The sequence below is a fragment of the Poecilia reticulata genome, chromosome 4, assembly GCF_904066995.2.
Source record: "Poecilia reticulata chromosome 4, P_reticulata-male-v2, whole genome shotgun sequence".
Lineage (NCBI taxonomy): Eukaryota > Metazoa > Chordata > Actinopteri > Cyprinodontiformes > Poeciliidae > Poecilia > Poecilia reticulata.
The window spans coordinates 29,400,668-29,544,846 of record NC_088833.1 but is presented as its reverse complement, the minus strand read 5'-3'; the positions used below and the strand labels follow the sequence as shown (position 1 = coordinate 29,544,846).

Here is a 144,179-nt window from a genome sequence, read left to right as displayed (position 1 = left end):
GAAGACTCTGTCTCATGATCCACATGCACTGGCAGGAAACTAGCTTGCAAAAGCAAATTCCTGTGAACCACTTTCTCATGTCCGTTGTCAGGGTTTCTAATGCGGTAGGTATGACATCTTGAATCCTTCGAAATCACTGTGTACATGGTCGACTCCCACCTATCAGCAAGTTTTCTACGCCCACGTTCACCTCTGTTTGCCAAAAGGACTTGATCGCCCTCTTCAATGTCAGCACCTTTCACACCCTTATTATATATCTCAGCCTGCCGCTGTTGTTTTGCACTAGCATGAATCTGAGCAACATGAAGAGCCTCCTTGAGATCATCTCTCATCCTTTTAACATAACTGTTGTAGTCTGTGATGTCATTGTCTTTTATCACACTGTGGAACATAACATCCACCGGCAATCTAGGGACCCGACCGTACATCAGGAAGAATGGGGCATAACCAGTCGACTCATGAGCAGTACAGTTGTAAGCGAAGGTTAGCGTTTGCAGCATCTGAGGCCACCTCTGCTTTTCTCTGGGAGGCAATGCTCTAATCATGTTCCCTAGAGTCCGGTTAAACCTCTCAGTGTGGCCATTCCCCATAGGATGGTAGGGCGTTGTTCTGGACTTCTTCACACCTGCTATCTGAAGTAGCTCCTGGATAAGCTGGCTCTCAAAATTCGCACCCTGGTCTGAATGTATTCTCTGCGGGAAGCCATATACACAAAAGTACTTATCCCACAGCTGACGTGCGACCTGTTTTGCAGACTGGCCTGAACTCTTGAAGGCATGAGCCATCTTAGTGAAGTGGTCTGTCACCACTAACACGTCCACGCTCTTCCCATTCAAGTCTTCTGCAGACCAGAAGTCTAGACAAACTAGCTCTAAGGGGCCTGTGGTTTTGATGCTTTCGAGTTGTGCTCGTCCCTCTGGCTCCAATGTCTTGCTAACAACACAACGCTTACAACATTTCACATAGTCTCTGACGTCTTGCTCCATTTCGATCCAAAAGAATCTTTGTCTTGAAAGGTATAGAGTTCTACTCTGACCCTGGTGGCCAGCATTATCATGCACACCACTGAGAACTTGGCTGATCAAAGAGGAAGGCGTCATGTACTGATGTCGCTTTTTTCCTGTTAATGGGTCTTTGCAAACCCTGTACAGGATGTTATCGAGCATCTTCAGTTTCTCCCACTGTTTTAAGATTTTGAGCACTTTCAGAAGCAACCCGACTCTCTCTCGTCTTGATGGACGTCTCCCTCGGATGACAAACGGGATGACCTGGGACAGGACAGGATCACTCCTCTGACTATCCTGCAGCTCTTGAAGCGAGAAAACGGGCAGAAGGTCTTCACCCGGCTGGGCCAACTTCTCCAGATCCTGGGCCAGCCATGAAACCACTCTCTGCTTGGAACCTCCATCCCACTCCATATGACCAGTCAACACTGCAGATACTTCGCAGTCAGATAAGGATTGATTTTTCAGCTCATCCAATGGGGCTGCTTGCTGAATGTCTTGGTAGTTGACACCAATCCTGAATGTGTCCTGAATTGAAGCTTCTTGTACTTGTTGCGATTCCCCCACAAGGTCATTATAAGACTCATTCAAAATCCGCTGACAGACACGATCCAGAGCAAAAGGCTTCCTGCTGAGAGCATCAGCAACGATGTTCTTACTGCCAGGTATATACTTGATGCTGAAGTTGTAAGGTGCCAACTTGGCAACCCATCGTTGCTCACATGCATCAAGTTTGGGTTTCGTGAGGATGTATGTCAGGGGATTATTGTCAGTCCAGACAGTGAAAGTGTGCCCTTTAAGCCAGTGGCTGAATTTATCGCAAACAGCCCACTTCAACGCCAGAAACTCAAGGCGATGAGCAGGGTAGTGACTTTGGGCACGCGTTAAAGCCTTACTGGCGAAGGCAATGGGTCGTGCTCTACTTTCACCCTCCTGAACTTGAGACAAAACAGCCCCCATCTTGCGAAGCATCTGTAGACAGAAGGAAAGGGCGACTGAAATCAGGATGTGCAAGCACTACAGTCTCCAGTAGCGCATTTTTTAGTTCTTCAAATGCACGCCGATGTTCCTCTTTCCAATCATTTGGATGTAACTTCTTGAATGCTGCTGCGCCTCGTCCATTCCCTTTTTTTCCTTTGGGTGCGGCAGTCAAAGTGAACAAGGTTTGGCAATGCGGGAACAATCTGGTATAAACTGCTGGTAGTACATTACCATCCCCAGAAATGACTTGATCTTTTTTTGTGAAGGTGTGACACCGTCTTCCATCATCAAATCAGACTCTGTCATAGCAACAACGGCTTGAACTTTATCGGCATCAGTTGACACACCATTTTCACTCACAACATGCCCCAAGAACTTCACACTCCGCCTGAATAGCTGGCATTTCTTGGGGGCCAATTTCAAACCATGGACATGCAGCCTGCTGAAGACAATCTCGAGCCTCCTCAAAGCTTCTGCCTCATCAGGAGCATATACAAGCAAATCGTCCAGATAACAAAGCAGCGTCAAAAAGTTCTGATCACCGAAGATGTTCATCATGAGGCGCATGAAGTTGGCAGGACTGTTACAGAGTCCTTGAGGCAGCCTGTTAAACTCATACAACCCCATGGGTGTGGTGAACGCTGTCAGTTTTTTATCATCCTCAGCCATGGCAATGTTATAAAAACCAGAGGTGAGGTCCATGGCACAAAATATGGCACTGCCACCCAAGCCGTCAAACAGTCCGATTGATGTGGCAAGGGGTGAGCATCCTTAATCGTACGAGTGTTAGCCAGCGATAGTCCACACAGACCCTTAGATCTCCATTTTTCTTCCACACCAGCACTACAGGGGAAGCCCACTCACTGTTAGATTTGCGAATGATCTCTCGCTCTTTCCATTTCTGTGAGAACTTGCCGCAGCTTGTGATACTGCCCTGGTGGAACACGTCGATATGGAAGCTTGAACGGTCGATCATCTGAAATGCGGATTCGGTGGACAAAATCTTTGGCCAGCCCACAGTCAAGTTTGCTTCTTGAAAAAATGCCTTCATATTTCTGGACCAGCTGCAACAGTCTCGACTTCCAATAATCAGACACCTCACAAGAGTCAATGTCCAGATCTTCCAGCCCCAAGTCACTCAGGGTGTTGTGGAAACTGGTACAGGGAGAGTCAGAGCTGATTGTTTTGTCATTTGTCACTGTCTGACTGTTGGTCCTGACTTTGCATCTAGCACTGGCTCAAGAGTCACATCCATATCTTCAAGAGCAATACAGGTGGACACCTCTGCTACTTTGGTGTGACGCCTTAATGTGATAGCTTTATCAGAGGTGTTTAGAATGCGCACTGGGACCCACCTGTCACCATTCATGGAGGACACTGATCTACAGACAATAATGTCTTTTTTATGAATCTGTGTTTTGGCTGATGGCTCAACTAGAATGGCACTGCCCTCAGACAGAGGTGAGTTTTTTGGAAGCCTGCCCCAAATCAAATGTTCCTGCTTTGGGAGAAGAGTGACTGCCTGCATCAATTCAGCAGTTCCAATAAAATCTGGGATCTCATCACCTCTCCATCTCTCAATGCCAGATAGCATACTAACGAACTGTACCACTTCTGGCGTTTGGGCACACTCGGGTTTACTTACAACTTGCCAAAAGTGAGGAGACTGTTTGAACTGGTTTAAAATGTGTTTGATGACATTAGTGCCCAGAATTAGCTGATCTTTCTGCCCGGGAACCACTAAAGTTGGGACACTAAATACACAATCATACACTTTCATTTCCAGTTCATGGATGCATTTTGGTTTTACTTGAACTCCTCCACAGCCTACGAGAATGATATCACTATGGTTACAGTCAGGTTGGGATACAAGCCCTGCACTCTTAAGGAGTTGTTCAGCTTCTACACTGATAGTGCAGGCCATGGAGCCAGTGTCCAAAAGGGCTTGCAATGATACTTTATCCTCAACCTGTGCATCAGTGTAAAAGAGGCTGTCAGCCTTCTCTAGTCTGGATATGTTTTGAAACAACACAAAAGTATTAGATGGAGCAGTTTTCAAACTTTCTGTATACACAGACTTTATATCTTCTTTTGCGATGAGGGTCTTATGTTCACTCACACAGTGCCCTCTCAGGTGTGAGTGGCTTAGTTTCCCTGATCAGCTGAGTCTCCAACTCGCTGAGTGGTAATGATTTTTGGGCAGCTTCTTCGTTGATGTCCAATCTCGAGACAGGCCAGGCATCTTCTCTCTCTCATGCAGTGTGCTCGTGTAGAGTGGTTACCGTGGCCGCATACTTGACATGGAGAAGGCTGACTGGGACGGAAAAACTGGGGTTGAGTATCACCTACAGGCTGAGCAGTGCGTTCTAATACTCTTTCAAGCATAGTCAGCACCCGTTCCAACGCACCTGACTCTGCAGTACGATCATTTGAGTTGGCAGAACTGACAGGTGTAGTTTTGATAGTGTTCACTTGCCTACACTCTACTTCAGGCTCTGAGTGATCAAGTGCTGCTGTTGCAGTGGCAATCTGGAAAGCTTTTGCTTTTGCCGCAGTTGCATGTGGTCTTTTCACTTGATGCTCTCTTTGATGCTCATCAATGGCCTCCTGCACCTCAGTGAGTGTCCACTTGTTGGAGGGCTTACACTTGAAAACACAGGCGAGACTAGAATCAGGACAATTCCTGATGAACATCATTGCTATCTCTGCATCCAAGTTATTCAAGCTGCTTCCTTGATCTTTCAAATGTCTGTCAACATTTTCAGCAGCTGTGTTAAGTCTGACCCAATAATCCACTGGCGTCTCATTAGCTATTGGTTGAGTAGCATAGAAATCAGCCAGTGGCAAGCAAGACCCTGGAATGTCGCTAAAATAGCGCCTCAGAATGTTATAGACTGCGTCAGGGCTTACAGGTGTGGTAGGGCTACTCTTAAGTCCAATCTTTACAAGACTCTTCGCCTTACCAAGCAGGTGGTTCAGGATTTCATCAGTCTTTTCTCCAGCTGAGAATCCTTTCTTGCGTAAGTAGACTTCCATCAACTCTATCCACTCATGAACAGAATCCTATCATCACCGTCACCACGATAAATAGGGGGCTCTTTAATGTCTGATTTCATCACCAAACTCATTTTTGTGAGATCAACCACTGTGCTGGGTGCCTCATCCTGCTTACACTGTGTTTGTGAAAGCTTCTCCGGAGTGAAGTGAGATCCACTGTGTAACAAACGGCTGGTAATGGCTTCACCTATTTGGCTCCCTATTTCACCAATGAGATCGCGTAACTGCTGCATGGTACTTTCATTATTATTTATAGGAGTAGAAAACTGGGGCTCCAATGGAGGTATTTCAATAATTTCCTCTGTCTCTGATGACCCCTCAGAAATCATTTGAGTATCACTCTGGGCTAAAGATCCTCTGCCACGCCCAGCTACTGGTGTGAAAACATTAAAAGTGTTATGGCCTCTGCCTGCCATACTTCACACAGTACAAACCAGTGATGTAAAAAAAAAATATATATAAACCAAAAAGGGTTCCACAATCCACAAAAAAAACTTTTATCAAACTGATATAGTGATTTGAGTGATTGATTAAAGTCTCTGCGTTCAGAAAAGTGATCGTAACCTTAACAGTAATGAACAGGATCCACAGGTCGACCAGCTTGATGACGTCAGCGTCACTTGCGCACAGCTGAACCCTCGGCGGTCGGCAGTGGCTAACCAGTGAATCCGGGTCACGGCACCAGATGTAACAGATGTAAAATGACCACAGCAGGAACCAGGATTTACGATGCTTTATTCCTGTTTAAAACAAAACCAAGTTCAGCAACAGCTCCCGGCTCTGGCTTTCCCACGCACACCTCTCCCCAGCGCAGCTCGGCGCGAACTCAGAGGAATTGGATAAAGCCAATTAAAGTTCACAAATAATAATAAAATGAAATCTACATTCATAAAAACAATTAAAATAAAATCGAAATCTGCCCAAAAGTTACAAATTTCCATCACAATATAAAAATATACAACAACCGGGCAACATTTTAAAATAACTCACATACCTGTTTAAAACAAAACCAAGTTCAGCAACAGCTCCCGGCTCTGGCTTTCCCACGCACACCTTTACCATCCAGCAGAACAGAAAAGATATATAAAATAACCATGTTACTGGATAAACCGAATAAATGCAAGAAACCGTGGGAATTAAATACCCAGAACGGCGCTGTGCTAAACATCAATAGGACAAACAACTATTTACAACTTATGAATCGAGCAGCATACCCTTTCTTTATACAACGTTTTGAATGTTTTAATCCACAATTGCAAGACAACTGTGTGCGCTTACCTCTCCCCAGCGCAGCTCGGCGCGAACTGAGGAGACGGCGCGAACTCACAGGATGTGACACAGAAACAGGAAACAAGAAAATAAAAGCTTCTCCATCAAAATAAAATACAATTCAAAACCCAAAGAAAAACAAATATACATATATAATGGGGATGGATTTGGAACCACACTAGAGTCCAAAAATAAAAACAGTATAAAACAGAAATAACCCACTGCAGTACAAAGGCGACAGCAATCATGCGTTTTGAGAAGGTTCACCATAAAAAATAAAAAACTATAAATTTAACTCGGCTACATAAGCATGATTTAATGTTACACAATACAGTTTTACCAAGTTGCTCAAACTCTAAACTGGTATTGTTGTGCATTTAAGGTGTAAAGTTTACCTTCGACCAAACGCCCCCCAAAGGCATCCCAGCGCCCCCCTTTTGTAAAAATGTCCGCCAGCGCCCCCTGCCGTCCTCTGAACGCCCCCTCGGGGGGCGGTACCGCCCACATTGAGAACCGCTATATTAGTGGATTTTAGCTATGGTCGCTAACTCCCACAAATACCAGGAGTACACTGTATACAAGTCTTCTAGCAAAAACTACACATTTAAGTCTTACTAAAATGAACCATAATAAATCTTTACTCTACAAACCTTCCCTGTCATAAAAGAACAGGCAGTCTCCTAGAAGTGTGCAATATCGGTATCGTTATCAGCATCACAGATATCGGTGCCGATATCGATGCTATTCCAGTTTGATATAATGGCAAACTCCTGACCTTTATGTATTTTTGTTGTTTTTTTCCTTTAAAAATGTTTTGTTAAAACCTGTGACAAAATTTGGACAATGTTTATAGACATCCACAAAATACAACAACAATAGAAAATGTTTCTGGCATAAGTGCAAAAATTATAATTTGAGAACAAATCAAAACAAAACTCTTTTTCTCTTTAGGTTGAGTTGAGCAGAAGTATTAAAAATAAAGTAAAATTCAAGTTAGAAACCTGAAACTAAAGTATTGATCTCACCACACTAGTGTAGATCTGATACTGATACCAACTTGGTATCAGTATTCGATATGTTTGATCCTTTGGCCCTCCTCTACTTTTTAAATTTTAATTGTAAAAGAAATCGAAATCATGCATCATTTTCCTTCCGCATCAAAATAATGTACTCTTTTGCATTGTTAATAAAGTTTATTGAAGTGTGTGGCCAAACTTGAAAAAGGGACTGTAAGATATTGACGACTCATACATGATGTATACAAGCGAAGAAGGAGATTTCTAATAAAAGCTGATTTAGAAAAACATTTATTTAAATATAATGGCATCAGTAGCATTTCACTGTATGAAAACTGTCTGCACTTGGTTTTCTTTCCTGGGATCATGCTGTGTTTACCCGACATATAAGTCCAACATAGGCAATGACATACTTTCACAATGATGCAAACTGTTAAAAAAAAAAAAAAAAAAAACCTGCTGCAAATGAGTTTACAGCTGCACAGACGAACAATCGCACTTACAAAATTGTTGACTGTGTTTGGAATAGCTGCGTTTTCAGATCTTTGATATGCCTGCGACTATAAGAATATGAAGTGATAACCTCCAGCTATGTGATTCACACTAAAGGACTGCTTTACATTGCCATGGGGGCAATGCTGCGTTCTCCCCCCATCACACAAACGGATGTTATTCACAACAATATGCAAAGTGCTACCACCTGGGACTCTCAAAAGGAAAGAGACTTCAGCATTAAATCACTGGAAAGCCATTATTCAAAGAAGTTTTATATTTTTGTTTTCATAACACGCTGAAGTATGATTAATGCACATTGCATAGGTAATGTGGTATTAGATGGAACTCTAGGTTTGTACTGTAGCACTTGGAAATGTGGGTAACCTCTTGTATTTCATCTGTGCATGGGATATTTTATGTCACCGGCTTCCTAATGAGGAATAGAAAGTCAAGTCTGTGTTGCTCTCAGCTCTTCAAAGCGAAGACCTTTTAAGCCTCGCCTCAGCGATTCTGTGCATCCTTCTGCAAAGTGCTGGTCAGATTTATCTCCAGGCGCAGCGTGCGGCAGATGAGGTGTATTTTGTAACCCTTGATCCAAGTCACACACACACAGTGAGACACGGAGGCATGTTTGAGTGAGCCGTCTCCTCCGGTGCCGCACCCTGACAGGCTTTAACAATGCCGTAAAGCATAATGACAGTCCCTCAGAACGGCGCCATGATCACAGGCTGTAAAACTATGCAGATGGTGGCAGATGATCAGTGCTGTCTGAACTGAATACAAATGACGGCGGCGCAGTCGGAGTGAACCGCCGATCCTGGTAGGACAAAGGCATGCCGTAATGGCCGCCTCTGGGATAACACGTCGCCTGCTGTTGTTGCCGCTTTTTTATGGCGGAAAACTTTTCATCTGTGCAAAGTTGCAGAAGTTATCGGGGCAGGAGGGGGGGAATAGCTGCAAAACTGACAGTGGGCTCCCGTCGGCCGTTAAAGCCGACGCGAAGAGGAGGAGGAAGGTTCCCTTTGTATATCCTGTGTCTGTTAATGCAGCTGGATATTTACTGAGGCAATTCAGGTTAAGTACCTTAGATACACAGCAGCGTCCCCAGCTGGGATTCCAACCTTCTGGTCACAAGTCTGCTCTCTTAAACAGCTGTGCTAATTGGGCTGTGGGTTGATTTAAGAATTTCTTAAAGAGACTAACTTTCCCCTGATTAGCTGGATGCAAAATATGGTCAAGGAACTCTGTTTCAAGCACATTGTTTTACCCTGGAAATATAGAAGACCTGAAAACCTCAGGAGAATGTTTGGACTGATGGAAGAAATTATATTTCTGTCTTATATATTTTGTGTGAATAGTTTTTAGCTATACTATAGTAAAATTGACTAAATATGAAAAAGATGTCAATTGTAATATTACACTCGATCTTGCTAGCTAGCTGGAAATCTGACCATTTTTATGTGGTTTTATTGTCTAATTTATCCATCTTTTCAAAAATGTCTGGTATTTGAAGCTGTTCCCAATTTAATTTTTCTGTTTTTTTTAAGAGGGGGGGATTATCCCCAGACCATGATGATGCCACCACCACGTTGTATTACAGGGCTCTTTGGGTGATTGTTTTGTGCCATTGTAACCTGGAAGATACACCTGAAACATTATCATAAGCATTTCATATTGGTCGATATCGATAATTATCCAATAATTTATTTATTTTTTTTTTTTTGTTAAATACTGCCAAACTGTTGACGTGACCTTGGCTGTTTTTTTCCAAATTTTTCACTCCACTCTGTTGTTTTTCTTTTAATATTATTTTTAAGCAGTCATGAGGCACGGTGGCAAAACCTAAAACTGCTGCTGCGCAAGTTACTCAACAGGCTGCTCCTTTTCTTTAGTTCTAAAAGAAATGCTTTTTATATTTTTTATTAATGTTTTTTTTAATATGTGTAACGCTATACATTTTTTGCCGCTGAAGACCAAATGAATGACAGAAAACAAGAAATGTTTTACAACTTAACTTTTTTTTTCAGATTCAGACAGAAGAAAAAAGACTAACTCTAGAGTGATAGTTAGTTGATGTCACCAACCTTCAGAATGACTTTCTGGGAAGAAGGAAAACATGACCTAACATTGAGTGAGAACCTCAAAAGAATGTCTCATCAAATTAATGACCTGCATAAGTGTTTTTCTTACCAAATGTTTTTATTTTCTCCATTTCCTTTTAATTGCTTGTTTCATATGTTATATTATAACCTGTGATTTTAATGTGAATCAAAATTTTTACATTTTGCATTTGTTACGATGTGCTTTACAGATCAGATGTACATTTCTGTGCTCTTCCCCTGCGACTTCAGCTCTAATCATGTTAAGCTGCTATACAGAAGACGACGCTGCACCTCTCCACACCTATGCAGCCCTAATGTGTTTCTTGAAGAGAAAAATGCAGTTTCTGTAAATGACAGCTTCCTGGAACACAGAGATGGAGCTTTTTCTGCCAGTCAGCAGAGAACGAAGGCCAAGGAACATATATAAAAAAAAGAAAGCCTGTTAGACTGTTCAAGTGTTCTACCTGTCAAAACACGAATACTGTGTGCTTCTAATATTTTTAACTGCTAAGTTCTAGGAAGTGCTTTCATTTCTCTTTGTGATTCAGAAAATACAGAAAATTCTCAAGATATAAGACATCCAGGGATTTCTACAATCCCCCACAGCATCAGTTCTAACAAGAGGTAAGGGAAGTCCCGACTAGTGTTAAGATGTGAACTCTAGTTAACATTGTTTTTTTATTTCTTTACATTTCAGTTTTTTTATACCTGATGGATCCTGGAATTTTTCTGTAAAATGTACCTCCAAATTTTTGGGGGTAAAATCTTCCTATTTGCATATTTTTGCATAAAGCATATCTAAAAAAATTTGAAAGAAAATGCAGCAGCTAGGTGCAATGAAACTTGATTTTATTTTAACTGGTGTTTACAAAGCGACCAACCCAGAAGCACCTTTCATTTTCCTTGGCACTGATTGGCTAAACCCCAAAGAGCGGAGATAAGGAAGTCTGTAGATGTTAGCTTCTGTCGTAATGCTAAGATGATTTCCACTGTGCAGATTAGTACATGTTAAGATCTATTTGGTATTTAAACTGTTAAAATAGGTAGTTATAAGCTACCTATATTAGTTAATAGCTGCCTATAAACTAACTTATATTGGATTGGATACTAGCCAATCCCTATGAATACTCTATTTTAACACCACACACAGTCTTTACCCTACTTACTGAAGAGAGTGTGAGTGGTAAAGCCCAGCACCAAGACAGTAATGCCTGCCTATAGCCATGCTGAATTAAGGTTGAGATTTGTTCGTTGGTTTAATTCAGTTTAAGCAATATGTGTGTCTGCACTGTGTCGAATGAACCAAACCAGTTGATAAACCTGTTCCCCTCCTCGCCTGTGGTGGCGCTGCACAGAGACATACAGAAAGTGATGACAGAAAAACCTCTGAAGAAGACACTGGGCTCAACTTCCTCCTTCACGAAATGGAAACAAAAATGGAGTGGCGTCAGATTTCAGCCGATGTAAAATTTTTCTTTAGTCTCTCTTAAAAGACCACAAGCCATTTCTCCTGCTAGCTCTAGACACGCTAGGTCTCTATCGGTATCGTAAGACTTAAGATTTTTATCAGAAAAATATGAGAAAACCTTGAAGATTTTCCCTTACACATCAGAATTAGGCTGACATTTCTGTTATTTAATGTTAAATCCCGCTATAATAGACTAATGCTTTTTGGTTGTCATGTGTTAAAATTGTAGAATATTTTTTCACTGTGACATTATGCATGTTCAAAAACACATGCTGGACCTCCCTACTAGATAGGATTTGCCCATTGCGATGAAGTAAGTCAAAAGATCAGGTGTCTGTTGGTCTGATGTACTTCCTGTTATGGGACATGTACACCTCACTTATGTTAATTGGACTAAATAATACAAACCGTTAAAATTAAGCTGTAATACCTTTTAAAATTTCATGATCGAACCGACGTCTGAGTAACAAGACCGAAATACAAAAAACAGGGTCAATTATTGAACTTCACCTCCATAACAAAATGTCTTTGTTAGATGGAAACTGGTTGGTTGTTCTGACAGTGAAAGAGACAGAGTCTTATCTGGAATGTAATAATCACTGTGCCACTTTGAATTTGGAAAAGTCTGTCTTGTGCCAGAAGCTTGCTGCCGGCAGCTCAGCTTTTGTGGCATAATTTATGCAACAAACACGTTCTCGTTACATCCTAAACATAACATAATGTTGTGGTGTGCTGAATGCGGTTGCACAATCACTGCTTGCTGCTCCCATGTTCGCTCCCACTCCGCTCTCTTAAAGAAAACCCGATGGAAGCTGCAGAAGACTTGAGGTTTGATGCTGGGGGTTTCACCTCCACACAGGACAACAACCCTCAGCGTACAGCCCTGACTGTACGCTGATGTTTTTCATTTTTTTGTGAATGTTGCGGCCTAAAATTACTGATTTTGCAGAACCTTTTTTAAAAAGTCGCAAGTTCTTTTTTAAAGGTTTTGTTGGCTCTAGTGGCCTTTATTTGAAAGTAGTTTGACAGGAAAGAGGATTATGAGAGAATGGGAAGACATGCGGCAAATGTCACCAGGGCGGGAATCGAACCTGTGACCACCGGCATGAGGACTAAGGCCTCAATACATGGGTTGTGCTTTGCCCCTGCACCACCACAGCACTCCAGCAAGTTCTTTTCTAAACTTTGTTTCTCTTATAACATGGTCATTCAAAACAGTTGAAAATGCATAGTTAACATTTAAAGCGCTAATAGTTTTCTCCTGGACCTTCTTGAAATTTCACCCTTAATACAAATAAAGTCGGGTCCTGAGGAGTTGTCAAAGTGCAGCAGAAGAATTACGTATTGGTCATTCAAGCTAACTTGAACTGTTTACACTGTAAAAGCCAATCCTACCGAACATCTTTAAATGGTTTTTGAGAAAAAAAATGCTAATGTTATCTGAACATTTAGCATCAAAGATGCTTTCATCTTTCAGATTTGGCTTTCAGGGAACAGCATAAAACATGAAGTTAAATTAGGAGGAGGTTAAGGTGATTGGTAGAAATTCAGCCTAGTTTTAGTTATTGGTCAGAAAAGGAAATACACAAAACATTAAGGTAATTGGTCAGATTTACACAAAATTTGCAAGTGAATTTGCATGAATAGTTGCATTTGCAACATCTCAACTTCCTGGTGGGACTGAATAAAATATCTAAAATCAAAGCATATTCATTTGTTTGAATGGTCCAGTCAAAGCCCATACCTCAATCCACTAGTAAATGGTGGTGAGATGGATAATCAGAGTCCAGTGACGCTCTCTGTCCATTTTCCTCAATTTGAACAATTTTGCAACAAGGAATCGGCCAAAGTTTCTGTTTCTAGATGGGCAAAAGTGGTAGAGACATGGCACTGAGGACCTCCGACTGTAATTCAGGTAAAGGAGCTTCTACCAAGTATTCACTCAAGGTGGCTAAATGTAAATGTTATCTTTGATTACTGCAACAGTGTGGTCACAGGTTGGCCTAAAAAATCTGACAGTTGCAGCTGATCCAAAATGCTGCTGCCGGTGTAGTTTGAACTGCCTTGTTGCTGATATATGCTGCACAAATAAACTTGATTGAGTTGAAATGCATGCCATACTTTTCAGATGTTCATTTGGTCACATTTTATTGGTCTGTCACATAAAATAGCAAACGATACAGTCAAGCTTACAGTCATAACCCATACATGCTTACAGTACGTCCAATGAGAGGCATAGACACACAACCACACATGTGGGTTGTGCGGTCTTGTGTGATGCTGTGCTAGCCGTGCCCTTTAACCTCTGCATTATGAGTGAACTGTGCATAATTGTTCGGTCAGCTCCTTTGCTAATTAGTGTTGCATTAACGTGTGCGGCCGCAGGCCAGCGTGGTCCTGGAGTCGCTTTGGGGGCTGGCATGACTCTGTGGAGCAGCCACCATTAGTGGCCGGCCCACAGGCAGCCTGCTGGGAGGTGAGAGCGCCGCAGACCCGGTCCGGTCCGCTCCACTCTGGACTTGGGGTGAAGGCTCGCAGCTGCCTCTGATAGGCGTCTTCCGTGTCCTTGCGGAGGAGCGCTGATGCATGTGCACAGACGTCCGCCCCTGCCATCCCTCGCTCTGCAAACCGGCAACGTCCACGCGACCCCCGCGCCACTTCCTCAGCAGGCCGCCCTCTCTGCCGCCAGGGCAGCGTTTGAACAGTGACTGATGCTGGCAGGAGACGTGCTGCCAAGTCGCCTCAGCCCGCGTGTCCAATCATGGATGTTGATTTCAATTAGCTCAGTCTCAAATGCTGACCTCCCTCGTCGGAGGGGTCGGTGTTCCTCCGTTGTCCCCGCGCGTTCCCTCCGCTGGAAACAGGGTCAAACAGTTGCGTGTTTGTGCAGCTCCTGGTAATGGTGGGTTCTTGGTTATGTTGGCCAAGACATTTCAGCTGCAGCCTGCCAAGCCTTGTTAGTCATCAGGAGGCTGGGGAAAAAGGGGCAGGGGAGTTGGGCTAATGATGTAAAAGCTACCCTGGTAATCAGTCGGAGCAGTGGTTGGTCGTGATGGCTGGTGGTGGCCTGGTGTTCGGCTGATTGATGCTGGCCTGTGCTTCCATACGGAGCCTGGCCGTGTGGAGCCCACTGTGTAAATGCTGTGGCTGTGGCGAATCTCCTAATGCCCGGATCAGCTGCATGCTCTGTAATCTGTAGTGATGACCAAACGGAGGCATGTAGCGGATCACAGGACCGCAATCACTTACAGAACCTGTCAGCGCCGAGCTTTATGTAAACATTAAAGCTTTTAAAGAGGAATTTCTGCATGCAGTTCAGTCTGGGTTGTAATATGCTTTATTGGCACTTTTGTTTGCCACTGTATGAATACTGCAATTCTTATTTAAACAATGTAACAATCAGGGTTATAATAGTTTCATTTTGACTTTTTTTTTCTCTAATCCAGTTAGTTTTAATTAGTTTTAAGTGTGTTTGTTTTGAAGATATTAGTTTGATACTGTTTGGTTTCAGTTTGGTTTGTGTTAGTTATAGAAGTAGTTTATTTTTTTCATATTTTGGTTAACGTTTAGGCGCAGAGTAAAAAAGTCAGCGTTGTATTGTGATTATGTTTATGTCGTCTGGGTGGTGAATGCTCAATAGAAGTTAACATTCAATTGTATTCAATTGTTGAACAATCGACTGGTGTTCTCTGCCATCTTTTTCTGTCTCCATTTTGCAGACTAAGGGCTGCAGTAGGAGTATGTAGTGCCGTAATTTGCCGACAGCTGATGTAAACTGCTTCTATGGGGAAAAAAAAGAACTTCACATCAGTTCAAAAGGCTAATAAATATATTCATAAACACGGAAATGGTTATATCTCTGTCAGTATGTTATAGTTTTTTATAGATGTGCAATATAGTTCCAGTCAGTTATTGTTTTCCCCATTAATTTATCATTTTAATTAAGTTAATAAAAATTGTTTTTTTTTATTTCAATTTTTACTTTATTCATTTTAGCCAACTATAATAACTTTGGTCATAACACCTGCATTTCCATGGCAAAACTTTTTTGATGTTCTTCTAACATCGAAAAAACACAATTTTGCTTTTGCTGTCGTTCCATTAATTAAGAAATGCTATTAAAATCACATGTGAATAAGCTTTTTCACATCATGGCAGTGACAGATGTTAACACTTGTATGAGATATATTAATATTTCAGCCACTGCGATAAACACATCCGACATCATAGCAGGCAGATCAGATCACTGTAACAGTCTGACCTTTAACCGTTTGGTTTCTGTGTTTATCTGCGTGAGCTTGTGCGTGCGTGCGTGCGGGTGTGTGTGTGCGTGTGTGTGAGTGAGTGTGAGCATTTGTGTAGAAGTAGTGTGTTTGTGTTTAGTGAATAGTGGCCACTTTTTATTTGTTTCTCTTGACTGAAGCAAACTGAAATCGCACTAAATCGCAACTTTAAAACCTAATTATGACCCCAGGTAGAAACTGTGAGCTGATTAGAGCAGCACGATGTTGGGAAATACTGCGACAACGATAACATTGGTAAGTATTGTGATGACGAAAAAACAGTTGCAATATGTGCTTTTTGTCTTCTTCTCTTTTTTTTGTTTGTGCTTCCATCATCATGTGGCCTTTGGCCTTTACCATTTTGTGCCCAATTTGAATATCTGTGTACAATAAGCTAAAGACGGCATTGGCGTGTGAAATGCAAGTTCAAAACATGTATATAATAGCCAACAATCGTTGCACTCCAAACTGTCCTCTGTGATATGAATGTTGTGCACACTAACATTGTGATATTTGCGATGTATCGTGCTGCATGACGCCAAAAGCAATTTAACACTGAATTCCTCACCATTGATCCCATTACTTCCATACTATTCAAGTGCAACAAAAGCAACACGCACATTTCAAAAATATGACAGCACTTGATGTTTCACAAAAATCAAATTTCTTCACGTTCAGATCGGTAAAATGAACATTTTCACTTCTCATGGCGAGACTGGAGGTAGAGTGACGGCAGGTTTACGTTTACCAGCATCAACTTTGACTTTCTCCTCCACCACAGCCCCAATGTGTAAAGCCTACTGGAGGGGAGGAGGGGAAAGGCCATTTCTTTAAATATCCTCCTCGTCACAGCGATGCGGCGCGGGTCGACACCGGGGCCATCGGGCCGTCCTGCTCCAAACACTGAGCTCACAGCTGGAGATAAGTGCTTCTCCAGAGATAGTCCCCGCTCCCTGGAAGGGCCTTCTAAGTCTGTGTGAGGATGTCCACAACCTGCATGTTTAACATGTGAACATTAATCACAGCAAAGACAGTCAATTAAAGACATCAGAGCCACAGAGGCCCAGGGAGGAAGCATGCAAGTGTACATTACACAAAGACACCTCAGAAAGACTCTGTGAACATTTTGCCTGATATTGTTGAACCTTTTCCCTCATCTGACCGTCCAGCATTAGGATGTCTAGCAGTAGAACCTGCGACTGGCGTCATGGTTCCTTATTATTCCTGTAATGGACGACTTTTATCATTTGATCACTTTCAGTTCAAGGATTTCCCAAAAAAAAGAGCGTTTGGCTTTACTAGTTTGCTAGATTTTTTTGAAATCGAACCTCAAGAGTTTAACATTGAACATATTCCGCAGTGTCATTCTTATTAAATAAAGTTAAAGCTACAATAGAAAAGCTGTGCGGAGATAAAGTCGCAACACCTTTTCTGGTTTTAAAGGACTTAGCCATTTTAGAAAGGCCAGGATTCCATTTTAAAGCAATCTGAAGTCTATCTTTTTATGATTAAAAGAGTTATTTCTAAGAAGAAAGGACTTAAATTGAGGAAAAATCCAAAGAACTCCATCTTTAACACTCCTCTCTGAGTGTTAAAAGTTAAATTTCAGGACAGGACAATCAGAAAAATACTGGATACCTTTGGCTTTTTCAGAAGGGCTTAGCTGTCATGCATGGTGGAGGGAGGTGGTGATATGGGCTTGTTTTGTGGCTATGAGCTGTAGCCACCGTACAGGAAACACTTTGACCTTAAACTGCTCTGTGGAACATCATAATCGGTTGGATATGATTTCTGGCTAGCTTGGTTCATGCAGTTAATGAAGAAACGTTACAGGAAGAAGAGTCATAAATCCTCCACATTAATATGTGAGACTAATAAAGTCAGGCAGGAAGTGACCACCAGGGTTCTGATAGTTTTGGGGTTTTCATTATAATTTGGGTTTATTTTATTGAGACTTTCAGCTTAAATTAGTTTTTAGAGTGTTTTCTAGTTTGTATTAGTTATTATTGGTAAACTATTGTTTAGTTTGTATTAGTTATAGTAGTTTAGCTTTAGGTGCAGATTTCAAAAAGTTCAAAGTATTGTGATTATGTATGCATCAATGTGAACAGTTCTGAAGACTGAAAAATAGAATATAAACAGGAGAACCAAGGATATTATATCTGTAATTTCACTATGTTAGTTTCATCTAAAATATTTTCTCAATTTCAGTTTTTTGTTGTTTTGTTAGTTTTACTCAATTATAATAACCTAGATGGCTGCTTCACACCAGAGTAGATCAGATGTTCTACTTTGGCTTAATTTTTCTTTTAGAAATTCTGACATCCCACAATGTCAGAATTCTGGGATGTCAGAATTCTAACATCCCAGAATTCTGGAATAATTTACTTGAATTATTCCAGACATGTTTAAGAGCTTTTTCAGACGCTAATGAAATGCATCAAAGTCTGCAGTTGGAATGTGACACAATCTGAAAAAAGTTCTCGGGTTATAGACGGCTTTTGCAGGTACTTTATAGCTCAACAGTTTGATTTGATGGCCAATTTTCATTTTTAATATCCAAAAGGAATAATAACTAAGCTGTGGTACGAACTGAAGTTGAAGAGCAAAAAGAACATTACAATATTGGAAAACCTTTTTATTTTATTTTTTATTTTTTGGTTGTTATTGTTTATATTTTCTTTTGAACATGCAAATGATACATAACTTCCCACTTGTTGCTTAATGACTTGCATCTCATAACAGCAAATACAAAAGAAAGGAAGCACAATAACTCTAGAATAGCATAACCAAAGAAAAAATAGCTGGAATAATCAAAAAGTAGTGAGTAAAAGCACAGCTTATCATCCATCACCGCTTTGTTCAGCTAAAACTCAGAATGAGGTTCCTGGTTATGTTCAGTGTGATAAAATGGTAAAAGGAAGCAAAAATCTTCCTTTTTGGATGCAATAAACTACTCTGCTCTAAAAATATGACACTAATTCTCATCTAATACTGAGGTTACGCAATACCACTCCAACAAAAATGACAAACCATTAGCATAAAAACTTGATACCTCATAAACACACAGAAACGGGCTGTAGGAGTGACATTTAACCACGCAATTATCCCCCTTGAAAAGATTCCTTTCAGGTCACCTTAAGTGCTGCCTGCTCTTATTTTCTCCGTCTATCTGTCAGCTGTGCCTTTCTCATGGGCGCAGGCTATAGATAGAGTTGTCAAGTTGGACCCATGGGTCACGGGGGTCGAGGAACCTCTTCACTTCTGTTGACCTTCAGACAGACAGATTTATTCAGTCCGTAGCCTCGCTCTCTCCTGTCGCCGCCGAGCCTTCTGCGGAGTGAGGCGGCGGTAATAAAGACGTCGCGCTCTGACCCCGTCTCTCTCCATTTCACCGGTAATTGTCTTGATCGCTCGGAGAGCATGCCATGCTTCAAACAAATGTATTAGCCAAATGAGTTTTGTTGATGGGTAGGCCTTGGCATGCTCTTGTTAGAGACAGACGAACATGACGATGTGGGGGTTCGGGGGACAGAGGGAGAAGCGGCAGCTTTAGCGCCGTAATGACAGTAAATTAGTTGTGGCTCATTTGCAGATTGTTGTCAGTGAGATGGAGAGCAGTTTACCCGTTTGACAGCTTAGTTAGCGGTCCAAGGATTTGTGAAAATTCACACTTGTGTTCCGTGAAGTGCCACGCTGAAGACGTGAGACTTGAAATAGTCAGATCAAAGAGATTGTTTAGGACTTGTGAAGTGAAGGTTCTCTTAAAAAGTTGCAAACAGTTAATATCTTACCTGCAGCAGATGAGTTTTTGACTTTTTAATCCAGATTAGCTGCTCTTATGGGACAGACAAGATCTACTATTAAAACATGGTAGCGGTTTATGCAAATGAACTTTCATGTTTTGTTGATCACCGCCTTTGCATTGAGTTATTTACTGAGAGTTCATGTTTCAATACGCTGCAGCAGGAGGTTGGAGGCGGTGCGTCACCGTTGATCTTCCTGAGTGAAACGCTTACAGAGGACAGAACAGTAAACACAGACCCATTCAATACATTGGAATATTCTGGAAAAGTCTGTTTACTTCAGGAACGTTATCACCAAGTGAAACAAGATATAGATTAATTTCATATATTTATGGCTCAGCCTTTATTTCTGTTAATTATGACGATTCTCCACCTACAGCTGATGAAAACATAACATTTAAAATTAAAACATTACATCAAACCAATAAAAAACACAATTTTTAATACAAAAATGAAAAGTATTTTTAATACCTGCTTAGGATATTTTCAAAATGTACTTTTAATCTGAAAAATGAGCCACATCGTAACTCATATTCTAATATATTTAATATGACTGTTTTTGACATTAAAGTAAAGTAATGTAAAAAAACAAAAATCTAAATTTTTAGTACTTGTTTCACACAGGAAGACTGTTGGTGGTACTCAGCCTCCTACATCTGCTTCCCATGTAAACAATATTTGGTTTCTGAGGCCTTGATATGTTGATAAATTAATAGATTTACATTTTCAAGGTTAATAAAGTAGCATTTGTGCAAACTGCTTTGAGATTTTGACACTGGAGTTTCTTTAAGCCAGTAGAAGAAACTTTAGACTCCTCAGAGGAACCGTTAGCTTTAGCGTCCAGGACCAACTAATCTGGATTTATAAAGGGAAGACACCAAGCGTGTTACCTACTGATATGAGAATAACTGGAATAATAATGTCAGATTCTGAACTTTTAATTTGACTTTCTTTGCTGTTTTAAGTTAAATTTATTTCCAAATTGTACACAACAAACAGAAAGTAATTTGAAGATTAAAAAAAAAAAGTTTTCTGTCTTTTCTTGCCTTTTCCGATTCGGAATTTTTTTGGTTTGGGGAATTCTGAACATGAGAATTCCCCAAAACAAAAAAGGAGGAAGAAGACTGAACAACAATAAACAAAACAAAACCTGAATTATCATGATAGCACAGAGGAAGTAGAGACGTGTTGTAGATGAGTAAATTATTAATTAACCACAAATTAACGGTGAGGACAGCATGGAGCGGCCCCCCCAAAGAGGCCCCTAAACAACTGGGGCGTGGGGCAGGTTCCAGTGTGACCCCGCCCCCCTGCTCCTGCCTCGCTCCCAGGAGCGCTGTCAGTGGCGAGAAGGCCCACTCACTAATGAGCTGTTTGCAGAGGAAGATACACGGTGACAGTGACCTCTGACCCCTGCCCGCTCCGTCTGGAAAGCGGCCTTGGCGGTGCCGCCTCTCAGCTCCTTGCTGCCGGTCGCACAAGTTTCACTTCCCCAGATGTTCTGTGTCGGCGTGAGTCACTGGTGTTGAGACGCAACATTTCTTCTCCCTCTGCGTGTGTGTGTGTGTGTGTGTGTGCGCGTGTGGATGCGTGTGTGTGTGTGTGTGTGTGTGCGTGTGGATGTGTATGCGTGTGTGTGTATGTGTGTGTGTGTGAAATTGACCCGGGGTATTTCATAATGTCAATGTGTTAGGAACTTGTTAACACTGCCTGAGCTGCACAATCACTTACATAATTACCATTGTAAGGAAACCATAATGAGCATATAAAGAGACAAGACCTTCAGGCACTCCATCCGCTCCTAATTACTCTGATCTTACGGGAACTTTTTTTTTTCACAATTTACAGTGAAAGAGTGTGTGATACTAATGACCACTCTGACAGTCTGGTAGCATGGGGGAGATGCTGTGTGTTTTAGGATGCCAGCTAGTTGGCCGCTAAGCCCCAGCGACAGTAAAAACCCATCTAATTAACCCGCCTGCTATGACGACATGTGATTAAATTAAAGCGCGCCATCTCCCTGTGGGTTTGCCCAGAAGAAAATAACCCAACAATTCATTTGCTCAGCTTTAATTTCAAACCTGTTTCAAAGACCTGATGCAAAAAGATAATTACCAACTTCATCTTGGGTGGGTCTTCGTTCCGTTCGCCTTGTTCATTAATAACGGCGGGTTGGAGGTTAAAAACTCATTTAATTGCCTTTATATTAATGACGTTATGAATAGCTGGCACTGTGGAGTCTAATTTTGTCCAGTAGTTAGTCTACACACAGGGTCCCCAGGAGGGCCGCTCATTTTGCCAGAATTACACTCTGGCAAAAAAAAAAAAAAATGGAGAGAGAGAGGGGAGAAAAAAAACTCAAATTAATGTGCAGCACACTTTATCAGCGATGACATACTTGCTCTCCAGCAAGGAATTATCTTGAGGAATGGCTGGAGAGAGACACAACGGAGGCCAGACTCGTTCTCTCACGACACAAACATGTTCACGAGAGACGGCTTAAATTATTTTGCATATCCTTTATGATATAAATAGACTGGACTCAATTTCAGATCATCATTTCAGAATGAAAGAGCATCAAATTAATATAACGGAGCACTAGGGCCAAGATAGGAAAAAAAACTTCTAAATTATGTCACTAAAGCCATAATATTGAGAAAGTGAAATCATAGTATTGTGAGGAAAAAGTCATACGAGAATAAAGTCACAATATGAAAATTGAATTACCTTACAAGAATAAAGTTATAATAGAGAAAGATCATAATACTGCAAGAAAGGTTATCATTTTGCAAGAATAAAGTCATAATGTATATATTAAATAGATATAATGTAAAAAGTCAGAGTAATATGAACATTAAGTCAATATTACAGGAATAGCCATATGACGAGAAAAAAGTCGTAATATTGCAAGAAAAAGTTGTAACAGTATGAAAATTAAGTCAACATGAGAATAAAGTAAATAGCAGAAAAACGTATGAGAACTAAGTCATATGAGAGAATTGGACATCAAGAAGTCAAATAATGAGAATAAAGTTTTAATTATTCAAGCATGAACTCATATCAGAATAAAGTCACAATAACACAAGAATAAACTGGTACTGCAGTCACGATTTTATGAAAATAAAGTCGTAATGAGAAAATCATAATGATGGGAATAAGCTGAATAAAGTTGTAATATTAGTAGAAGGAAGTAGTGATTTTATTATAACTCCTACACCAAAAATAATACAAACTTAAAATCACGAATGTTGTGAAGTTATTCTTTAGCATCAGTTTTACAACTGGGACATGCTTGATGTTTTCACACATCAGCATCAAAATGTTCTTCAGTAGCAGGACTTTGAAATGATTATGAAAACATCTGTCCATTAAAGATTTGCTCTCATTAAAACAAATATATATCATTTTAGGACATTCTTCTGATAATACCGCATGTTTATTCTACTAATATTATGACTTGTCACAATGTTATAATTTTATTCTTGTAATTAAAAAACAAAACAAAAAAACAAATCTTTGTCTGGCCCTAATACTCCATCGTAAATTAAATTAGAATATCATTAAAAAGTTTGTTCAGCAAATTAAATCAAAACATAAAACTCACAAAATATTTGTTACACAAACTGGCATATTTGAAGTGGTTATTTTTTTCAATTCTGATGATTACGGCTAGTGAAAATCAAATTCACCTGTCTGCTCTGAGTTCTGTATTCATGCATATTAATGGAAGGTTTAGTGGAAGGAAAATCTGTGGTAGTAAAAAAGGTGGTCATGCAGCAGGAAAAATCTGATAAGTGGACTTTAGCTTTTGAGTGACCAAAGTTCACTCATAAGTATCCACAACGTGGGATTCAATTGTCACCTTGCGGTTCAGAAGTGGCCTTGTATCAGGCCACTTCTGACCTATGGAGGGAGCCTGGAAAGGCTCGTGATTTTTATCATTTCAGGTCTAGGATGACATTTCAGTGTCGTTTCTTTTACACTTGTGCATATGTTTTAATTAGTTTTATTTTTGTGTGCCAGGTTGTGTGTTTCAGATTTCTGCCGAGGTCCCTTTTGAAAATGAGACCTAGATCTCAGTGGGGTTTAACCTGGTTAAATAAAGGAAATAATAATAATAATAATAATAATAATAATAATAATAATAATAATAAAAGTCTGTAATGATTTATGGAGTCACATTATCTGCTGGTCTTGTTCCGCTCTGTTTTTAGTCGACACAAAAACACAACCTAGAAATTTTAGAGCACTTCCTGTTTCACTTTTCTGCTTTCTCTGCCAAAGGTACAAATGAAAATGAATATATGAGCTTTAATGAGCTCGATTGGATTTGATTTAAACTCTGTAGACTCTACAGAGTTTAAGTCTGTGACTGTAACTGTAGTTTGAGTCAAGAGGAAGACGAGTCCGGACCAGGTGACTCCATCACAGCTCAGTCGAACCACAGTCTGATCAGCTTCATGCCATGCAGTGGTTCATGCAGAAGGAACCCCGACACAGTACTGATACACAGTCCAGGTTCTGAACCTAAACAGACTTTAAGTAAGTTTCTAGGAGACTGAACTTTGGGGTTTTTTATTGGCTGTGATTCATCAAAATTAACACAAACAGAAACTTGAAATGTGTCTCTGATTGATCCATATAATATAGATTGCTGAACTAATTTACTAAAATAAACAAACTTTCACTGATATTCTGATTGACTTTTTTTGTTCTCAATCCTTGTCAGCGTCATTTTACTGTAATGTTCGGTTATGGTGAAACCCGTCCAACCTCTGGGAAGAAAAATCCTACATAGTCAGCTACTGATGACTAAATTGTACTCTGCTTAGGAATAATGGTAATGAGAATGCCTTTTAGCCAAGCCATTCCATCTATGAATATTGCAAAGAGGTAATTTCAGCTTTTTGGCATTTAAACTTATTTAAATTCCTGGTATCTGTCTAGTTTTATGGGCTAGTTCTCAGGTTAGTGGAGCGGATTTTTGTTGGGTATGCATTATGGACAGAAGAGCCTAACCACACCTCTGAATACTAATTAAACACTTGAATATTCATTTGAAAGAGTAATTCAGCTCTCCATATCCAAACCTTGATTTTCTTTGAAAACCGTTGAGAATGGCTTCATGGAGACATTGCTCTTTAATGGTTTATCACATCATTGTCTTTCTTTTCTCTCCCCCAGCTTTATGCAAAAGGTAATAGCAGCTGAATTTGTAGTATAATGAGCCAAACTAAATAGCACAAGGAACTTATTAGTTTACAAGTATCAGCAGGCAGAAATGAGGCCAGAGGGGGGGGATGATGAATGAGTGTGTATCCCCGAGCAAAAGCCTGACCTGGATACTGCTTCCTTCCTCCCCTTTCCCCGGTGCCAAGTGGGCCACCATTTTTCACCGGCCTCACACTTAGCCACGGCCGGGCTTATGCTAACTGTAGCCTTGACCCGCGGTCGACGCCTGCCTCCAGCCTCCTCCTTGCACTCATCTGAAAATTGTAATCCCTTCATCGGGTGGGGGCCTGTAATTTGATCAAATAGTGTGCACCCTTCCCTACCACTTATTGCCCAATTAAGTCAAGTTCTCACGCAGGGGGTCCAGCTGGCTGCATGTTATCTTGGGATGAATTGATTGAAGCCATTCCACGTCTACGAACCCTCCTTTAATGATGTTGGTGATAATACTTGTAATTCTTCTCAGTCAGGGGACTCACGGGCGCAGCTGTTATCGCCGTAATCCATGTCCTGATACACTGAAGTAGCAGCGAGGCATTAATCTGTCTCTCAGATTCCAACCCCTCACCCCTCCCCCCCTCTCCGCCAGGTCCTTCCTTCCCCCCGTTCCTGCCTTTCGCTTATGTCTCGCAGCTAATGCTACATCTGTGAAATGTGACATTGAAGGTGTGGGTTACGAAGACACGGGGAGGGATTCGACGTTAATGACTGTGCTGCGCTTGCATTCCTCCGTTTGGCCAATTTGTTTAAAGGCAGAAAAAATCCTCGTCTTATCGCCGCTCCAACAATACCGTGACAACTTAAGAAGGATAGATTTAGAAGTGAAAAATCAATAAATACATGCATTAGTTTCAAAGGAGCACATTAACATTCTGAAACTGTCTTCTTTTATAATCCTGCCTCTGGCCATCCAGTCAAAATATCAAATTATCATAATGAGGTCTAACTGCATATAAATACCAAGCATTAAAAAAAATTAAAAAAAAAACAGAGAAGGTTATTACTCTTAATGCAACACATTCTTTATTACCAACTGAGAAGTTTCACCAGCAGTACGTTTTGAACTATAAATGTGAATTATAATTCAAAGATTTGAATAGGTCCGTCACCCAACATGACGATGGGGCCTTTGTTTTATATATTTTCTTATAAAGACTCTTTTAAAAAAACAACTGATAACCTGGATTTTGGGTGGCGGTAACATCAGTTTTAGCCAGATCAAAATTCAAGGAAGGAAGATTCTGTTTATGGTTAAAGCTAGGCTAGGCTAAAGTTTCTCCCATATCGCATATAACGATTGGATACTGCATTTAAAAGTAACACTTTCTCTCATCTGCTTTCCAAAAATACTCCTGTTAATGAGGACAGGGTCTTAAAGCAACAAAATGTTTTGGCTATTGTAAAATAAACTGTTTAACTCGGACATTTACAGTACTCTGAAGGAAACACTTAGCATGTTCCAGTATCTATGCATGTTTCATACAGGAAAATCATTGGTGGTGTATGGCCCCCTACCTCCATATTCCTTTCAATCATTGGTAGTCAGTGGACTCATGGTGTTCATAGGGGTTCGGAACCAGAGCCACCTGCTGAACCTTGAGACCCCATCTAAGAATTCTCTAAAAAATGTAGTAATTCAAATACTAAACATAGATCCATATCTATGAATACACACAGTGTAAATTGTCCTACCACTACCACAGAAGTAAATACTTACATTTTTCCTTAACTCCACTCAGCCAATCATAGCCAAGTAAAATAAATTACTCTCCTGGATTGGCTTCTTTACAAGCACTAGCCAATAGCATGTCTAACTAGGTACTTCGCTTCCCAAGCCACATTTTCTTTTGAATATTTTCAAATATGTGTTCTAGTCATAAATGTCCAATAATTGGAGTTACATTGCACAGAAAAATCCATGAACAGACAAATCTGCAAATACTGAACCACAAATAGGCGTGGCTCCACCGCAACCATCAAGTTTGTGACGCCAATTTCCCATTGCCAGTGTTTGGACTCTGTGTTTTTGATGAAAGTCCTCTTCGGTTTTAGTCCGTCTCAGACTAGGGAGATCTTCAAACTCCAAGACCAGCTGACCTACGATCATCCCACATATGCCAAATAAGATATTAATTTATTGTTCAGTGGTGTCATACAATTCATCTATACAATTATCCCTTTAGCGGTCCTGACATTGCTCAGTGAAACCACTGCAGTGTCACTCATGCGCATACAACAAGCTGCAAGCCGCCATGGGGTCACGATTATGGTCCTCTGGGACGATCCGTTAGGGCTCAGGGGTTCTGAAGCCAGGTGCAACCCGCGACAAATCTATCATGAGAAGCGAGATCATCTGGCCTCTCTGTTAAGCAAGGCCAAACACATGTAGGCCGGCCGCTTCCTCTGTGGCTGCCACGCTGTAAAACACTCACCTGCCAGGGAGAAAATGAAGACATCACCTCTGCAACTCATTACCCGGCAAGGTCTCCCTTTGCCTGGGCATCTACTGTCTCCACTTATTTCAATATTTTCCGCATATTAATGTTCATGAGGCAGAGGATTCATTTATCTGTGCCATTAAATTTACATTGCCAAGTTCTGCAAAAAAGAAAAAAATAAAGTATTCCCCTCAAAGCGATTGTGGGGAAACATAAAATCGTACATTTTGTATTATGTGTGTAAACTTAAGTATACTGATAGAATTTGCAAATCACTGTGAAAATGCATTGAGTAATGATGAATAATACATAACCACTGAACAAATTAAGGCTGGTGTGAGCCGCGGCGTGCTGCTGGTGTTAGCCGAATGCCACGGAAAGATATCTGATATTAAAGGATGGGGGGGAAGGGGGGGAAAGCAGCACCAGCATGCTGGATCGGTCTCATGGTAAACAATTTAGCGAGGAGGGGTGTTGGGGGGTGGTGTGTGTGTGTGTGCAGTAATTACAGCTTTCAGTCTCATTTAGAACGGCCGTTGGCGCTGGGGCGCAGCACGTCGCCGCGATGCCGGATGCGTTTCTGGACTTGAGATGTGCAGCTATGAACAGTGATGTAAGTGACAGGATGTTTGAGCTGTCATGCCAGCTTTGAACACTCTCTCGCCCCCAAACACCCTCCCTCACACACGCACACACACACACACACTGTTCTCTTTTTTTTCCGCTTTTTGTTCCATTTCTACATAGTCACGCCTACATTTGTCTGAACCCATATTGCTCTCTTTAACTACTTATGTTTGCAATAATCAGACACCTTAAAGTCTTTCTGCATGAAGAAGTTCCGACATATGTTCTGTACGTTTCCACATTAACTGGCTCTGCAGTGCATGTTGGCATAGATCGGTGTGTGTGTGTGTGGTCTTGTGTCTGATGCAATGTAAAATCCATTTTTCCAACACACACCACTTTATGAGAACAAGCTGCTACGCATGAACCCAAAGCCCAGGCTCCATATAAAGAAGTTTTAGGTTTAGGGTTGGGCATGCTCTGGTGATGGATAGATTTAGGGTAAAGGTCACAGTTAGGCTGCAGAAATGAATGGAAGTCCTTGTGAAGATGCAAAGTCACACTTGAGTGTGTGTGCGCGTGTGTGTGTGTGTGGCTGCGGGATAAAACAAGCAACAAGCATTTTGGGCTTGTAAACACAAGCATCAGGAGCGTCTGTTGGTTTCTGTCCTTATTATTGTTGGCAGGGTTGCATATGTTCCCTGCGCGGAGCCGAGCCTGATTATCATTCCAATCAGCGGAGGTGGAGAGAGTCACATTAATTTGTTGTAATTAATAGCGCCGCTGCAATCTGACAGCGAGCGCTAACGAGACCCCTTTGATTGTTTGGATCTCTAAAGCGCGCCGCTCCTCGTTTGCGTCACCTCGGAGGAGTTCGGAGCATATCAAAGCCTGGCGCTATCTGATGCTTGTCAAAATGCAATTTATATAAAAGTTTAATTCTTTTATTGATTTAGTGTAGGTTTGATGCCTGCAGTGTCAGCTCCCCTGGTGGAACTTAGTGGATTCAAATGCTTGTCACCAACTCGGCCTCCTTTTTTTTTTTTTTCTTACAGAGAACAATCGCCATGGGCCAGCCCAACGGGCATGGTTTAATTGCCATTAATTAAAAGCATAAATCTTTTTCTTCACTTGCTCTGCTCTTAAACAGAGCTTTGCGTATCTGCTTTTTTCCTGTGCTTGTCAGAATCCCTCCTGGCTAGTCAGGGTTCAACCCACACCCCTCTCCTCCTCCTCCTCCTCCTCCTTCATCACCATCCTCTCCCTTCCTCCTCTCTCCCTCTGTTTCTCTCATTCTCTCTCTGTTTCACTCTTTCTCTCTCTGTTTCTTTCTCTACACCAGACGCTTCTGCAGTCGTCCTTTTTAACACACTCCTGGATGATATGACATGAAGTGTGGGCAGCGGGGTGATATTTAGTAAACCCACTTCTTTCTTTATTGATGTATAATGAGGTCAAATGAATCCTCCCGCACACATGCTTAGATGGCTCCTCGCCTCAAATCCTTTCTGACAGCGAGTAAAACAGCCGGCAAACACAACGCCAGCTCCCAGAGACATGCTTGTGAAAATGCGGCAGAGAAGAAAGCTATTTTATACCTTGTCAATTTCCCTCTTGTCTTTTATTTTTTTCTTAATTAGGCACTTATTACCCTCTGAACAGGGTTGCTGGGATGCTGTGAGATTCTGTCGTAGGAAAACGCTGGGCGGGAGACTTATCATTGATGCCAGGCTTGTTTTCAAATGACAAATCTGTTTATAGGGAACAAATCATTTCATTCTGAGGTCACATATTGCACATGTCTGCTCTAAGCTGCACAGCATGTAGTTATTAATGTCATTTTTTAATTATCTGATATTCAAATTAATAATACTATATTTATCCCAAAGGGAAATTAAATGCCGTAACTCATATTATCCAAGCATCTTCAAAGAGTCGTGGACGGTGATGCTTCGGCCCGGAAGGATTTTGGTAGCAGACTGACATGCTAACGACTCGATGTCCAAGCTACAGAGACAATATTAAACAGTGACATTTCCTGGATGGCATCATCAGTTGTTTGGCTAGCACTGCTAATCCACTTCATTTGCTTTTGCTTCTCCTGGTTTACAGCAGATAGATTTTGGAGTTGAGGATATGATTCTCGTACCCCCAACAAGAATCGTAGCATATGCGATATGCATATATATGCTGCATATTTTGATTTATTTGGTGGATTTATCCACCAAATAAATACACGGCCCATATCACCTACACCAATACTGCTACCAATACTTTTTATTTAAGTTTGATATATCATCAAGCTTCTGACCTTTATGTGTTTTTGTGCTTTTTTCCGTTGAAGGATTTTGTTCATACCTAGAACAGAATTTATAAAACATATATATTAATTACATTTGTGAGCATTTCTTCATAAAGTGGAAAAACATACATATATTTTGAGAGCAAATCAAAATCTTTCTTAAGGTAGAGTTGAGAAACTGATACAAAAACATTTTCAGGAGCAAATCTGAAGCTGAAGTATCAGTCTCACGACGTTAACTTCCTCTCAGTGTAATGTCTAGTACCAGAACTGAACGGACCGAAAATGACACAACTAACAGAGGAAGGTTTGAACAAGTTTAACAACTTCTCCAAGTGGGATCGTCAGTCTTCTTTAAATGCTCTGAAGATGGTTGAGTGACAGGCAGGGAGTAGAACTGGTCCAAAGCACCAACATCCTCTTGCCCAGGCCGTCCTGGTCCAAATGAATCCAAAACGTTCAGAATCCAAATGACTTTGGATTCAGAGAGAGAAAGCAGAAATGATTCACCACAAAACAATTAAGTAATAAGAATCCAGCTTACAAACTCTAAGAGGGAAGAAGCTGAGGCAGGGTCAAAAAAAAAAAAAGCAGTCCAGATCAAAGCACAAAAGACAGACGATCTGGCAACTGACGGTAAAAAACGGGAGATTTCCATGCAGCACGACAGGTGTATAGGGAGAGTAAGTGGTGCATTCAGGGTTGACTAGAAAAACTGAGATTCAGTGACACAAATGTGGATATTGCTGATTAATTAGGAGACAAAAGTTGATTGATTAGGGGTAGTAGAGTAAAGGGGGGGCTGAAACTTCACAATATTCTTCACACTGAAGGAGCTTCCATGTGGACAGACCTGAAAACCACACCTGCAGTCAGATTACGCCTCGTTCTTCCTACACAGCTGCACATCAAGCCTTCCCAGACCTTTTCAGAACCAGGAGATTCCATCAGTTCCGGTGTTCTGACTATCTGTCATACCCGTCAATCCCTGGACCCTGAGCTGGCCAGTTTACTGATGGCGATCGATGACAGTCCCAGTGCGATCGCCCTAACAAACATCTCAAGCAGATATCGCAATTTGTGTTTGTGCCTAATTGGGTCCTTGGCCGTTCACATTCGGACTTATTCGATGTTGATGATGTTTTCCCAGGAAGGCTGTGGGGACCTTGTAAACTAAATGCGCTACGTCCAACCTTCACTCGCACGCCGGTCAGAACTTTTAGCCATCAATTTAACCTGCATATCTTCCCTCTTTTTCCAGAGGAATATGAGCTCACACACCCACACGCGCACACACACGTACATTCACACATGCCCCGAGCTCATTTTTAATCCTAGCAGGCTCACTGTGAAGGCAGGAGGAAGTTCCAATTAAAATTAAAATAAGCTCTTTTAACGGTCTCTTAAATTGACAACTGAACAATGATTTTCGAATTGGTATCTGTCAAAGGTCTCGGAAAATCCTCAGTTGATAAGGCCCAACGCATCCAATTAGTAGCGGAGTAGGGCCTCAGCCAGTAATGATTCCCCGGTCCCTTAAGATGTGGCGTGGACACTTATTGCAAATTACTGACAAAGAGCCCTGCTGTATTGATGAGGGGGAGAACAGCCAAGTCTCCGTGTTCCCATCAGGTGGACGAGCACCAAGAGGAGTTTGGAGGAGAGTCTCTTTCTCTCTGCCTCTCTCTCTTCCCCCTCGCCCCCCACCCGCTGACACGGACTCAGAGAGACCTAGCCTCTCCTGACAGTGAGCTCCCCTTGCTCGGGGAAAATGAAATGCTAATGCTAACGCGAGGGAGGCGTCAGCAGTGGATCATCAATAATGTCTGCAAGTTTACTGCCCTCTTCTAATTATAGCTCCCCATCTCTCAGGGCCATGGCAGGCTGCGGGGCGGCTTCCTTAATTGAGCCGAGGTAGATTTACTTCCCCATCATATTCGCGTCTCCATTGTTTACAGTCCTTGAGGCTGATTGAAAGGAATCAAAAAGATTCATGGAAATGGGATTCGGAGGAATTTGGTATGCAGGAGGAATTTAGAAAGGAGGGATGTGTTGGAGGAGGTCTGAGGGGGTGCGGCTGGGGTGGGGGTGGAGGAGGGGTTCTTGCTGGTCAGGTAAGGGGTTTAAATTCGAAGGCCGTCACATAGCCAGAGGTCCCATCATTTATTCTCAGCGCCGACGCCTCTGGATTTGATGTGTTTTTATTAGTTTTGCGTCGTCGGCTGGTAGCAAGACGGCAGATCAAATCAGATTCTTAGACACTTTCTTTCCCTCAATAATTGGAGTTAATGAATAGATGATCACACTTTCGCATGTGTATTACCTTCCCGTTGCGGTTTCAGGGGAGCGCTGCTGATGCTGGTCCACAAAGCCTCCCAGGCCATGTTCAGTCCCCCGCTGCCTCCATGAGTCCGCCGCTTCCATCCTGCTGAAGGCTCCGTAAAGAAGGTATTGACCCTGATGACCCACAGCCTGCTCCCATTGGCTAAAGGAAAGGCTCCTCCATACTCTGTGCTGCAGGGTCAAATGGTTTTGCAGTTTGCAGTTTCCGCTAGTTAGATGTTTGTTGCAAATGACGGCCGAGATCGGGGCGGACTGGAGCGGGGTAGAGCAGGTTTCTCCGGCCTTTGGTTTGACGCTCGGCTCCAGGAGGCGGTGGAGCTTCTGCTCAGAGCTGCTTGTGAATTCAGAAGACACCCAATGATCTGTGATTGGCTGTGTGTCAGAGCGTGACCAAACTTCCCACAGGAAAATTAAATATTATGACCAGTGATATCAAATAATCATCAATAAATTAAAGCACTTTTGTGGATTTGTGTTGCTAAAGTTGACAGTATCAAGATTAATTTTTTCTCTGTGCAGGCGACCAAAGTGTTGCTGTTACACCAATGGAAACAGGTAGAGGAGAAATGCCAGTGGAGGATGGAGCCACTACCAATCCATCCCAGAGTAGGCTAACTAGCCGATTACGGATGTTCAGTTTCCCTGAATAAAATAGCAAATAACATAAATACATGAAAAAGAAAAACTTTTCAACACTTTTCTCACTGTATTTACATAGTTTTAAAGTTTATGTCAACTAATATGATTAATATTTACTGTAAACCTTTTATGTTTCTTTTACAGTAAATAGTTTTTTTTTTTTTTTTTTTACTGTCAACTCCTGTAGTATGAAATTAGCTTATAGCAACTGCATGGAATCTTTTCATACACACTGGGGATATAATGATAATAGTCATCCAATATTTACGCTATCAAAGTATATATCTTCAAAAAATACATCAAATTTGGAGAAAAACAGTTGGAGTTGTAGAGCAGCAGAGAAGTACAAGTAAAATTCAGAAGGTTCCAAACCCAAACATGAAAACGTGAACTTTGGTGCAAAACCAGAGTGTAGGAGAGCTGAGAGTGACATGCAATCTAACTTAGTTAGTTTTCTTAATTAAATTATCAAGTAATCAGTTGAGTACCTAAGTTGCTTTTTTTGAGGAGTAATCAATAATCAAGTCCATTGTTTCAAGGTAACTGTGCCATAGCTGGTTGTAACTCATATGGTATCAAAGGTTCTTCCCATCCCATTTCTGACACTTGATCTGCATCCGCCCATCATCCGTCCGCCATTATGACCCCCCTCTAAACTCAGCAACACATGCTTGCGTGTGCGCGTGCACACGTGTGTGTGGGTGCGTGGGGGTGTGGGGGTGGGTGCGTGTATGTGTGTTCCTTTAAGATGAGAGAGGCTTTGATTTGCTCCATCTTTGTGTCACACTGACTGGCATGCTGTTTGACAGGTGGAGTTAAAATAGAGAAAATTGTGGATGAAAATTCGTCAGTCTCAATCTCTTGCCCTGGGCTGTAGGCAGCAGAGACAGAAGCCCACTGCTTTGTGTCAAATGTTTATCAAAGGCTCTGATTAGATTTGCTGTGTTCGGGGTAACAGCCTAATAGAAAAAAAAGAAGAAGAAGAAGAAGAGTGAAATCCCTCCATCCCTCTGTGAGCAGCCCTGGCCTGATTGTGAGCAGGAATAAAGATGGTGAGGTGGGAGCAGAAACCTCTGACCGGTCGGCTGGAGTGGAGGCTGGAATATCATATGCCCTTTGTTGTCGTGCAAAAAAAAAAGACACATTCTCTGAGATCTGTTGTTGTTCTCACTTTCCTCTGTCTTCTCAGTCATTCCTTTTTTTTTCTTTCCCCCTTTCCATCGCTGGAGGAAATAAACCCACCCCCCCCATCCATTCCTACCTCCCCCCCCTTTTTTTTCCTTGCTGAGGCCGACCAGCTTCCCCTGGCCATTCCTCTCTGTTTTGTTTCAAAAGGGCAAGGCTTGTGCAGCCTGAGCAGTTTGCCCTGCAGTCCCACGCCAGGGGCGATGCTTGCCTCAGCTGCTTCATCACCGGGGGACCGGCCTAACGTCTCCTGACTGCACTTAGCTGTGTTTCTCTGATACGGTCATGTCACATCAGCCTGGGCGCATGTGACATTGCGTCTCTCCCTTAACTTCCAGCAGTTTGTTGTCGTCCACGCTCTCTCTCTCTCTCTTTCTGCTTTTTCTCTTTCTTTCTTTTTTTTTTTTGTCGGGCGATGTTATGATTTGCAGCAACATTTTCTGGCACACGTTTGTGTCAGATAACAGGGCCTATTAGAAGTTCTCTCGCTCTGGCCAGTTTTCCCCCTACAGGAGACGGAGAGAGCTATGCCTCCACCCACCACCACCGCTGCCCCTCCACCCCTCCTTTGGTTTTCTTTTCTTTTTTTATTCCTCTCATCCTTACCCCCGCATTTGAATTTCTAGATAATAGGCTTTGACTTCTGGCTGCACGTTTATGGGTCTTTTCATGTTATCAGCTTAGCTCATAGCGTGGAGCTGAAGAACACAGACTCCTAGTGACAGGCCAGCCAGTCAGCAAGGCGAGCCTGTCAGGATCTCTCATACACTAATGATTTCCCTTTAGTCTATTTTCTGTCTCATTGGCCGTTTCCTTCAAAAACAAAATTGCTCATTTAAATTCTCATGCCCGGGGCATTTTGGTCTTCAAATATTGTTGGAAAGTGAAAGGATTAGGCAAAATATGCTTTTTTAAAATGTTAATATATTTTCTGGTTCACTTTCTCCTCTGAGGCCAATTAGGGAATTTCTGCTGGCTGCATTAATGTCAAACTGACATCCCCAGCTATAATTACACTGTGCTTGAAACCTAACTTTCACTTGTGGGTAGATGAGTGTGCCTCGCAGTGACACAGAGCCGCGCTCTGCCATCTTTTGATCATTTAATCATTGCTTGCTTTCTTTCACTCTTGCCTCCCTTGCTCGCTGATGATCTCACCTTTTTCTTCTTTCTGTTGCAAAATGCAGTGTTGTGTTTCATTATTCACCGCCGCGTTTCTCCGGGTTCATTAGTGACATCATGCCTCCGCCGGTCTCGCTTTGCGCACACACGCACACAACACACACACACACCCCCACGCGCACACACACACACTCACAGAAAGAGAGAGTGAGAAACAGGAATGCCTCCTTCATGTGCAGATATCATACGCTCGTTGTTTACTTGCTTGATTCCCATTTTACACTGTGTTGTTTGTGTTCTCTGCGTGTTTCTTTCTATCTTTTTTTGTTTTTGTTTGTTTGTGTGTGATGCAGGGAGTGAGCGCTGTCAGTGGCTGAGGGACGGGTAATGCGTCGTACGGCTGCTCCTTACTGCTGCGCTCCTGTGTAGACCAGAGAGGTGTTTAATAAAGGTTAATGCTTCTTCTGCATGAAAATCAATTTCTCTTTTAAAAAAAATAAAAAAAAACAGAACAGCAGATTCCGGGTTCTTCTTTTGCCTGTCAGTTGCCATATTAAACTGCTGATGTGTCATTCTGATGTGAAACAGAGGCGCGTTATTATGGGATGATCAGCGTCGGTGCTCAGCTGCATCAGGAGGAACGCCACCGAGTTGGAATGATACATAATGCAGTTATGTATTTATGCGTAAAATTCAAATGCGACATGTCACGTAGGCTTTATTAGATTTGAATTTCAAGAATTTTGCTCAATTTTTGTTTCACAAATTCACAGATAAACTGATGGACTTATCAAATATGTCATTTCTCTTTGATTTGGTGTCATTAAAATCAAATGTATTTTATTTTTTATCTCCATTTTTTATGTAATTCAATTGAAAAACACTTTATCACAAAGGGGACATTAATCTCATAAAACAAGTGTCTTAAAAGGAGCTTCTGTCTACGGTGATTCTGTAGGCCAGAAGGATTTCTGGTAGCAGTCAATTTTGCAACAAATCTGGGGAGGCCTCTGACTGAAGACTGTTGTTGAACGACAGCTTCATGACGATCATGACACACTAGCAGCTCAATTTTTAAACAGCAGAAATGATATTCCACAGCAACAAATCCTGGATGAAGCCATCAGCTGTTAGCATGCACTGCTAATCCACCTCATCTGCTTTTGTCGCTCGAAGCCGGTGAACCCGGGTGTATTGGAGCAGATATCTGAAACGGAAGCTGCAGGCTGCAGAAGAACAGGTCTGGAGGCCAACGCTGGAAAAAATACAAACTATTTTTGCAACACGTGTATTTATTCAGTAGTTTTAACAAACATTGAACATAAAAGAAAGAAATTTATTTCCTCCGTAACAAAGAAAGTAGAAAACAAAGATTAAAAGATGAGCCCCATTCATGGATAAAAGCAAAACTCTACATTTCTGTTAACCTAACAACATTATGACATTCAGTGATGCATTTATGGACCATAAAGGGTGGGAACTTTCCGTTTAGGAGACAAAGAGAAACCTAACAGGTTTTTCGGTCAGCAAATCATGGAAAAAAGATAATTGGCCAGTTTCAATCACTTGCCGGTTGATTTGTGCGTCACGAGTTTTTGTTGTTTTTGGTGTGAACAATAACCAAGGGTATCAAACTGTGCATCAGATTCAAAGAGACAAACCATCAGAAGCGGGGAAGGGCGGCCATATTGAATTTTGAGGTTGGGGCCTGATCAAAAAGTTCAGATTTTCTTTCTCTGGGTTATAAATCCTACAGACATTTTGTGCTCTTCCTTCCCAAAGTCAGACTTGAACATTTTAACTAGTACAAAATAAAATGGAGGCACAAAAATATGCAAAAGTACACACACTTCAACCAATCAGGGTATTGTTACACAATGTCAGACAAGATGTCGTATATAGAATATGCTCTTTATTCCATAGAGATTTTTTATTTTATTTTAGGTTTCCTATTTATTGTCACATAAATCTGAGGTATTATCATGTTGACTTTAACACCTGCTCAAGAGATACATTTACACTGCAATAACCTTCAGTAAGGATATTGCTATGATATATTGATTACCTTATTAATTATTTAGTGCAGCACACAAAGTTTAATCCTGTGGTATTAAACCAGCCCTAAACTTGACCGTTTCCCAACATGGCATCCAACAGTTGATTTATTGTGATGGGAATCAACTAAATGAAGCCAATCATTTAAAATCCCCGTTTGCAAACACTGGATTCCATCAGTCTGCTGCAGTATGTTCAGCTATTAGGCTCTAAGTGGTTTAGATTGGACAAAAAACACGTCAGAACTCGTTGACAAAGTGCACCCAAACCCCTCCACCCCCTACCCACACCCCCCCCCCTCACTCCCCCCACTTCCTCACTCTGCTCGCATTGTTTTACCCCTCTTTTTTTTTGTTATTTTTTTTGCTTGGACTCCAGGTAATAGGAAATGGCACTGACCCCTCCTGATCCCTCCCGATTACCTTCGTGAAGCGTGAACGTGCTGCGGAATCACACATCAGGAGACGACTTGTAATTATTTCTGCGATGCCATCAGCACGGATCAATCACTCAGGGAGGCTGCTAGTGGAACGCCGCTCGCAGCCATGCATGGAGCCAGCAGCGGCCCCCGTTTGACTGACAGCTTTGGTGATTAAGCGATTGTATAGACCCCACCGACTGTTATAACAACCTTGTCAGGGCCAGCCCGTGTTTGGAGCGCGCTCGAATCAATGTGTTCTCCACTTCCTGTGCATCTCTGATCCTGCTCCTCTGACAGCAGGAGGAGGGAAGCTCAACATTTGGGATTCTTTGAATATTTTGTTGTGGCAGTAAATAGTTAAAAATATGCTAAGGTGCTTATTTTTAGCAGCCCAGAAATGATACAACCTAATGCGTGTGTTACATTCCCTCCATGAATGTAGCATGCATCAGTATCTCATGTGGAAACGTGCACACACTGAAAAAGAGAGTCGAGCTCCAACTTTAAAAAGATTCACTTAATTTGTTACATGTAATTGAATAAAGTGTCAAATTTACTTTTTTTTTAACCTTTTTTTAACATGACAACTTATTGTTCTCTGTTGTCTTCCAAACCTCAGAGGGCTTCACGGAACATCTGTGAGCTCAAACTACAAACAGGAAGGTTCAATTTAGGGGCAACAGAGTAAAAGGGAGATTAATACAAATGCAGCCCAAGGTGCCCAATTCTTCTTTTTTTTAATATGTGTTTCCATTGTCCTTTATATAAAACTCAAGTCCACATCAGATGAATTCTCTTAATATTTTTATTTTTATAAATACATACAATACTGAAGTATTTAAAAGTCTTAGTAATTTTTGGGGAACATTATGGAACTGCTGCTTAACATATTATAAACCCTCCATGCATCATTTCCTGTATGGGACAACCTATTGATGTATTGTAATTTGCCTCAGTAGAAGAGTGTGGCACCAAAACCGGCTCCAGCCCAGGGGCCCACACCTTGTATATCCGGCCCTGAGCTGTTTGTCACTCTGGTGATTATCAGTCCTTACCTCGACAACACAAACACCCTAAAATAAAAGGAAAAACAACATTGAACACACACACACATATATATATAGCTTGATATTGCTGCTGTAACAGACTGATTCTCCAACTTGGTTGGAATGTTTTAGGTCTAAAGTTCTGAAAACGTTCCTGCAACACACAAGAAACCATTTATGTATTTTGTTACATCAGCAGAAGGAGTAAGAGAAAAATAGAGGTTTGATTGGACACTGACCTCATTGCATACCGTTACACTGCATGTCCGGTTTGTATCTTTTGATCAATATAACCCTGCTCCACCCTCAGCTCCACCCTCAGCCCCGCCCGGCCCCAACCATCTGTCAAGGACAACTTTGACAGGGCGGTCAGTTACGGCCCTCACGCTGACTCTTGACACTCCAGCTATTTTTCATGCCATAGAGGCGTGAACTGATGAGCGCAGCGCTTTGGTTCCCTCAGTCACACACAGGCGTCCATGAAACAGCACTTTTCTCCCCACGAGTCATGTTTTAGATTTGATCAAGAGTTCCTCAAAATCTGATTTATTTCTTTAAATTTTGACCTCTTTTATTTGCTCAGGTCCAATCACATGACTGCTAACTATTATAGGATGGGTTATATAGTTGGCACTGGAAAAGCTAGAACAAAATTAAGTTGAGGGAAAAAAAATCAGGTTGAAAATGTTGGTGAAAACATTCAGTTTTTACAGCTCAAACTTGGCGGATTTGAACAGTTTTTATTAAATACATTATTTTTCTATTGTTTCATTTCAAAGAAATTGTTGGCATAATTTTATAATTAAAGCTTCCTAAGAAGAAAGATAAAAATATTTTCTACTCATTCTAAAAGTAACAAAATTAATTTATTTTTTGCTGGCGAGCTTCTGTTGTTTAAATCTCTGCTAAAAGAGACTGTAAATATAAATGTTGGCATGAAAAATTTGATGGAAAAAGACAAAGAATCTACACTATAAAAATGTATTTTAAGGTGATATTTAACTTTACCCATTCAAAATATTTACATTTTGACTTTGGGTATTAGTTCAGAAATATAATATTTTATGAAAGTTGCGTTTTGGTGCCTAAACATTTTGATTTAACTGAAGCTGTTGGTTCAGTCAGCCTGTTAGCTCAGCATGTGTGTTGTCCAACAAAGAACAGTAAAGCCAATATATTAATATTGATTTAATTGGAACTGATATCAAAAACTGCCAGAAGACTTGTGATGGATAAAGTTTCCGTGTTGGAGCGAGAGCTGAAGTTTATCTGCAGCTAGTTTAGCCACAGATGCTGATGCTAACACCAAACATGCTAGCAAGGTGAGATTCTTTACCCAGAGGAGTTGTTGCTAAGGAACAGATTAGCTTTGGTCATCGGTGGAAGAGATTTAAACACTGCCAACATGCTGTACCGTATTCACAGACCACTACTGATTTGTTTGATTCCTGTTAGCATGGCATCAGTGAACGTGTTGCTAGTCGTGGGTCTACTGCCAAGGAGGATCCAGTAAAACTCTGTGCAGCAAAAACTGTTGACAAACCTGAGCTTGAATGTTTTTAAAAGTGTATATTAAATGGTTATGGATTTGGGGAAGTGGGTCCTCCTTCCAAACATCACTCACTGTTTACATGCTGGTGAATCTGAGTGCTCAATTTTGTGATATTACCATTTTTCTCTCCCCCATATCGACTTGAGTTATGATTTGATATGATTTACATAAAACTGAATTAGGTGTATTAGAATGATTAGGCCACTAATATTACCATATGTCTGTCAGTGGAGTCATGCAATGTAAAATCCAGATCAGGAATTGGATTGGGTAAATTCATATAATGTGGCGGTTCTGTTGTTATGATAGTGCATATGTTTTGTTCTTCCATTCATAAAACATAAATGTTCTATTTTTTGCTGCATTAAAGTTTGGGTGACTAATAACGCATATTTAGATCCAACGTATTTTATTAATTTAATTAATTAATTTAATTTAATTATCTTTAACAAAATTGCTGTTTTAAACCAATTTTGTTGAGTTATGTTTTTTTTTAAGTTTATTTTTGTTGTTAAACATGTAAATGAGACCTCTCCAATAAAATCTCCCAATTTAAAATATTAGCACCTTTCTTCTTATTCTTATTATTATTCTTATTATTATTTAATATTATTACTGTTATTGTTATTATTTATTTTAGTATAGTTGTAATTTTGGCTAAATAATCACGCGGGGGTTTTCCGCTTTCACTGACTCGAACTCGAAGGTGATTTTTAACTCTGCTTAAAACTTCAGCGAAACCTCCTTGAACGTGCGCGCGCGCGAGGACGCTCGTGCGGCCATCCGACCCCTCACCGCCTGACAGTCTAAACGCGGGGGCGTCTCTCTGTAAACGCCGCAACTGTGCAGACCCACAAAGGTCGCCGGCGGTGAAGTGACAACTTCCACGCACAGCCGCCAGAGAATCGATGTGGTGCCAGCAGCCACTATGTGTGTAAATGCGCGCGCGCGTGTGTGTGTGTGTGTGAGCACCGTCCCTTCATCGACCCTCAGCTGAGGCCAGTAAGGCGGTACCGTAACTGGTAGCTTTCAATTTGCTCCTGCGGCGACCAAAAAAAAAAAAAAGAGAAAAAAAGAAGGGGAAACAAGCCCTAATAAAGAGATTGATTGCTCCTGTTTGCGGGATGATGCGCAGCCTGTGCGCCTGTCCGCACACTGACTGACGTGTTTAAGCATCGCTTTGATCTGACCTGGGCGGTTTGTGGAGATTGAGGGGTTTTCTGATTACCGGATGTTCTGATTGGCTCAGCATAGTGTGCGTGGATCAAGCGTCCCACTCATATCATGCCGGTGTCTTTCTAAGTGCACAATAAGCGGTCAGAAGCGAACTGCGGCGGTGAAACGCGTCGTTGTTGCTTATTAAAGGGCAGCCGAGGCCTCGTGCGCGCTTCTCCGCTCCAAATCAGGCGGACTTTGGCCTCGGTTTGTCGCCGCCTTGTGGTCGAACTCTGCCAGCGCCTCCTGTGAGGGAGGCTGGAGAAAAGAGACGGAGTCACGATAGAAGTTCAGTTTAAAAGCAGCGCCGTATTTTATCATTCAGGAATATTTAATTTCGTTTATTATGAATATTTCTAACTAAATAAATTAGAGACAGATAATATCATTAGCCTCAAATGAAATTAAAAAAAAATAAATAAAACTATGAACGGAAACGAGAGGAAATCAAAATGTCACCAACAATAAATGTTATATTTTCACTACAGCAAAAAAAAAAAAAAAAAAAAAGGGGGAAGAGGAGTCATTTTTATGGGAAAAATATTTCAAGATTTTTAACAAAGAACTCTAAAAATTAATTCAACAATTTTAATTTAAAAATAACAATAAATTCAATTAAACTAACTGCTACTTGTGGTTACATTTATTATTAAGGCAAATTTACGAACGAACCTTCAAATCCGAGATTCAGCTTCTTAACTCCAGCATTAAAGGCTCCTTTTCTCCTGCTTTAGGAAAAACACAGTGATGGTTATTGCAATAATAATAATTAATATAATTATTAATTATAAAAGCATAGAACAAAACCGGAATTAATTTATCCATATTTTTATCTGAAATACGGCAGAAACAGTAGAAGAATTCAAGAAATTCCATGTTTGCGCATCATGAGCAGTGAGAGCCACGCTGCTCTCTCACCAGACACTCTGTCAGCTCCTGCTTCTTCTTCTTCTTCTTCTCCTTTTTTTTAATCCTCGGTTCAACATCCTTCAAATCCACGTCGGAACGAGGCGAAAAGTGCTGAATTTCCTACTACCTCTGAACGCTCATTAGCACCTCATAATTACTTTACTAATTAGGGTGACGCGGTTTTTAACAGGATGCGCTGTCATGGCAGTCACCGCTCCACCGCTCGACCTTCCGCAAGGAAAAAGAAAAAAAATATCTCCGCACGGATTCACGTCAGGTGCCGCTTATCTTTCCGCTGTTATTTTTTTATTTTTATTTTTATTTTTCGGTCGTATTTGCAAGCCTGTAGTTTAAAATCGTAACCGAGCTTTAAACAAATATTTGCAACTTTAAAAAACGACTTTTAGAAAGAAAAATATATATGTAATAAAAATGTTTCTAATTTTTCCTACCATAGTACTGGAGATGAATCTGTTTTTATTTATGTATTTATTTATGAAATGAAATCAAATTCTCTCTTTTAATACAAAATCAAGAAAATAAAGAGAGAGAAAAAAAATAAAGAAATCCAACATTCAGTTTCAGATCTCGCCTTGTAAAAATATTTCCAGTTTGGCCGTAAAGTGTGCGCGGCTGTTGTTTTTCCCTTTTGCTCCTTATTTTTATTTCAAGAAGAAGAAGAAAAAAGGAGCCGCGGCTCCTGAACCCGCTGCAAGTGTCTAAGAGAGCAGAGCGCGTCTCTGATTGGTGCCTCTGAGGAGCCGGTCAGGATGCAAGCCAATGGCAGCGGGGCAAAGGGAAGGTGGATGGGTGCATGGGAGAGAGAGAGAGAGAGACGGAGAGAGAAAAGGGCGTCGAGTGTTTATTATAAAGGAGAAAATATTAATTCCCCCCTCGCCGTAGGCCGTGACGTCAGCATAGGAAGTCATTGTGGAGCAACACCGGAGCGATTAGCGGCAAAAAGGGGGAGCCTGATGTCGAGGAGTCAGCCCTGTGTATGTCTCTCCATGCGCCTCAACTTTTAACACAAAGTTCAACATCCAAACAGAAAAAAAAGAAACGGGGACGAGGAGCAGCAGAGCCGCACTTTGTTTCACTGAATGTAACATTGGACCATCCAGACTGTGTGAGCCGCACAAAACGTGGATTTTCTCCTTTTTTTGTTGTTTTTCTTCTCTCTCTCTCTCTCCCTTTCTCTATTTTTCTTTTGGATTTTCTTCTCAGCTCTTTCCTCCTTTTTTAAAAACATTTTCTTTTTAAAATTTCTCCTCTCTCTCTCTCAAGAGTTTATTTTATTGTGATTTGATTTTATTTCCCACACTGCGGGAGAAAGCAGCTCGCTGTTGTTATGAAGGCTTCATCCGTCCTCTCTTAACATGGAAGCATCCAGCGGAGCGAGTTTTGGGATAGACACTATTTTATCCGGCGCCTCCAACTCTGGCGCCCTCATGAACGGAGACTTCCGGCTCGCCGACGGCCGGACAGCGGATTTCAGGAGCCAGGCCACCCCGTCGCCATGCTCGGAGATAGACACGGTGGGTACGGCCCCATCGTCCCCCATCTCGGTCACCATGGAGCACGGCGGCGAGCCGCATCTGGTCCCGGACAGCCTTCAGCATCAGCACCACCTCCATCAGCAGCAGCAGCACCACCACCACGGCCAGCAGCAGAGCTTACCGCTGTCTCCCCAGCAGCAGCAGGTCGGAGGCGCCGGCTGCGCCCCCAGGACTGCCACCTCTTCGTTTTTAATCAAAGACATTCTGGGCGACAGCAAACCGCTGGCGGCCTGCGCACCTTACAGCACCAGCGTCTCGTCGCCGCATCACACGCCCAAACCGGAAAGTGCCGCGGGACCGGACGTGTTCCGGCCCAAACTGGAGCAGGACGAGAACAGGAGCAAGTTGGACAAAAGGGACGATATTCAGAGCGAAATGAAATGCAACGGTAAGAGAGACTCATCTGAGGGGAAGACGAGCTGCTTTTAGCTTTATGCTTTCTTAGGTTTTATCTTATAATACATACATATATATATTTGCTTTTACTTCATTCTATTTTCCTGATTTATTTGTATTTTTAAAAAGGGAGAGTCTGATTAGTAAAATTTAAAAATCTATTCCATGTATTCTCCTCTAATAATCAATAGTACTAAAAATAATAATTGTAGTAACAACAATAATAATAGTAGTGATAATAGTAATAACCAGAGAGCTTTCTCGCTATAATAGATGAGAAAACAGATGTAAGCCCTGTGATTCTCCCGTCGTGGGGCCTCCCTAGTGGGTCAATTAGAGAGATTATTGTTCTTCCTGGAGGGGGGATCCCCGCGCACTGAAACGCGGCTACAAATAGAGATGGATTGATATATTGATGTCTCGTTTTTTGAAAAAGAAGATGGAGGAAAAAAGAAAAGAAAAAAAACTTCAGGTGACAAATACACGCGAGTTTCTTTTCCCTGCTGAAGGGATTGTTTGCAAGTTTTTTTTTGGGGGGGGGGGCAAGTTTGGTTCTTGTTCAGGATTATGGTAAATAAATTCAGTGGAGAGTTTTAGTTATTTGTATTATTATTATTATTAGAAAAACAAACAAAAACAAATCTCTCGCACATTTTAAAGGCACTAAAGAAGAAGGCGACCGGGAGATTTCCAGCAGCAGAGACAGTCCGCCGGTGCGCACGAAAAAACCCCGCAAAGCCCGCACAGCCTTCACGGACCACCAGCTCAACCAGCTGGAGAGGAGCTTCGAGCGACAGAAATACCTCAGCGTGCAGGACCGCATGGACCTGGCGGCGGCTCTCAACCTGACGGACACGCAAGTCAAGACCTGGTACCAAAACAGACGGTAAGCCGCACACTAAAACTAAAAAAATAAAATAAATCATAATAATCTAAATAAATACTGAAGCAACAATTATCAAAAAAAAGGAAACTACAGGATGTCTGTAGGAGTTTTATCCACAGCAGCAAAACAATTATAGATCTAATATTACAGACATTTTGGAATTAAACTTTCCCTAAAATGTCCCATCATTCAGTCTAACGCAGTTATATTTATAATAATAATAATTGTCTTAATTTGGTCAGTTGTGTTGCCGTATCCAACGTTACGAGACAACGAAGAAAAATACATGAGGAAATTCCCCCAGAAAAACCTGAACATTAAAAAAATGAGAATCAAAATAAAACATTAAAATGACAAATATAAATAATGTAAAGCAAAAGAAAACAAACGTGTTTTATTTGACTAAATTCATCAATTCAGGATGTTCTGTCACAACAACTGCTGGAAGAGTAAAATAAAGACACAGACATCAGTGATGCGCACTGCAACACTGAGGTCAGAGACAGGCAGGAGGAAAACTCCAACGGAAACATTCAGGAAAAAATACCATGTAGCTTTTTAACAGTAGAAATAAACATCTGACAATTTGATAATATTTGAATTTCTTATATTATTTTTATTTACTTTTTGGATCAGAACACCTGAGACTGTCTCCACAAATACACAGACACGTCATGAATCAGTACTTAACTCTTTTTAATGCTTTACTGCTTTGCTAGTTTTATATTATATATATATATATATATATATATATATATATATATATATATATATATATATATATATATATATATAGTAAGTCTGACACATCGACATGTAACAGTATGTGTGTGTGTAAATATGTTTCTGTGTTCACCAACCAATCAGAGTGCAGTTTGTATTGATTTGTGTTTAAACATCTTAGAAACGGAACATTTGCTGAAGTTTGGGTTAACCATATATAGTTGGTCTGTGTTTCTTTTTTTCTTTTTTTTTCTTTGTGCCTAATTAAACCTTCACTGTACATTCTGGCTGCAGTAATTAGGCCTCTGCATACCAATTAAAGAGGCGTTCAGGGACTCGGTGAGAGTGATTAAATAATTGATCAGCTGGATTTTGATCTGATTTCCAGGACGAAGTGGAAGAGGCAGACGGCGGTCGGTCTGGAGCTGCTGGCTGAAGCAGGAAACTATTCGGCCTTACAGAGAATGTTCCCCTCGCCCTACTTCTACCACCCGAGCCTGCTGGGCACCGTGGACAGCACCACGGCGGCCGCCGCGGCCGCCGCCATGTACAGCAGCATGTACCGGACTCCTTCCGCGCCGCACCCCAGCCTGCAGAGACCTCTGGTCCCGCGGGTGCTCATTCACGGCCTCGGGCCGGGGGGCCAACCGGCGCTGAACCCCCTGCCCGGCACGCCGCATCCGCGATAGAAACAACAGCTAAACGAAAACGAGAACGAGAACCCGCCAAAAACAGGACGCTGCTTGAACGCGTGAAGTGGGTAAGCGCAAAGGGAGCATCACTGCAGGACTTGAACGCCCCTCCCGCCCCGCCCGCACCCCCACCCACAGAAAAAACACAACAACAAAAACAAAACAACAAAAACAGAACAGAGACAGGTTTATTAAAGACATTCTGCAGGAAGAGTTTCAGGATGGGGGGCCCCACACAGCCGGAGCCCGCTCCTCAAGACTCTGGGTCCGGCCCGGACTGCTCATGTCTGATTGTTTGTTTGTCTTTTGTACAAATACACTCACATTAGCAAATAAACTTATAAAGTTTACTAGATGGAGAAGACGTGAATGAATAAAAGACGTAATGATACTAATTGAATTGTAAACGCTTCTTGACGACAAGGGATCAAAACGCCAACCCAGGAGACGCGGCCTGCATCTTCGGTTTTCATCGAATTTGATCGTTTTTATTTCAAATTCCGTTTTCTGTACACGCGCCGCGTTTTTGCGAGTTCATATTTCCTCAACATTTTTTTTTTTACTAGTAATTTGTCAGAAGCGGATCAGGGTAAATCTCTTCTTCCCGCAGCATATGCTCCTTTAAGTCGATCCATCCAGAATTAGTGATCGGTGAGCGGCCTTTCTGTTTCTGCCTAACCACCGGCAGCATGCATATGGATGCGCAGCAGCTGATTGGTGGTGGTGGTGGTGCATGGGGGTGAATGGACCCGGAGATGTCGGGCACACACTGGGAATGTGGCCTTGGCCTGGCAGCTGTTCCCTGGGAGCGCAGCAGCAGACAATAAGCCTGAATTTCTCAGCGCAGGGAGAAAAAAAAAAATCGAGACAAGACGCCTGCAAGAAAGCATAGGAGGACGGGGCGGTGTGGGGGGAGGGGGGGTGTAGTAATCTGCACATTCTCAATAGCCGTGAGTGAACTTGTTTTTAGTTATTTTTGGGAAGGGGTGAGGAAATAATCCCGTAACGTTTTGTTCCGCTGTTGAAGGTTTTAGTTTTCGGATTATTTTAGTCGCTGCTCGTATTTAAAGTTTGCTCCTTCAAAAAAAGACACTTTGATTTGACTGCAGTCCCGCAGATTACGGTGTGAGTTAGCGCCTCGGGGTGCGTCTGTTTATGTCACCATTTCAAAAAAAAAAAAAAAATCTATATATATTATTATTATTCAAAATAATATTTCCAGTGAGGCAAATTGAATTTTGCTGGATTTACAGAGAAAACACAAACAATGCAGAGTAACACCCAGTCACCGAAAGCAGCACGTATTATTTTTTGTCTTTCTGCTTTTCGGAACATATCTGTTTTTTGTTTTTTTGTTGTTTTGTTTTGTTTATTTATTTATTTTTATTTTTTGCTGTTTTTTGAGAAATTTTAACGTAATATGTGCGCCAAGTCTGCAAATACTCCCTCCGCAGCAGAAAAACGCGCAGGATCAAATTCAGCTCTGCCTTAATTCTTGGAACACATGCCGTCTAAGCCACCTGCTTGTCAGCCGATCTGCGGACACGTCTCAGCCAACCACACGAATATTCTCACAAAACAAAAACAAAAAAGGAAAAAAGAAAAATGATGATCGGACGCAAAACTAGAAGGATCCCAGAGCGCAGAAAAAGCGAGATGGACCTCAGGATTTTGCAGGATAAACACCTTGCCCCTTCTCCCCCCTTCCTCATCCAGAAACTTCGGCCTTGGCGAGCAACGACTGAGTAAAACATCTCGGGCCTCTCTGTGCAGAGAAACTATCAGCCCCGCCGCACTGACCCCGCAGCTTTCTGCTGCACAGAGCTGCAGCCCTGTGCATGCATGCGTGTTGTTCATATGCATGACTTCTGCGTCATTATTTATTTATTGCGCTCGGCTGGTAGGGAGGAGAGGTGGTGGTGGTGGGGGTGGTGGAGGCTTAGGGGGGCGAGGGGTGTCGGTGGTTGCAGCGGCTGTTTCAAATTCATTAATAATAGGCTGAGGAGAAGAGTACAGCAGCACTGAATTAATACGACTGTTACTCGGTGGCTCCAGCTATAATCCATAAAAGCGCGTGTTTGTTTCATCCGCTATATTTAATTAGACAAATATTATTGCGACTGTCATTTTTAACTTGTGAATCAAGTACATTTTTGGGAGGGGGCAAATTTATTGTAAAATTAAATTTGAATATATTTTGTTGGACAATTTTATTTTATTTTTTTCAAAATATGAGTATTTTCTTAAAAAAAAAAATTCCAATCACTGGTAGAAAATAATGATAATAGTGGGAGAAAAAAAGAAAGAAAAAGGAGCATCAGATTTGAATGAAGAGGATTAGGCCTTTTCTTCACCGGGGCGCATATTATCCAGAACAGATGGGCTTTGGAGGCTCGTTTTCTTCCTCTACTTGCCTCGAGGAACCTTGTTGGGGACTTTAATTGCCACTTTTTCCAACTGATGTAATGGCGGGGCATCTTTTTTCATTACAATAATGAGGTAACACTTGCTCTCCTTGGCCTCTCGTTATCACATCCCCTGCATCACTCACTAAACACCAAATTTAACCCCCCACCACCAGCAGCAGTCGCAATCAAAGGAAGGAAGGAAAGGGAAAACGGTCGCACTAATTTTGCATGTGCAACAAGACGCTGTTTGTGCGTGAATCTGCGGGAACCGTTCGTCATACAGGCTGCAGGACCTTTAAGAAGGCAGAAAACTTAAAAGACTAACTTCTAGACAGACACCAGCATCGCGGGTTAACCAGAAAACAAAACAAAACAAACAAACAAACAAAAAAAATGCTGAAACATTTTCCATGCGTTTGTTGGAGTAGATTTTAATATTTCTGTGTTGAAATCCTGTCAGTTTTTCAGCTTAGAGGCACGTAAACGTGTTAAATTCCACTTAATTTTCCAGCAATTTAATTTAATTCCAACAAATTAACAAGAATATTTTTGCTCTTTGCCCTCCAATGGAAAAAAAAGAATAAAAACCAAGAAGTCTGCTGATTTTGAAACATTACAACAGAAATAAACGTTTTGAATTTCTTTTTGAAATGTTTCTCTGGCGCCCAGCTGAGCTAGCTACTTCTGATAATCAAGCAACCCAAATGCTAACTTTAACACTAGCGCTCCAAACTAGCTAAAGCTGGATGCTAAGCTTAAAGCTTAGGATCCGGACTAACTAAAATAAAAACTGCTTCGCTTATACCAGTCTTACGTCATCAGGCAGGTCCAGTGAGATTCACTGTTGACCGAAGCGAGTTCTTCAGTTCAGCTGTGGTCCAAATGTTTAGCGAAGATTTATTACCAAAACACAAAGTAATAAATCTTGTTAGATTTTTAGCCATCATCAAACAGTAGATTTACAAAATGCTTGATTAAGTGATTACTGTGGCTTATATATAACATCCTCCAAAATTCATTTTTACAGTGCATGTAGCAGGTTGACAGTTCTCATAATTCGTTATATACAAATATAGGTTCTTACTTTATTATCAAGTGGGACTTCTTTGCCAAACCCATCAGCCTTCAGCAAAAAAGTTTAAAATTAAACATGAAATTCATTTTAAAAAGCAATAAACATTTTCACAGAACCAACCCACATGTAGCAGGAAAAGTCTTTAATAATTTCCACTAATGTTTAAAATGCATAATTGTTACAGGTATTAAGAAACTGATTAAGTTCCAACTTTAAAGTCACATTAGTTTGTTAATTGCTTCAAATCTAAATAATCAGTTGTCTTTCCACTGGATATAATAATTAAACAAGGTCCTATTTTATTTTATGGCTTTATATTCTTCCTGTCTTCAAATATAAGTTTGATCTTCAAAGACATCAGCTGAGCCCCACGGTGTAAGCAGGATTTGTCCACAGCTGTTTTGGGGCAAATCTGCCACTTGTACATGTCAAGGAAAAACTTTTATAGCTTGAAAGTTGAGTTCACAGACTCTTAGTTCACTGGTCTTCTTTAAAAGCACATTTTTAAACCAGAACAGCAAAAACAAAGAAAACTAAAGCAAATTAATAATTTAAAAAAATCAGCCGTGGATGCTGTTAAATTAACCTAAAATGGGTTCACAAGGTCCTGTTCTACCCAGGGACTCATGGAACCTTGCTCCGGCTCTGCATTTGCCGTCAATCACCCGCCATGTACCACAGGATTACAAATGTCATTTGTAAACTGTTAAACTTGCTCATTTTGTTCTTTGTGCATGTTTAGGTAGCTAATGAGTCAACAATGTCAACATTTTTTGAAAACTGTCTATTAATTCCGTAGTTGTATTTTGCATACCCAAGAATAGACATAAGCCGCAAAAATGAAGACAGCAGCAGCAAAACTAACCATGACTTGTGACCGTTAAACTATCAAACTAAAAACCTCCTTTTAATACACTGTCAATACTTATAAATCTTACATAAATTAAATTTACATTTAAAACAATTTGAAATTCAAATGTAATTTTTCAAAATCCAGGTTATTTCAAATTCAGAGCTTTTAAGAAATTATAATGTTCACAAAATCTTGAATTCCAAGGTTTAGAACATGCTTAAGCTTCCTTTAATGGCAGCTCAATGTTGATGAAAGTAATTAAAACCTCTCCCCCCCCAAAAAAAACAAGATACCTCTGGTAGAAAACATAAGATCTCTTGGGGGGCCCCCTTCTGGTCTGGGGGACCTAAGCAGCCGCTTCTTTTGCTTGTGCCTTCAACCGGTTGTGCTTGAATAAATGACTGAGCGAAAAATAAACTATTTTATCAAACATTGCAATTCCCTGCTCTGATATAACCCAATAATAAACAAGGTTTTTTGTTTTTTTTTGGTTAACCTGTTATTCTCCAACAGTCTTAACAGGTGAGAGTGCTGAGCGAAGCCATCTGAAGCAGTCCTGGCTGAGTGATGCCACATGGCTGCGACACATCACAGTTTAAATGGCCTCATCATTTCAGCAAATCCAGCCAGTTTCCCCCCCTCTCTCTCTCTCTCTCTCTCTTTTTGTCAAGTGACAGGACAGCTGATGGCAGAGAAGCTCCGCTACCTTTCAAGTTTCAACCAGGCGCCGTCACATGCGACCGCACAAGCAAGGAGGAAAAAAAAAAAGAAAAAAAAAGTCTGTCAGCAATGATGTCAAAAGCTTCAATTTTTACAGAGCAATTAGGGGTTTCATCACAGCGGAGTGATGTCAGGATTCATTACGGCTCAGCAACGGCTAATTGCTTCAAGGTTAAAGTAACAGATCTGACGGCATTGTATTTTAAGTGACAGGCTCAGATTCTGGTTCCCGTATCGCAGAGCACAGCTCCGACGTGGAGGGAGTGTGTTCAGGAGGATGCAGTTGGAATTGCTCCACATTAGCAGGGATTCTGGTGAGAGTAGAGCAGTGGTTTTCAGAAATGAAGAAGGAAGAAGAAAAAAAAAAAAACAGAGAGGCGCCGATGTTTGGATCCATGTCTGTGTGGAGAATCAAAGGCCAATGTGGCGTGAACTCTTTGAGTTGTCTGTCTAGTCAATATAGAAAATAAGAGGAGATAGAAAATCAATTTTTATTCAGATTTTGCACCTGTCTCAGGTTCCCATCAAAAGTTTTCCTTTTTAGATGTCTTATATAAATTAAGAGTTATCTCATTTTGAGCTGTGTTATACCTTCCACACTGTTATCCTTAAAATCCTTGATGAACTTTGGACTCTTCCCTTGTTCAAACTTTTTGCTTCGGAAAAGATTGAATGGTTTACTGTGCAGTATTTCAAGAAATGAAGACAAATATGAGAGAAAACATGTCAAGAATGTTATGTTTAACCCAGTCTGGACATGTTTAGGGACCATTGACCTGAGGGAACCGTGTCCAGGTTTCAGCTGTCCAGCTGTCTGTCTAGAGGTCAAGCTAAAGAATTTGCACTTAGTTAATCTTCTTCATTAAAACATTTACTGTTTGCTCCAGCACTAGCAGTAGAAGAACTTCCCAGCATGTTACTACCACCACCATGCTTTTGATAGTTGGCACAGTACTAAGGTTTAAAAGCCTCACCTTGGTCCCTACAAACATTCTTGGTCTTTGTGGCCTGATTGTTAAGTCTTTGTCTCACCTCACAGTAAAATGCTTCAACCAAATGCATTGGGCTTGTCCAGGTGGACAGCTGACTTCTCTGTTTTCAGAAACTGCTCGCCTTGTAGGAACCTAGAACTTGTTTGCGGAATTCCAGCAGGTTCCACTTCCTGGAAAGTATAACCCTTCAAGGTTCCTGGATTCTTTCTTTCTTTTTCACAATTTTTTGGGATTAGTGGCCTTTACAGAAAATCTGGAAATAGGGTGTAAAGAGAGGAGAAAGGCATGCAGGACATGGCTTGAGAGAGAAGACCGAACCCAGGACAAATGCTCCTGTGTCTCTTACATGGTGCGTTTTATCTACCAAATGAACCACCCAGTGACCAATTCCTGGGTTATTTCTGGACATTACAGATCTACAGTCTTCCTTATCTCCACTCTTTGAGCAAAGGAAAATTAATGGAACTCCTGCAGTAGCTGCAATATAAACACCAGCCAACAGCTTTGCATTGCACCAAGGTTCAATTTCAGAAGCTGCAATTTTCTTTTGAACATGTCAGAAATGCTCTACAAAAGAAATCTGTCAATTGGCAGATTTTGGTTAGTGGGTTTTCTTGAATTTTCTTCGGTGTGTGTTCATGGTTTTTTTTTGTCCTGTGTCTCTGTTTACCTGGGATGTACCTCTGACCTGTACAGGGTGTATCCCGCTTCTCGCCTAATGACTCCTAGAGTCAGGGACCAGGCCCCCCATGAGACTGAAAGGATATGCATGTAGAGACTATGGACAGATGAATAACTTGAGAGTTACAATCCACAGAAAAATCCACAAATAGGTGAATCTACAAAAACTGGTCTGTGAATCGGTAAAGGTCTGCTGGGGTGCACATGCAGGCCAGTGAACTGGATGTAAAATATCCAGTCTGCAAGCAGCTACTAGATCTAGGAAAGGCAATAGAGAGTGACGCTGGAGGTGCTTTGATTGGAGCAACAGTGTCATCATCCAGTTAAAACAAGAAGTGAACCTAAGACATAGCATTACATTGACAAAAACAGCTGGTATGGGTGGATATGTTGCGTGGCCTACTGAGCGATGGCACGAAACAACCACCAAGAAGCCGCAAGCAAAACCAAAATACACGCCAGTTAAATTCTGTCAGGTACTGTACGATGCTTCTGGAACTGTTCCACTCAAGACCTTACCAGTGAGGTGTGGCACTCCTAGGCCTTCCATCTGTTTGTGAACATTTTTATCCATCGCTTTGTTCAGTGAACGTTAACAGGAAGGTGTTTATTTACTTGATTGTAACTTCAGGAATAAAATCATCCTCTGATGCTCGTTCGATCTGGCCGTTTGGTGACTTCAGCCTTATCCTGGGTGACGCAGTGCACTCCCCTATAGGGTTGGTTTCACAGTTTTGATGACTGATAATAAAAACTGTGAAGTCAAGGGCATTTTCTGATGGTTCGCAGCGTGACCCTTGACTTTTGAATTAGGGGAGTTTAGGGGAGTGATCTTACAAGAGTCTTGCAACTTTAAGGTGTGTGACATGTCTTACACACTTGAATTAAACTGTGAAACTGTCTCACTACCATGCAGTCCAGCTCGACAGAGATCTACTAATGAGCAGAGCTCTTTACTTCAGGTGTGCTGAAGCAGAGAGACATCTAAAAGTTGCAGGAGTCCAGCCTTTGAGGAGTTTGAGACTTGGGGTCTGGCAGCAGTAAGAAAAGAAGGGAAATGGCTGTAACTTCCATCTCAACGTTGTATTTGAACTTCATCACATGTCACAAACTCAGTTTATCTGAGAAATGAACTATGGAGCAGAGAGCCACTGAAGTCACTTCTTTTTAAATGAGCACTTGTTTATCCTCAGCTGCCCCCCACACACACCTCCCCTTCCTCTTAAAGTGGAATACCTGATCCTTTGAACTGATTGTTTGTTTAACCGCTGCTGGGATTCGAGCATCCCTGAGGTCTGAGCAAGTGTTGATCTAAGGTTGGATTAGAAATAGCCTAATGAGGAACTCTTTGGATAATTAGCTGGAATGCTGGTGGATAATTTGCGTTCTTCTGCACCTTGTACGAGCAAGATGGTGGGGAGGAGGGGTGGATGATGAAAGAATAGAGAGAACAGGGTTAATGAAAATTAGCATGTCAAGTTGGTTCTTACCTTTTTCCTTCTTTCCCTTTTGTTCTTAAGCTACTTCATAGCTGATGTAACGGGACAATTAGTGGCGCAGTGCTATTGAGGAGGACGGTCACCGCCCTTGCAACAACATCAGCCAATACTGCAGTAATTAAGAGGATGGAAGGTGTCTGGAAGTGAGGTCCAGCAGGGAATGAGGAGGTGGCAGAGAGCCTATTGGGAGAAAAAGTCTTCCTACCCCCTCTGAGCTCCTTCCCTGCCCCCTTCCCACTTCTGGGCTCACTTGGCAGTCAGTGGGAGACCACAAACAGGAGCTGTGACCAGTTCAGACAATCATACAAGTTTGGACTGGTCCAGATCAGCCACCAGTTAATTTCTCGTCTGATGGTTTTCACAGCCACTTGGCCCACAGTGAGCATGCGTACGTCAGACACAAAGGAAACGACTTGTGCCGAGGCGTCCCAGGAGGCCATGGCAACGCTTTATGAAAGCAGAAATAAGTTATTTATCCCATTTAATTTGACTATTTTAAAGGTTAACAGTATCTGCGCTTCCATTGCAAATATGCGCAAATCTTTTGTGTATATTCTGCTAATATTGAAAAAACAATTTTGCAACTGGGACATTTCCATGAAATAAGAAATGAAATTAAAATCTGGTTGACATGATAAGTCATTAAAAATCATGGCAGTGACGGATGTAAAAGTTACATGAGATATATTCATAATTCAACTATTAATTAATCTATCAGCCAATCAGAGTTGGGGTCTTATTTAAGTGTTTGAGCATCAAACCCCACCTACAAGGAAATTAAATTGTCATAGGAGATTTTACAGAAGAGATATGGATTCAAAACGTTGGAATGTGATGCTGAACATTGTCCCAACCCCCCCAAAAAACCAAACCATTATCCTCCAACTACTTCTTCCTTTTTGTCGTTTTCTCCAGTAGTAACATTCGGCTGTTGATCACGTGACATCTGTGATGTCAAAAAAGCGGTTTTGCAAAATGCATCTATTTCAACATGGCCGAAAAAAACCCTCATCTTAGTACAAAAATTTTTTATAGAAAAACTGGAGTTTTTTTGAAATTGACGCATTTCCATTAACCAAATTTATTTTCAATTTTTGCAACTATATGGTTAATGGAAAGGCAACTGGTGTGTGACAGCAGAAAGAAGGTAGCACTCCAGCCTGATTGAGATTCTCCGGGTGTCTGATGGCAGTTTAACGCAGCACGCAAAGAAATGGGCCCGGAGCCGGAGCCGGAGCCGGAGCCGGAGCCGGAGCCGGAGCCGGAGCCAGATCCAGTTCCAGTGTTCGGTAAATTGAGTGTGATGCCTTCAACCTCATTTCCATCGCAGTGTTTGTTTTTGTTTGGAATCGCAGGAATGAAGCAACAACGAGTGCTTGCTCGAGGTTGTGTTGTGGCACAGTTAATTACATCTGAAATCAGGGCCGTCTCCCAATCAGCCTGGTGAAGAGAGGAGGTTAGAGTGACGCAGGGTTCAAGGAGAAGGACTCACAGCAGTACCTGAGACGTGCCTGCAGCGGCCTGCCGAGGGCCGGCCTGTGTTAGGGGTCTGTGCCAAACACCGTCTGGCTCGCTCAGTGCATTCCATCTGCAGTGGAAGTTGTTAAATTCAGCTGGGTTTCTACGTATTTCCCAACCATCATATCCTGCAGAACCTTTTTACTCATGTAAATACGTTACTGACGTCCTTTAACTTTGTCTTCTTCTTCACTCCATTCGCTGTCTGAATGTGAGCCACGCTGCCCTCATGCCTGCTGGTTGCTATGCTCCCTTTGCTGATTTTGGATATGAATCTGCCAGATGACCAAATATGCATGAAATCAACACAGAACATAAAGAGACGGCTCCATTTGTATGTGTCTGTGTGTCTAACAATAAAGCATAGAATTGAAACTGGATGTTTACATACAGGATACAAAACAAATTCTATAAAATATTCTTGTTAGGTTTTCTGGCATTTAGCAAATAATTTTGGTGATTACAACTGAGCTAAATCAATTGAAGTTTTGTTTGACTTAATATCAGACAGTGAGGAAAAAATGTGAATGTGTGTTTTTATTTTGTGTATGTAAATATATGGTTTCAACTGTAAATTGGCCCCCAGGGGCCTTAAAAACTACCTATACTTTAAGTTCCTTCTTTTATGTCAACCACAAATCTCAGTATGTGTAATTGTGATAGACCAAGACAAAGTCATTTTTATGTAGATGGAAGATGATTCAGTTTTAAAAATAATGAAAAGTAATGAAAATAATATCAAAAACGTTTTATATTCAACTTCCAATCTTTCAGGGATAAATCTCTACCAGCATGGCACATCAGCCTGAATGGAGAACATTCATCATGGGGGATGCCTTCCCCCATGCTGTGGGGAAATCATCCCCACAGCATGTTGCTGCCATCACCACCTTTGTGGGGAAAGCATGGTGTGTGCATTAAGTTTCCAGCCACAAATAGCATTTCACACGTAGGCAGAAATGCTAACTGTTGGTTTCATTTGATGTTAATTTATTCACTCATGATCCCTAACCAACTTTTGAGAACATACATATTCTAAGATCAAATGGGGCTCAACATTTTACAAAATATTTTGGTCTAGTCTATAGTCCAAAAATCTAAGTACAATTAAAATGAGACAAAACTAACTAACAGGTTAGTTAGTTTGTTTTAATTAAATAATTCTTGAAAATAGATTAAAAAGTACCAGTTGCATTGGCAGATTATTCCACTTAAAGCAAAAAAGTTTTTCCAGTTACAAGTGAAAAAAAAAATTTGCCGGTGGAACTACTATTAGGAAAAGTTCAGTGAGTATGGGAGCCTTTGCAGCAGCGGTGCAACCATACAAATTGCTACACATGTGCACACTCAGTAAAGAACGCTAAAAACGCTGCAAAATGAATAAAGGGGGATCAGATCAGAAAGCACATCAGGACGGCGCGTGAAACAATATCCGTGTTTTCCACAGGCAGCTGGATTTAAACAGCGCTTTTCCAGGGACAAAACTGGCCTGCTTTCTCTGCATTAACTATGGGTGCAGGCTTTTTAGAAGGTTATTTTCCCCATAGCCACACAAAGCAGCTACCCCCCTAGTTGCAGCGATTTGCTGTTCACAATGCCCCAGCTTAACCAGCTAGGTCAGGTCAAGTTGACTTAAACAATAGGGACTTTAGTGCCTCACCCAAAAGCACAAAGTGTCGCCGAAACAAAGCCGCTCACTGCAAGTGGAGCAAACATTTCATAAAGTCGTGGCCTCAGTCTATAAATGTCCCGTCTAATCTTTTAATTCTCATCAAGCAGTGCTTTCATCCATTCTACTGCTTAAAAAAAAGGAATCAATATTTTGGAAAATGCTTAATATTTTCCAAAATAGAACTACCAGTAGAACTAAATGGTTTTCTACTGGCTTGGTCATTTTAACGTCGTTTTCTTACAGTTGCAGTAAAAAGCTGCTCAAAAGAGCCCGTATTTTGGGTTATTAGTGATAATATTGAACAGTTTGTTCCAGAGTGGAATTACTATTCACCACAGAACTGCAATTAAGAAAAACAGAAAATATTGGATGCCCAATTTTCAATTTCTTGTGGATTTTTTTCGACTAAAATTTTGTTAAATGTTCCTCAGTGAGCAGCATCTGGACCTCTGTATTCATCAAAAAGCCTCTAGCATTGTCCTGGCTGCATATTTTCTGGAAGAATTGTTGAATTCAGTTTATTTATTAAAATTTTAATAAAAGCCCAACCAAGGACTGGCTCTGAAAATTAGTCTGTGGCTAGAAAACCTTTGAAAAAACAACAAAAAAACAAAAACAATGGTTGCTTTGTTTTTATTGTTTACTGTGATGTCCTTGATTAAATAAATAAATTAAATTGAAATAGATTTTCTGGCACAGAAATTACTTTTAAGCATTGTTCATAACATTTCAGTTGGATTTAGCCTGGAGCTTTGTTGAGACCATATAGAAAGTTTTTGTTGTCATTCCAAAACTATTTATGATAAATGTTAGTGATGTTTGTTCTGGTTTTCCACAGTTGCCGACAGATGCAAATCAGGTTATCTTTGTCTATTGCCATTAATATGATCATTTGAAACATCCATCCATTATTTTCAGGTAAATTAGAGAAACCACTGCTTACTGCTTGCTTGCTAAATACAACTCTCCCTTAAAAGTTCACTTTTTGGACTACAGGAAACTGGAGTACCCAGAGAGAACTGACACATGCATGGGAAGAACATGCAGAAAGATCCCAGGCTGGGATGTGAACCCAGGACTTTCTTGCTTAAAGGAAATAATTGCTGCCAACTGCACCAGTATTTAACACTTTATAGGTGGGGAAAAAAGATGTTAACAGAGGAAATCTGAAACAATTTAAATTGCTCAAACCTACCTCATAACCCCCTTCAAAAAAGTTTAAAATACTACCTTTATTTTTTATCATGAATAAACTGAACTCAGTCATCCCTAACCAACAAGATGTACAGGTGTGGGATGGACGGTCTTACAATGTTTTGAGACAAAGAAACTTATACAATTTTAGAACATGGAGGAATTTTTTTCCCATAAATGGAAAAAGTCTGTCTTTGGAGTGAGTACATTTTTTTTATGATTAATATTAAGGTACTATCGACCTAAAACAAGCTCTTGTATCATGCTGAAATTGTACTTGTGAGTTAGCTTTGTCTTATTTTAAATGTAGCTTTGTCTTATTTTAAATGTACTAAGACATTTGCACAAGAAACTAGACAAGAAAAAAAACTTGGAAAGTTTTTGTGTTTTTGCAGTGTAGCCACTTCTCAAGGAAAAACTGGGTTCGAAATTTACATCATTTCTTTGTCTTCTTTAATTTTTTGAAAACTTGATTTTGTCATTTTGTTAGGCAGCATGGTACTGACCTCCTCCCCCACCCCTTTTTGGCGCCCCTGGCTGACTCTCTTGGGGCGAATGTTTGTCCTATTCCAACGTTCAATGAAGAAGCCTGTGACTTTTATCATATATATTGTAATATCACAGCATTCAACTGCTCAATTACAATAAATGGGTAGAGGCCCAATTATAGCCGGACATGTGTGTAATAACAGGGAGATAATTGCAGAGTGTTTGCTGTATCCGTTTTAAGAGCCACCAGGGATGTCTTCAGTCAGCTGCTGCTCGGAAAACCCGTTTCAGCCGTCTCATTCTAGCTGCCGCACTGCACAGGAAGCCTCTGGTAACAGTGGGTTGTGAACTATAATATCAGGTATGGTGTATGTGAAATATTAACTAACAAACAGCTAAGCGTCGCCGCCATATGCCTGTATGTTGCCATTCAAAGAATCCGTCAGCCCGAGTCTGTGTACGTCCTTCACGCATCACGGGCGCGCGCGCACGTCAACACCTTGGGGGATACAAAAGGTCTTCCAGCAGCTACTACACACACATACACGCACACAGAGACGGCACTATAGCAGGAGATGAACATCTGATTTGTCACATTTGAAACGCTAATGTTTAAACCAAAAGGAAGAGCACACAGTAATGTGTTCATTCATCTGCATAAACACCACCTGTCCCGGCGCAGACAACTCCTCAAGCAGCAAAAGTTTAGCAGCAGCCGGCGCGGCGAGCCAATCAGTGCGGGCCCAGCTGTGGTTTCACAAACCCGTAGCGTTTTCAAGTGTCAGAAAGCGCTCTGAGTACCGTCGGTGGTGCTGGAGAGAGAATACTTTCATTTCATGTCAACCGCCAGCGAGACGAATAGGCGACACGATAACAACAAGAAAACAGGGCGAGACATCACGATTGACATCCAAAGGTAATTTATGCTGGCCCTTTATTTACTCACGCGGCTTCCATATACGCAGCGAGAGTTGTTCTTGAAGGCTAATTTGGAGCATCTTTGGCATATTGCAGGCCTCTCTCTCCTTAAGAATTCCCATCATTTGTCTGAGGCAGGAGCAACGCGTTATCAAAATCCAGAACACCATTGATCACCTCGCCTCTTTTTTCTTCTTCTTTTTTTTATTATCAACCCAGCAACAGCTCCTTAGTTTCAGAGCTTTTGTTTGTTTGTTTTTTGTCTTTTCTCCAACAGTGACAGTTACCGTCTTGACTCCTTTCCACGAGCGTAGTGTGGCATGTTCCTCAAATGGTGTTTGTAATGAGAAGGGAAGCTCGGCTGCCATGACGCCTCTTGAGCTGCTTGAGAGGGACGAATGCTTGTAGTTAGTTTAGATGGCTAAGGGGAGAATGATATCTGGTGGTATTATTATTTTAATAAATTACCAATCATTCAAAGGGCAGCCTTGATAACATTCAGGATTTTTTAAAGGCTTTTTCACCAAATAGAAGTCACCCGTTTCCTTTGACCGCAACTTTTGCTTTTTGCTTGTTTGCTAAATACAACTCAAGTATTTGTTGCTTTTAAAAGATGCACCAGAAAATCTTTTATCACAGTTCAGGTAATGGTCACTTCTTTCTTGTAGCCCACTTTCCACAAGTGTCACTCAAATGGTGTTTGTAATGAGAAGGAAAGCTCACCCGCCATGACACCTCTTGACACTTGGGAGGAATGCTTGTTGTTAGTTTGGATGATTAATGTTTCACACAGCAATATTTTAAAATGGCTTGCAGATTTTTAAAACCTCTGAGACGAGGTTTTAAAAATGCCGATTAAAAAATCTGAAATAGAACAGGTTGGTAATAGGTGTCAATGGCAGGAGCAACACTGAACACAAACAGATTTCATTCACCGATATTCAAACTTCAAACAGGAAACCAAACATTTTAGTTCAGCGTAAACAAACATGGCTGACTGGGAAGAAGCAGTGACAATAGTTTGTGGACTATCTTTAAAAGAGAATAAGCAATGCAAAGAGTCTTTTTGGAGTGTGATGGAGGTTTTTTTTCTTTTATTGTGTTTTCACACCTGATAATCCATCAAACTTGGTTTGATTGGTGAACAAAATCGCAGTATTTATTACATTTTCAGCTGTTGTGGTTCACTTTCACGCTCCACTGTGGCAAACTATCAAAACTAATTGAAAAACCTGTTCTTCACTTCTTAACCTTGCTGAGTTTACTGGACTGTCACACCTGACATCTGTCGAAATAGAAAGAAGACAAAACGACGTCCACAGAGCATCAGGAAGACTGTTAGAAACGTCCTTGTATTGTTTATTCTTTGTTAAACATCTACAAACTACTGCTACTGTTTTTTCCCAGGCGGCCATGTTTGTGTTTGTCTCTGGTAAAAGACCACAAGTCATTTCTCCCTGCAGTGCTAGATTTGCGTGTTTGTTTTAGTTCTATTGACTTAGAATGTCCTGCGCTGCAGTCCGCTTCCTGCTTTTGGAGCGGACTTGGGTCCACTTGCATCCCCATATGTATTTGAACCGCGCCACAGTTCACTTTAACTGAACCAAGACGTAGGTTTGTTGGTGGATGAGAGTTCACATTTTTGGTCTGCATCAGAGTTTGATTGTGCATTCGGACCCCAAACAAACCGAACTTCCCAGGTGATTGGATTAGAGTTTGATTAAAGTGGACTAAGCAGGGCTGGTGTGAATGCACCCTTAGATTCCACTCTGTCTTTCTGTCACCTCGCTTTATGGTTGGCTAAATGTCACCTTCAACAAGTCGTGCTCTCCTTTGTCCTTGAGGAACACCAATATCGCAAGACATTGGTGCAATGTCTGGCGGTGTCATTGGACCAATGTCCAATATCGCAAGGCACTGGACATTGGTACAATGTCTTGCGATATTGGACCAAGACATCCAACATGTTGAGTATACCCGATATTTGATCACAGTGGGTCCCAACGTCCTACTGAATGGACCGGGTCACTCTTGGCACATCACACATGGCAGGAAGATCTCTTAAGCCATCCTGATAATCTGGATGTCTTTAAAGTTGTCGAAAAGGGGAAATTGGGACAAAAAATCTTATGTCATCTTATGTCAAGGCATAAGATGACAATAACATCAGCCATTGTCATTATTTTAAGAAATTAATAAAGTGCTGTGTAGTCTTGATCACATTCAGGATTTTTATTAAGGCCTTCGGAATTCACCAAATAGAAGTTATCTGTTCCTTTTGACCGCAACATTTTTTCTGCTTATTTGCTAAATGCAATTCAATTATTTGTTGCTTTTAAAAGATGCACTGAGAAATCTTTCATCGCAGTTTAGGTAATGGTCACTTCTTTCAAGTAGCCCACTTTCGGGAGAAGCTTTTAGAGGTCCAATTGTGGGTAAGTCTACTGTCACCAAAATCATAGGATGGATCCGCAGGGGGAAGAAAGGCCCAATTAGAGATCATTTGGCAAAGAAGCTTTCGATTGCTTTCACTCTGGTATTATTTGCTCTTTTGTTGACCTCTGCTGAGAGCAGAGGCGGATTCTCTGACGGCCAGAAGAGGGGCCGCCGCCACGCTGTTCTTTCATCTAGCATTGTGAGAGCACAAGTGCCTGCGTCCGCCGACCACTTTAATCAACTTAATGCAACTGATACAGCCTGTTGTTACGAGCCTCCTGCACAATTCAAAGAGGCCCACAGATGGGTAACACCGCTGCGGAGGCTTTTTTACCCCCAAACCTCTGCTGCCAACAAGTGCTATGGGGGTTAGAGACAGAGGAACAAGGAAGATAGGGGTCATGGGACAGACAGACAGACAGACATCACTCAGACAAGCTGTCTGCTCGTGCCATGCTGGTTCCTCTCTACAATCCCTCCACATCCACATCTTTACAAGGGCTACACAAGCACATCTGATATGAAATGTGGGTGATGGACCTTTGTTTAGTTCAAAGGTTTATACCTCTTTATTCCTAAGTCCCTTTGTGAATCCTCACTCTCTGAAATATGTATAACTGTCCTTTTTATTCCAGTCATCTGAGGGAGAAATCAAAGCCCGAAGTTTCTGAGAGAAGCAGTTTGAAATGTCCATACGGTGTCAGCTTTTACTAACCTACTACCTTCTGCCGAACCCGCCTGCGACCTTCGGAAAACCGTCCGTTTTTTTTTGTGTTTTTTTTCCTGCCCCTTCACTGCTCAAACCAAATAAATACAGAACTCAAAGGGTAGGATCTGTCCAGTTTACTTTCATTGCATTGAAATAGTCACAGCATATGGTGGGTTGTTAAGGTGTTCTGACCCTCTGAGCTTTTCGTCTCATTACAAACATGATTTTATATCATAGAGCAACACAAAGTGGTGTACACTTAAAAAGAGGATAGAAAGGTTAACATTGCTTTCAACATGCAAAAATATGAATTCAGACTGAACATTGTTTATTTTTCTTTGCCTCAGGTTTTCAATTGGACTAAGCAGTTTTAACAGTTTGCGCGTACAATACTTTGTAGAAGTCTGGTGGACCTGCTGACTTTGAAGGTTGGATTTTCAATGTTCTAACACTCCAAAAAAGTAGAAATCTAGTTATTTAATTTAACTGCAAAACAAATACATGCTATATCACAATTATATTAATGGTTGGACTCAATTTAACATTTTTAATGGAGCTAATGGCAGGGTCTGTAATTAATCACGGTTAATTGCATTTTCATCAAACTACAACAAAAAGTGGAACAAGTTCAATTCAAACGCCAATATATTCATTGTTTTATAGCAGGTTCCCAAGCATTTGCATTTTGGATGTCTTTGCTGCTGGTACATGGTTAGCACTTACATGCTATTTTAGGCTTTAATAGCCTTCTCTGATAGGCTAACTCCTTTTAGCACCATTTGATCGCAAAATTTTTATTTTGTAGCATTCAATAAGCTCTTTCTTTAGAAGCAAAAATTAACCCCCAGTGAACGTCAAACGCTGTTGTTTGTAGCTTGTGTGTCAGATTTACGGGTGCACCAGAAACGTGTGACTATTAAGGTTCCATCCAGAACCTTTTGTTTTTGAAGGAAAAAAAGTGACCGTGAGTATGTTGTGTATATGTGATATCTATGTGTGATATAATATTGTATGTGATATATATGATGTGTTGGTGCATTGCATAATAATATGCAAATATCTATTTGTTTTATTTGTTTTTATTTTCCTTTTTGTAAATATTCTGTTGGACCCCAGTCAAAATAGTTGTAGTTCTATGCAGTTAAGGGGGATCTTGATAAACAAATAACTCACCTATGATACATGGAGATGGCAGCATCATGTTGTGGGGATGCATCTCTTCAGAGAGAAGGCAATCAGAGTTGACGGGATTAAGAAAGGAGCAAAAAACAAAAAAAAAACCCTAAAAAACTGGAGTCTCTAAAAGACTGTGGTGCTAAACACACAGGCAGACAGACCTGCATTGAAAAGATTTAAATCCAAGATATGATATTGTACATTCACGTGTTAGGATGACTTGATGTCTAAACCAGCCGTATATCCATTAGATCATTTGTGCTAAGCCTGCAAATTGTTTTTCACAGACTTCTTCCATTGAGTCCGACTGAGCTTGGAGCGATTCTGCGAAGGATAGCTAAAGATTTCTGCCTCTATCTGTCCAAAGGTGGTAGAGACATACCAAGATGCTCCTGCTGCTGGAAGTGAGTACAAATGCCTGTCACATTTATTTAGATTTATACAAAACCAACTAAAAACCATGTAATGTTTTTAATTCCTTTTGCATCACAATTATGTTCTCCTTTGTGTTGGTCTCCCAACTAAAATTCCAATGAAACATGTAGGAGTTTCTGGTTGCAGAGCCATACTGACATATTTCAAGAGGTGTGAATACTTAAGCACATTTTCCCCCCTTTATATTAACTGTGGACTCAGAAAACGACCAAATGTTTTCTTTTATCATTCCCAGACAAAATGTTTAAAATTCAAGAAGCGTACTCAGTTTTTTTTTTTTTTGAACCATGCCTGTATATCTACACCTCCACACTCTCCTCAGTTGGCTCACACAGAGTTTAGAGTAATTCTGGACAAATGTTTGCTTCAGTCAATCAATACATTCTCACCTGAGCAGGAGACTGTGACTGGAGGTGGTAATTTGGAGCCTAACAGCAGTTTTATCTGCACATCATAACACCGACAGCCATCTTTATTTTAAAAAACATTGTTTTCCTTCGCTTTGACTTGCTGTGCCTTTGTGAATTTTTGGAAAGCGCAGATGTTGAAGGGGTACGGGGAGGTGGGGGGGTGTAGATGTATGAAGGATTCTCAAATGCCCACCTCTGCTCAGAGATAACACTTCACAAAAATCACTGATGTTTTAACACAACTTTAACTTTGTAATCAGAGAGCACGTGGCAGCCAATTTGTGGGAAAACGATGGCGGGATCTCAGATCCATCTCGTTAACATCCGCTCTCATTTTCTGCCATGCAAAGGAAATTTAATTGAGTGCTGCAGAAGCCCCACAAAAGGACAGAGAGAGAGGGAGACACACACAGGCCTCCGAGGCATGACATTGTTTTTGACTTGGCAAAGTGCTGAGCTCAACAGCAGACCACTAACAAGGAGACAATCGGCCCTGAAGGAAGGATGCATACAAAGAATGGCAGGAGGACTCTTCTTTTAAAGCGGAAGCCCAACACTCGATCACAACAAAGGTCCGCGTGGCGGCGTGGAGATCCTCTTCGCACTCCGTCTCCCGTGCTTCGTTTTATATTTGCACTGCGTTTCAGCGTCGACATTAAGATTTCTCTTAGATATAAATAATTTAGCTTTTGCTTGGAGATCGTTTTCAAAAGAACGCCGTCAGAAGAGAAAAAGGGAGAATAAAAAACAACAGAAAAAAAAACTCCGTATCAACTCACTTTTATCCAACATTGAGAACAAACCAATCTGAGGCATTGATGTTATTTCTGTGCTTTGTTGTTTGAATTGAAGCGATGATCCCCGAGACACAGCAGAGGTTTTGTTTTTATCTTTGGATTAAGGAAGCATGGACCGCTTTCAGATTGGAGAACGCTCTCACTGGGGTCAAATAACAGATTAATAGGTCCGGTAATGAGCTCCCTGGAGTGTCCAAGTCTCTCCGACTCCCCCAGCCTCCATTATGTCTTTTTTTATGATGGATGACTGCAAACATCATTCACACATCTCCAAGAAAAATGACTTGGATGCCATTTGTGTGAAGGAGAAACATCAGCTCTGGTGATATATAGTTTTGGTATGATGTTCTCTTTTGTATCTTTGTCATCCGTGCTTGAACTGTCACTGCTGTCTCCTTTTGTTTGGTCTGCTCTCTGTAACGGCACTGTTAACATGCCGCTCTGGGTTTCTTGAAGGAACTTAAAAGTACGCTGGATGTTAAATCTGGTGATTTTTGTCAGTTCTGATGCAATCACCATCCTCGTATTCAGACCACACCTATGAATGACAAGCTACCTTTTGCAGGGGACAAAAAGGAGTTAAGGGTTTTGGGTAATTGAAAATATAGAAACAGATTCTTTTAATGCTCCCAAGATGGATGTTCTGTACCGAGATGCAGATTTTAGTCCTACTACACAAAATATCTATTCTAATTTTCTTGCTGTGATTAGTTATTAATTGGTCATAATAGAAGTAGGATGACAATAACAGTAGCTACCTTAAAGGATGTTTTCCCACCTGATAGTCTGGGACTGGGCTCGATTGGGGACCAAAATTGCAACATTTGTTCCATTTTCCGTTTGCTTTCACACTGCACTATGCCAAACACTTTGAAGAATCTGTTTGTCTCCTTACCTGAAGACAAAAACCTCAGAAGAAAACACTCAATGCATCTTCCTTCTTCATGAAATGTAAACAAAAATGCAGTGGCATCAGATTGTAGCGGTTATAGAATTTAACATTTGTTTTTGTTAAAAGACTACAAGCCATTTCGCTTTCTACCACTAGAGTTGCATTTGTTTTTGGTTGTATTTACCCAGAATTCCCTCAGCTATAGTGTGCTTCCTGCTTTTGAAGCGGTCTCTGGTCCACTTGGCTTTCAAACTGCACCAGAGTTCACTTTAATTGAACTGAAACTTGTATTTGTGCAGACCAGAGTTCATCTTTTGGTCTGCACTAGTGTCCCATTATGCATTCACACCTCCCCAAACAAACCAGACCTTCCACGCAAATGAACTAGAGTTGGATCAAAGTGGACCCAACAGGGCTGGTGGGAATGAATCCCAAGTCTTTTTAACTCAGTGACAGGATCTATAGATGTTGGGTATACCCAGAAGACTGTTGCATTGGGTTCAGTGAGCTGAAAAAATAGAAATGTTAACTTCCCAACCAGCTGGTCACTGATCAAACTGAACCTGAATTGATTCCAGTAAAGGTCCAATTTCCAATGCATCTCTTGAAGATTGATTTTATTCTTGTAGTCATGTTTGAACAAAATAGGTCAAAGGAAAAAAAAAAGACACCTAAGGGTCAGGAATTTGATGTATTCAAAAATCATCGGTATCTGCAATAATGTCACCATATTTACTTGGTATCAGATCAATATCAAAATATGCAATATCATATTTTGATATGATAAAAGCCAGAAATGATTTTATCATATCAAAAAAAGCACTTTTCATATGATAAAAAAATGCTTTTTTTATCAATAATTTAAGAGTATAGATGAATGTAAGTTAAATCCAAATTGGGTGAAAAGCGTAAAATTTTCAATTAACTATAAATGACAACATGACACCATTGTGACTCTGACGGACATTTCAGGATATAAAGATGTTCACATGCAAGTCATATTGGCAGAAAGTTTTCTTTCTTTTTTTTTTTTGTTCATTGGTGTAGCAACTATGCTTACAACCTTGTATCCCATAAACCAGATTGTAGCTACGAACTGAAAGATAAATACAAGGGTCTAAAATTCAAAGCCATAGTTTTACGCTAATGCTATGCTGAGACTTCAGTCTGCCTGCTCTCATCGTGCCATCTTTGATGAGCAGCAGGGAATGTTTAAAATCCTTAACGGTGTCAGCCTTGTCATCCAGAGGCTGATTAAGAAGTGTCAGGAGTGGAGCATAATCAGCTGCCAGAGCGGCTCCCCTGGTCAGATATCTCTGTCCACCGTCATTAACTGACCTTACACGCAAAGAGAATTGCCAAAGAAGGAGGACAGATAGAACAGCAGTCGCGGGAGACAGATCTCAGAAGGTGATTACTTTATGCTACGCCATGGAGCGATGCTAATGACCTCTGTGCTCTTGCATTAATGGCCTTTGCTGTCACATTAAAATGTGGCAGAGGTGTATGACGAGGTCCTCACCTCTCTGAGACAGTTTAATCAGAGAACGCTCTACTAATACTTGGAATGAGGTTGGTGTTTGCAATGTGCCAGGGATGAATAGTTGGGAGGGAGATGGATAAAAAAAATCACCTAAAGAATAAATTTATGCCGTATTCTGTATGTGTGTAAGGGAGAGTGAACAAGAGAGAGAGATTAGGTTAAAGCCAAGATAAAGATATGCAATAAGTTTGGAGTGTCAACAAGATTCAGAGACTTTTACACAGGAATAATTTGTTTGAGAAGCTTTGTTGGGTTTTAGCATTCATAATGGGAAAGAATCAGCGCTGCTGAAAGTCACGACTGATATTCATATAGATAGCCTTAGATAATAATCTTTTACAGATGATATTGCTGGGGATTATCACCAGGCATACTAAATGCATCATTTTCTGCCAGATTCCATTTTGATTATGTTATTGATGACTTATCTTCTGATATCTACAGCGTTCTACAAGGTTCACACTTTGGAGCAAAACCGTTTACTAGGGATTTTGCGATCCGATCCCAGGTATCTTGTCTTCTGGATCCGATTGTGGTATTTTAAATTCACAGGTAGCGGGAGTCTTCTCTCTCTAACCTTCAGAAAATATGTCCACAGATGGGCAAATAAATGTGAAATATTGTCTCTTCATTACCCCTCCTGCTAATGCTAAAGCTAAAACCTCTGCTAATGATAAAACGTCAGCCAATCACGCCATTCAGTCATTGTGATAGCTAGTTAACACAGCATTAAAATGATTTCTAATTCATAAAAGGATTTTTACCATATAAAAATTGTTTTATTGCCTCTACTCTCATCTGCTTTAATTTATCATTTGCTTATTTGAACTCCTTGAACCTATATTCTTTAGCTTTCAGAACTAATTTGGTGTCATTTGACCTTCTTAAGGCAAGTGTTTGGTTCTTAAACTCACACATTCACACTGAACTGTGATGTCACTACATTGTTTGGTCAGTTATAGATTTAAGTTTTATTCTCGTTTGTTCCCTTTTGGTCTTTTTTTTCCAGTTAACTCTCCTTTTGAGTTTTACACAGAGGTTTAGCTGAATACTGTTATGTGTGCAACAAACACTGGAGACAAAGGCTCAGGATTATAACTTAAATTTTTAGCCGCACTACCACTCAATTTATTTTCCACACTCTTCTTTTCTCCCTTGTAAACTATTACACAGTGGCACCTCTGGTCTGATGGAGTAACAGCAACAACTATGGTTCTATGATCCCACACATGGATGATATTTTCAAATGACATGTAACATGGAAAACAAAAAGAAAATTACTGTAAACTGTCAAAATAGAGGTAACAAAAAGAATATGTGCAGCTGACAGTCCCTGTGCAGAATTATTAGGTCTTAAAAATTTTAGGACTTTTAAAATATGCAGACTGATTAGGCCTGTCGTGATAAACAATAAATCAATTAATCGCACGATAAATTAAACCTATCGACCTCAGTTTAATTATCGGCTTTATCGTCTCTTCCTGCCTTTTTTCTTTCTCTTGATGACACGGAATGAAAAAAGGCTCAACTCCGGTGCTCTCCACTGACCCTCCCTTCCTCATTTCCGTAGTGTAATGTCCAGCGCACACGACACGAGTCGTCAGCCGATTGTCGACCCATTTTCAAACCCTGAGAGACACATTAGCCGACAGAAATCCTAGGTATAACGGTTCGATCGTGCTGCGTGGTGTCCAGCCACATGGGCACAAAAAATGGCTACAAGTCCAGTTAACTAATTTTAAAATCAGGCATTAATCAATCAATGCTTTACTAGTATCTACTTGTGATGCATTTGGCTAGAGTCAGCGTAAAGTCCTGACTGAATGAAAAATCATTATAACCTATTTATGTCACGTTAAATAGAGTTAAATTAGAGTTCTAATATTTCATTAATGAATGCTTGCTAGCTGTTTCTTCTGGTTCATAATTTTTGTGCTAAGCTCGACCAGTGATCATGCTGCAACTTCAGCTTCACTTTTATGTCATGAACACAGAATTGACAGAGGATTCAAAAGCAAACTCTGTCCAGACAACATGCATGAAGTCTATGGGAATTTCTTTCTTTTTGAAAAATAAACTAGCTGCCCCATAAGGAAATACTTTGTGTCATGCACAAATATAAAAACCTCCAGTTTAGCCACTGTGGCTGTGGGACTGAGTTACTTTATCCTGAACTGTGTCGGTTTCTGTTAGAGCTTTAATAAATCTCCAGCAGTGGGAGATGGATTCATATATCATGGAAACCTGCTTCATAGTGAACAGATATGATTGACTGGCAGAGCTTACTGAGATTGCATGCAAATGAAAATGGTATAATATAGTACATATTATTCTATAAGAGACAAAGACTTAACATCCTTCTAAACTGTTTGCCTTATGCTCCTGGCTGATCTCTTCATTATTCTGCAGCTCTACAGTGATTACTGCTGGATTTGGCCAGTCGCTCTAACTCATAATATAAATCACCTGTACCCTTAATATATGTCTCTATAAACATAATGTCAATTTAACCTTTCACACAACTTTTATTTCCCTTTATTTGAAAGGAAAAAAAACAGTGCACTGTACTGAGAAAAATGATTCGCCCCCTTACAGATTTCTTTTTTTCCTGTCTCTTGGTTTTATTGTCACACTTAAAAGTTTCAGATAATCAAACAACTTTTAATGCCAGACAGAGTAAATACAGCTTGCACTTTTCAAGTTGTTTTCATTTGTCAGGCGGAGATATATATATATATATATATATATAGTGCTTATAATGACTGACAGCGTGTCTGTTACAATCTGCGTAAAACTTTGTCAATTTTTGCTAATGTCGGGGGGGTGGAGACAGTTTATTTTCCTACTGCCACCGTTTTCAAGTTGTTGTTTTTTTTAATTGCTGTGTTTCCATTAAGCGGATTTATTTCAAAATGTCAAATCGGGCAATTACTTGGTCAACGGAGACACAGATACTGAGTCTTTTCAGCACTGTAAAGGATTATTTACAAATCAAAATCAAATAAAATTTTATTTCAATAGCACGTTTCAGCAGCAAGGCATGTTAAAGTGATTTACATCATTAAATGAGAAACTCTTACCCACTCCAATTTGGGGAATAGTTTAAATTCAGGCACATTAGAGAGTATTTGAGAATGAACGGTCTGTTTGAGGTTGTGATACAGCTTCTCGCATAGGTTTGGATCATTGTCCTGCTGCTAAGTGAGACTGAGTTTCAGTCACTAATGGCTGGACATTTTCCTCCAGGATCCTCAGAAAAAGAGTTTATGGTTCCATCAATTATGGCAAGTTGGGTCCTAAAGCAACAAAGCAGAAAATCACAATACCACCGCCAAATCTTACTCTTGGTGTGATGTTAATCAATTTGCTGTGATAATTTTATGTCAAATGACTCCCTCCAAAAAGTGTCCACAAGTTATATTGCCAAACGAGCAAATGTGAGATGGGTCTTTTGTGATTTGTTAGCAGAGGTTTTAGCCTTAGAACTCCAGTCCTTTTTGTCCACTTTTATTGCTGCATCATGAACTCTGACCTTAACTGAGGCAAGTGAGCCCTGCAGAGCTTCAGATGTTCATCTGGGGTTTTTCTGTCCTTGTGAATATGGTAGACCCTCACAGTACCTTTTAAAAATTCTGCTCTTGAATTTCCTTAGACCAAAACATCAAGTGTTGTTTCTTCTTCGTGGTCTGCAACCTGCCACTGTAGAGTCACTAGTGGCCTTTTGGAACTTCCACAGTGGACTCTTAATAACTTTGGATAAAAATGAAGAACCAAATGTTTTAAAACATAGATATAATAACATTCTTTTTTTTGCAGTTTGCCAGATCTTGGTGAAATAATTGCACTGAATTTCCACAACAGAATGACACGATGAGTACCAGTAATATTTTTACATCTATTCTTCCTCATTAGGTTGTGCTTCACAAATATCAACATCCCCCAGAATAAAATGCATCCATTCTCGTTTTGAAAGAAGTTTCAAGCTTTCCTTTATAGTAAAATGCAAACAAAGATATAAAGTTGGGATTCTTTAAAAATAACAAATTTCCTAATCTACATATTTAAAATACAATATATATGTTGTCTGTCTTTGTAAAGATCATGTAACATTAGTGGCTTTAAACACGTTTCATGTAGCTGAGCTGAGGGCAAAAATAGATTGTAAAGGTTGCAGACATGTACAATACATATTCAGTCATTTTGTGTTTCTACAGGTCAAATAATTAGACCTGTGTGAGATCAGTGAAGCTGAACCAAAATGTTCTCAATCAGGGTTAATTGTGATTTAATAAGGAAATGATTACTTACTTTACCCGGAGCCAGTTTGGTTTGGACTGCTGCTTCTTTACTGAATAAAACCACTTTTCTAATATTAAAATTTATTTGTTGATCTTAAGCATTTGTGATTCAGAAGGACAAATATGTGTCTCTGTGTTGTACATGAACGTGGTCATTTTCCGTTTTTGGATCTTGGTTTTCGCGTGTCAAGTGGGGTCAAAGCTGGTGTGTTTGGGTCGCCCCACCAATACTGATGTCATTGCGCTTCTATCCCCTCTGTGTGAAACCAGGCCCTGCAGGCAAATGCGCGCCATCTCTGGGTCACAGGGTCTTTGGGTGCATGTAGCGTATGGAACATTCACGGCGACGTCGCTGGGATCACATCGTACTGCTTCTTGAACTCTACTTTTGTTTACTTTCCCCAGTTTTACTTTAAAAATAACCCAGTTTCATTTTTCCATGTAATTCAGACAAAACAAGAGGTATAAAGCTCACTAAATCCCCCTTCTTTATTTTAAATTTTTTGTCTTTATCAGCCAACGAGAGCACGGAGCTTCTTTGTTTCCATATCTTCATTGCAGACAGCAGCAGTTAAATGCTTGCCGTGTGATTCCTGCGTCTTCATCAGACCCAGGCCTGAAGGAAAAGTGTCGTCTTTGAATTCGCTGCAGAAGCACAGAGCTCTGGCCCCCTTTTTTTTTTCCTCTCGACTTGCCCCTTGAAGTTTTTTTTTTTTTTTTTCCTCCTTCTTTCAGCTGAAAAGAGCAGGATTGTGCTTTTAAAAAAGAGGAGTTTAATCTGGGGAATGAGTGCTTTGCCATGAAGCCCAGCTCTAGGGAGAGTGCCAAGCAGGGCTGGGCAGTGTATTAATATTTAAATTCCAGTCCAGATAATCAATAGAAGGGGGTACTTCTGTGCGCCGTTACCCTCAGATGGGAAACGATAATAGGGAGAAAACCTGCTGATTAGCCTCCTTAGAAGCTCTCTTCTCTGTGTAGTGCTCAATACTTTAGGAGTGATTATAACCTATTGAGGCAGAAAACCTGATCGAATATGACCTCTTTTGAGTTCCTTGTTCCCTCAATAGTGTGTCAAAAAGAGCATTCAGGAGTTCGTGTTGCAAGATCACGCCTCTCTGAATTATTCTAAAAATTTTTTTTTGGTTGCATATGGTGCCCAAGCAGAATTTCAAGCTGCCTTTATGTCCTAACATAATGCATTAATATGACTGCTACTGCCTTAACAGGCACCGTTGGGTAACTTATATTTCATTCTTCTTTTCAGTCTACATAAAAAAAAAAATTAAAAAAAATCCCAGCTTAGTCCTTTTTGTCTTTTGAATGCTTTGAACTCCTTTCAGCCTTTAGGGGGACTTTTTCTGCTGTGGGTTGTGGTGTGCATTCACTGTAAAGGCACTCAATGCCGCAATAAGACCACAAGCAAAACTGAGTGTCTTAAGCGGGACCACACATCTGAGGCATTTGCATAATTTAAGGGGGGAAGAGAAAGAAAGAAGGCAAGAAACCAGTGCTCCTTATTTAAGATGAGAATCGAGGCGATGCGTACCTCTCTCGACCTGTTGGTTTAGCTGCATGTCTCGGTCAAAACGGCCTCACAAGGGCCCAAATGAAAAGTCTTGGAATTTATACCCTTACAGGGTATGATTCGTCTTTTTGTGCCGTTGCGGGGTTTACCCACTTTAAAGTCTCCCCGTCACACAACGTGCCTAAAATCTTGATGTTTAAGAGAGGTCAGGATTTTTTTTTTTTTTTTTGCCTTTGTCCTCACTTAGTTAAAGCGTCAGACATAAAGAAAAAGGGGTGTGGGGAAAGGAGGGTTGTGGGGGTTCCAGCGGGATAATATCTTGTTTGAAGGGCCAGCAGAAAGAAAAGCAGAAGGAGCTGAAGTAGTGGTGGCGAGGATCTTGAAAGAGAGCAAGGCCAAAGCTGAACTGCTCAGTTCATTTTCCACCTCACTGGCCATCGTAATCCATCTCGGCCAGCTGCTAACAAGATTGAGTCTGAAGTTTACCTCCACAATGAGATAATCAGATTAAGATGCACAAAGATCAAATAATGACCCGGCTTTAGGGCAAGTTCAGCAGGCCCTTGATTGTGATGTGTGGTCCTTCAGTTATATTAAAGAATTCCTAATGTCTTGCCCAAACGTGTATGTAATTATCCAAGGAAGACAATTTGCATTGACTGGACATAGATGGTATCTATCTGTCTGTCTCTCTGTCTTTTAAATCACTTATCTTTGGTGGCAGAATGAAAGGCTAGCTAACTGTTTGCCACCAACTATAAAATTTTCATTGTAGCGTCTGACTGCTGCTAAATTAAAAGGCTAATTCACACTTTTAAAAGTCTATACTTCTATTAATCACCTGTAATTCAGAATCACATTTTGCAAAAAAAAAAAAAAATCTAATCAAAATAAAGACTATGTAGTTGGTGTTATCATGTACTTCTGGTGTGTGCTTTCAAGCTTGACAACCTGAGAGTCTTATCTTAAAATGGAAAGTGAGTATTTCTTTAGCTGCCTTATACTACTTCAATGCTTTGGATGAAGCATGTGAACAATGTTGGGCTAGCGATGTTGGGCTAACAACATTGGGATAGCTAAAAACACAACAACATTGGCATAGAAGAAGCCTCTACAACTTTCACATTGCTTATTTCGTAGGATTTTCTGTAATATTTGGGCAGAATAAAGAAATGGCGATGGAATGAAAAGCTAGCTAGCTGTTAGCTGACACAGAAGTTGCATCATAGCTTCTGAATGGTGCTAAGCTAAAGAGCGAATTCACAGCTTTTGAAGTCTTGACTGCACTTTCTCATCTTTTCTTATTTTTTTTCATTTTACTATTTTTAAAATGTAAAACCATACAAAATATCTGCCTGTCAGTCTCTGCCAGCCGGTGCAGAACCTCTGTTATTGTATATCTTAAGGGTAACAAGGCAATTTGGCTTTCCAAAGTGATCCATAATTGAGTGGTTTTGTCTTTTTCTTCACCGACTTCTCTTTCACCGCACACTGCTTTGCCATAATGGAGTAACGGGATTATTCAGGGGAGCATACAAATGTGATTGTCTCACAGCAGATGGTGCGGACTGCTTCACCTTTGACAGAAGTTAATTAAGCCCGCCATATTGTGCCTATCCAATGGGAGAAACGTAGATGAATATTGAGCTGTGGAGGCCTATGTGTCTCTCTCACAGCTCGGTGCAGGGACAGAGGACACTGTTGATGCAGAACTGATTCAGATCTAGCTTTATTTATCCTCAGCTCAGAGTTCCTAACATGAATGCACTGCATCACACCGGCTGCCAAATTCTGAAACTGCCTCTGTTGTGTGATGTCTGCCGAGTCACTTAGAGTGGAGCTTTATCACCACCAGCAAATTACCCACCATGACCTTACAGAAAAGTCAGTTTTCATACTTAAAGCTATTTTTAGCAACAGTTACAAATTAAACTGTCAGGAAATGTTCAGCCTTTTTCACCAAAACTCAACCCCTCAAAACACCAAATTCCTTCTGCAAAGGCCATGTGTTTACCTCAGAACATCAAAGACCCGTGAGATAGAATTTAAAAGAATAAAAAAAAAAAAAGGACTACAAAACCAGGAAACTGCGGATTATTAAACCGAGTGAAGCCAGAATAACAAAATAGTGTTCAAAGTACCCAACATGGAGGGGAGAACCTGCTGAGTGCAATATAAAAGTAGGGGTTAAGCTTATTGTAAACTCCCTCCACTACGTTCCAAAGGTAGAGGTTACATATGATTAGAGGAACGCTGCTGTGGCTGTCACTGCAAGCTACTTCCGTTCCAGTTGAGCATTGCTAATTTTTTAAAGCCTCCACCACATGTGTGGCACTACTGAGCAGCTCCTTTTTTCTCTCTTTTGATCTGGGTTTTGGAGGGTGTTGTGAGAGGGGATGGAGGGGAATTGGCTGCAATTTTATGGTAAAATGCCCACTTGAGCTTTATCGTCTAATGCTTAATCATGCTGGGCATTTTTTTAATTGGATCAAGAAATAAGTTGGGGAAAATTAAAGATTTCATAAAGTAGAAATGTGTTTTCCCTTTCTTTCCTTTCTCCATGTAGTAATTTCACAGTGCTGGCCATATTTATTTTCTACTCCAGAAAAAGATGTTAAAAATAAAACGGAGAAAATTGAAGACTTTTATTTGATAACATGTTAAATGTTTTAACAAGCTCACCAGTGGCACAATTGGTTGTAATCCTAGCAACCGCTTTAAAATAAATGTAGCTTAAGTATTCATTTAGTCTAAACTTTTTTTTTTTTTTTTTCAAGTTTATTAGTTTCCTGAACTGTTTAAGTTTCCCTGGGGTCTTGTTACCACCACTAACAGTGAGCATGATGGTGAGATAGGTAAAAAAAAAATATCCAAAGTTTACTGTAAGGGGCAAGGCATCAGATGTATGCCAACAAAACACAATGATCCTGATCAAATCTTTCACAGCTGAAGTCCAGTAATCTGTTTTGATTATATGTAATTGTGATCCATTTGGTCTGTATTAAAGGTGTCATGGTGCGTTCACACCAAACGCGTTTTGAGCATCAGGCGTATCTGGTTTACAGTCAAAGTGGAGGCACATTGAGGGCCAGCTACGGTGTGATTCATCTGTCTAGCGCGGCATGATTTGAACCGTTTTGAGCGTTTGACACACCAAGATCGTCCAACGCGTCCCACAAATAGGCCGGCAACGGAAAACCATGACTAGAGAGATTCTGACTCGCCCTGGACTTGCCTCTACATAGACTTTGAATGTAAACCAGACGGCCTGACACGTGGAACGCTAGGCGAGAACAATCAAAGTGAATACAGGTCGAACTTAAAGCGTCGAACGTGCGTAACGCGTTTGGTGTGAACATGGCATCAGTGGACACTAAAGAACTGACTAAACTCTCCAAGGTGATTTTTGCCATTTTCTTTCATTAACTGGACCACAGATTAACATCTTAAGGTCAAAAAGTCTATAAATTTATGTAATCTTGAGTTTTTTGGTGGGAGGGGGTTATGGATGATTGTGTATATGTGTGTCTGTTTGGTCGATTTTTATTCTTTTTTTGTTGCTTGTTTTTAATTGGACCATGAGTCTGAAAGTTCTGAGTTTATATCAATAGCAACCATATCACTATTTATATACCAGGTGGTTGTTTGGGTGTGATGATTGACCATTGCAAACATAAACGTTGATTTGCTAAACTGCACTGGGACTTTAACAAACATTTTTGGTGTGAAACAAAAGATGAGTATCTTGAAAATAACCTCTTCCCTACAATTAAATAGACTAACAGACAACCTGAGAACATTTCAGAGTGCAGGGCATCATGGCTTCAACAATGGGTTGAAGGATTCTTTGTTTCTAGTTGTTTCCATCACTTTGAAAGGCATATCTTTCTTTTTTTTTTTTAATGACCACTGTCATTTAAGAAAAAGTAAATGGTGGGAGTCAATTATACTGGTTAAAGGATGAAATTATTGAATTAAGTCACAGAAGACCACACTACAGGTGCAATACAGTATATTTTGTACATATTTTGTTTCCCAGAACAGGAATATTTAGTTTTCTACTTCACTCAACCCAGAGCAGGAATTGGAACAAGCTTAAGATATCTAGAGAAACTATTCATTACCTTAGATAAATATTTAGCATTAAGCTTTTAATATCGGAGCAAGACCTATAGAAACTCCTCTTTTAAAAACAAAAACTAGAACAAATTTAGAAAGTATAGAATCAAACGAGGAGAACTAACATTTAGTTTTATCAGAACAAGAATCCAGAGAAACCCAGGCTAGTTTATAAATTATGGACTGCTTATTATTAAACACAGAGAACCAATATGTAGTTTCATACTTTTACTTTTCTTTTCTGTTAGATTATACAGAGAAACTGGAATTAGTTTATAAATTGTGGAGTACTTTTGGGTTTTCATTTGCCTTTCTTTTGTTGTTTTGTTTGCTTTTCCTCCAGCTCATGTAAAGCACTTTGAATCGCCTTGTTGCTGAAAATGTGCTCTATAAATAAGATTACCTTACCTTCATATAGTGCATATTTTCCATTTGTAAAGTGGGTAAATGTATTTAATCTCACAGTAAAACATCAGAAGAAACAGGACTTTGCAACAACAGCACCACTGATTGTGATCAGCCGGGACCTCTCTGGGTGTATACCTCTGGTCAGGGAAGCACTCATTAAAAACAAGGATGACGCTTTGGGGTGGAGGGTCACATTACAAGACTGGGGATTATGCAGCTCTATCACTTTTAAATTGACAACACAAGTTATCCAGATCTATAATTATACTTCCCTGATATGCTGTTACATTGGCTAATGATGGGGGGGAAAACTTGAAGGTTTCTTGGGTTAGTTTTAATGAGTCCCTTTCCTTTAAAGACCACAAAATGCCACCAATTTAAGTCCTGCCAATGCTCTCCATTTCAAGTTGAGAAACACCCGTGGAGAGGAAAAGAAATCATCTAGTTGGCCGGACGTGTCAGCAGTTAAGGAACCAGCGTGAGCTTGCTCATTCTCCATAGCAGGGATCAGATTAGAATTCATGAAATAAAAGTTTTCTGGGATGAGATGATCACAGGGTCACTCTTATTTTTAATTAAAGTAAGAATAGTTCTCCCTGCAGGAGAGCTCTGAGATTAAAAAGAAAAAAGAATACCAATGATCTAATGATCCAAAGGGTTTTTTACCACTCCTAGGATTACCGTAAAATCTTTTGAGTTTCTAGAATAAACATGGCGAACTACCACTAAACTTGAAAAACACCAAATAAGGACAAGTAGAGAATTTATAACGAATTTTATAAATTCCAGAAGCACTTTGCTTAACAGTGAAAAACTATTGTCTTGGCAAAACTTTGTTTTTTACTGCCTTTTGTAATAATTCAAATGCATCATCATTTACTCTTACTGACTCAAGATTGTGTAATCAGACCATATGGGGTGTCATGGAGCAGCCAGTGGCCTTTACAATGATTTCCTAAGCTCTGTCCTATATGACAACAAATCTAAGAAAAGGGTTAGGATGTGTAAAATGCATAAAAATAGTTTCATTATCTGAATAATAGGACACAATGAATAAACTAAATAAATTTATTGGATAACTGCCATTTGAAAGGGGGTGGTTAGAGCAAAGAGCAACAAGAGTGGAGCTCCAGATCAACACACGTCTTCTTAATGTTTGCTCTGGGATAATAGTAAAGTCAAGTTTTACCTATGTAAAGATGCGTTACGATATAGTGGTAAAATAAAGAGAAGTTAAAAAAAATAATTAATATTGTTAACAGGTTTTTAGTCTTGATTTAGTGAAACTGTTTTAGCAGTTTGCTGCTTTTCTGTGTTTGTTTCTGATTAATACAGGTGATTATTTACATGAGCGAGTATTTGTGCAACATTTTTATTGGTGCTAATGTGGATTTGTGGCAAATCTGAGCAAACACCAGAACAGGTTCTGACAGAGGAGGGGTTCTGCTTCTGGTGCCTGATATGACAGATGCTGCTTGGTTCATGTCTACTCATACCACCTTTTATTTTATTTGTTTTCCAAACTTGGCACTGCAACTTTCTGCATATTTTCGGGAAGGACGGGGTGAACGAGCAGCAAGCAAACAGAACTTAGTTTTGGTGGTTGCTAATGGAGGGGAAGCCCCCGTACCCCCCCTAGAAAAATGAAACCCTCAACACAGCGTGTGCAAAGCAGATTTTCCCCCCCCTCACATCATAGTTTTCCATAAATGGTACTTCAAAAGAGGTTCCAAAGTGAGTAAAAAGGTTTTGAAATACCTTTTCCAAACTTAAAAATTTCAGGTTTTTCATTATAAGTTTTTTAATTTTGCCCCATAATGAAAGAAATTTGGTGGTTGAATACCCTTAAGAGGATGGCCACATTAGCAAAGAATTAAATTAGCTAATTAATTTTTTAAAAAATCAGCAATTTACATGGCTAGATATAAGATGTAGATTCCAAACATATGGAAAAATCAGACTTTTTCACAGGCCCCTTTGTTTAAAATCTGGGCCTATTTGAACAGAGAGAGGCTTGTAACACTGAGTAACCTTATCATCACCGATAACAGAAGTCTGAAGGAACCTAATACAACTTGGTTCACTTCAACACGTATTGTGTAAAAGTTAGCTTAATTTGATGCTGAATGAAGATGGAAACTCAGGTTGAACTCGTACAGAAACCCCTGACTTATGACAAACGAGTTAACCTGATAATCCTCTAATCTGTTTTTAGTGAAAGGAGGAGCATCATAATGGACATCTTATCCTGCAAACTGCTCTTTTTAAACTGACTGAGAGCTGACTTTAGCTACTCGCTTCACTATGTACCACTTCCAGGTGAAGACCTGGGCCTGAAAGCGTGAGACAAAGACGGCTGGTAGACAGCTGTCATTGATAAATCTACGCATCAGAAATGGAAACGCCGTCAAAAATGTTCAAAGTTAAATCTTTAAGTTTTTTTTTTTAAAGGTCCACCACAACAAAGTCGTTGCGTTGACCTGTTTTGCTTTGCTGCAGTCTGGTTTTTACATCTTATTGACATTTTTGAAGATGTCTCCTTCCAACTGAAAGAGTTCCTGAAGTGTTTCTTTTGCCAAAAGCACCACAGAACTGAAGGATCATGTCCATCTGAGTGCTCTTTATGACAACCAAATATCTGGACTTACCTCCTTTGCAGCATGTGTGAAAAAAGAGCAATCAGTTTAACCATGGTACATTCCAACAAACTCTAAATTTAGTAAATACTCACCCAGGAGAAAATCCTGTGACATCCAACTTCTGGTCTCTGTTTGAAGGCGTGAGTTCAAATCCCACATTAGATGGCAATTGATGTAGTAGTGGGAACACTAATAAAAGCGACACAAGTCTTTGTGGCACCAGCATTTTGCTTAGTTTTTCTTGGATTAAATTGACTCTGATATACTTAGAATTATGTCAGTTCTTTCAGTTGTTAAAAATGTTTTCCTGGTGTGGGGAATGAACCCACGACCCGGGTGGAAACTGCACAGAGCACACAAAAATTTAGATGAAAATGGTAATTAAATATCCCCCCATTGTCATCATCCCACAGGTTGTCAGTCCAAACTTTTTGATGTTATACATATATGCTATAATTCCTGTAAATAAATGGCAAATTTTTATAATTTGCAGCCACTCTTGTCTGATTTCTCCATTTGCAGAGATCTTTAGTAAAACAGTCGAGGCAGTCAATGATGGGATCTATCTTTGGGATCCAGAGGTTACCAGACAATTGGCTCGGATCGGATATTACCTGATCGTGGGCCAGATTTTTTTAAACATTATTTTTAATATTGCACCTCTCATGCTTTAAAACAGTGCCTCAGACATGAATGCAACATGTACACACACACCTACCATTTGCAAAATATAACAAGAAATCAGCATTCAACATGCCAGTGGGTTGGATTATAGCGTTTAGCTGCAAACTTAATGTTTCGAGGATTGTCTGAGAAATGACTGAGATTTTATCAAGGAGCCTGTGGACGTCTCCAGAAACCTGATGCTAATTTCCATCTCTGTTTGCAAATAAGCTGCAAAATTGCTCTTTAAGAAAACATCTTTGCAGAGCGAATAATCACATTAGAGCGCCGCGTTTGTGTCCCTGAATCGTCTTTGAACTAATTTGTGGCGTACAGGCTCGCAGCTGCAATGTTTCTAAATCTGTAAAACCAATTAGGCCCGTCAACATGGCTGCTAGGGGTTATTCCTCGCAACTATAATTGCATCTAAGCAAGCGTTCATGATGAAGACATAGTCCAGAGGCGTCATTCTGTTCAGAGGGAGAGAGGGAGAGAAAAAAGAAGCTCTGCATGGTTATGTTTTTAAGTCGCAACGCTCCTTTTCTCCCACATTCAAACACTGTAGGCTAGACGATAACAAACAATGCAAAGCTACTTGTTGTTTTTTAAAGCTCACAACCCCCCCAACCTCTATTTTCTCCCCTCTCCTCTGTCTCTGCAGAAATGACAGGAGAAGTGCACATTTGTAGCTCGCAGGTACTAGTTGGGGTACAGATTGAAGCTATGATATATGACATGTGTTGCAAGCAGTCTCTGTGTATCTCCCAAGGACCTGTCACAGCTCCAGCACAGGCAGTTAAAGGCTCTGTTATACACAGTTTAATCCTCCATTTAGGTCACAATCCACCAGCAGACAGAAAAATCTGCCTTTTCCCTCCGTTTTGTTTAGAACCCTGATAGTTTGGTTATTAGAATGAGCTTGAAATGCTCCTGAAAGCAACCTGCTGTTAATATTTTAGTGTTTTAATGGCATAAAAAAAAGCTTAAACAGAGATCAGATAATTTTTACGAGGACCCCTCCACCCCCCAAGAAGTCTCTATTTCTAAACCTACGTGACACATTGTTTCTATTAATTCAGCTCAGTTATTTATAAGCTGTGTGTAAATAAGTAAATTGTTCTCTGTTACGTTTAATGGGTTGGATATATATATTTTTTTTTAACCCCCTTCCAGGCTTTAGCCCCAAATCATGGGCTGATTGGCGCTGCATTATTCACTCAAGGTTGTGTCATTGCTAGAAGCCAGAGCCAGCACACGCCTTGTCCACTGCGCTTTATTTCAAGGGTTAGCCGTGCATCCGTACATGCTAAATTAGGCTTTAAAGACCCCATGAACCTCATGTGGATTTTTTTGGTTTATCAAAGTAAAAAAAAAAAAAAAAAAAAAACATGAATATGAATCAAAGAAAAGCTTTGCAAAAAAATAACCTAAATAAATAAAATAGAATAGTAAGTGAGGAGCTGGTGCTGTTTATCTGCTCTGTGTATGTGTTAAGGAATTAAATCAGGTCAGATCTCATTGAGCATCTTTTTTTTTTTTTTTTGAAACCCTTTCTACATGAATTGCAACAGTAGTCAAAGAGCACAAAGCTGCTCTTTGATAAAATGTGTTTTTCTGTTAGTTTTACCCCCAGGAAGTTTCTGGTGCTTTGCCCAATTATAGTTTCAAGTCTGAGCAGAGGTAGGAATGGTGGAAAACCAGACTTTTCTGTAAGCGGAACATAAGACTGGAACCTCGTCTGCTGTAGCACGAGACGATGACGGACGGCAAAAAACGCAGTCTGAAGGTGTCTCTACGCTTAGAGGACATAACCTGTATATATGACATTCCACCAGGCTGTATCCCTCCGTTTTCCCTGTCGTGACCTATGGATTTGGGGCGGTGGGGGAGGGGGAGGTCTGTGCCTTTCTGATCGTAGCATCCGTCTGAGGGGAATCTGCTAGGAGTTACAGTACAGGGGGAAGCGCGTCTTTCTCCGGAGCCCGCGGCCTGCTGGTGCTGAGTAAGCCCTGTGCAGCAAAAGATTGCTTCTGAATTAATACACACTGACAGTAAATGTCAACAGAATTTAAATTACACTCCCCGCCCTCTCTCATAAGCATGTGAACATCTTTAACTTATATTGGGTGCCATGAACACAGCCACCATAGCCTTTGGGGGAGAAATCTCTCTCTCTTTCTCTCTCTCTCCTTTTTTTTATTTTTTATATGCACTTGACTCCACGTTTAGAACCACCAGCTCAGTGTTTGCCGTTGCATGTCTGAAACCAGCATCGAATTCGGCGGGCATGCACGCGGCTAATTAGTTGGATTTAAGCGCAATGATCATCAGCGTTGTCGACAGAACTGCTGCGATCTCAAACCGGTGCCCTCCCCTCCGCTGGTCAATGGAGCGTTTCACTGTTCATTAGAGGCAGACGGTGTGATGGAGCGGGGCTGGCTGCCTGCGTTAGTGTTAAATCCCATAGCAGTAGCACAACAACATCTATATTAGGATTAGCTCATCCGCACCTCAGAACAGTGGAGCAGCAGAAGCCTGTTTTAGCGTTGGGAATTCGTTGCACTTGTTAGTACTGTAATTCTGGAAGTCAGTTTAAAAAGTGAGTGGTATTCGACCCATTATTTGCTTTCAGACAAAGAATTGAAAAGCTGTTCAAGAGGGGAAAAAGGTCATACATTGTATGAATTATGGTTCTCAAACCGCTTGCAACAACTACCGCCTCACTGGTCCGTCATGGATGAGGATGAGTCAAGCAATGTTCACATGGCAGGCCTTAGTCTTCAATTCCAATTTTTATTTTTTGTGAAATCTGATTGATTTATTTTTTGCCAGGTCGTTCACATTTCTAAATATATGCAACTTGTATGTGATCTCCAGTGTGAACTATAAACGACCTGAAAGAGTTCCACATGCACAGTAGAGGGCGCAATAATGTCACACGTAGCGAGCATGCTCAGTGTTTTCCCGGAAGTAAACATGAATGCTAATGGTTTAGTATACCTTGGGATTTTAAAGCCATTGTCCAACTGGAGTCAACACATTTAGAACTTAATCCTCATCATCATCCATCATGGTTGTGGTTTCTGGACACAAAATTGTGACGTTTGTCAAGTATCAATGACGATCATGTCGGATGAATGTAACTTGGCTGTTCAGGTCAGATTTGAAAAGATCAGATGCAGATTGGCTTTAGGACCATATAACCAACTTTACTGGGTTGCATCTATAAAAATACAATGTTTTTTGTTTAGATTGTCATAAAAAGATCAGGTACAGGTCACAGAAGGGCAAAATAAATTGGATTTGGGTCACTTAAGGCTTCAGTCTGAATGTGGCTAAAAGTGAAGTTCTTGATTTAACGCTTTTTGTACGATGTGGTCATTAGGTTGATATAGTAATTGAAGAAATCCTATACAAGCAGCTGAAAAAACAGTGCCGTTTGTTTGCCGTGTTACGCTAGCCTTCCTTTGCAATTCCATTTGATTCTCATTTCTCTGTCTGAATTTTCTCCCATTAAGTTTGATTTTTCAGACTGAATTTCAACTGGGCCAATCAGTGAACAGAGTTGTGAACAATGATGTCGACTTTCTGCTCCGTTTTAGAAATGCAATCTGACTAATTTCAGCAATGGCAGCGGAGGAAGTGAACGAAGCTGTTCAGTCTATGTTGTCCAACCTTCCAAATATTGAGCAATTAAAGTCAGAGCAAAAGCAATGTTGAAGACATTTTATTGCTGGCAAAAATGTTATTTACCTTCTCTCTTCCCAGTGTGGGATGGCTGGTTACAGCGCATTCAATTTAGGGTAAACTTTAACTTTGAGTTGAGCTCTGAAGCTATGTATGGCTTAGCTTCCTTCATGGTTGAGCTGGTGCATTACATATGTCACGACCAAGGGTTAGCGATGGAATAAAATCAGATTTAGTCATTTAAAACTTTGACAGAGTCCACAACTCCAGCAAGCAATTGTTTCTCAATAGCCAGACCCTCTATTCGAAGCAAAGTGACTTTTTATCAGGCTAGACCTTCACAAAGTCAGAATGATCGAGGCAAAAGTGCCTCAAAAGTCAGAAATTGGACCAAACTCCTTCAAATCTCAATCCAATATGGCTGCCTCAAATGTAAGATTAGTGACAGCTGTAGTGTAATATCTTGTCTGATGGCCAGAAGGCTCCATTTTGGTTTCATCAAACCCACTAACTTTCTTTCACGTGACCATGGAGTCTTGAGTTCAGCCTTAATCTTCCTCATTGCAGATCTTCTGCACAGCTTTGACAAGGCAACAGTTGTCTGTAGAGTCTCTCCGTCTCAGCTGCTCAATTTTGTATTTCTTTCAGTGCAGCCATGGAAACCTGGTATACTTCCATTTCTTTATGGATTCAACTTTAGGGTCGTAGATTTTTTTGTATCCATCCCCTGACTTTGGCTTTTTAATAACCTTTGCTCTGATTTGTTGAAGTGTTTATTTGTCCTCATGCTGTAATGGAAGCAGAAATACTGATGATTTTTGTACATATTTTATGTTTAAAAAAACCTAATTTTGTTGATCATGAATGATTTGTGAAAGCAATAAAAAAGGCTAACAAATCCAAGGGGTCCAATACTATTTGTAGTCTGTGTATATACATGCAGTGGTATGCAGCGCAACATTTCCTCATTGCCATTAATGTGAGTGCATCAGTGTTGGCTGCATTGGAGTGAAAAACGTGAAACTGTCTGGACAGGCAGTGGCTACCTTTTAGTGACCCTAGGGAGTGGACTTGTTTCAAAAAGAACACAGCTGACAGTCCTGCAGTATCAATGAGCTGACCTCTCTGCAGCCTGTGCCAGCAGGTATTTTTTCCAATTGTGTGTGTGTGTTTGTGTTTTTTTGTTTTTTTTTTTCCTTTCTTCACCTTGCCATGATTTATTCCTGGTGTGTTAGAAGCCGCTGAGGGGCTGAGCTGTGGATTTCAGCGGCCATGCTTCTGTTACTTAGATATTTTTTCTGGTCTGTGCATGCTGACAACTGAGCTTATTCAATTAAAGTTTTATATGAGTATTTAGTTGGGAGCACAGATGCAATTCATAGTGTTGTTTTCTTTTCAGGTTTTTTCCTGAATCGATACCGATTCCGATCACCCATGAGGGCCGATCACCGATACGATCACATAATTATTATTTTTTTATCAAAAGCACTACCGGTTACATTATGTGGATAAAAGAACCATGAATTCACCTTAATTTAGACAAAATTTGTTTTTAATAACTTTTTCCAAGAAAAAAACAGGCATTGTGCAAATTGTACTGCTATCTGTAATACTATCTTCAACAGGCTGAAAACATACAAAGGCTCTGAAGAGGCTAAATAATGCAAAGAGCCAAAATAAAACCTCTCAACATTGCCAAAAAATTCAAGTATAAAACTTTACATTTACTTTTACATTCTAAGGCAAATACAGGATCCATTACAATAAACAATCCAAAGTTACTGAATGAAAACTTCCTGATAGCATGGCGGTTAGCTGATTACTGCTAGTTCTGAGTGGCTGTTTCTGACTGAGCGGAGTAATTATGCAGAACGGGGAGGAGATCGATTATTTTTTTTTAGAGATTATCTGTCTCATGTTAGGACAAAGAAAATTTTAATACGTATGTAAAATGTATTTTTTAAGTTAGATGCTGCAGCTTTAAACAGAGGTTCAGTGTGAGAGTCACTACCAGGTGGAGCAGAAGCGGCGCTCCATCTGTGAAATATTACTACCTGTAGCGCGTAGCAGCGGTTCAACAGCGAGAGCAGAATCGGCGTCTTACATCGCAGCTCGAAGACTTCAATAATTTTGCGGGTTAATTGTTTAGCTTTCTGACCGTCATGCTAATCTGGGTGAGTGTTTGTAGCTGTGCGCTGCTTTACCTGCTATCTGATCCTCTATATGTCTTTTTTACTGCAGTGAGCCTTGATGTAGCCAAACTCCTCAAGTATTGCATTGTTTTTATGCCATATTAGATTCGTCGTGTTGATGCATTTTGACGTGCTTCAGTTTTCCGCCGCAACACGCAAACTTCCCCATTCACTCAGTGCGTTATTGTTCCACATCGCTTAGAATTTGTTGCTGCGCATGAAGGAAAGAGGAGACCAGCTGCACAGGCAGGCTGCAAAATGAGATGCAGGTGATCAGTTTGTGTGATTGGCAACAAAAGACCGTGATAGGCGATCACCGATCATACACTTTTTCACGGAAATCAGCCGATTACCCAGGTGAAAAAAAAGTATACTTTATTGTACTAAATTTTAACATACTTTAGTATACTTTAGTATTTTAACATACTTTATCGATGTACTTAAACTGTACTATTTTGGAACAACTAATTTTGTGCTTAGTATACTTAAGTAGTATTTAAATAGTATTAAATTACAACTAATTGTATATTTCAGTATACTATACGTACTTTTTTGGAACAACTTCAAGTGTACTTAGTGTACTTTAAGTATACTTTTTAAAATTATATTTCAGAGCCTTATTATTTTGATAAAATTATTATATTTTGAATGTAATAATTCTCTCAGAATTATATTAAAAATATATTTAAATATTTAATATACTTCAAATATATTTTAAATATACTATTAATAGTAATGTATTTAAATTACACTTACACTTTCTTTTTGATTTAATGCTAATGATAATAAACTACAATTTCAATTACTTGTGAAAGTCTTTATTCCTACGTGCCTATTTTGTAAATGACATGCATAACTACACTACAGTACTTACATTGTTTTAGGCTAAAATTACATGGGAAGATTAATTACACAAGATGTTCAAGGTAATTCAAATATTGTTTTATTACAGACATTGTAAAACAGTCTAATTTTAATGAAAACATTATAAACTTAACACAAATGATAAGTTTTCAGGTCAAAAGTGAACACATGAACATGAAAATTTAAGTGTGACAATAAAACATGAAAGTGAGGATCAACGACAGAACATTCCCGTTCACTGCACCTTACAGAAACCTACAAAAAAGAACAATAGAGCAATTAAACAGAGAAAGTATTTGTATTTAAAGAGAACAGAAAAATGGCAAATAAAAAAATAATACTTACAATTTTAAGACGTTGTGGACTCGCCATGTATGTGACATCATAAGAACTGATGATGATTGGGACCGGATGCCTGGGGTGGAAAAACATTTCTGGGTGTCTTTGTCTGTTTATGTTAGAAGTCGGAAAAAAATAGTCAGGAATGTCATAGTCAGTTGATGTTGGCATTAACTATGAAGCTGTTTTAAGTGTGGACTTAAGGAGACAAACTACCTTAAAATCTTTCCATCCATGATCTGAACACACTGATCCCTGCAGTGTAGTGAGGGGGGCTGGTGGTGCCCATCTCCAGCAGCCATCAGATGAGAGGCAGGGTTCACCCTGGACAGGTCACCAGTCCATCACAGGGCCCTGAAAGTCAACAACAAATAAAATGTATGTAAGAGAAATGTTTAACAAGGAGAAAAATTCTTTCCAGTTACCTTTAAATCAAATATTGTTTATTAAGCACTTGGTGTTGGTAACACAGCAGTTTTTGTTGTTGAAAATGTAGCTAGCTCCTCATTGAAAAAACAAACTTACATCATGAAGACGATGTGAAGGTTCATCCTCAGAGATGGTTGGTGATCTGGTGGAGCCAGAGCCTCTTCTGAGACAGAAAGTCTTTAGGTTTTCTAACACCTGATTTCTCTGGCTTCCTCTTTCATCTTCATTTGCTTAATTAGATTGCAAACATATGTTGAAGATAAAATCATTGATGAACGAGTTAGAACAACAACCACCTCATAATATCAAAGTCTCTCTGTCTTCTGGAGCTTAATTAAAACCAGGTTAGTTTATGAATTAAAGTGTAAGTCGCAACAAACAACCTCCATGCAGTTAGAACATGAAGCTGAATTATTCCTATTGTAATAATCATACAAGTCACAATAAAATTGATAAAATAATTATTTATGAAACTAACGTAAGTTATATATTTTTACTGCACTGTTTATAATTAAATGAAGATAATTAATAAGCAAACTTACCACCAGCTAGCAACACTTAGCAGCCTTCGTCCCCCCGGGCTCCTTTTGTGACACATTTCATTTCCATCAGTTGTTGTCCCGTTGTGTTGTCGTCTAACTCTGATTAGGATGTCACCAGCTTGAATTTACCAAAATTAGTAACTATTGTCAAGACCTTCTCTACTTTTAAGACAATATTATGCGGGTAAAAATGGCGAATTTGAACAGCGTCTGTTATCTTCCCTGCATTGTTTTTTCTTCTCTTTGTGGCGTTTTTTAAACAAATGAAAGTGTGCAATACCACCACGATCTGGTCTGCAGTATGAACTGGAGCTAATGCCGTTGATTATAAGGTTTTACATCACACATATGAAATTGATTGGATACTTTCTTAAAAATTACATCATGATTATAATTTTTTTATTGTATGCAATTTTAATAAATAGTAAGATTATTAAGGCACTTAAAAATTCATACATATTCATTCATATTTTGTTCACTTAAAGTATTCTTTGTATTTTGGTACAATTATGTTTAAGTGTGATTAAAGTTCTAATTTCAAAATTGGTACAAGTGTATTTTAATATACTTCAGATATACTTATAGGTAGTGCACTTATTATTTAGTATGCTTAAAGTGTACTTTCACAAATTTAAGTATGTTTGAAGTATACTAAAGTATACTTTTGTTTCACCTGGGTATGATCGGTGGCCGATCGATTGGCACACGTCTAGTTAAAATGACACGTGAATAAGTTTGTTCACGTAATAAGTCGTTAATAAACATGCAGCGCCATCATATTCCTACCACTTCCTGTCTTCGTCTATTCCGCCCAGTTCTAAATGACTCATGTGATGTGAAAAGAGTCTTTCCATTGCAGTTTTGTGAAATACATTAGTTTCAATATGGTCGAAAAGTCTCCTTATCCCAGCAAAACGTCTTATCAAAAAACCTTTTTTTTTTTTTTTTTTCAAAATTGTCTTGTTTCCATCAAGTGGATTTTTGCTTTGCGTTTCGTAATTCCAATTTGCTAGATTTTAAAGTCAATGTAAACATAGCTGCTTTGTGTTGGTCTACCACATAAAATCCCAGGGAAATTCATTGAAGTTTGTAGTTATGTGATGAAAACATTATCAATTATTTTAGCAGAGAGGTGTATCTAATTCCATGACATAGACGGCTACCAACAAAAAATAAAAAGAATTGAAAATGTAAATGTCTCCGATTCACTAGAGTCACTTATTTTACAGGTACATCACCGGTCCATTGATCTGTCCGCCATGCTCAGCTGCAGGTTTCACGTTCTTTTGGAGTGTAAATTGCAAATGTTACTGTATGTAAGTGCTCTGTCATATCAGAGGTTGGGTTGCGGGGGAGAATATTACGCGTCAACAGCATGAAATCACCTTTATCTGAATAGGCCCTAATGAGCTAATTGACCTTTTCCCATCGCAGGCTCTTTGACTACTGTCTTAAGCTGAGAGAAAAATCTGGATGCGTGTGTGCGTGTGTTGCTCATTTTAAGGCGCACGTGTGCAGAACTTTGTTTCTTTACTTAGCTTTTTACGGATTTGAGTTTAATGAGCAGACTTTCTCCCATCTGGGCTTTCAGGTTTCTTTTATCTCTAACCTACCATATTAGATGGAAGCTTACCTACCCACTAACAACTCTCCTTTCTTTGTGTGCTGAGAAGACAGAGGGCAAATGTCTCCTTTCATTTATTTCCCAAGCAACAACAACTGTAGTGCGGGAGGGCGTAACATTTATTTAGGTATTTATAAATCGTAGTTGGAATATATACATGTCAGATGGAATTCTGTTCCAGTCGTTGTGCCATGTGTTCCAGCTGCATCACAGACTGTTTAACAAGGAGGCCGTATTATAACCAATAAGCATCAAAATTTTCTCCCAGAGTCTCCCGTCGCGGTCGTCTCAGGAAACGCATTTGTGACACCCTTTGGTTTGAATTCCAAACTGTATTTGTTTAATGCTCTTTAAAGCTTGTCTCTGTTCGTATTCGCGTCTGTCTTTGAATTCTCTTCCCTGCAGAAGCGCAAAGAAATGTCAAGACAGATTCTGACTCCACCTCCGGCCCTACCGCCCCCCCCCACCTCTAAAACCACTTAGCCATGCCGAAGTGCACTCTGTCCATAACGGCACATAAAGCTCGTTGTTTTGCTCCATTTGGAGAAGCCACAGTGTCCAAAGGATTGAGTGTAACGCGCATATCTCCTTGTATATGTAATTTTCTGTGCAAATATGTGTTTTGTTTACGAGGGAGGGGGTTTGGGGGGAGTGAGGTTCATCGGCAAACCAAGCATGAAGTGGAAAAAATACGATTCTGATGGAGCATGAGTGGTCAGTTAGAGATGTGTGCTTTCTTCTCCGTCTTGACTATCCTGAGGTCATTTCTTTTTATTCCGTTAGCTCCACTTCCTGCTCTGTCCGGCACTCAGACCCCATTTCATCTCTCTAATTACGGTGCTCAAGAGCACACACAGAACTTATAGAATTTGGTGCAAACTGAAGAATTGTGCAAAAAATCTCTGACATCAGTCATGTGTATGCTCCCAGTTGTGTCCTTTATCTGATGTTGGTCGTCCGAAAGACTGGAGGGGCGATGGGGGAGAGCCATACTGAGCAGAGTGCTCCACATGGAGCGCCAGGGGCCACAGCTTTGTCCGGGCGCCCGTCCCCTGACACAAACTGGAAAATGTATACAATATGTAGAAGACGACTGCAGTTCAGCGTTCACAATACTGTCTTAAAAACAGATTAGCTTGACTGGATATCGGCTTACTCAGTTCAGTAAAAAAGAAAAGAGAAATTGTTGTTGTCTTGTTTGGCTGTGGTCAAGCTGTTGACCCCCTTCACTTTCTTTTTGCCAGCCTACAGCCAGAAACCTTGCTTTTATTTTGATGAAGGTTTTAAACTTAATACTCAGATTTATCCTGTTAGTTTTTTTTTTTTGTGTTTTTTTTTTCCAGCTACAGTTTGTGTCACAATTGACAATAGCTGCGTTTCCATTACAAGTGTCTCCAAATCTCTGTCTATATTCTGCTAAACTAGAAAAAAAAATCACAATTTTTATGTCCAGGGCTGGGTACTCTACCAACCCCTGCTCTCTCTACCTTGGCCTCCATCAGTCTTTATTTATTTGCCTGTGACCTCAAAAAGTTGAATGTAATTGTTTTTTTGTATATATCATTTAAGTGTGACAAAAAAAGGAAAAACGAAAGAATTCAGTAAGGAGGCAAATCATTTCTCCCAGCGCTGTGCACTGACTTAATTAGCATGATGACTTGCACACGTTTTACTGGTTTATTGGCTTCGAACGCTGCTTTCTTTTATTAGCACCTTACATATTCTCTGCATTTCTTTTTAATTTACCTGCCTGCCACCTTGCTGCATCTCCGGTTGTTTGTTAAATGTGCTCTATTAGTGATATTTATAAGATAAACATGGCCAATTCTGGCAGGCAGAGGCACAAATGGGAACCTTGTTTGAACAAGATGTTACATATTTCATTAATTTTGATGTTTCAACGCATTAAAAGCTGTAATTATAGAAAAAACATTTAGACTTGAAGCTGCAGTGTTCCCTTTAGGCCACATGATACAACCACTTTATTCACAGTAATTAAACTTACTCAGCTCTTAAGCAGACACACACATCACATATAGCCTGTGGTGTTTTTGCTTAGAGGTTTATCCAGAGGGAAGAGCAAGGCAGCCAGCTTTTCACACAGCTGTGTTAATACCGCACTCGATGCTCCACTGAGAGCGACAAAATCAACCTGGTTGTGATGTTGTTTGTTGCTCAGACTGCAGCTTAAGGTTCCGCGGGATGAAAAAAAAAATGTTAGAGGATTCTGCAGCCAAATTAGCACCAGCAAACAGAACAATGGGATGTGAAGCGTGTTCACATCCCTTCGTTTCACCGAAGAGTCCCATGCATTTTTTTTCCCTCCCCTCTGCTCCGCGAGGGCCTTATGGCTCAGACAAGAGAAGCAAAGAGTGCAAACAAGCTGTGACAATCGTGTCCTCCTTTTTATTCAGGAGCTTTCAGCACGGCCACGACGGTGGGCCAGGTTAACGTCTCCATGCAGCATGTCAGCAGAACCTTCCCCCCATCTCCTCCACGAGACGAAGAGCGCGAGTGTGACAGCTCGCTCGAACCCGTTTGCTTGGGAATCTTCAACAGAAGAAGCAAACATCAGCTTTTGTTTTCAGTAATTATGACACCGAAGTGGTAGGTAGCAGTAAAGTTTTGATCAGAAGTGAGACGGGACCAAAAAAGGGAGGAAGCTGCCATTGAATATAACGGCACAATTATTTTCATATTCTCTCCAGTTGTCCATGGTGGGATAATTTGATCATGTCTCTCTTTATGTAAGCCCTGATAAATTCATATCGTGCATCGGTTGGACGGAAGGCATTCCCCATCTTCACAGCAAACTTGTGAATCTTGGTGTGGCGAACCCCGTTAATCTGCCTGTTTACACTTTGTTGAGTGGTATCACACTATCCAGGGCACACAGGGAGAAAAATGGTCTCTGCAGACTTTCTGTTGCTCTCTTGTGCTACTTTACTGCCCGCATGACGGAATATGCAAACCGTGCCTTTCCGCTCTGACTCATTCGACTGTGTTTTGGGGACGAACGGTTTGGCAAAAAGCCATGCAGCGTCATCCACGGCTTGCCGCACTAATACTTCCATTTAAGTGTTTGATTGACTCCGAGGCACAGTGCTCCCAAGCGTCACCACATGGAACAAACCGAGTCCATTTGCTCTGACTGCTGCGCCTTTCGCTTGACCGCCGCGTCGCTGAAACAAAGGGACATTTAGGCCACATATGGAAACGAGCCGTCGCCACAAAGAGTCGTGTTCGTCAGCTTTGCTGGATGTGAAACTGAATCCAATTTGTCCGCGGATGTTCCACATGTTGGATAGCCCACGAGTCAAGCTGTGCCGGCACGGCTTTCTTTTTTTTCTTCTTTTTTTTTTTTTACACACCTGTACTAGGAGTGGTCTGGCACCATTATGCTAAAACGGACTGATTTGTGAAATGAGATGGGAGTTTTGGAAAGGGTGATTTCTGATTAATGGTTTTCTGCACATGTGAAAGAGCGTTCTCAGTTCCCCAGTTTATTCAGTCATTTTTCCTCATTTTTTAATACACTTCAACTTCAGTATTTTTCCATGTACTCAACTGCATTTTAACTCTTTACTTTATTTTTGGAATTGTATATTATTCTCTCTTTAATTGTAATAAAAATCTTGGTGAGATTAATTAATTTCAGTTAATTTGCAGGGGGAAACACTCATCAGAGATGTTTTTGAAATAGGGGTTTGTGGAGATGCTGTGAGATGTTAGAATCTTACATGAGGTTTACTCAATGTTAAAAAGTTATTCCTTCATAAAAAAACATACATTCTTCTTTCATTCAACTGTGCAAAACTCCCGGCTAGACGTAGCCCCATCTTTGAGATGCAGCTTCTTCTTGGAGCTTCAGTTTCCAAGCTTCTGAGCTTCCATCTCACAGAGCGGCCCTCCCCCCGCGACTTTCCCACTCAGTTCCTTCAGACTAGGCAGAAGCAATTGGCAAACACTTGGTGGACCTGTGCATCTGCTGATCTCATTATGAGCTACTTGTCAGGGAAATGCTGGTAAAAACATTCATAAAGGGTTCATCGAGGAACCATATTGTGAAGCCATGTTGCTTCAGGAAGAGCAGGAGATTTTAAAGTGATTGAGGCCAAATTTCTATGTGCTAATCTACACAGTAACATTTATTTTATGTCATATTTGGTATATACGTAGTTCACATAGTTACTATTCTGTAATTATGCTATAGAATGGCACTATGTTCCTGGAAAATGCATAATACTGCTCCTTAATGATTCGGCCCATGAAGACAAAAATACCACCATAACAAAATAATATGACTATAAGGCTCAAGAGGTTGCTACTTAGTAACAACTGCACCCCACACTGCCCTAATCTGATTGGCCAATCAGAGGAAAGAAGTGAGTTTTTTTTTTTTTGTTTTGCTTGTTTTTAGCAGAGTCATTAGTTGGATCAAACCCCGCCTCCCAGTTCATCAACACGTATGTTGATGAACAGTAACATGTATGTAAGAAAAATGCAGGCACGAATGAGACATACAGGAATGTTGAGGAAAATGATCTCGACTCTTAACAGTGAGGGAGACTGTTTTGTGAATGTTTCTGTGGCATGTGTGGCACGCACATGTTTCAATAGCACTGCCACTATATGGTCAACCAAAGAGCAAAACGTAGAAGAAGTTGTTTGTGGCCTGTCCCAACATCTCCTGACACTGACATGGTGCTGTCAACTTTTTATTCTTCATAACTTTTTCTGATTAAATACATGAGATGTACCTGATTATTTAAGTGCAGGTTATTTGTGTAGCACATTTGAGCAACAAGGCAGTTTAAAGTGCTTGGTATCATAAAAACATAAAACATCAACAACTGAAACATTTTTTTTTTCCAAGTGCCGTCATTACACATCTGACTGTTGGTTAGTGTTTCATTTAAAGGCACTCAGCATTTTGGATGTTTTTACAATTTTCTAGAAGTTTGCTCCATATTTGTGGTGCATATAAGCTGAATGCTGCTTCTCCTTGTTTGGTTCTGATGATGCAGAGCAGAACCAGAACCAGAAGAACTGCGAGGTCTGGAAGGTTGATACAACAACAGCAGATCTTTAATGTATTGTGGTGCTGAACCGTTCAGTGATTTATAAAATAACATTATTTTAAAATCTATTCTCTGAGCTACAGGTAGCCACTGGAAGAACTTTAGAACTGGAGTAATGTGTTCTATCTTAGTGGTTTTAGTGAGAATTATTTAACTGAATATTTCAAACAAATATAAAAAGAGATGGTTAATGGACATTTATGGTTATCTACAATGAAAACACTTCTGGTATGTGTTCTGTAACAACCTTCCCATGTGAAACACAATGTTAAGCTTATCCAGCCAGTTTAGAGACTAAATATTGTAGTTAATTATATGAAATCTAATTAACGCTAACCCCCTTTTTTTTTTTTTTTTTACTTGCTCTTGGCTCACTGTTGGCTCTTTACAAGCAGTGGTTGTTAGAACGTGTTGAGATACTAACTCCTCCACAGAGAAACATCCAACAAGTTTTATCTGCGATGTGCGGTGTGTCCCTTGAACATATTCGGCCCTAAGCACTTCTCCCTGCGAGAGCTGTAAATAGAAGAATACACGCTGAACTACCGTCTCTAACATCCACTATGACTAGGTTGCTTAACAGTTTAGAGGACGCTTTGAAAGTGAGATTCCTCGTCTTTTAACTCATTGTCACGTTATTTTTCAGGTCAGTAGATTGTGTCTCTAATCTGTTTAGCTGTACTTCAATTGGGCTGCGTAGACATCTCCTCATTTTCAGGCTGGGATTCCCTTTTTTTCCCACTCCCCCCTGGTCTGAATACCCTTTCACATAGCTTAATATGCCATTTTGGTCTCCCAGGGACAATAATTGAGTTTAGGCGAAGTTTAAATAGCTTAAAGGACAGGGAATACAGATGGGCATCTCTGTGATTAACAAACTCCAGCCCAAGGTCTCTGTGTCAGGCGCTGGATTAGGACATTACGAAGAGAATGACGGAGCTTTTTGGCACTTTATTCCCTCTCAATAACATTCTTTCACATATTAAGTTAATTCCACCCCTAGGTAGGGACTTTATCATGCAGAAGACCTTAATCCACTGTTGTTGAGTCCATCTCGCCTGAGCTTTGATGAAGCCCCCCCTGCTTTTCTGAGGGTGCAGTGGGCTTTGGTAAGACAAAGCACCCGTGACAGAGACAATAAGATGCAGCTTGAACCACAACAAAAAGAGGCTTCATCCACTGGAGTGGAGCGAGAAGGTGTTGTTGAAGGAAAAACTGGGAGAAAAACCCCAAAAACATCAAAGGTTGAAGGAAAAAGAAGACAAATTCACTCAGGATTGCCAGCACTTATGATGAAGAAAACGTATCGCTTTTAAGGCTCTCTTTAGGTGTAGCAGGGACGGTCCCCACTGATCTCTTGTCTAGCACTTTATCTGAGGGCCACCTTTGACCTTCTGCTGAAAAGCCCCGGTTGATATGATGAGCATAAGCTTTGGGCGTTCTTTCAGGTCTCATATTGGTATTATCTTAAATTGAAAAGGTGTGTTTGTGGTGGCGGCGGGCCAATTTATCCCGTAGCTTTGGTTGCTCTGCATGAGAAAAAAGATTAGCGGTTCAGTTTAACGTCATCCCACCAATTCAGCAAAATGGCCACCAAGAGAAATTATAAAGTCAGATTATGACACTTCAAGACACAAATAACAAGTTTACCATCATTTTTAGGTACTTGCTGTACATTCAACAACAATAAAGCTTCAGGTTAATTGTTCTGTCGTAAAAAGAATCACATTATTTGCTTTTTTTTTTTTTTCACAGTTTTGACGCTAGAACAAAAAGCGGCGCAGGGCATATGAGCAGTCTATTGACCACTCCATTGAAAACATCTCAGTTTCACCCTGAATAGAATAATTAATTCAGTCACCTGTCTGAACTTAAGCTGTCCATTTGATTGTCAGCAGCGCTGAAAGTCTTGAAGGTTTTTGATCCTCCTAGCGCTAACAGATGGTTGTGGCGGCTTGCCCAGGGCTGGGAATCGCTCCTTAAGAGCAGACAGAGGGTTGGAGGGCGGGGGTGGGGAGGGGGGTGAAAATCCCCTGTTGCCGTCCCTAAGAAGACCATAAGCTTGAGCAGAGAAAAAGAAAGAGCCTGCTACTGGTGCTAATTACCCAGAAACCACACAGAAAGTGCCCACTGTCACTAACTGAAGAGGTTCACATCCCTTCTTACACAGATAAAAGGCGTAGTACGAAAACATTTCGCGGAGGACAAAGAAGGGAAGATTACCATAATCTTTTGGTTTGTATCCCCTGTAAGCTGTCCGTGTGTCCTTTTCCCTCACTTTTTCCCCTCCTCTTCCTCCCCCCTTCCTCCCTCACTCTCTCCTGATTCCTCCCTAGAATCTGGTTTGTAGCAGCAGAAATGGTGAGAATTGGGCTTTTGCAGCATAAAGCCTGACAGTTGTGTTCTTCCCGCCTTCCTGTGATCATCCCTGTCATTGGCGGGCCGCTGTTGGGGTAATCAGACAAAAGGCAGGCGAAACGAGGTGTCACTGCGCTGACAGACCCCCTCTTCATGTTATGTCATTGTTAATCCTCATCCTTCAGCGTGCTCCCACTGCCGCTTTCAACTGCGCCGTCTCCGTGAAGGAGATTGGGGATAAATATGATGCCTTCATATTTTTCTACGTATCAAAAGCCACTGTCATGCGGCTGTTTTCTCCCTAAGTGGTGCAAGGATCGTACGTGCGCATAACTTGGAGCAAGAACTTTTTTGTGTGTGTTTAAAATAAGGACATCACAGTGGCTCAGTCGCTTTGGCTCCCCCTGAATGTCCCAGTCATAAGGAAGCCCGGACCAAAGCCAGGAAGACAGACGGAGAGAAAAAGCCGTCTTTTTTTCCCCGGGCCGTGGAGAACCGCAGAGATTTGGTTCTTTTAGAGTCGTGGCTGCCTAAAAACTTCCTCTGCCACACTACAGTGGAGACTGTGATGAGGCATTAAGGCACAGCCTAGGAGGGAGTTCAATTAAAACCAGAGGAGAGACAGACAGGTGACAGTCAGAGCGCCTCGTCTCTGAGAACCGCTTCAAAGCGCTAAAGTCTCTCGCAGTCATTACCCAGAACCGTTTTAACATCTGAGCGCTGAAAGCATTCCAACTTATGGCAGGATGTGTGCTCAGTGCACAAGGCATCTCATAAATGGCTCCGTTTTCGCTCCCTTTCTGTCGGCTTTTTTTGGCTCACGAGTGGGCGGCGTTGAAACAATGACAGGAAGACCTGCTAGTTTTGGTAAAAACCTCAAGTTCGACAATGATTGCATTTCACAGCAGTGTTGGAGGAGTGCCTTTTTCTATTTCCCTCTCTTGTCACGGAAAACGAGGTGATTATCTCCATTCAAATGAGACAACCATCCAACGTGTCCATCCACTTAATGATTTTTGTTCACCTCTCTTTAAAAAAAAAAAAAAGACATGCTACCATCTGATTTATCTTTTTTTTTTTGCAAACCCTTTATTTGTTCTTCCTCCGAAGTAAGGCACTCTGCTCCGAAGCACATCCAGCTGCGGCGCGCGTTTCATTTTGTAGTTCGGGTTGCTGATCTCTGATTGCATTTGAAAGTGATGCCACAGGTCCGTTCCCGTTGTGTGCACTGCGCTGTGAGTCTGCGCTGCCTTTCTTTGACAGCCTCAGTGTGAGACTGATGTTTCAGAAGGCAGACATGTGTGCTCCCAATAATGCCGTGTTTACAGAGCCTCCCCGCCAACTCTCTGCTCGCTGCATACATGACACACAAGGCCCAGATGAGATAACACGGCTTACTGCTGCTTTTTCTGGTGAAGGGAGGCTCAAAGGGAAACCCACCTGGCAAATAAAACGAGTCACTATGTGGCTCATGTTGTTAGTAACTGGAATAAAGACACTTCAATGCTATTGTAAACCTGATTGTTGCTGTCTGAATTCCTTTAAGGTGGAGTCTTACTACTACTTTAGTCGAACCGTTGTTTTCTCCAGGGTGAAACCTTGAGGTCAAATCTTTTGGGTTCTTCTTCCTGAACCTTCTTAAGGCAGTTTGCTTGAGTTCTGGCCCATTCCTCCTGACCGAACTGGTGGAACTGAGTTGGGTTTGTAGGCCGACTCACTCATGCATCTCTTCAGATCACTAGTTCTCTCTAGGATGGAGATCAGGGCTGTCTACTGAATACTGCAACAGCAATAAGGCTTCTGTGTGAACAGTTTACGACCACAAAGCACAGACCAAAAACATAAACGCCGCATAGTGTTTTTTTAAATATAAGTAACAATGGATGCAACCATATGGATGAATTTTAAAGTTATTCAGCAGTGGGAGCTGACAGTATCATCACAAAGTAACAGGATGAAGGAAGATAGTGGAAAGAAAGCAGAACTAGTAGTGATGGGCTTTTTGTGGCTTATTGACAGCAGCTTCTGTTGAGCAGTCTGTTTGGATGCATGGTGGAACAAGGAGCGGTGGGATTCTGATGTTCTGAAATTACTTCTTTGTAATTTAAGAACTCTAACTTTCAGCCATTCTTTACATCCAGATTTACTGCGTCTGGCTTCTACTGGTGGAGAAATGTAACACATATCTCACATCAGTTACGTAAAAGTCTGATAAATGCGACATAACTGTTTGGACCGTTCACGCTTTGAAAGCTATCGGATACGTACAGTTGAGTACCGCATGTGGAAGTGGCACAGATTGGATCCTTTTGGGGGTGAAAACATTGGATTGCAGTGAAAAAGTTGGGCATGGGTCACATTGTCTGCTGTGTGAACGTAGGAAAGACATTGAAAATATTCTCCACTGGAACAGTGTGTTGAAATTATGTAAAAGACAGACACTTTACAGATGCTCTGAAACAGATTCACATGTTACACAGAGTAAAACGACAGCAGAACTGTGATGTGGGCCAGAGCTTCAAATGTGCTGAGAACATGTCTATTTACCCTCACATCACTGTTGGATTCAATCTACATCTCTTATTTAATCTGACCAAATTCATTTACAGGAAGTAAAATGCGGGGCGGTGGGGGGACATGAGACACAAAGGGTGCTGCATTTTTAATGCCGAGTGCTGAGATGTGGATTTTTTGACAACAAACAGCACTCGCAGACGTGTTACAGAGAGATTCCTCCGCCCTGGAGTCCTATTGTTGAGACACAGACGGTGAAGTGTTGGCCTTAAATCAGTCAGCTAAGGATCAATGTAGATTAAGGTTATCTTTCATATCTGTCTCTGAATCCAATATGTGTAAAATAATTCCCAAAACTGGGTTTAGAGAACTTCCAAGGTTGCTGCTTGCGTTCCGATTATGGAGTCTTGCACATCCAATTATGACATGTGTTTTATCCAAATCCAATTTTTTTTTCCTTTTTTTTTTACAACAGTTCATTCTAGAAAGCTGTGATGGAGCAAAAAAAAAAAAAAAAACAATCCAGAAGCTGCTCCCTGGGATTTTGACAAATCTGTTTTAGCTCCTTTAGCAAGAGTGGCTGTAAAACATGTATACAAAGATGGTAGCATCAAATGCATTTTTTATTCTGAACAAATGACTGCAGAATTGAACAGAACTTGATTGTTTGGGTGCCATCTGAGCTTATTACAATCACAATCCATAATAGAAGGGCAAATGCGCAGAAAACTGTGCAAATCTCATTTTATTCCAGTGATGAGGCTTTTGAAAACAGCGGGCCACGTTTTGCGTTTTGTAGCTGTGTCTCTGGGTGGTGGAGATCTCTGCTGGTAAGAATTCATCATTCATACCCTGGTGAAATTATTCCATGTCAACCTTTGGTTTCCCTACCATATGAAGACATGAGATGCACCAGCTAAGGCAGGCTAGCATTATCTTTTGGACATCTTAAAAATTCTGCCATGTGATGATTGCGACGTTCAAAGACCAGTGCAACTGTGACACAAATGTTGCAGCAATGATATAATGGCAGTTCTCAATTTGATTCTGCACCATGTCGTCTGCATTGATAAGGATTCTCTCACCTTTGCATGGTGGATTAATTTAAACTGAAAACTTCACCTACTATCTTCTTAAGGAATATGTAGTATGTATTTGACCACATGGGGCACTCAGAGTGACTGTTATATCAGCCAAAAATAAAGGGGTAAGTCCAAATTTTTGTCACTTGTGTATCAGATGTATATGCGTACCGGAAACTTGAATACAAAGGTTCCGACTCTGAACTTTTGAAAGTTAAAACATTTAATGAAATCAATTGCCTTCAAATTTTTACTTGTTACAATTGATGTAAAGTATTAGAAATGAATGCATTAAGGTCCGTAGTTTAGACCCAATGCACCAGCATACATGAAAAGATGAGAAATGGCATTAATAGATTTAATACCCAAACTTCTTCCTATTGTCACTATGTAAACGTTGATCCACTGCCTCTCTTTGTTTGGCAAACCAGCTCTTAATCCTTCATCAGCTAAACGGATTTTGTAAATACAAATCCCCAAAAGCTGAAGCTCCAGTATTCTTGCTTTGTGTAAGACAACACAAAAAAGAAGATTCATTTCCAGATGAATCTGTTGGGCCTGTGCACTTCTGCTACTAAATCAACCAGATGGGCATGTTTTTTTTTATTTTTTTATTGTTTTGTTTTTGTTTTTTTTCTGATGGTTCTCTGCTTCTCGTCACCATGCCAACCTATCATGTTCATATTCTTCGGCTGCTGAAAAGATTTGGGAGTTGCTTGCTGCCCCGTTGCTCTGTCATGTTGTATTTGCGCATCCGTTTTGGCTTGAATATGCTTTCCTCTCCTGTGCGGCCGATGGAACCCTCTTATGGAACCCCTGATCAAAGAATAATGCATCGACTGTCATTCAGCCTCCCTTAGCAGTTGGCAAGAGCACTCTGAATTATTCAAATGCATTTTCATGAATACTTGTGCAGCTTACAACTCAGTGGATGGCAAATAACACTTACCTAAATAGAGTAACAGATCTTGTTTTGTAATTCCTGCTCATTACAGTAGATCAGAATACAATAATTAATTCATTCTCGGCTGGATGATCAGTATGAACAGCTCTTTCCATGTTCTTTTGAAAGCTACGCAGTACATTAAGGCTTCTGGTTCATTGTTCAGCTGTTACTTCAACATTTAAACACACAAGTATTTGACTTTATTTAAAAAACCAGTTACATCTTAATATGTTGACTTTGTAGGGGGGAGGCTCGCAAGACTCAAGTGAAGCAGATTTTTTTTTGTGAGTGACTTAGAGTAACATAATTTCATGAAGTGAATCTGAGTTTAACACCTTTTTATTCTTTTTTTAAGTTTATTTTTTGCTTAAGTCTATTAAGGTTTTGCTGAGGTGGTGGTTTGATAGTTTACCTCAGTAATTCCTCTATCGTGTTCCAAATACGAACCCGAGTGACTGCCCTGGACTGCCCGACTCGTGTCCAAGAGCTCTGCTAACCTCTTCCAGTCCCAGTGCTGTTGTCAGGATATACGTCACATGTTGCTGCCGTTTCTTAACGCAAGAGCAAAAAAGCAGACCAAGACAGAGACCACATCTTCTAAACACAACACCACAAGACTGATCTCAAACCCCCCTTCCTTACTAAATATCTTAAAGGCACTGATATTTAGCTGCTTGTTCTCAAATTTGTACCTTATATTATTATTACCTTTTAGTAACTGGGAATCGCAGAACAGGTTTGAGCCAAGCTTTTTATTGGTCAAATGTAAATATAATGAACATAGTTGAGCCTTGTTCATACCCCTGACAGATTAAAGCTTAAAGTGATCTTTTAATTTTAATAAGAGACTATTTGGTAGTATTATGAAAGCTTTAGAATTGCCTAGTCAGTGTCCTGACTTGGCTCTGTTCTGTGAAGGAAGGTAAAGATAAGGGTGATGGCAAAAAGGCCTTCCAACCGTAAAGACCCAAGGATAAGTCATCAAAATGCCAGCGTTATATGCAAAAAGCTGCTCAGCAATTCAAAGAAGGGTTTTATGGCTATAATGCCAAGAAATACTCCTTTATCATTATCTTATGAGTAACACTTTATTTGAATGGGGGTGAATAAGACTGACATGACACTTTCATAAACATGACCAGTGGTGGAGAAAGTACTCAAAAAATGTACTTAAGTAAAAGTACAAATGCAAAGACAAAAATGTACTCAAGTAAAAGTAAAACTACCACATTAACATTTGTACTTAAGTAAAAATAAAAAAGTACTGGCTTTTAAAAATACTTGAGTATTAAAAGTAAAGATGTGCCGATCAGATTTTTTCCTACCGATACCGATCACCCATGAGGGCCAATCACCGATATCGATCACATAATTATTATTTTTTTATTTATCATAAACACTACCGGTTACATTAAGTGGAAAAAGGAACCATGAATTCACCTTAATTTAGACAAAAACTTGTTTTTAATAACTTTTTCCAAGAAGAAAACTAAACAAAACAGGCATTCTGCAAATTGTACTGCTATCGGTAATACTATCTTTAATAGACTGATAACATATGAAGGCTCTGAAGAGGCTAAATAATGCAAAGAGCCAAAATAAAACCTCTCAACATTGCCAAAAAATTCAAGTATAAAACTTAACATTCAAAGGCAAATACAGGTTCCATTACAATAAACAATCCTGAGTTACTGAATGAAAACTTCCTGATAGCATGGCGGCTAGCTGATTACTGCTAGTTGCAGAGCAAGGAGGAGATTGATTATTTTTTTAGAGATTATCTGTCTCATGTTAGGACAGCGAAAGTTTTAATACGTATGTAAAATGTATTTTTTAAGTTAGATGCTGCAGCTTTAAGCAGAGGTTCGGTGTGAGAGTCACTACCAGGTGGAGCAGAAGCGGCGCTTCGTCTGTGAAATATTACTACCTGTAGCGCGTAGCAGTGGTTCAACAGCGAGAGCAGAACCAGCGTCTTGCATCGCAGCTCGAAGACTTGCATAATTTTGCGGGTTATTTTAGCTTTCTGACCGCCATGCTAATCCGGGTGAGTGTTTTGTAGCTGTGCGCTGCTTTACCTGCTATCTGATCCTCCATATGTCTTTTTTACTGCAGTGAGCCTCGATGTAGCCAAACTCCGTCAAGTATGGCATTGTTTTTATGTAGTATTAGCTTCATTGTGTTGATGCATTTTGACATGCTTCAATTTTCCGCCGCAACACGCAGACTTCCCCATTCACTCAGTGCGTTATAGTTCCACATCGTTTAGAATTTGTTGCTGTGCGTTTGCGCAGTGTGAAGGAAAGAGGAGACCAGCTGCACAGGCAGGCTGCGAAATGAGATTCAAGTGATCGGTATCGGCAACAAGAGCCAATGATCGCCGATCACCGATCATGCACTTTTTCACAAAATCGTCCGATTATGATCGGTGACCGATCGATCGGCACACCTCTAATTCAAAGTAAAAGTACTTGCTGAATGCATTACCTAATTACTAATACAATATCATTAAGTGAACCGATCATATTTAATTTTAATACATTAGAAATGTGGCATTTTAATGAACAATACCACAGATAAAGCATGTTTTTATTGTGTTTACTCTCTGTAACATGGTTTAGACTTAGAAATGTGATTCTATGCATCATAATTTCAGGGATGGAAACATCTTGTCCTAACAGCATGAACTTCACTTTTGTTGCCACTAGTGGCATTTATTTTTAAAGAAATCCAACAGAAAGGTGGGTGGGGAGGACATGCAACCGAGGAGCCACGTAGCAGAGTTATAGTCAAGACCACCTACCCAAGACCAAGTCGAGACCAGCACCCTGCGCTACGTGACACAAAAAAATTAAGTTTAACCTATAAAAATTGCTTCTCAAATTGATCTGAAAGATCCACATTCCCATAAAACACCTAGATATTATATTCTTAGAGCTGAAATAAATTTAATCAGTAAAGATCCGTCCAGAAGAATCGGATCGTTCCTGGATGTCATATCAATGCAAACTATGGTCACAGCGTTGTCCCATATTTGCGACACCTCAGTCAACACCTCCTCATAATTCAGCGCATAAGTGACAACTTTTTGTTATCGCAGATGCAACATGTGTGTCTCAGTCAGTACAGCTAGCTTAGCTAGCATCACGTCCACAGATCTTACCTTTTTTTAAGCTTTCTTTCAAAGTGACGCTAAAAGTTGGACGAAGTCCCCACCATCTGTGAAAGCGAAGCGCTGCTGATTTTACATGTCGCCATATCTTAGGGGATTTATGCAGCGCTACCGTGTTTCCCCGATAGTAAGACACCCCCGATTGTAAGACGTATCGGGAGTTTCAGGGGGGTCGGCTAATATAAGCCGTACCCCGAAAGGGGAAACACGGGGGTATAGCCGCCTCCCTCTCATCTAGCTGCGCGCCGCCTCCTGCCCACGTCCGCACTGTCCCCTTCTCCATACGTCACCGCGCCGTCCCCTGCACTTCCTTTTATAAAACTGTTTTGTGGTGAATACAATACTGTTCAGGTTGTTAATAAATGTTAATTTTATGGTTAAAACAAAAAATTCGACAATTTTTTTCCAATATAAGAAAACCACTGCGCATGTCTGGAGCTCCGCATGCGAGTAAAGGGGGAGGCGATGGCTGACAGCAGACACATAAGTCATGTTATTGAATGGATTTTACGGCGCCACCTTAAGTTCCTGAACTTCACATTTTAACGGACAAAAAGCGCAACTCGACTTGGATGTAACGAGTAACGCGACACTTTTGTAGAAATGTAGTGAAGTAGAAAGTACAGATACTTACTGTAAAATGTAGTGGAGTAAAAGTAGAAAGTACCCATTATTAAATGTACTTAAGTACACATACACGAAAATTGTACTTAAGTACAGTAACAAAGTACTTGTACTTCGTTACTTCCCACCACTCGTCATGAATATGAATGAGCCTTCATGAATATTTATGACTGTTGTCATAAAGCGTCATTCGGTAAATTATGACAGTTTTAATACAAAGTTGACATTATTCAAAATGTCTTTGACAACTTGACATTAACCAAGAAATCATTACTGTTTAAATTTTACCTTTAATAACATAAAGTTATCTAATTTTTAAAGGGCAATCAGTAATACTTTTATAACAAATTCATAACAGTAATGATTTATTGGTTAATGTCAAGTTGTCAAAGACATTTTGAATAATAACTTTATATTAAAAGTGTCATAATTTACCGAATGACGCTTTATGACAACAGTCATAAATATTCATGAAGGCTTATTCATGTTCATGACAGGTGTTATGTCATGTTTATGACAATGTCATGTCAGTCTTATTCACCCCCCTTCAAATAAAGTGTTACCATCTTATGTTTGTTCGTGGACACATCAGTGGACACCATTTGATCGTTTCTGTGCTGTAGACACACTTGTATCGTCCACACGAGGGATTCATTTAAGCCTCATCCACATGGAAATTTCTGTGTGAGCAGTAAAAGTGTTTATCCTCTCACAAGAGTGAAGCTATTGATTTTGTGGGCAACGGCTGTTTCCTCTTCTCTCTTTAGTGGAAATTTTGGAGTTGTGTTGCTGACAGAGGTCAGAGGATCATAAAAAGTCTGCGCGACCGCACAAAAGATTGTCAGTTCATCTTTTCAAGCCTCCTCCGATCTTGGAGCCCTGCGCTCATCCCACAGAAAGGCCAACTGAGGAGATGAAGGTCGGATGCACCTTTTCATGAGTTGTCGCTCTTAGCACAGCTATGGCACAGTGTATATGAAATGCTTTCTTTTTCAGGATTACATTCAGAGGGCTGCCTTCTCTAAAGACTAGAACTCTTGTAAATCTACAGATTACATGTCTTATGGCTATGTCATGTGCATTCAACATTAACATACATCATGTGGGAGTTTTTTTTTCCATTTCTATTTTTTCTGAATGTGGTGGTTAATGTTGAGTAGCTTGTTGTTAGGTTAGGTGAGGTTGAACTATCAACCTGACCACATTTATACAAATAGTGTAATAATGCGTCCAGTGCATGACACATTACATAATACTAGCATCAAGAGAGTGAGATGATAAAAGATTTTAGCTACATTCTTAGGAAAATTAACAATACCTTTTTTCACAAATGGCTAAGTAAAAATCTGTCATCAGGTGAATAATTGAGCCCAGTTACTAACTCGTCCAAGTGTTGCGGTTTTTATTTCTCACTTATTCAAAGGTGTTCCAAAAGCCAAAGTGCAGACTCATTAAAACACGGTGAACTAGCCCATTTTTTTGCTCTGAAGCAGAAGCTTCATTAGCAGCTAACCATTAGCTAGTCTTGGTATTCTCACAGTGCTTAAAAATTATTTGTATCTAGTCTGTCGCTCTTTCACCATTTCTTTTTTTTTTCCTTCCAAGAATCTGCTGAGCAGCTGCTGCTGCACAAATTATTTGGTGAGGTGTGCTTTATTAGCCTACCCTGTTAAAACAACAGAGCTACTTACTTTCCTCTAACACATTAGCCTGATATAAACCAGCTCCTTGTTCTTCGTCCTCAGGGTCTGAACCATCGGCTTTTTGGAGGCATGGGCTCTGTTGGAGTTATAAATGACTGGCACTTATTTTACCCATTCGCTAACTTTTGGCCTTGATGCAATGTTATAGGCATGGTATTGGTATCAGCCGTTATTTATTAGCCGTAAATTTTAGTATCAGACATTGGCTGTCAAAATAATTCACCAATATAAAAGGCGTTTTTATATAACAAACCGGTGACAATTATGTCTGCAGCACAGCACAACGTGATGACGCCAACCTAAGAGCAGGACCAAGTGAAAATGTCAGTGATATGGAAGTTTTTTTAAAGTGTCAGAAACTGACGGCAGAACTGCTATTTGCAATGGCTGCTGAGCATCAGTGATGCGAGAAGGAGCAACAGCAAAGTCCTACAACACTTTGAACTAATTAACCATCTCAAGAACCACCAGTCTGACCATTACGATGAGTTCATGGTGGCCAAAAGGAAAAGCAAGAGAGCGGTTAGCCACAGGAAAAGAAAAAACTTCAACAGCAGTTTATTCTAAAAGGATAAAGATCGGCTTTGGTGTTATTATTATTGGCCTACTGAGTTTTATATTGGCACATTGGATATCGACCAAAAGTCCAATATCGTGCATCCCTAGTCAAAGTGTGTCTTTGTGTTTCTCTGCTACTGTACCTCGTGTTGTCAGATCAGAATTCATTCGGACCCATATCTGAAGCTCTTCTGGTTCACGCTCACCTCGCCTGACCAACGTGCATTCTGACAGCAACTGGACACCACTTTGTGAGACAGACTTCACATCGACGAGAAACATTTGCGCCAGTTCAAATTGCCAAGATCTTGTTACCCAGCGACTCTGTGGTGTTTATTAAAATTCACATGTAGACACAGAGAGCTCAGGATGATGCACAGTAATCTTGTTCTCCTTGAACGCTTTGGTTTGGTGCCAATTAAGCCGCCTCTGTGTCTCCTTTGGTAATCACACCAACGCCCCGCTTTTCAGTTCCCCCCCACCTTATCAGCCCCAGTTTATATCATATTGTTGAAGAGGAGTGAAGGGAATGAATATTTCACGAGCTGAGCGAGCACGAAGCACCGCCAGGGCTTCATACCATCTTGTTTGCACTTACTGCAGCCATTAAGTTTACAAGCAGCATTTGTATTTATCACCAGGCCTGGATGCTTAGAAGCAATCACAAACCAAACACAGGCAGAGAAATAACAAGGTTCAGGTTGACATGTGAGGAAAAACTGAGGTGAAGTGCTGACATGCTGATGTCTTAGCAGATAACACTTAAATCATTTTCCTCCAAAACTTCACTGGTAAGGGTTCAAAGAGATATAGCCATAATACAAATTTTTGGAGTAAGTAGTGGTGTTTGAAGTTATTTTATGGGATTTTGCTGTAAGGCCCAGAATTGATTTGCAGAAGGGATAAAAGGAAGATACTTTATCTTCAGAGCTTTGTCGGAAAAAGCTTAGCATCCATTGGTAGTTCCGCCAATATGCCTGCAGGGCATGGAGGTAGGGTGAGAGGGGGGTTGCTGGCATTGACATTATATACCAGAATGAATTGTGCTGAGTTTACACCTCCTGCTGCTTACGTTCTGCTCTTTCATAATCTTTCATGAACCACACAATGTTTTATTTAATGTCCTGGGTCAGAGAGAAACTTGAGAAAAAACATATTAATAATGAAACGTGTAGTACTGGGGAGGGAAAGGAGAAGACGAAGAAGAAAAACTTGTTTGAGGCTTCTCAGCAAACAGGTCAGAAGACCTTTTGAAGTCTGCTGCTTCGGTGCAGTCAATAGTTTAAGAACTTGTGTTATTTCTGAATGTAAGGCCAGCTTGGACTTTTTCCTACTTGAAAATGCCAAATATCTCCTCGCTGCTGCCCAGCGTCTCACCGCGGTCCCAAGAATAACCCCCCCTCCCCCAACCCCCCCACCAATCTCCACTCTCTGGTATATCAGCTCTGTGTTTTACTGAAAAGTAGTCTATGAACCAAAGATTATTCTTTAAATACCTCTCAGTATAGAGGTTCTTGCATTACCAACTAACTAAATAATTTTAGCGTTCACTTTTTCTGCTGTTTTAATTTAGGAAGAATGAAGTCCGTTTCTTATGGGCTGCTGTTTGTCTTAAGAGAAAATAACAATGGGGCTGCACTTTTGAAAGTCATTATCATATTCATTTATTTATACTGTTTCAAAGTAAATGTTTAGTTGCATTGCTGAATATTTAGTGGACCAAACTAAATATTTAGCTCCAAACTTAATATTTTCTTCCAAACTAAATATTTTGTTAGCAAGCTGAGGTAGCTAAATGTATAGTTTAGAAACTAAGTATTTAACTAGTGCAAAGCTACATATTTAGATAATATGCAAAATCACCTGTTGATCAGAGGAACTGCACAATCAAAATAAACTGTTCCTGTCAACATATTACTAAATGTTTGCTTCATTCTTTGTTTTAAGGTAAAATGTAGAAGAAAAGAGGAAAAGACAGCGATGAAGAGGTGACATGAAGTGATTCACCAGCATGAGTTTATAGAGGGATTCAGAAGACCCAGCTTTTATTTTTGATAGTGCATTTCGGCATGTAAATTTGCACATTACCTAAAAATTAAGCTGCCAGCTAAATATTTAGATTGTTAGATAAATATTTAACCTGAATATAATTATTTAGATTGTTCACTAGATAGTTGGTTTTGAGTTTACCAACTAAATATTTCATTAGAAGCTAAATGTTTGCCTTTGAACCTATAAATGAATGAATAACGTGGTGGAAATATGACTTTGAAAAAAAACCATTTTACTTCTGTTATGATGAGATAAATAACCCAAATTTCAGCTGTTACTTTTGGATGGTGTAACCCCGTAGTTTCTGTGGACATTTTCTGCTGCTTCTAATTCCTTTCAGCTTCCTCTCCATGTTGCTTTGACATGAGCTATTGCTATCAACGCCAAGGGGAGCAAGCATATGCTGCGGCCATAAATGTTTGTATTCCCTGCTGGAGCCTAATTTGCAGCTCTGTTTAGATGTGGAAGGGTAGCGAGCTCCTGGCCTCTGCCTCCCAGCTCTTAATTGCTTTATTACAACCATCATTTGAACTGGAGGCAAAAATCACTTTGGCAGCCGAGCATCACGATGGCCTTGCTGTGGGGTTGTGATAAAAATACTGTCGTGTAATTATCATTTGCAAATCTGCATAGTCATCAAATTTGTTGTTTTGTTGACTGTGCTGTATGCAAAAAATAAATATAACATCAGTCTAGTTTCCTGCAACATGAATATTTATCAACAGTATTATCATCAGGTTAGGGCAGCTGGCCTTTTGTATCTGTAATATTTGTTATTCTCTCATCATGTCAATAACTTGTCTGACGTTTAACTCAGAAAATGTTTGCTGATGGAATTACAACTGAGCACGGAAAAGTAGCTCAACACTGCCCCCTAATCTCCAGCCGCTTGGACCGGTTTTATGTGCGCTGATGGAAACCAGTGCACATCTAGAGGAATCCAAGGACAATGACCTCCTAGAGGTTTTTATTGTGGAAGTCCACAGGAAGTTGCCGCAGTCGGAACTGTAAGAACAGAACGTTTTGTATTAATATTTTGCTTTTAGTGGATCCTCAGCTTCTATAAAGGCAGTCTAATAAAAACTAACAGTCAAACCACACAATGATGACTGGTAAACCTTAAATTGCTTTACATCAGCGAACAGCTAGCAATAAGATATAAAAACATGATCAATAATGAAAAGTTTAAGTGGTAAAGGGTGAGTGGACATACTTAACTTCCTACAACTAATAACACATCCAAGAGCAAGTGAGCGAACCTTGTGGTGGTTTCTGCAGAATGAATGAAGATTGACTGGTATGTGATCAGAGCTGGAATGTATTCACACTTATCATCCACATATGCAGTACCTATACTTGGATGGATCTGAAATTCCCTCATTTCTGAGTCGTCTCTGTGCTATCTCATGAAAAAGCTCCATGTCAGAGCACCTGTGCCTTCAGAGGAAAGTCCAGGGGCCATGTGACTTATTCATGACTCTCCCAGCGTTATTCGTCCCAGGTCTCTGCATGTAACCTGCGTTGCCTCACAGACCAGCCCTTTGCCTCTTTCCACGCTTCAGCTTGCTCATCCTGTTTAAAAAGTAAACAGCCAGTTGCATCCGTGCTAATAATTTATGGGCCTCGAGAGGAAAGGTGTTTATGTGGGGATATGAGATGCTATTAGCATCTTTAGCGTCTCCACCACCATGGAACCAGGTCCTACTTTAAGCTGATCCCACCTTTATTTTAAACATTTCACAATAAGCTCAAAGCGGTTGGTGGTGTTCATGTAGCAGTAAAGTGTAGTGAACATCAACGGTACAATTAGAAATATATTCCTGTAGTCAAGACGGTGTTCTAGCTAGCTATTTAGCTAACTATCTAGTTATCTATCTAGCTAAAGCTAGCTAGCTATGACCTAAATTATTACATAAACATTTGATTATCTTTGAATTGTTTAGCATTTTATACACATCTAAAAATTTGGTATAGTTAATTTATTATTTTGAAAATTGATCAAAAGCAATGTACCTATTAGAAATACAAAATATTACTATAACAAAAATAACTGAAAGAATCAAATCTATTGAAGCTGAATTTCTAAGCATTTTTTTCTTAGTTTTTGGCTTACCATTGATGGAATAAAGTTAGCTTCTTATTGTCCAATTCTTATAATAATCACATTTTTAATAATATTGAGAAACTGTTTTCTAAATCCGCACGAGAACCTTCATTCTCAGTTCTAAATAGCAAAGATGTCCAAATAAAAGGTGTGAATTACAACATAACGAAGGAGACAAAGTGTTGTAAGTAAATAAATGAGTGCGAAACTTCGGGACCAGGAAGTGGTTTTGTTCTGATATTTCCAGCCCAGAGTCGTCTTGTTAAGTTGCAGCTAACTTTGCAGCAAAACGTTTCTGACTTCCTGAACTATTCAAATCATTTCATGCATACAATAATCTTTTAGAAAGACATTAATGATGTTATTAAGCTGCAGCTGACATGAACTGATTATGAGCCATTAGATCCCAACATCACTGGTAACTAATCAAGCTCATTCATTCACAAAAACATTTGTGCTGCAGTCCGTTGCTCACATAACGGATTTCTAACGCCTCGACCACACATGGATATCTTGGAAAATGAATACATTTTTGTGCATTTTGACTTTTCATCTACATAGAAATTGTGTCCTATATCACTAGAAAACAATTATTTACAAAAACTCTGACCAAAGTGGATCTTTGAGAAACCTCCAAATCTGTGTTTACATGTGTAGATGGAAAAACTAAGATTTAGGGTACCATGCATTACCACCTGAGACAAATGATGCACCAATATACCTGCGTACTTAGTTTGACATGATCCTCAATCAACACTGTATTGTTTTAACTTTATTCTATTTAAATGTTGTTCCAACTAGATATGTGTCCACACAAAGAAATCTCATTGCGCCATGTTTAATTCCCAACAGGAAATCATGTGTTTTTTTTTCTTTTTGAAGTAATCTGATTGGCTGATATAGGCTTTTATAGAATTGCATAAGATTCAGACTGAGGCCGCATTATTTGGTAATAAATACTATAGGATGCGGGATCGTGAAGTTTAGGGTCAGAAAACGCTTTTGGATCACTTCTAACTTCTCTCTTCCATTTGTAATAGAAGTTCAAAGTGTTGTGATTTAACTGGACAGCTGATATACCCACCACACCAAAACCAAAATGCACTTTAGATGTATTTATATCTGACTAATACCCCATAAGACAGTTCAGCTCTGCATATTTGAAAACCTTTACTCTAAGCCATCTCTTTGAAACCTCTTCCTAATCGCCCATGCTTAAATGATAATTGCACATGCCTCTACCAAACACTTGCTTTTTTTTTATTGTCAGGGGCTTTTTGTTAGAGAAATATGTTACTAATGGCTTATGAATTAATAAGAAGCCAAACTGAATTAGAGTTTCATGCAAGGTGACTGTAAAGAGCTTGAAAGCCCCCAACGTTTTATTCAGATTTCAAGATTTTCTGGACGAGTGAGTTCCTTTTTTGCCATGGCCTATAATGCATCCTTTGTCGTCGTCTCTCAGCAGTGATTTAGGCCGCGGGATGCTCTCGGTGTAATTTACTTACCCGAGCAGAGCCATTAATTTTCTATTATTGTGAAAAGATGATTCTTGTTTTGGAGGCTGTCTCGATTATTTATTTAGATGCACAGCAGGGGAAACACGAGGCGGCGGCTAATGGAATATAAAGTCGCAGGCCTCATTCCCATTCTGACATTTAACTACAGAAGCAGCACATGTGTTAATGTGTCCTCCCCAAGCACCTTAATTCAACTTGAAATTCCTAATGGAACTCGCTATCTGCACTGGGCCTTTGAGACGGTGAGGAGGTGGGAGGCAGGGGGGGGCGACTTAACTCACAAATTCACTTGTCTGAATCTTGGCTGTATGTCTAGCGACTTAAATGCTCCAATGCTTGCGCGTCTAGAGGGAAACGACATTAGAGCATTCTCACTTGTACCGTCGCCTCCTTTCACTTTTTTTTTCTTTTTTATGCAGTGACATGATATTTCTGTTGCTAAATCACAGCATTTTTATTATTTCCTTAATATACACCCATCTGACTGATTAACGGCCAAGCATATTAATACTTTGCTCCGACTTAAACATAAGGTAAACTCATGAAAACACCAGGGAGGGTTGAAAGTTGTGACAACTGACTATTAATAATTAAGAAATGTTTAAATAATGCTCTCTTGATCAGTTATCATCCTGGTTGCAGTGTCAGGCTATAAAAGTAAGTTTAGTTAATAGGACAGCATTGGGGATTTTATTCATGCAGGAAGAGTAAAAAAGAAATTACACCCTCTTTCAATTCAAACTGAGTACACCTCATGTTTCAGTAGTTTAAAAAAATTCAAAAATAAATTTTCTTTAAAAATAAATTTTTTAAAAGAAGTCATTTTTTTATAAGTGTTGGTGCTATGGTGTGGTGGTTTTTTTTGGCCATATTGACATTGGTTTATTTCACAAATCTGCAAAGGAAACACTTTTTATTTTCACATCACACGAGTCACATGATCAACAACTGGATGTTTCCATTGGCGAAAACGATGATGAACAACATGACAGGAAGCAGTTGGAGGGTGACGGTGTGGCATGTTTTTTAATGACCCATCAGCTGAAAAAACCTATTCATTGAATTTCTTATTAAATGGAAATGCCACAGTTGCAAAATTGTGTTTTGTGCTCGTTTGTAATGGAAACGCTGTTATTGTGGGGAGTTTTCCAATATTGGCTCAGATCTTTGGCCATATGGAGTCCCTACAAAACTTTCATAGGTCTTTGTTTGAAATATTTGTACCATTAAATTATTAAGTTCAGATAGACAGTATGCTCACTCAATATTTTTAATGTTTTACATTTTAGCTAGTTGTTCACCATTCCAGGTTATTCTATCGGTGTTTTCACACCAGATAGTCCGGCAGACTAAGTTCAATTGATGTATTGACAATTTCTATAGGCTAGCAAGGAAAGACAACTCTCATAGTAGCAAGGGGGAAGATAATGGCAGTCCCCAGGAGGAAACTGTGAAGGGGCCTATGCCTGGCACAGTGTACTACGCTATTATTTCTTTGAATCCTATTGTGCCTAATTTTGACAAATACACTACAAAAATGTTTAAAAGCATTTTGAAAACATTGTTTACCAATTATGTAATTTATTACAAATTCTGTTTTTTTTCTTCATGTTGGTAACAGTAATGGTAGCAGTGGAATGACTGATCACATCATAAAGGGATTAAGGGCTTAGAGCCACTTTTCTATATTTCTTTTTTTTTTTCAAAATGCAATATTACAGCATGTCTGTGGTTACGTACTGTAACATAGACTCATTTAATGATTTCTCTCTTTACCTAGGTTGTTCAATCACTAGATGTAATGTTAGTACTTATAACTGGTTATGTTATTTTATACTTTCCATACTGTTCTGTAATTTATTTCATAAGCAATAGTGTTGCTTACTATGCATTTCAGGCCAATATATTGGAAATAACGATAGACTTGGGTTTGGTTAAGACATCTTGTAAACATCCTGAAATAAAAGAGAAAAACGACATACAGACATGAAGTCAGTGAAATCGCTGATAAATTGATTTATTAAGCAGAAATAAAGTTAAAATCCATTTATAAAGGCTGACCTTCACCATCCCGCCTGCTTTGCCTTCATTGAGGTCTCAGCTCTGGAAAGTTGAGCAAAATGCTGCTGCATGTAAATGAAGGTCTGCTGAGTGGGCAGAAATGTTTCTGCCCGGCACTCCGGCCCTGATTCAGAGCCTTCCAACTCTGTTGTTATTACAGTTAATGACAGCGTCTCATCTGAATGACTAACGTCCAGTCAAGTGCTGTGTGTGACTCGTTCCTTTTTGGCTTTTCTCTTGTTCACTTTACTGCGAAGGACGTCTTCCTGGTCCAAACCGTGGCGGAGGCTAGCATCCTCATCATGAAGTTTTGTGTTCTTCAGTGATGAAAAGAGCAGCTTATTAAGCAGAATCTGTTGGAATTAAATAGATCTCATAAGAGACGGATGGGACAGAAAGTCCTCAGTTTAGTTAATCTTTGCAAAAATGATTAATAGGGTACCGGATAACTAAAAGGACAACGCTGCTGTTAGCAGGTTAATTAGCCAATCATAGTAACGTTGCCTCACATCACTGCTGGCTTTATATTAGTAATATTTTTCGTGGAATAGCATGCAGCCCAGTCTCTGCGCAGTAGTACAAAACAGCATATCTTCTTGCATATTACCGCCAAAAGACTTCCCCTGCTCCAAATTTAGAATTTAGAGCAGGTTCTGTTTGGTGGCTGTCCACTGTGATTAGTGTGACGGAGATCACAAAGCTTTCACTAAATTTGCAGCTTTTCATTCATGAATCTCCTTATTAGAAAGCTTCAAGTGCTTCATTCAATCAGGATCTCATTTCAAGGCACTTTTTGACCCACTGTGACAGAAATGGATTATATATATTTGTCTTGTTTGGAATAAAAACAGTCAGCAGTAGGTTTTTCATTCTTTGTTAAGATCTCTTGTTTACATGTGCAACTAAGTCAATTAGATTATCGCCAAAAAGTCAAATTCATAAAATAAAAAATGATGTGTTGTCTTGACAACCGTCCAACAAACAGTCACATCCTCCATAAGGAGGGTAAACTAAGAAAGGTGATTATTAAAGAAGCTGGCTGTTCATACAGTCCTGCATTACAAATCAATTTATTGGAATGTTATGTGGAAGGAAAATGTGCGGTAGAAAAAGGCGTGTCAGTATTGAGAGGATTGCTGAGTGAAGTCCATTCCAGAGTTGACAAGGCATGGACTACAGCAGGAGCCACTAAACCAGGGGTGTTCAACCTGCAGCTCCGGAGCCGTGAGTGGCTCTTGGGCAGGATTTGGGGGGCATTGCCCGCCTACAAAGTCGGACGTGTCCTCCCTGGACTGGAAGCTATTTTTCCTTTTTTTTTCTTTTTTACCTCAGAGTGACCAACTTTCTATTTTTCCTTTCTCTATTTGATACAGTAGGTATAAAATAGCCTACCGCACATCCCATATCTGTGCCCTCTGTCTCTTACACTTTTTCACCTGCTACAACATCCATTGTTAAAATGTTGTTTTGTGTTTTTCCGAGCCACCTTTGAATGCAACATGAGCACTAACATGCTTGCGTTGGTTGTACACCTGTGTGGCAGCAACTGAGACCTGCTGCTATGCAGAGACACATGTGTTTTAGAATCCTGGCAACAAATTAACAAAAGACAAAAAAAAAAAATATGTTTTTTTTTTCCCCCGCCAAACTAACAGAGTGAGCTGAGTGACGCTGTGGGACGCAGGTAATGTTAGCTAAATGATGAGTAGCTAGAGCCAATATTGTTAAACTTGTTAACAGGAATGGGCTACTAGTATTGTTGTAATCTAATGTCGTACTGGTTGCATTTATTTGAGTAACTTTTTGGTACTTAGAAGAGTAGTCTTACTGCACTTTTTTATTTGACTTGAGTAATATTATTATTGCTACTCTTACTTGAGGAGATGGATTTTGCTTTTAAAGAAATAGACTTCACAGATTTTAAACCTTAGATTTCTGAAACTTATGAGCTAATGTTTATGCAAATTTGAGCTTAATTACTCAACATTTTACATGTCACTGTTTATATCCTTATTGTTCATTTTGCAATAATAAACATGGTTATTTTATTTGAAAGGGTACATAAAGATTTGTTTATGTATTTATTTAAAGTAAAAGCTCGTTTACTCTGCCCCTCCCCCCTCGGGAGCTGGGCGTGACTCAAGCAATCCTTCTTCATTAATAGGAATGTATATTTAAAATAAATCAAAACTTTTTATAACATAGAAACATAGCTAATGATATTCTCATTAATTCACCAACACCTGTAATCATGACGGCTCAACTCTTCAAAGTATTTACACTCTTCTCCCGCACAGAGGAAACCTGCAGGTGCTAGAAGTCAGAGGACTCGTCAAAGGTCAAAGGTCAGCAGCTAGCATTATCCCACCCAGGTTAAAAGTGACAGCTCAACCACACACTTCACCCACCCCCTAATTGACTTCCAAACGCTGCGGATCTTTAGTTGTGGAGTAACTCCTCAGCATTAACTGCAGCTGTAAAGTCAATATGACTTTATTAGTGACTCCGTCTCCATCGACGGGCCCTACTTGCACTTTTGACCTCAAATAACTGATCCGCCGTCTGGAGACTGCTCTCTGGCTCGTCCCTCTTCCTTTCTTTCCTTCCTTCCGTCACTTACTCTGTCATTATTCCGCCTCTCAATGATCATGTCACCCTCCGACTCCAAATCCCGGAAGAGTGCGGGCGGCCAGGAAATTCGATATTGTTGCTTCCCCTCCTTTTTTTTCGGAGTCCATCGGTAAACCTCGCTAATCCGTAAAGCCAACCTTGGATTTGAGCCGCTGAATCTGAAGGGAAAGTAATTGGGTTGTTGCTAATAATTGGATTTTCTGCAGCTTGGATATAAAAAAAATAACAATGTTCAGACCAGACTAAGCCCACACCTTTTTAAGCTTCAGTTCATAGGCTGAGGCAAGCCCCAGGTTGCACATAGAAAATGATTAACATTTAAAATCTGCTTTCAGCCTCTGTGTTTTTAAATAGAGCTGTTTGAAAGCTCTAATTTTTGATAAGAATGCTTTAAGCCCTTGTAAGATGGACTGAGTGGGTCATTAACCAAAAAAAAAAAAAAAATTGTACATTAGCTGCCTGCAACAAAAAAGGAGAGGGGGTAAGAAAATCTTTGTAAGCTGAGGAAAGGATCTAATGATTTAAAGACATTCAGAGGCATTTCTTTTTATCATGGTGCTGAAAACCAGACACATGAATATGACGGACTGGATGCATTAGTGTGAACAGAGCTGAGTGGTAGAGTTGCTGGGCAGGTGTGCTCTGTGAGGCTAGAGACTGCATCTCCAAGGCGGAGCTTTGTGGAAAGAGGCGGGGCTTTGACCAGGTGTTTAGGCAATGGTTACCATGGGAGATTAAAGGACTTCTCAGACTTTTATGAAAGAATCAAATCAACACTCCAGGTATGTTTTGATGAAAGAATAACATTAAAGTGCATCAAGAATAGATGCAGAGTACTCTGTGTCTCACTTATATATATGTTATATTATTTATTTATTTATTTTGTTATTTTTATTACAATGTAATAAACTAAATTGCCTATTATTTTTAAACTTTTTTTGAGCTTTACATAATGTTATTCTATCATCAAAAACAAACCCGGAGTGTTGCCTTAATTCTTCCATGCATGTTTGAGAAATCCTTTAATCTCCATGGCAACTATCCAGCTCTAAAAAACAACTGATTATCCCTAGCCCCGCCTTCGAGGACAAATCTCCTCTTTCCCCTCATCAGTTTCTAAAATTTTGCCTCACAGAGCACATCTCCCTACGACTCCCCCTTCAGCTCCTTCAGACTAGCCAGCAGCAGTTTGCAAGCACTGGGTGGACCTGTTGTTGGAGCCATGTTGTGATGACTTCCTGAAGGCGGCGTTTCAGAAAAAGTAGGAGTTTTTAAAGTGACAGAAGCCCAATTTCAAGGCATTTAATTACAAAGTCAGATTTCTTATATAGGTGTACGATATATTTTATAACAAACGAAAGTAACATAGTTATTTGGTTGTGCTAAAGAAATAGCAGTATATCACTGGAAAATACTACCCTCCTAATCATTTAAATCCATTAAAAGTTTTGAATCTTCCCACTAGTAAATATTATACATCCACATATTGTTTAATTTATTTAGTTATTTATTATAACATTGGTATTTATTTTTTGTAAGGTTTTTAATGTTTGACTACAATTTTATTTTCAGCCTTCAGATCAAGGACAAAAAAATGTAAGGGACAACAATGAGAAATGAACAAATAAAATATTTCAGTTTAAACTGTTTTGGCATATTTTTGACTGTTTTACCGAACTGTCTGTGTGGTAATCTGAAGTACAGCCAATATCAGGGGAAAAAACACCCAAAAAAACACTAAGGCTCCTGTGGGCTTTAGTTTCCAAACCGGCATTCACTGTTTGAAAAAGTCTCCAAGAAGCCATGGGAAGCGACGGAAATGAGCAGCGTACCACATGTCGGGGCCCGTCCATAGACCGGGGGGCCGGGGACGGGCGGGTGGGGGGAGACAACAATGCTCCCCATCGTGTCTTTGAGGTCCCAGCCCAGATTATTGGGAAGGAGCGAACCTCATGTTGCTTTAAGGGAACAGCGGAGGGCCTCGCCTCGCCGTGCTCTCTCATTCGCCTAACCACCCAACTCACCCCCTCACCCCCTGGATGATACAGTGAAGTCATCCTCACTGTTCTCCCCTGTGAAGCTATTAGATCTCGAGGCATGCTGGCTTCACAAAGCACCACTCTAACGGCCAACGTCTTCCAAACAAGTTCTCTCTATACGGCAAATCCATAGGCTCCTACAAATGTTATTGTGCTCCAGATCCCTGCTGGGTCCAGCGAAAGTCAGTTTTGTGCTGCAAAAACATGATTACACACTTGGATGTGCTGAAAGGTTGAAAAACTTGCAAAAACAAGAGGGAAAAAAAGCTTTCTCTAGTGAGTGAAGTAGGCCTCTCAGGTCTGAAAGATAACGGTGTGGTCAGGTGGATGGAGGATTATTAACATTAAAAGTCAAAACGTGAGTTCTTAAATGATATTCATAGTAACTGTAGGTAAAATAAAACGATATAGACACTATGGTGAACCAGGTAGCAGTGCAGGTTGCAGGATTGAAATGCTGTCTGTCTCTCACAGACGGCAAGGAGCCCCCCCCCCCCAACAATCCCCCCATCATTTTCTTTATTACTACACACTAAAGGTCAAAGCTCAAAGAGAATCTTCATGGAGTGACTAAAATTATATGTAATTCTGCTGCAATAGCAGGAACAAAGAACTCAAAGAGCACAGTTATTTTCAGAAAGCTGTAATTTTGTAATTTCAAATAAGGACAAAGCTATACGCACAAGCCGATTCATGAGTATTGGTAAAAAAAAATTGAAAGAAAAACGGAGATTATAGAACTATGTTGGAATAACAAAAGGGTTTGATGTGTTGTAGTTAAATGTAAAAGAGAGGAAACACATGCATGCATACCTAGCTCCGTTTGCAACTAGCTCATAAAACCAAGTGGCATTTGGAAATGAGCTTACGAACTGGAAATGGACCAAAATGATGTATGCGGCATGTCCGATACCGGACAGACCGAACGGTACGAGAAGAACTGACACAAAAACCTGAGCTGCTTGCCATGTGCATAGATGTATGTATGCAGAAGATAAGTTTAAAGTGATACATTTCAAACGGGACGTTTATCTCTGATAGGAAACAAGATGAGCATCTCTCTGCTTTCTAATCATCCCACTAGGCTGATTTAAGGAGAGTGGCAACAGCAAATGAGGCGGATTAGCAGACCTTTCCAAAAAATGTCATCCAGCAGATGGTAATAATCTGTTGGTATGTGATGATACATACAGCAACCGTCTTCAGTCAGAGGTCACTTCAGGTTTGTTGCAAGACTGACTGCTACTGGAGATCGTTAATCCTTGAAGATAGTTGGATGATATTAGTTTAGATATATGTGTGTGTATATATATATATATATATATATATATATGACCCTATATTATTTTTGGTATTTTTTCAGTCCTTGTTTTACACGCATGCATGGCTAACATGGTTTGCAATCACATTTTGAACTATTTCCTATGGATAGGGTGAAGAAAGTTCTAGAAATGTTTATCTGGAACTTTGTGGCTAAGTTTACACATTGATAGATGGATAGATAACTTTGTAAAAGTACCATTAAAGGGAAATAAATAACTGCCACTTATCAATTACTTAAAGTATGAAAACATAAAAAAAACATAAACGTATTATATAGTCAACAATTGTAAAAATCGGTAACAAACATTACATTTTGTCAAGTTCCATCATCAAAATCATCAAATATGTTGGTCAATATTCCAGTGATTATGGATCAAAAGCATCTGCTTTTTAGTCTTAAAGGAACTGTGTTTCAGCTGTTTAGCAGTTTTCTGGAAGTTTGTTCCATATTAGTAGTGCATAGAAGCTGAATTCTGCCTCTTATCTAAAGTAATAACTGTCTGTGTTTTTCACATTTTAAAGTCAGACAACTTGATTGAACTACAGTTTGAAATTTAACACTTAATCTGAGGCGTCATTAAGGACCGAAGAGACGTCTGAAATAGTTTTGTAAAAGAATAATCTGTAGACTATATGATGATATTATCTCCTGTGTGAGGGGCCACGAGAGAATGAACGGTGGCGTTTCATGTAAAAAATAGAAATAAAACCACGCTGAAACTCACTGACTCTCAGAGCTCCTCTGTGTGACCCTGACTTCCTTTGCTCACCCTGCACTATCCACCAGAATTCACTCTTTTTTTTCTTTTTCATTCCCCCCTTCCTCCATCCCCTGAGCCTGTATTGTCTCGGGGGACACAAATAAATCAGTGTTCTCCCCCCTTTTTATCTGTGTTGGAAAATAATTAAAAAGAGGGCGCTGAATTGTGTACAAGCTGAATCCTCTGTTCAGTAAGCCACCTCCATCTAAGAAACCCCCACCAACACAACCACCTCTCCTTCCTCCTCATTCCTCTCCCTCCTCTTTTTTTTTTTTTTTTTTTTATCTTAATAATATGTTCTGCTCTGTTTAAGATTGAGATCAAATACTCTCTCATAGAGCTGAGGTAATTAGATTTCACTATGTAAATGGCCTTTAAAGCACGCTCAGAGTGTGAGGCCCTGTGCTCACATTTGTTCGCTGCACTGCTGCCTCCCTCAGGTCATTTGTGTATGAATCACTTGGCATCGCTCAGCGCTCCGCCGCCATAGCAGAACATAAACGGGAGCCGCTCACTGAGTCACTCTGGAAGAAGAAAAGAAGGAAAAAAAATGCAAGCGACTTTATTCGTAAAGTCGCTTGCATTTTGAAATAAAAAATAAAAAAAATTACTGTAATAATTTATCATTAGGTCACCATTATTCCAGAAAAATCCCAGAAAGTAGTGTGAGCTGAATTTCACGGTGTGTAATTGAGACGTGAAGCTGCTTTCAGTGATGGATTTGTTGTTGTTCAAATACTATCCTTCAATTTGTTTTCTTTTTTGTTTGGAGTCAGAAGGTTGATGTTGTCTTTCTTATAAAGCCAAAAGAGAGCAGATATTGTCTTAAGGAGACGAAAGGAAGTAGTGACATCACTGATGTAAAAAAAACAGCAGGCTCCTGTTTTTAGTGGTACAGTCAAATCCTGGAAAGGGGACCATATGTCGGGCCTCCTCTCCGTTCCTCGCGGGCCCCCCGTCAAGCCGCCCCTGCACACCAATTAAGCTGCTATTAACATATATTTTTTATTAATTGCCCTATCACCGTGGAAGCACAGAGATGCGTTAAAGGGCCGGTCGGGCAGATCTCGTGGCATGGCGGCGTTCTCACAGAGAGCGACAGCTGAAGGAATCAGGTCAGGTTATATGAGCATGGACAACTCAACAGATTTGTTTGTTATTGATAGCAGCAATCAATTCAATTAGTTTCCCTAATTCACTGAATGCCTGATGAGATTAGCAGGGGGAATGTTTTGTCATTTACTGTCTAATGTATGCATGAGTTTCTCCTTCAGCAGGGAACAGCACTCATTTCTTTTTTTCCTCTCTCTCTTTGTGCACTCGCTGTTTCATAACGACAGCTTTCCATTTCCTCCGGAGTAATTGGACTGCCCTGTTAGATTATCCGGTCTAAATTGTAATACTAATTATAAAGCCTAACAGTTGTGTCGCATCAATAGTCTATTAGGATTAATTAAGATAGGAAGTGACAGCTGACGATTAAGCGCATCAGTCGCAGTTCGACGATGCAGAGGTCAAACGATCAAGTTCCTCTCTGTCAGAGGAATGCCCAGACTCAAAATAAAAAAATAAATGATGCAAATGATGTGCTGTCCTATGTCTGGTGCGCTTTTTAATTGTTTTTATTCTTTCCTTCTTTCTGTTTTTTTTTTTTTGTACTGTTGCATTGCGTGCAGATTTAAAGCCCAGACTGCCGTACTGCAGCGAAAGAAACGATTTCATAATTGATTATGCTTCTAATTAAAAAGCATACAATTAGTGGAAGATATTGATAGTTCAGCATGTGCCTTTTAACCCCGAAGCTGTCCAGCTACTCCCAGAGGAGACGTGTGTCCTTTCGTGTTAATGATGGAAACGACTTTTAGATAACGAGGCTGTCCCAGACAATCAGCTGTGTTTACACACTGACCCGGACTTCTGCTGGCTCGGTCCCTGGATCTCTCTCTGTGCCTTTAGACGCGCCAATATCACTGTAATTATACAACAACAAACCACAGAGGCCGCCGTTTCTATGACGGTGTCTTCAGTCATTCTGCACATGGACTGTTCTCAAATTACAAAGGGAAAAGCGCTGCTCTGAAAAACCTTGAGAGTAAGACAGATTTAACATTGGCATATGAATCGATCAGTATCTAGTTCCTGCCAACATGCAAATTTGAGGCGAATTATTCATACTCCTGACAGTTAGATGTGACATTATTTTTATTTTAATCAAGTTTGTTTCTGATAGAAAATAGGGACATGTCTCCAAACAGAGCAATACAAATGAGTATTAGTTTTGAAAACAATAATAATTTGCTAGTTTTAAATCACATTTTGCTAAAACACAAAAATCTTCATTGGGACTGATCCAGTTCTTTTTAAAATTTCTGATCAGCTATTTTTTATGTTTTCATTAGAATTTCTGCCGTTTATGTTTGGTGATTGGCTCCATGTCTTTGAGGTTGGATGATCTTCTTGCCATCATCCTAATCTGTACCTCCTTCTACAATACTATCAGATCCTGGTTAAGAATCTGGTTGGGCTAAACTAAAAAGTTAGCTAAAAAATTTGTTGTGCTAAACCTGAAGCACTAATCATGAACATTGGTTCTGTTGATGGTAACGCACTACACCAATACGGTATTTAGAGAACGCTAATGCTAAAACTAAAACACAAACTTCAATTCAAATACCTCAACCCTCGAACACCAATTTAAAGTTGACATCATCGTTTACATGTTCTCTTATGACATCAAGTATTTACGTTTGTCTTGTTTTACAAAACAACCACATAAATTAGTGCTTCAGAATTTGTCTGGAAAAATGTATTTACCTAAAGCTAAGTGTGCTAAACATTTTTAGAGTTAGCAAAAGTGCTAAAGAACTAAATAAAAACTTAGCTCTGCTAACTAGTTAGCAGAAGTGTGCACTTTAAACCTAGTCTGCTTGTGGTGTTTACATTTGGACCTATTTATTTGGATATGAAGATGTCTGCTTCTTAGCTTGACAGCCTGCACTGCAAACTCTTATTCTGAAGTATAAAAGGAATTTGTTTTTGTAATATCCTATTACCTTGACATAGTTGACAGAAAGGTTGACAGAACTCTGCTGCTAGCCCTGTATAAAAATGTGTTTAAAAATAAAAAAAAACCCAAGCTTTGCATGTTTCTGAAATATTTGACAGACATAAAATCATAACTGATTTAAATTAAAAAGAAAAAAAAAACTTTATTAATCCCAAATAGAAACGAAGTGCTGTTTTCACCACGTCTCATTTCATCCAGGCACCCTCAGAGTTGTGAAATAAATTCTTCACTCAGAATAAGTTATTTAAAAAACTATTTGTTTAAAAATGTATTCTAAAGTAGGAATTGTTTTTCTTTTTCCAGAAAATAACAACAAATCTTGCCCTATGCTGTTTATTTTTTTTTCTCTTTTTTTGTCAGTGCAAATATTATATCTCATGAGCTGGATGCATCCATTCACCTCCACTCGGTGGTTCTGATGTCCATCAGCGCCGTCACCTCACAGTATAACAGCTTTAGCTGGACGCTTGTCTGGATTCTCCCTCTACCTGCACTAGTTTTCTTTCCCCAAAAGTGCAAAAGCATTCGTGTTTGACATGGACATTCACTCCAAATTCTACACTCCCTGCAAATTTGAACATATTTGTCTGTCTTCTGCCTTGCTGGTAGGCCGGGAACAGACTGGCAGCCTGTCCGGTGTGTACTCTGCCACCTGCAGCTGGGGACGGCTCCGCAGCTGCCATGACCCTGAGGAGGACGATGGGGATATGAATCAAAATGAAGGTGGCACGGCCTGCATCAGCTGCCACTACAAGACACATTTGATTAGCCGTTCAGAATCTGAACTGTTTAATTACAAGCTTAGAGTTGTATTTAATATGAACTGCTTTCTGTTCTGTGCAATGTTTATTTACTTGCGTTGTAATATCTGTGTTGCTCATGTACAGTTGTTAAAACTTGGCAGGAATTCCTATGTCTGCATGTTCACCCTGAACACGTAATCCTGGGATATTGAACTGATTCATGTATTTCATCTAAATATGAGTAGTTACTGGTGGTTTAATCTGATATCTTACACGGTTGTTCAGTGTTTCCTGCAGAAAACTGCTAACCCGCGAGCTACGGCGTTCCACCAGAGGCCCACTGCATTTTGGTATTAAAAAATGTTACAAAAATTTTGAGGTGTACAAGCAGGCATCATAATTTGGAAATGGTGTGTGAGGCCAACGGGCAGAAGCAGGTAGTGCCCACACTCTCATATCCAGTTCAATATGGCGACTATAAACTTTAGCTTAATCTGTCTTTACTGTTACTGTTGCATAAAAACCCCTATTTTAAACAAACAACGCTTAGCCTGGTGGAGTGGGAAAGTAAAACCCGGTGGCCCGCCAGGCTTATATAAAACACTGGGGGGAAACTCTGGGTTGATGGTTCTTTCCATGTGTTCTCTTTCTGTAAAAGGAAAGAGAACATTGGAAATATTTGCCTAAATTTAAACGTATGAAATCCCCTTTTACCCTAAGTGGCTCAGGTTCTTCCCGATATCTCACATAGTCACTCTTCCATGATTTTTTTCTAGAAAATATCTTTCATGGTGTGTGCTGGATCTGGCACTTACAAACATTTGACATGCGAACAAGTTGCCAGATTAGAAATGGAGAAAAAAGAAAATTGTAATTTTTGTTTTTATGCAAAATATACTTATGAAGAAACCACTCTATACTCTGTGCCATTTCAGATGTTTAAAAATGTAAACTTTGTGTTTAAAATCAGCTTGCTTGTAAATCTGAGGAGTTTTCTGAGAGGTTGCTGTGACCAGTCACAAATGTCATCCAGTTGAGACTTTATTCAAAACGACTTAAGTTCCCCTCTCCTATTTAGTTTTTTATCATGTGTTCAATTTAGATTGATTCATTTCTCTATTAGGTTTTATTGATTATAGTTAATGACTAAGATTACCATTTGTTCAGAATTTTTCATTCATTTTTCTCTTTTTACTGTTGTAAATTGAGATTATTGTTAATCGAGCAAAAAAACAAATTACCTTTCAGTGAAACAATGTTACAATATTTAAGAGAAGAAATACATGAAACTGAATGTCTAAGTTCTCTAATTTACAATTTATTCATCTTTGAGCACAAGCGAAATATCCTATAACAGTAAATGTCATATATCCAGTTTCTGTTGTTGGTATTTATTTACTTTCTTTCTAGTAACTAAACTGTAATAGTTTTTTCTTAAGGTGGGCTGAGAGGAGGAAGGGGGTCAGCAGGGTTTATGTCTAGATTGTGTGATGATGTTTACCACAACTGATATTTGAGATCTACAGTTCTGTAATAAACAGTGATGTCTGGCGTTGATGAATCTTGTTGAAGTGCGAGAGGAAAGTCTCCTGAGAGCATTCTGTATATTGATATGTTAGAAGTGCAAAGACTGCGTTCAAGTCCCGTGCAGCGGGGGTCTCTTAAGGGGCCGGACTGCTGGGGGGCACACTTACCCCAGAGCTCCCCAAGGAGCAGCGTTGATATCAGCAATAAAACCCTCCAAAATACAGTGGGAGAGTTCTAATGTCAGCTATCGATAGAAGTAATCCACATGCCACGAACACGAAAACTGAGAAATGTCAGTGGAAGACACGGCGTATTCAGCAGCAGAAAGCGCTGTAGCATCTGTTCTTAAATGGCTTAATCTTTCATGGAGGCCAGCGGAACGTGGAGCAATGCTAAACTACTTGTCAAGACAAATATTTCCAGCAGACTCCATTTGTATAATGGAAGGGGGTTGGGGGGAGAGAGATATAAGCGGGCACTAAAAGTGTTTCTTCTGCCTCTTGCCCCCTGGCATCCAGCTTTCTCCTTCCCCTTATCCGGCACAAAGAGTGCATTGTTAGCAGAGCCATTACAAACAGTCCTGACTACACTGGACGACATATGGCTCAGGGGAGAACACTATAGATTGCAAGCGGTGGAAGAAAAGAGAAAGTTCATCAGACCCATCTCATCTGACCTTGCAGGGGGAGGGAAACGCGGAGGGACACCAGCGCTGAATGGACAGATTTTCCGAATGCTTTGAATTCCGTTAGGATGGCGGGGAAGAGAGAAAGGCGAGATGCTCGAATAAATAGATTTGTCCTATAAAGTGTAAGTGGTGTGATGCCCATTTCTTCAGAGGGATGACATTAGGGGGACTGGTTTGTATTGATGGCTGCACAAAGGGGGCCAAAGAGCGCACACAATGAGGAATCAACGGGAGCACGGAGAGATTAAGGTTGATATATTTTAGCCTTATAGCTTTAGGTCTTTTCATTTTCCAAACACAAAGAGGAAGAATGAAGGAGCATTGGGTCTTAAATGCCTTCTTCCTCTCTTTTGGTTTATTTTAATTTATTAGTCACAGGTCCCCCCATCCCGGATGACAACAAAAAAAAAAAACCCTTCTCGGATCGGATGTATTACTTATGACATCCCAGTTTTCATCCGTTCACAATTTCTACATTAGAGCTAAACCTCTGCAGCTGGAATCTCACGGCTGAGTTCGCCCGAGCCCATGAATTATTGAAACCTTCAGAGCCACTGGCAGGCAGGTTGAGGGGAGTTCATGTCCAAAGCCGAGCTTCAGATTCACAGACATCCCAACAGGAGTGTACTACAGAAAAAAAAGCTACTAATAAAAATTTCATTGAAATGAGACAGAGGGTGTGTGTGTGTGTGTGTGTGTGTGTGTGAGGGGAGGGGGGTGGATATTGCTAGCATTCTTCCCCAGCATCAGTATGAAATCTTAATCTGAGTTAATGGAAGAGATATGAAAGCCTTTCTGAATTCAAACACAAGCGGTGCATAATTTATAAATTATTGTCAGAAAAGTGATTCCGCTCTGAGATTTACTCCCTTTTAGATGGAAGCCGACTCGGCGAACATCGTGTTTTTGACCTCTGACGGCAGGAGATTTTACAGTAGAGCTGTCGATATCATCAGGTAAACTGGACAGGTTTTTTGTTTTAAGGAGAAGAAAACTTCAACCAAAGTGCTCCGAAAGAGAGAGAGGGAGAAAGAGAGAAAGTATGAGTTGTAACCTAGGCTAGCCGGGATGATGTATGGTGAGTAAACGAAACAGCCTCCGGAGGCAGCTGTGTAAGACTCCTTTTGTCCTGAAGGTTGACAGTTTGCTAAAAGCTTCGTAACGTCTCCAACATACCGCCGAGCCGAGTGTTATCGCAAAAAGCCTTCCCCTCTCTTATTTTTTTTTTCTTTCCTCCTTATTCCAATTACACAAGATATGTTTGCACGGCACGCACTGCGGCTAATTCACAGTGACAGCTTCCTCTTCCTGCCGCGTGTGGCGGCGTAATAGAAACGGTGTCCCGCGCTGGAAAACATTCCTCACTAATGTAGCCCAGCGTGTCCAGCGCCGAGCTTGAGCTTGTTCCTACTCCATTACATGGCAGGGAACAGGTCCTGATTAGGATTAGCACATGTAACTCCCCCCTCCCCGAAGACAGCCCGGTTCAATCATCCCGACTCCCGCGCCCTGTTCCCACTCAGCAGCCTCTCTGTTAGCCAGGCCTGCAGCTTAGCTCTCATTCTTCTTAACCCGAGCAAGAGTTAGCTTTTCTTTAGCTTACCAAGCCAATTACATAGATAACCTGGCCTCTTTGGATGCCAGTTATTGTCCTTGAACTAATTATTGGCCTTTATCAGGCCTGAGGACATGCATAGGATCACTTTATTATTATCGTCTCTTTTTCTTACAGCACAATGGAATCTTTTTTTAAGACCAGTATTATGTGTTTTCCAGCCACAAAGTTAAATTTTATAGCACAATAAAGTAGCTGTTAAATTCAGTTGTAACAAAAATGCTGTATAGGCTACATCAAATATGACTAAAAGAAATTGGAGTTTCTAATTTAACACCTTGAAATTAGGCTTCTGTCTCTTTAAGACAATCCTGCTCTTTCTGAAACTCCACCTTCAGGAAGTCATCACAATATGGCTCCTCTATGAATCCTTTAATAACTTCTTTTTTTTTTTTTTTTAACCAGCGTTGCACTGAAAAGTAGCTCCTAGAATGAAGTCAGCAGATGTGTAGTTCCACCAGGTGTTTGCTAATTGCTCCTGGCTAGTCTGAAGGGGCTGGGTGGATGCTGCACCTCGAAGGTGGAGCTAGGTCCACCCAGGTGTTTTGCACAGCTGAATGGTTGCCATGGAGATTTCTCAAGACATGCATAAAAGAATCAAGGCAAGACTCCAGGTATGTTTTTAATGAGGAATAACATAATACGATGTAAACGTCAAAAACGTTTTTACCTGACACTGCCCCTTTCTGCCGCACAAAAAAATTGGCAAAACGGTAAAAAAAAGAATATGAGTCCAAATATCAATAAAACAGGCTGAATGACAACACTTTGCCTGATTACGGTTCAAATTTATCTGAATTATGGTCTGGCCAATAAGTTTTTCCATCTGGTGGTTCTTCAGTTGGGCTACATGGGATTCACACCAAATGTATATATATATAATTTATTTTATTTTTAAAAAAAATGCAAAAATGACTCGTACTGCTACGAAATTATTACGTTATTTTTTCTTTTCACGGTTTGACCAAAATGATCCTTAAACCTTGCAGATTAGGTTTGAAACTGTTTTGATTTTGCCAACATGTTTTTTTTTTAATTAATTTTGTTGAAATATTTACTATATTTACATGTATATAAATACTTTGAAACACAAGTTTAATATTCTATATATCATATTTAAATTACTTGTAATTTCACATTTGTGTTGCATATTTTATATCACAAATTTGTACATTTGTATTTGTTCATATGTTACACTGGATGTGAGTAGCATGTCAACAAAGAAGAAATTTCCCCTTATGAATCAATAAAGTATAAAACTGTGCTAGTCTTGTTTCAGCCAGCTGACCGGCAAAGTGCAGCAATTTGTAGAGGAGGGAGAGGCCTAATTCTATGACACTGACTCAATAAATGTCCCACACAGACGGTAATTACTGTGTTTTTCCACACATTTAAAATGCACGGGCGAAAGAAAAGTCGCTGTCTGTTATCCCTAACGCTCCTCGATGTTTGTGTCACTAAATGGTAAAAAAGGCGAGGCTGCAGACGCAGAGCGACGGCTTGTTGTACTGCGGCGGGGCGGCTGGATGTTCCCAGACTTGGCAGGGCGAGGCTAAGAGAGTACATGGTTGGCTGAGTCAGGCATATCCAAGGTGATAAAAGCATAAAAAGGAGACATGAATGTTAGATGGGGTGCTGAAGTCTACACTGCAAACTTACTTAGAACAGCGACGCCGTGGCTTTCTTAATGTGAATAAATGGATGTGGGTCTCTGTACCCCTTCTGCTTTCGCATGTTTTCCTCTGGATTCCAAGTTGATGAAGCTCCCAAAAGCCTCAAGGCGGCAAAAAGCCAGGCAGCTCCCTCATTACCCTCCATTTACCGGCATCTGCAGCCATAGGCTGGCGAGAACCGAATGGAAACGTGGAAAATATTCCTTATGGTCATTTTTCCTCCCCGTTGCTTATGAACATGAACCAACCAACCAGCAATACTATTGTAATTGTTTTTGCTTCAGTAGTTTTCAAATGAATTGTTTTATATCTGTTTTTGATTATTTTACTGTAATTAATGTCAATTTTAACTATTTATTAAAATCAACTGCTGACGGGACTTTTTAGGGACCAAAGTTAATCCAGTTAATAAAACTAACAAAATAATGAAAACTAAAACTGAGGAAACATTGTTGTTAACTGGAATAAATAAACGTGGATTGTGTTTGTGAATTAATTCATTCATGAACACAATCAGTTTATGTCAGCTGTTGGCCAGTAACGGCGGCTATGCTAGTCTGCAGTTTGGCGTCGGCAAAAATTGGTAGAAAACACCAGTCGGTTGGTTGTTCAACAATAATTGAATACATTAATAAAACTAATATATAATGAAAAAACCCAAAAAGTATTGTAACCCTGGAAGAGACGAGTGTTTCAAATTAGCGATGATGCAGGGATTAGATTGACTTGATCTATGTTTGCTGTATTTGTCCCTATTAAATAAACAATAAAATAAAAAAATATCAAAATTTTCAATTTGCATGTTTATAAGACAAAGCTAAAGAGCATGCATGATCACGTCAGATGACACAAACGTCAAGTTGAGGCTCGTAAATCGAAGCTGTCGGTTATAATTTATTGACGACTGAGCGTTCTCTCTTCCTGCTTTAATTAGGACAGCTTGTTAATTCAAGCTAGTTAGGGAGCAGGCAGCTTATGTGTTGGATGTCGTTAAGATATCCAACAACTTCATCACCGAGGGCCAATCCATAATTCACCCTCTGTTCATGTGTGACTAAGAGGGCTTTATTTTGGAGCAGCCTTAACGGGGTAAAGTCATGTGGAAAAAGGTTTGCTGCACTGTGCCGCGCCGACTCTCTCTGTCCCGCCAAGTGGAAGACTTAAGAAGTGTAAAAGCTGCCTTTTGGAGAGGCCAGAGTGGACTGAGGGGAGCGACTCTTGGCGGATGAGGAGAGGTCACATGACGCGGGGGCCGTGTGCGGTGGGAGCAATTTCTCGACCTTCTAACTGTGGCTGAGGCGATGCTGTTCATCTTTGGGAGGCTACCCGTGTCAGGTGCAGCGCCTTGGCTCCGGCGGGGTGGGGGCTCGTCCGGGGGGATCCGCTGTGCACTCCGAAGTGTCCATGCTGGGGAAGGAGGAAAAAAAAAAAGACAACAAACACACACCTGCGAGATGTCCCTGGACCGGAGGTGCTCGCTCACTCAGCTTTACTTTACAGTTTCTCTTGTGGGACCCCGGGGCCTGACCACTCCACTCCGGCTCCATCTAACTCCTGAACTCCCTTCCCTGTCCATTTCTTTTTTTTTTTTTCAACCTAATTTTTCCTCCCCTCTGCTTCTCCACCATCCCCCCCATCACATCCATCACCGGACTCCAGCATCCATCTGTTGTCTTCCCACTCTACCCCTAGCTTGTTATTCTTCTTCTTTTAGCTTCTCCAAATGATTTCGCTGCCTGCTGACCAACATTTCAAACTCTCCTCTTTCATTTACTGAGACGGGAAGAAGAAAGTTGAGCATGCATGAATAAAACACCAAAAGCTACCGTATAACCTCATGTTCTTAGCTCCCATGCTGGATGCTTCTTCCTCAGCTAATTCCCCTGATAGATTTGAGATATTTTACAGCAAATCTGCAGCAGAAGCTTGATCTACTTGAAGAAATGCGTTTCATTCCTTTCGGGTTTTTTTTCTCTTTTTTTTTCGGTTCACTTTCACCTGATTTGAGTGCATGTGCTAGCCAGGACGCGATAGCATCCTGGCCCTCGTCCCGCCACTTGCATATTCATCCGGTCTAGGTGCTAATTTGTGTGTTTCATGGCTGTACCCACAAGCTTGTTTGCACGCCCCGCTCCACCTGGGCTTGTTTTGGCGTCCTGTCAAAGCCCAGGCCTGGTGAAACAAACAGCGTCTGTGAAGAAAAATACCCATGCATGTTTAATTACAACAGGACGCTCTCTCCGTCTCGCTTTCTCCACAGACCTCCCCTCTGAGACGAGGGGCCTGCTTGTGACCCGGCGTTATTGTCGCCTTTTTTCAAGTATGGCAAGGAGGGAAAGAAAGAAGGTATTAATATTTAAAGTGCTTGCTGCAGTACAGCTGTACACACACACACTCTCTCTCTCTCTCTCTCTCTCTCTCTCTCTCTCTCTCTCTCTCTCTCTCACACACACACACACCCTTAAAATCACACAAAGGCAAATATAAGTATATCTTTTCTGAATTAAAAAAATTAAACATCTGGTGTTGAAATATTGAATTTTTTTTGTCCTTTTAAATTTTTTTGATATACAAACATAGAAAAGCTGCATTTTAAGCTTAGAATGTACACAAGAGAAAACTATTTGACGCTTGTGATATTAAAATGACTATTGCAATTTTCATTTGGAAATTCGATTACAAAGAAAACCTATCGCTATTGTTCATGAACAATTTTAAATGGGGAAACTCCATTGGGGGCATTAATATATACTTAAACCTTCTTTAAGCAAACAAACTTCTTTCTATAGTGACATTAAAGCTGCAGTATGCAACATTAGGATTTTTGCATATTTGTTAAAACTGTTATGTCCTGATAGTACAATATGAGATGGATCATTTCTCTACCTTCTCCCTGTGGTTTTACTGCCATCTGCAGAAATGCACCAATCCCTGTCAGAAACAACCAATCAGAGCCAGCAGGAGGGTCTTAGCGCTGTCAGTCAGCCGCATATACACGCCACTCACACCAGCAACAGCTGGTTCACCACAATGAATCCAACTGTGAATCCTCAGGCTAGTTAGCATGGCCACTGATGACAGTGGATAATCAGTTTTTCTGTAATGGTACTGTAATTTTTCTCCACCATTAGCACATTAGCCAGTTGGATTGATATCTTTCCAAGCTACATCCACAGATGCATGAAACCTGATTTTCGCTCGACTAAATCAGATCCATGAGGTTAGCTTGGCCAGGCGTGGTCAAGATACATAATTTCAACAACGCCGACATTTTACGAACCACACATCTCTGAAACTTTATAAGAGTACAGGCTACGGAGTGAACAAGTCACAGAGTGTAAGTGCTGAAAAAATTGTCGTCCTGATCTCATGCACCTATTTTCTGAATGGAAACATCTTGTCTTTTTTTTTTTTTTTTTTTTTTTTGCTGTAACATTAATTGGACTTGAATAAACCTGAACCTGAATGTACATGTGGCGATCATAAAGAAATAAGGATCTGAATGAAACGAGAGAAACTGTTGGCTATGTTTTGTTGCTATGATGCTAGCAGTTAGCATGGCAACATGGACGTAGTTCAAATTATATTTTAGGACTATAAACAACTGTTTTATTCAGGTGTGATGAGGTGGAGAAAAGCCACATATTAAATAAGCCCTGATGTTGTCGGTGTGAGTGCATACCTCGACTCGCCTGTGAGATTTTCTGGCTGTTTCTCCAGACTGAGATCACTCTGACTGCTGCTCACTGCATGGAAGAACCTGACTGCCTACAACTATTCCTCTCAACTCTACTGCACAAAATACAACCTTCAGGCTCCAAAACTTCCTCAGTGTTGTTTCAGGAATGTAGTTTCCTGCTTAATAACCCCCACTGAAACATTTATCCTCCTGCAACACACAGAGACGTCAACAGCCGTGTTGGTTTGTCTGTTTTGTTGATTTCTAAGACAATCCAGTAAAACAGTTCACCACATTTGCATGGAAGCCTCACGTTGTCAAGCGTCGTGTTAAGAAAGTGGGTCTAGGCGGCATTACAGTAGCTGCTTGTGGTAAACAGCCAGACTGTCAAAGCTAACAGCAAGAGGCCGTCCTTTAACCTGGCAGAATAACATATCGAGACGTAGGGGGTCTTCAGGTCCCCCCTAGGTTTTGTACTGCTAGCGCAGCCTTTGTCAAGGTTACATATTTTAGGTAGTTATTTATGATATTCTTTGTTAATTTTAGCTTGAAATATGGTGCATTTTGGCAATATTATGACACCTAAACTTGAAGAAAATTAAACTTCTCCCTAATTTTTTGCATTCAAAGTCTCATAATCGGTTAAACGAGACATCTCCTGGATTCGCTCTCTTAGGGGAGTGAATTTTAAGCAACATAAACTCACAGTACTCAGCAGTATGAAAACAGCTACTGCGAGGCAAAACAATGGGCTCATCACACAGAAGTGGAGAAGGCGGGAGCCTTGTTTTCTCGCAGGCCTGACCTCTTTTTTCCCGAAGTGTCACATTATACGCAACGCGTCTCCTTTGCATTCAAAAGGTCAGAAAGATAAATCAAAATCTGCAAACCTGACTGGCCTGATTCATCACGGCAAGCCGGGTCAAAGTGTGAGCTGTAATCAGAATTTACCCTCAGACGGAAGATGAATTGTCTTTGTTCTCTAAGTGTTTCCGTGGAACGGGACGATCCGGCGCTCCTCACAAACATACGTCTCTAATTAAGTTCGTCGGTGAAGTCCCCGTTTTCTTCTGAAGGAGGCTGAGTTTCATTGTTACTACTTTTCACACTTTTCGCGTGAGGGTAGAGACTAATTTACCCCTCGAGGTCCCGGCGATGTTTATTGGCTTTGTGACACTTGTTCTGGTTAGATAATCCGTGATGATGCAATTCTCTGAAATGAAACACTCTCCCAGCTAGTAGAGTTCCAGTTTGGATCTGGGCCTGAGAGGGCTTTAGCTCCCCGTCTCAGTGTTCCCACCCCCCACCCCCCGCCAGCCCCCCTGCTGAGACATTAATTAAGGCTCCTTTTAGATCCGTTTTCAGCAGTTGCCCCTGTAACGCTCTTGCTCAGTTAAAACCTGCTCATGCAGGTGGCCCCGATGATCTCACAACAAGCTCCTTAATTAACTTGAAGTTGTAACAAATAGCTACACTTTTGTCTCCCTTGTTTTCCCCTTTCTGCCTCTCTTTGTTTCCCTCTCTCAGAGTATCTTCTGTTGAACGTCTGAAATTAAAATACCTAAAAGAAGGTTATTTTTCTTTTAACCCAGCGACTCTCCTCTGCTTGAACGTTCTGTCTTTCTCGCTCGCTAGCCTGTCATCTCTCGCGGAGGATGATCACGAGAACAGGCAGAGGTTCAGGAAGGAGTGGAGCGCTGCCATCGAAACAGGCATCACACCTCTCCCACACGGCGCTAATTAGACTTAATTATTAATACACTTTGATTTTTTTGCCTTGCTTCCCCACCATCAGGTGCCAAAGTATATTTTGCATGTTTCTATAAATGAAAGGAGTGAGGTTAATTGATTGATACTGAAGGGTTTTTTTTCCCCTCTCTCTCTTACCTTGCAAGTTAAATCAAAGGCAATGCCAGTTTAATTGATGGCATGAAAGTCAGTTTAGAAATTATTAAAGGTAAAGTTGAAAGGAGGATGTGATTCAGTAGCAAAGTTATTTTAAAAAATAAGTAAAGAATTTTTGTATAATTTCATATAAATCTATCAATTTATATATCTGACAGTCTATCTCTATTTTTTTATTAAGTAAAGAAGATTTGTATAATTTCATAGATAGCTAAATATATAGATGAAGTTGGTCCTACATTCATCCAATTGTCTATTCCCATTTTCTGCAGGGCTGCTTAACATGTTCATTTTGATGAAACAATTCCATAGATTTTAGCACAGATTTTTTTTTATGTACAAAGGTTCCTGCCAGAACCTTTGTACATAAAATGTACAAATGTAAAATGTAGATGCACAACCGACATCCGCCAACAGCAATCATGGATGACGAAGCTGCTTCTCTTGGCCCACTGGGAGTAAATGAGAACGTGATTGGATGCTGGAAAAAAAAACTATTATTCTATTCAAGTTGTGCTATAAAGTAGTTAGCCTATGAGTTGTGCTATTCAAACCTAAAATAGCATCTCAATGCTAAACATGTAGCAACAGCACCGACATCCCCCAGGCTAATGTCACAGTTCACTTTTCTAAAGAATTGGTTCATGTAGTTCCATGAATGATCCGGGTTCCTAAAACTTACCAATCTGATTGACACAAAACCTAAATGACAGATAACAAATAATAAATCTAATCATGAATCTGTTTGTTGAGCTTATATGGCTTCAAAAATCTAGCAGCAAAAATAATTTTTGAATTGAAATTATTTTTGTCAGTATATTTGATTAAAATTCAATTAATTGCGATTAATACTGACCCTACAAAAACTTGAGTAAAGCATTTTAAGAATACCACCACTACTTAATTTACTAATTAACCTTGAATTTAAAACTACTCTAATCACATAATTTAATACTGTTTTTAATTGTGGTAATTTTATGTGACTTTGTTCAGGGATTGTGTGGACATTGAATACCATATGATTTTTAGATTGCATCATTACTCACCTGCTCAGGCACTTCAGACGGACACTAAACTAAATCTGGTGAAATATTTTATTAAGGTCTTTTAACATGTTTTGTCTCTATTAATTAAGCCAATGAACTCATTTTATCTCCTTAAAAGGTGAATTAAAAATGCTTGCCGGATTAATGTATAGATCAGAAATCATACAAATATGTGGACACACTTTGCATAACATCAAAAACAGACAAATAGGTTTTAATTAAGGAAAGAAAACCCACAAAGTTTGACAAAAAGCAGACAGTTAAAATTCTTTTGTGATTGAACTTTTATTTTAAACACTTCATCTCTGTTCCCAGCCTGCATTGAAAAGTGCCTAAGTGACTCACCCATTAAATTGCTCTGACTTTGCTGCTGATCCCATGCTATTCCCTCTTTGGGGTGTGAGGACGGGGCGGTGGCTCGCCTTCGACCCCAAACTCATCACATGGACCAGTGCTAATACCCCTGGACCCGCGGCTTTCTCGTGCGCGGCTTTGGCACCTCAGAAATAGAATCACCTCTCCTCGCTACCAAACAAATAAATCCTTCCTCCCGTTCTGTTTTGATATGTAATGTATCAGTGTTTCACTCTTCTGAGATCTTGTTATGTGGCAAATCAGCGATGTGTCTCTCTGTGGCCACGCTTCATCTGTCAAACCGGATTTCTCCACCTCAAAATAATGATCCTCTGCTGCACCGAGGGCCCTGCTAAAGCATCTGCTTACTTAAGATGGCTTTGCACCGCCGCTGTGTGTAGGGAAACACCTGGCCCCCAAGAGGCGCCTGCAGTGGGTTACTAGTGGAGAGGCCCCTGACAGAAATGGGGGAGGCAAACAAGCACAGCATCAAGTGGCAGAGGGGGTTTGGATGTGTGAGTAAAGCTGTGGTCGTTGTCAGTGGATCTCCGCCAATGATGGATGTCGTAAAGATATATACCGTACTTATCAGCGTTGGGGTGTGCCAACAATCACAAAGAAGGGTGCCATGTCTTATCTGGAGAGCCATTCTCCGTGGTATTGAGTAAGTCATTTGTACAACTGCAGTATGCTCCATAAGTACAGTGTGGTGTCTCTGATAGCTTTGAAAGGGTTCATTAAGCAGTCATCTGTATATTGTCTAACGTATCTCTAGAACCCATCCCATGGTGCTTCAAGTTCTTGGCTGAAAAAATATAGATATAATTGTGGTGAAGAGTCAACTTTTATTTTGTGGTAAATCTTGTCATGACTGCACCTTCATCATCTGAAGATAAAGAGAATGACCTGGAGCATTAGTGTTAGATTACATCTACGAGCATGCTAAGATGCTTCATCAACATGAGCTATGGGCAGCCCAACAGCTTTGGAGCATATCAGTGTTTGCAAAGCACATTTTTGTTGGAAGACGGAACAAAAAACTACAAACCAAAACTCATCTACCTGAAGCCAAAGAGTTCTTGTTAGAAGATACATTTTGCCACCATGCACTTTTATTGTGATACTGATCTGCTGTTTGCAATGCTTTAAAATCAGATGAAAGTGTTTCTTAAAGGACAATTTTCTAATGTGCATTAGGAATGACTGGGTTGCCTTGTACTGGTTGGTTTTATCTGTCAAACTGCGAACTGCTAATGTTGTGAAGCGAGGAGTTGCTTCAAGAACTCTCTTTAATGAGTCTGGACTGCATTTCTAATTCAAACTCTAATTTAATTCAATCAAACTTTAAAAGGTTGATTATGCACTAAGCATGTTTCCTAAAAACACAAACTAAAATTATTTCTACTGAAATAATAAAAAATAAGCATTTCAATACTTTTTAGCAATTAGAACCACATAAAATCGTCGTGTATGGACTCATCTAAACTTGACTGCACTGTTCTTTAAATGTAGACGTTTAAAACGTCAACTTTAAATGCCTACATTAACATATAAAGTCAATGTACATTTTAGATAATCTACATAGACTGCAGATTATCTAAATCCAGTTTGAGATCAATGAAACAAATGGTATTTTTCTAAAAATAAAGGTATTGCCAAAGTTTCCTGTTGTCTAATTCTCGTGAACCCAGTGTGGTGCATCATCTCATCTAGTGAACAAAATTCATCTTTGCACATCTACTGTTTCTACAAAATAGGCCTATTATGGTTTTATGCAAGTTCATAAAACAAAAAGATGTTGCGCAGATCACCGAAAGGAGCGTCTTTATGTTTTTTAACTATCTTAAAAATGTCGGCCTCCATACCGAAGCGTCTGCATCTCCTCCCAAACTGCCTGCGCTGTGCTGTTTGCTGTGTGAACAGCTCTTTTGCCGTTCAGAGAACAAGCTGCTGCGAGGTCGGGTGTGAGGGCAGGTGAAAACAGTTGGTGCTGTAGTCTTGAGAAAGAGCTTGCCCCCGATACCTGGCCTGTTCTTCATTGTACTGTCAGACCCAGAGAGGCAGCCTCCCCTGTGGCCGACCGAGACCTGCACAGCCTACCTCCCGCCCTGTTATCTGTTGTAATTGAGCGGGGCTTTGAGATTGTGTGTGCGTGCGTATGTGTGTGTGTGGGGGTGTGCGTGTGTGTGTGTTTTTTTTTTCTTTTAACGGTCAGTGCTTTCCCAAGATGGAATCCTAAACAATCAGAACAGTGCGCAAAAATAAGGTACTTTAAACCCAGACAAGAAGCTAACTGAGTCTGAATGGACTATTTTTGTCTTTCAAGGAGCAGTGTTTTGGGTTTTCCAGGCACATGGTGCCATTTTATAGCACAATAAAATAACAATAGCTGTGTTTCCATGACAAATGTGCACAAACTTTCTCAATATTACGCTAGTGTCAAAATAACACAATGTTGCCATAGATGTGTTTCCATTAAATAAGAAATGCAACTAAAAGCGTGTATATATTTGTCCATGCTCCACCTACTTCCTGTTGTCGTCTTCTTCTTCGTAAATCCGGTTGTTGATCTCGTGACTTGTGCAGTGTGATAAAAGTGTTTCCATTGTGAGCTTGCAAAATAAACCCACTTTGATTCGGTCAAAAACCCAACCTCATGCTAGTGACAAAACTTTTAATGAAAAAAAAACTTTTTAAATTGAAGTGTTTCCATTAAACAATTTGTTTTTCAAAATGTCCAATTGCACCAATTATATAGTCAATGGAAACACAGCTATCATTAACTTCAGTGGCTGTAAAATGCTATGTAAAATATAAGTTGAAACAAATTGTATTAACTATATTAACGCC

At 40.2% G+C, this 144,179-nt stretch overlaps 1 protein-coding gene and 2 long non-coding RNA genes across 3 annotated transcripts; 2 read left to right on the top strand and 1 right to left on the bottom strand.

Annotated features, from left to right (window-relative positions):
- Positions 1 to 43,025: 43,025 nt before the first annotated feature.
- barhl2 (BarH-like homeobox 2) lies at positions 43,026 to 47,155 on the top strand. The gene is made up of 3 exons (XM_008407754.3): positions 43,026 to 44,451; positions 45,120 to 45,345; positions 46,457 to 47,155. The coding sequence occupies exons 1-3, from the start codon at positions 43,884 to 43,886 to the stop codon at positions 46,755 to 46,757; spliced, it is 1,095 nt and encodes a 364-aa protein (XP_008405976.2). The 5' UTR covers positions 43,026 to 43,883; the 3' UTR covers positions 46,758 to 47,155.
- Positions 47,156 to 60,358: 13,203 nt separating this feature from the next.
- On the top strand, positions 60,359 to 130,217 carry LOC103463974 (uncharacterized). Its single transcript, XR_533563.2, has 3 exons — positions 60,359 to 60,777; positions 65,388 to 65,504; positions 128,709 to 130,217. It is a non-coding gene; the product is annotated as an uncharacterized LOC103463974 (long non-coding RNA).
- Positions 89,527 to 90,616, bottom strand: LOC145551319 (uncharacterized). The gene is made up of 3 exons (XR_014087130.1): positions 90,437 to 90,616; positions 89,918 to 90,265; positions 89,527 to 89,827 (listed from the first exon to the last, which is right to left on the bottom strand). It is a non-coding gene; the product is annotated as an uncharacterized LOC145551319 (long non-coding RNA).
- Positions 130,218 to 144,179: the final 13,962 nt, after the last annotated feature.

What these genes read in the sequence shown, in the direction of transcription:
- barhl2 (XM_008407754.3), top strand. Translation starts at nt 43,884, where the DNA reads ATGGAAGCATCCAGCGGAGCGAGTTTTGGGATAGACACTATTTTATCC. An exon ending in GAGCGAAATGAAATGCAACG is followed by an intron (nt 44,452 to 45,119) that starts GTAAGAGAGACT and finishes CACATTTTAAAG; the next exon opens with GCACTAAAGAAGAAGGCGAC. An exon ending in ACCTGGTACCAAAACAGACG is followed by an intron (nt 45,346 to 46,456) that starts GTAAGCCGCACA and finishes TCTGATTTCCAG; the next exon opens with GACGAAGTGGAAGAGGCAGA.